The 135,885-nt window shown below is 41.3% G+C and overlaps 7 protein-coding genes and 3 non-coding genes across 20 annotated transcripts in view; 6 read left to right on the forward strand and 4 right to left on the reverse strand.

Moving 5' to 3' along the window:
- Clp1 (cleavage factor polyribonucleotide kinase subunit 1) overlaps positions 1–574 on the forward strand; it is a 4,091-nt gene extending 3,517 nt beyond the window's left edge. Inside the window, exon 3 of the mRNA XM_020167612.2 lies at positions 1–574. This exon is cut by the window's left edge and continues 666 nt beyond it. Coding sequence (XP_020023201.1) covers positions 1–6 — 6 coding nt within the window. The 3' untranslated portion in view covers positions 7–574.
- A 6,397-nt stretch (positions 575–6,971) lies between these two features.
- Positions 6,972–32,752, forward strand: Zdhhc5 (zDHHC palmitoyltransferase 5). Of its 3 annotated transcripts, XM_074045920.1 has the most exons (12): positions 6,972–7,189; positions 10,279–11,460; positions 19,206–19,327; positions 24,920–25,077; positions 25,851–26,023; positions 26,174–26,276; positions 27,660–27,751; positions 28,271–28,403; positions 28,797–28,920; positions 29,353–29,465; positions 30,082–30,938; positions 31,386–32,752. In XM_074045920.1, exons 2-12 carry the CDS (start codon positions 11,357–11,359, stop codon positions 31,549–31,551), a joined length of 2,145 nt encoding a protein of 714 aa, XP_073902021.1. In that variant the 5' UTR covers positions 6,972–7,189; positions 10,279–11,356; the 3' UTR covers positions 31,552–32,752. The 3 variants fall into 3 exon arrangements, with proteins under 3 accessions (XP_073902021.1, XP_073902032.1, XP_020023237.2); XM_020167648.2 differs by lacking the exons at positions 6,972–7,189; positions 10,279–11,460 and adding an exon at positions 16,428–16,895; XM_074045931.1 differs by lacking the exons at positions 6,972–7,189; positions 19,206–19,327 and having other exon boundaries at positions 11,354–11,460.
- Positions 32,753–33,051: 299 nt separating this feature from the next.
- On the reverse strand, positions 33,052–40,434 carry Med19 (mediator complex subunit 19). The gene is made up of 5 exons (XM_074045957.1): positions 40,084–40,434; positions 35,367–35,623; positions 35,111–35,204; positions 34,700–34,794; positions 33,052–34,514 (listed from the first exon to the last, which is right to left on the reverse strand). Exons 1-5 carry the CDS (start codon positions 40,349–40,351, stop codon positions 34,446–34,448), a joined length of 783 nt encoding a protein of 260 aa, XP_073902058.1. The 5' UTR covers positions 40,352–40,434; the 3' UTR covers positions 33,052–34,445.
- A 198-nt stretch (positions 40,435–40,632) lies between these two features.
- Positions 40,633–51,827, forward strand: Tmx2 (thioredoxin related transmembrane protein 2). 3 transcript variants are annotated; one of them, XM_074045937.1, is made up of 8 exons: positions 40,638–40,931; positions 48,547–48,607; positions 48,836–48,949; positions 49,249–49,325; positions 49,539–49,645; positions 49,837–49,902; positions 49,973–50,123; positions 51,009–51,827. In XM_074045937.1, exons 1-8 carry the CDS (start codon positions 40,743–40,745, stop codon positions 51,153–51,155), a joined length of 912 nt encoding a protein of 303 aa, XP_073902038.1. In that variant the 5' UTR covers positions 40,638–40,742; the 3' UTR covers positions 51,156–51,827. The 3 variants fall into 3 exon arrangements, with proteins under 3 accessions (XP_073902053.1, XP_073902038.1, XP_020018035.1); XM_020162446.2 differs by having other exon boundaries at positions 40,641–40,931; positions 49,994–50,123; XM_074045952.1 differs by lacking the exon at positions 51,009–51,827 and having other exon boundaries at positions 40,633–40,931; positions 49,837–49,891; positions 49,994–50,118.
- A 902-nt stretch (positions 51,828–52,729) lies between these two features.
- Positions 52,730–54,788, forward strand: Selenoh (selenoprotein H). 2 transcript variants are annotated; one of them, XM_074045965.1, is made up of 4 exons: positions 52,730–53,035; positions 53,120–53,265; positions 53,404–53,508; positions 54,610–54,788. In XM_074045965.1, exons 1-3 carry the CDS (start codon positions 52,914–52,916, stop codon positions 53,502–53,504), a joined length of 369 nt encoding a protein of 122 aa, XP_073902066.1. In that variant the 5' UTR covers positions 52,730–52,913; the 3' UTR covers positions 53,505–53,508; positions 54,610–54,788. The 2 variants fall into 2 exon arrangements, with proteins under 2 accessions (XP_073902066.1, XP_020018034.1); XM_020162445.2 differs by having other exon boundaries at positions 52,733–53,035; positions 53,404–53,534.
- A 597-nt stretch (positions 54,789–55,385) lies between these two features.
- On the reverse strand, positions 55,386–61,883 carry Btbd18 (BTB domain containing 18). Its single transcript, XM_020162442.2, has 2 exons — positions 61,549–61,883; positions 55,386–57,583 (listed from the first exon to the last, which is right to left on the reverse strand). Exons 1-2 carry the CDS (start codon positions 61,670–61,672, stop codon positions 55,512–55,514), a joined length of 2,196 nt encoding a protein of 731 aa, XP_020018031.2. The 5' UTR covers positions 61,673–61,883; the 3' UTR covers positions 55,386–55,511.
- Positions 61,884–67,006: 5,123 nt separating this feature from the next.
- On the reverse strand, positions 67,007–67,136 carry LOC141416676 (small nucleolar RNA SNORA51). Its single transcript, XR_012441294.1, has one exon. It is a non-coding gene; the product is annotated as a small nucleolar RNA SNORA51 (small nucleolar RNA).
- A 3,794-nt stretch (positions 67,137–70,930) lies between these two features.
- LOC141416654 (small nucleolar RNA SNORA51) lies at positions 70,931–71,065 on the forward strand. Its single transcript, XR_012441279.1, has one exon. It is a non-coding gene; the product is annotated as a small nucleolar RNA SNORA51 (small nucleolar RNA).
- Positions 71,066–71,918: 853 nt separating this feature from the next.
- On the forward strand, positions 71,919–121,690 carry Ctnnd1 (catenin delta 1). Of its 6 annotated transcripts, XM_074045985.1 has the most exons (21): positions 71,919–72,182; positions 95,325–95,440; positions 96,633–96,922; positions 99,330–99,401; positions 100,250–100,399; positions 101,021–101,556; positions 106,491–106,954; positions 108,466–108,649; positions 109,439–109,556; positions 110,022–110,175; positions 110,569–110,586; positions 111,027–111,095; positions 112,820–112,947; positions 113,042–113,192; positions 113,965–114,157; positions 114,528–114,642; positions 115,272–115,359; positions 117,703–117,765; positions 118,614–118,717; positions 119,117–119,194; positions 119,502–121,690. In XM_074045985.1, exons 3-21 carry the CDS (start codon positions 96,728–96,730, stop codon positions 119,511–119,513), a joined length of 2,892 nt encoding a protein of 963 aa, XP_073902086.1. In that variant the 5' UTR covers positions 71,919–72,182; positions 95,325–95,440; positions 96,633–96,727; the 3' UTR covers positions 119,514–121,690. The 6 variants fall into 6 exon arrangements, with proteins under 6 accessions (XP_073902086.1, XP_073902081.1, XP_073902098.1 ...); XM_074045980.1 differs by lacking the exon at positions 95,325–95,440; XM_074045997.1 differs by lacking the exon at positions 95,325–95,440 and having other exon boundaries at positions 96,741–96,922.
- On the reverse strand, positions 107,817–107,988 carry LOC141416771 (small nucleolar RNA U85). Its single transcript, XR_012441369.1, has one exon. It is a non-coding gene; the product is annotated as a small nucleolar RNA U85 (small nucleolar RNA).
- Positions 121,691–135,885: the final 14,195 nt, after the last annotated feature.

Here is a 135,885-nt window from a genome sequence, read left to right on the forward strand (position 1 = left end):
AAGTAGAGATCAGCAAGAAGCCTTGTTTTCTGGGGCATAGAGATCTTCTGGCCACACCAAAGGCCAGTGGGCTGAGATAAGAGAATCTGTTGAGGTCAACTGACCAGGAAACTGGACTTGTAGAAAGGATGTGTTCTACCTCTTAAAATATGTGGTAATAACTAAACTCTTATATTAAACCAAAAGAAGAAATGTGAAAAAATTTTAATTACTTTCTTAGATCACCTAAGGTGCCACTTTGAATACTCTAAAACCCTGGAAAATTGCATTTTTTTTTACTGTCCTTCCACGTGGACTTTTTTTAAATCACCACTTCATGTCCCACATACAGTACTTGCTATCACATTTTCCAAGATTAAAGTGAATTAAAGGGACTCAAATAAAATTCATACTTGAAAAACATATATTTTTTATTCTTTTTTTTTTTTTTTGGTGGTACGGGTATTATTATTCTTTATTAGTTGTACAGGAGGGATTCATTGTGATATTATACCTTGGTTAGGTTCACCCCTACTATCTCTCTCCCTCATGCCCCTCCCCTCTGAAAAATATTTTAATAAATATTTTTGCCATATCACAGAAGTTGGTGTAATTTTTTAATTTTATTTTTTCCCTAAGCATTACAGAAACACTATTAGAATGAATTATTATTATTAAAATGTTTAGAGGAGTAGAAAACCAAGAACCTACCTGTGAGCCAAGCAAGTGAGCTTTTTTTTTTTATTATTGTTTTGGTGGGGCTGGGATTTGAATTTAGGGCCTTAAGCCTGGTAGGCAGGCACTCTACGACTTGAGACACTCCTCCAGCCCTTAGGTGAGCTTTTATGATGGTTTCCTCTTCCTCTGCATTTAGATGATAAATCTGTTGTTAGTGCTGGCTGGCTTTACTGTGGGTAGATAGAGGCTATAGATAATCTTGGGGTGAGTTTCAGATCTAATTTCCTAGACATAGCCCATTTTCTCTGTTGAAGTTATCTTTCCTGTCTATTTGATTAGAACCACATCGTAAGTCAAAGTGTAACTTGAGCTTTCAGGTGGTAAAAAGGTGAGAAAGTCCATTCTTTTTGATCTCTTGCAAATGATTGTTTGGTGTTCCTACTTTGGACTTGGATTATTTAAGTATCTGATAAATTATCCATTCCTTCTTCCCACAAATATTTACTGAACACGTACTCTTTGCCAGGAACCCTTCTAAGTGGAGAACAAGATAGACAAAAGGTATTATGAAGCTTACAGTAAAAAATAAACTAAAGGGCTGGTGGAGTGGCTCAAGTGGCCTGCCTAGAAAGCCTGAAGCCCTGAGTTCAAACCCCAGTACCAAAACAGGTGCTAGTGGCTCACACTTGTAATCTTAGCTACTCGGGAGGAACAGATCAGGAGGATCGTGGGTCGAAGTCAGCAAGTGGTGGGGGAGGAAGTGGGGAAACGATGAAGGAGGGTAAATAAGGTGTAAATACTGTGTACACGTGTATGTAAATGGAAAAATGGTGTCTGTTGACTATTCCAGGAATGGGGGGTGGGGGGATGAAGGAGAATGGAGGAGGAGGTAGATTCAAATATTTGATGTACTGTAAGAACTTTCATAAATGCTACAATGTATCCCCACCCAGCACAACAGTAAAAAATAAAATAAAATAGAAAAAAAAGAACAAACAACAAAAAGCTGGTGGAGTGGCTCAAGGTGTAGGTTCTAAATTCAAACCCCAGTATAGAAAAAAAAAAAACAAACTAAAAAAGGAACGTGCTATACAAATTTGGAAATTTTGTATATAAAAATTTTGTAATATAAAAGTGCTATACAGGAAATTGGGTGGTTAGGAAAAGTCCTTCTTGAGCATACCTGAAAAAACTAAATGATGATTGTGGCAAAACCTTTCTGGTGGAGGAAACAGTGCAAAATCCTAATAAAAGAGCTGGATGGGTTTAGTGAAAGAATAAACCAGTGTTAGTTGGACTATGCAAAGGAGAGTGATGAAAGATGAGGCTGGAGGGAACAGCAAATACCAGATAAATGTAGGGTGTTTTTGAGCAGGGTGAAGAATAGATTTTGTCCTAAGGGCAGTGGGAGACCAAGAAAAGGGTGGTTAAGCAGAGGAATGGCATGACCATTACATTTTGAAGAGATCACTGCTGTGTGGAGACTTGATTTCACAGGCAAAGGCAATAGGATACATTTGTGGTAGTCTCAATGTGAGAATTGATGGGGAGTTAAGACTAGGGTAGCTAGCAGAGGTGGAGCTGGTGAGATCTATGTATGTTTTAAGGCATTTTGGGTTCTTTTGTTGTTTTTTGCTTTGGTGGCACTGGGGTTTGAACTCAGGGCCTAACACTTGCTTATGCATGTGCTGCTCTCACTGCTTGAGCTACTCGTCAGTCCTTTGTTGTGATGGTTTTTTTCCGAGACTGTGGAGATAGGGTCTTGAAAACGATTTGCCTGGGGCTGCAGTCTTCCTGATCTCTGCCTCAGTAGCTATGATTACAGGCTTAAGCCACCGCCTCAGCTTGCTTTAGGGTATTTTGAAGGTAAAAATGGGGACTTGCTGATGAAAGTGATAAGAAAAATAAAATGGAAACAAAGATGATTTCTAAGCTGGGCGTGGTGGTGCACACTTAATATCCCAGCACTTGGGAGGCTGAGACAGAAGGATCAAGAAGTCAAGGTAAGCCAGGTGCCAGTGGTTTATATCTGTAATGCCAGCTACTCAGGAGACAAAGATCAGGAAGATCATGATCAGAAGCCAGCCTTGGGCAAATAGTTCCTGAGACCCTATCTGGAAAGAACCCATCTCAAAGGGCTGGTGGAGTGGCTAAAGGGGTAAGAGCATCTGTTTTAAGCAAGTGTGAGATCCTGAGTTCAAATCCTAATGCTGCGGGGCGGGGGGGGGGGGGGGGGAAATGTCGAGGCCAGCTTAGGAAGACCCTGTCCAGAAATAAAAAAGCATAATTTATTTATTTCTTTTTTTTGAGCAACTGGATTGCTTATGAGATTGGGGAGGTTCGAGAGGGTACAAGGGAATAGGAAGAGTGTTTTGGCTGAGCTGTTCATTAGTCATCCATATGGAGATACAAACTGCTTGAATCTGGAGGGCTAGAGAAAGTAATCACTGAAGGTTCATAAGAGCCACTGACCTGTACAGGGCATTTAAAGCAGGACTACAGAGTGAAATAATTTAGGAACTATGTAAATGGAAATGAGAGGGAAGCAAATGATGCAATTAAGGTTCAGGATGTAGTTCTTGCCTAGCATGCATGAGGCCTTGGGTTTGATCCCCAGCACCTGCCAAACAAAGAAGGTCAAGTATAAATAGAGCTAATGAAGGAGACTTTACCATGGATGTAGAAGTACTGATTTTGTCAGTATTGATCCTGAAAAATGTAGTCACAGTCATGATAAAAGCCCTACTGAAAAAGATTAAAGAGGTAATATAGAGGGCAGGGAATGTAGCTCAGGGTAGAGCACTTTTGTCTAGCACACCAAGGCCCTGGGTTTGATCCTCAGCAGTGCAAGTAAATATAATTGATGTATTTACTACATACTAAATGTTTATAAAAAGCAAAGAGTCTTGTATTTGCTCACATTTGTACATTTTATTTACTTTTTGCCATGTTAATATTGAATGAGTCAATCACTGAAACAATTTTGATATCTTTTTCTGTTAAAAAAAAAAAAAGTAACCTAGCTACTTGGGAGGCAGACATCAGGAGGATGGTGGTTATGAAGCCAGACCAGGGAAGTAGTTCTTGTGACCCTATCTTGAAGATACCCAACACAAAAAAATGGCTGGCAGAATGGCTCAAATGGGAGATCGCCTGCCTAGCAAGCATGAGGCCTTAAGTTCTAGCACTAGTACCACCAAGAAATAAAAAAGAGAGAGACTTAGAGGGGTTGGAGGAGTGCCTTAAGCAGTAGAGTGCCTGCCTAGGAAGCTTGAAGCCCTGAGTTCAAAAAAAGAGATAAACTGCAGAAGTAAAGATAACTACAGACAAGTCTTTCAAGAAGCTTTGCTAAACTGGGCGACTGTGGTTCACACCTGTAATCCTAGCTTCTAGGGAGGCTGAGATCGGGAGGATAGCAGTTTGAGGCCAGCCTGGGCAAATAGTTCACAAAACCCCATCTCCAAAATAATCAGAGCAAAATGGACTTGCTGTATGGCTCCAGTGGTAGAGCACCTGCTTTGCAAGCACAAAGCCCTGAGTTCATACCCCAGTCCCACACACACACACAAAAAGCTAAGAATAGGGATGGAGGATTGGGAGACGGGTTGAAGGTATAGTGTGAAAAGATTTGTCAGTTTTTTAGGTTGGATGATGCCTCTCAGTAGCCTACAGATGGAGAGAAATTAGTGATGGGACTGTGTATGCTCTTGACATTTTTTTCTGTATGTTTTAAAATTTTCATCATCGGCCAGGTGCCGGTGGCTCACACCTGTAATTCTAGCTACTCAGGAGATTAGGAGGATTGTGGTTTGAAGCCAGCCTGGGCAAATAGTTCCGTGAGACTCTATCTCTAAAAAGCCTTCACAAAAATAGGGCTGGTGGAGTGGCTCAAGGTGAAGGCCCTGAGTTCAAGCCCCAGTACCACACACACACACACACACACAAAATTGCCATCGAAGAAAAATAGGAAGGTAGATAATGCAGGAGTGAAGGTGATGTGATCCAGAGGACACAAGGAAGGACTGTCTTTTAGCACAGCAGAGAATTTGTGTGTGTGTGTGGGGGGGGTTCCTGGGGATTGAACCTGGGGCCTTGCAAATGATAAGTGTGGGAACTACCATTGAACTACACTCCCAGCCCCAAGCAGAGACATTTCATAAGACAAGAGGGAAGACTGAGTATTTAAGCTTTAATAAAGAGGTTAAAAAAAAAAGCCATCAGTGGTTTAGATGCTGAAAGAGGGCACTGCTCTTTGATAAGTTGAACTAAAAATAACCCTGTGCTTGTGATTTATATGTATGAGGAAATGCAACTAAAAAGTATTTGAAAAATCACAAACTACGTAGAAAAACTGTCAGGTTTACTTGATATACATATAAGGTAATTTATTTCAAGTATGATGATCTGGATATCCTACTGTTTTAGCTAACATTTTATTTTGGACTATTTTTCAAAAGTGGCTGGCAGTTTAAACTTTATGTTTCAACATCCGTCCAGGATATACTTTGCATGATCCTAAGGAAAACTAGACAAGAAATGAAATCCTTCTAAACCTTGGGATAGTAATTATGTTCTGTTAATGCTCATCCAGCTAAAATAGTTTAGCAATCCAGTAGTCTACTGAATATTATTCAGTACCTTTGGATGACTGAAGGCTTTTTCTATTTAGCACTGTTCAGCCAGTAGATACCACTATTTACAGATTCTTAGATAGTTGAAAGGTAAATTAAAATGCCTAAATTTTGAAGTGGAGGAAATGAAGAAATTTTAGAATTCAAGAACTATATAAAACAGATAGATGGAATTTGACTTCGTCTAAAGGAAACTTGGTTTGCAGATAGGAAAAAAATATATCTTCAGCAATACTTTATTTTTTATATGATCTAAAGAGTTTTGAGGTACGAAAAGGAACTTGAGTATGTCGCAATAAACTCTAGATTTAAGCCAGTAGCAACAATGAACTAGAACTGATAATATGTCATGTCAGAGAAGGAACTAGATTAGATCCTAGAAAACAGGATTTTTTTTTTCTTTACCTTGCTGCCTAATGCCAAAATATCAGAACCACAGTTAAAACCAGCAACATGTGAAACCAAGAAAGGATTTAGGATTCCATTTGAAACGTGAGGGAACTTGGCTTCAGAGAGGTGGATGGTAGGACACATTTTTGAAGGGCTATTATGTAATAGCTAGAGTTGCTTTCCAATGAGAAATGGCCTCCAGCCGAATGAGGAGAGAACAAGTGGCACTGCTACTGGGTTCACTGCTGTCTTGGGCTAATTAGGGCAAAGTGTAGCGTTGCGATCTACGGAGAGTTAGCCAGCAGTCCGCCAGGGAACGGGAGCTATTCTAGAAAACCTTCAGCCTGCATTCTTAAACTGGGTGAGGTCAGGGATGCGGGCGCCCATCCCTTGTTATAGTGGGAGAATTAACGGAATGAAGCCGAGCCAACAGCCGGCTGGCAGCTCCAGGGGCCTGCCACCGGATCGGATCGCGTACACTCCCAGCACTTCCCGTCCGTGGTTGGCACTGTGGCTTCAAGGTTCACACCCGCTCGCCTTCATCTTTCTCCTTGGCTTTGCCCTACGCTGGCTCTCTAGTCTGGGCGCCTCTTCCGTGTGGGAGCCATACCTAGACCACTCCCCCACCCTGGGACCCTACAGGGACCAAAGAACCTGCCTGAGTTAAGACTTCTCCAGCAAGACTGTTTTAAATAAAGTTTTCGCTATTAAAAATAAAAAGAGGGCGGAGTGAAACCTATTTAGTGCTTACACGGTTGGCCAAAACGTGAAGGGACGAAGCAGGAAGACGGCGATACCTATTGATGATTGGTTATGCGAGAAGCCTGTCTGGACTGTACCACGCTTACTCTGGAGGGGCTTTGGCGAATTCGAGAGGATAGCCGCTTGCCTTTGAATACTTCCACAACTTTTCTCCGAAAAATTATGTTTGTATACAATAGGAATAGAAAATAGAAGTTAGGAAAAGGGAGGTCTTGCCTGGCCATGTCCTCATTTCTGACCCTGCGCATTTCGGCAGTCCTCCCCTCCCGGCCGTCCTCCCCTCCCGGCGCTCTGCAGAACCCGGCAACCTTGCGCGCGCGTTCCCGCGTCCCCTGCGTGCGTGCAACGCTGTGCTCCTGCAACCAATCAAAACGCGAGGTCGCCGCGGTCGCCGGGGTTCGCGCGCACGTCCCAGTGAAGAGTGGGGGTGGGGGCTGTAAGTGAATGGGAGAGTGAGCGGGGGCGGGCGCGGCAGCGAGAGCTACATGAATGAGAGGAACGTGTCCCGCGCGAGACGTCGCGCGCGCCCGAGCCTGAGAGCCAATGGGAGTGCCGGGAAGGCTAGAGACCCGGCACTGAGGGCAACGGCCGCGCGCCGGCTCGAAGGCGAGCGACGGCTGGCGGGAGCGCGCCGGAGCGGGGCGGGCGTGGAGCGTGCGGGGGCCGCGCGCTGCCTCGCTGAGGCCGGACGGCACTGCCGGGAGGCGGCGGCGACAACGACGGCGGCGGTGACGGGCACCGCTCCGGGGGTGAGTACCGGGGACACCGGCCCCTGCGGAACCGGAAGTGCCGGGCCAATGAGGTGGGAGGGAAGAGTGACCTCTAGGGAAGGGGGACCAAGGAGGGGGAGGAGGTTAAGGCCCCATCCCTCCTCTGGGCCGGGTCATCCGACCGCGGCAGACCCGTGGGCCGCGAAACGGACGACAGGCAGAGGCTGGGGACTCAGTGCCGCCAGGACTCGGAACGGGTTCCTGTCGGGTCGCCCAGCTCCAGACCTGGTTCTTCGAGCTTGGCACCTAGCCGCCGCCCCTGGGCTGTGCTGACCCCGCAGCCCGTTCCCTCAGTGGGGTGGGCCCTGCTACTGTGGATTCTGCCCAGTGGTGGTCAGCTCTGGCCCACACGCCGATTCTCCTTGCCTGCCCCAGCTCCGGGGTGGCTGCTGGGTGCTGTTCCCCTTTTACCGCTCTGCGGCTCTCGCTCTCCCCAGCCTGCTGATACTTATTTTGGCCCCAGCTTGATCCTGTTACCTGTTCTCTCCCACCCGCCCGCTTTCTCCCCTACCCCCACCAGCTGAGTGCTCCATGCTTTCAGTACTTTGTACTTTTACAAGTGTAGCTTGAACGTGTTTGCCAATATTTTTACTTATAGGAATCTTATTGTAGGCAGGGAGGCGAAAGTGTTTTACCGATTTGGCCAAATGAAAACAATGGAATGAGAAGTAAGAAAGTGACTTAAAGTTACTGGAGGCAGTTGTAGAATCAGGTATATATTTCTGCTATAGACTATTTTTTTGTGCCTTGGATTTTTTTTTCACTTCCTGGTCAATGCCAGTTTGTCCAGGTTAATCTTACGTTTGCATCTCCATCCTTTTATCCCAGTATCTCTCTGCCCTTTATCAAATCTGTTTAGAGTGGTCATTTTTACCACGTACTCACCTAATGATTATAAGAATTACATGGCCATGTTTTTTGCCGCCTCACTATATAATAACTCATTAAACTTCTGTTTGGGTTTTTCTCTGATAGTTTGATGTGGATTACTCCATGATAATTCCACATAAATTAGTGTAATAGTACAAGACGATAATTCCATTAACGTGTATTTAGGATTACCGTATTGTACTATTACAGTAATTTATTTCAATGAACAGTGGTTGTGTTGTCAGTGATATTGCTCATATCCATTCACTCCTTTAAGGAAGTACTCATATTAAACCTTATTAAAGACCTCAGATTACAGATCCTGTATTTTTTATTTTATATGTATATATTTTCATTCCATACTTCACTCTGCCTGAATATGTTATACATATTCTTGTACACTTACTTAGTGTGATACTGGTATGAATCCATCAGAGTGTGACTGATGAACCACACTCAACCTTTCTGTCTATCCATAGCACATCCGTTTGCTAAGATTTGGTGTATCTATATTTATACCCAATAAATTGTTAGGTTTTTATCTTGTCCCTTCTAATGTACATCCCCTGGACATCTCAACTGCTGATCTCTTTAGTATCCCAGTATCTCCCAAAATTTTATGGCCTTCAGACACTGACTTACTATGGTAATATGAGCCCACATGGCTTTTTTCCTGTAGAAAATATTAATCTCAAATAATAAGTGATTCAAAGTAATAGCCTAACTGTAGGGAAAATTTAAGTAGTGTAATTTTCCATCTAGTCTAACCTTTGGGGTTTTGAGGGAAACATTTACTCTAATACTACTGTCCACAGACCAAAATTTTGATGATTCCTGTTGAAGTTATAAAATCTAAATTCAGAAGATTGTACTTTGTTACAGGAAACAAATAATTATAAAGTTAAGGAGTAAAGAGAATCCATTTTTTTAGGACTGTAACAATTTCTTGTAATCTCTGGGTTTTCATTCTAATATTGCTAGTTGGGCTTCTGAAATCCTTGGCCTTCTGAATCTTGAAGGAAGGTGCCTTTACTTTCCATGTCACAGATGAGAGAGGAAGTGATAAATTCCAGGCATATTTGTATTTCATTATCTGACCATTGTGATGTTTTAAATATCTGCATTTGGTATTAAATAGGGGAATAAAACTTTTAAAGTTCTGACTTAAATAAAATATTTGGTCTGTGGATTCCAAGTTGAACATTGGACATACAGTGTGGTAGATGAAAAACAGGTAGAAAGGGTTTATGTCAGCAAAGGGGCATGTGAACCTGGCCGCTTAGTGATTCAGAGGAATGGCCTCAGGCATTCTCTAGCCTTCAATTTTACAGAGTGGGATAAGGGACTCTGTCACCAGATAATGTGAGTAAAGTGCTTTGAGATCACCAGATGAAAAGCATCCTATAAAATTAAGGTGTGCTGGTGTTGTTTTGCTATTATCAACAGAAATAATTGTTACTCTTAATCATATTGGGTTAGGTGGGGCTCAATTTACTTCCTAATAGGCCAGTGTTGGAATGAAAAACTGTTGAATTGGGAAGAAAAAGACCAGCCTTAATGGTAGATTCAATTTCTCGGAGGGCATTTCATCTTTTGATCCACGATCTTTTTTTGTGTGTGTGTGTTACTGGGGCCTGAACTCAGGGCTTCATGCTCGTTAGGCAGGCATTCTACCACTTGAACCACTGCACTAACCCTTAGCCAACTTCTGCCCCTTTAGGGTTATAGCTGAAGAGGACAGAGGAGTAAAAAAGAGACAAACACATAGAAATAAGAGTTGCTGTCCTAACTTGGAGATTACTTTTTTTTGTGTAGCAGCAGATACTCTGCCCCAAAAGAAACCTGTGTTCTGGGACTGCCCTTCATTTTTGTGTTCTTTTTTGTTTTTAGATTTTTATATTCTGGGTATTTATATTATTTTTATTTATATTACTATATTATGTATATATTTTTATATTTCTTGGCCTACCTGACACAATAGACCAGTAATATTTTCCTCCTTCCAATCTGTATAGCACTTTAGAAAAGTGAAGGATTCTAAGTCCACTTTCTTCCCAATTTGGAGTTATAAGTGAAGTGGAAAATAATCTTTCTTTCAAAAGGCACTTTTTAAGAGTAGCCAGTAGGGTTTTAGCCTTAGTGTTCTTAAGAAATGCCTTGAAATAATTTCTTTGATAAAGATATTTGGTTTTCTCCAGGTAAGGCACCATAACCCAGTTGAACTCTGCATCCAGGAAGCCCAAGATTGAAGAAAAAAAGATCAGAGACCTTGACTAACCTGGAAACAGGGACATCTTTGGAACTTTGCTTTTTATCCACAGTAATCTTTTAAAGTATCATCAAGTGGAATTTATTTCTTCATCTTATTCTATTTACCGGGAAGAATATGGCTTCAAGGATTTTAACTTTCCCTTTAGTTTTGCATGAACTCTATACGAAACGGAGCCCTTAAAGGGCTTGGGAATAACAAGAAGAGATTGAAGGACAGACAGTTTGCTGTCTCTGTTTTCTCTCCCCCTTCAAAGAAGAGGATTTACAACTTGATCGTGTAACAGCTGCTGTCCAGCTTTGGCCATCAAGAGAGAAATAAAATTAAATCACCATTGCCAAACTATAAGCCCTGGTAAAGTCAAGGTGTGAGAGTGGTGGCGTTGAGAAGACTGCCTAAAAGGGACAAGGACTGCAGTAAAAACAGCTTCTCATTAAAGCTGGAAGGGGCCTCAAGTCCCTCCTTGGATTAAAATAGAAACGAAGGGCACACCTCTTTTAGGTGCAGCTCATATTTTGTGGAATTGTTATAGTTGTGGAGGTACTACTGTATCTCCTCTGAAGAGTTTTTCCTTGCCCGATGTTTTGTGCCCTACCCTTATACTCTCTTTCTTTTCTTTGGAAGACCTGTGTCCATCCATGAGCTATACTTTGATCTATCTGACTGTCCATGTTCTCCACCTGCAACTATTTGCATGTGTACAGCCTATTGTTTGTCTCCAACCTTTAAACTGTGCAAATTGTATTTCTTAGTCTCCCCTTCTTTCTTCTGAGGAGGTGGTTTTTCATCATTTGAAATCACCTTTCCCCCTCCCATGTGCTTTCCTTCATTTGAGATCTTTTGACCGTCAGTTTTATTTGGGAGGGGGAAGGGTGATAATTTTAAATTTTCTGTTTTCCCTGGTTTCCTTCCTCTCTGTTGCTTCCCTCATCCCATTTTCTTGTCTGTTCTGCCGCTGTGTGGGCCTGGGCTATGCGGCAGGGCAGATCTCCCATCAGAGCTCCAACATGCCCGCAGAGTCTGGAAAGAGATTCAAACCCAGCAAGTATGTCCCGGTCTCAGCAGCCGCCATCTTTTTAGTGGGAGCTACAACACTCTTCTTTGCCTTTACGTGAGTTTTCTCCCAGTGTTAGTATTTGGGGTGGGGAGAGGGTATTCCATGGGAGGTCATGGACTCTGCTTTTTTTTGAGTTTTGTAGTTATTTGCAAAGCCAAGTGGCTGAGAGTGGCTGATTTCTGATACAGGTAAATTCAGATTCTAGAGGTGTGTAAGAAGAGTAAAAAAAAGGCTTATCCTTTCTTCATTGCTGTAAATTTTACTGTTTAGTCTTCTGTTTCCCCCTTCCTTTGAATCATAGATGTCTTCATATTTTCATGCCCAGCTACATCATAAGGTGATCCAAAGTTAGTAAGGATATGGGAAGAAACCTTCAGAGTAGTGTGAAACAGCCTAAACAGTCAATTCTGAGAGAGCTAGATTAGCTGAAGTCTTTTCAAATAGTAATGGCTGTTCCTTACAATGTCTGAATTTTAGGTTTGAGATTGCAGAAACTGAATACTGGAGAATTTCAGAATTGATTTGTAAGATATACATACCAAAGAGACAGTTTTGGCTTTTAGTGTTTCTGTGATAGTTTTCTTTGTACTCTTAAGAACTGAAGCCTAGAGAAGTGAAGGCCACTGGGAAAAGACAAGCTTTATTTAGGAAGAGAACCCTAGAAGAGTCCCTTTATGTTAGTTCCTGCTGAAAGGAATGAGAGTACTTCTCCCATTCATTGGTCCTCTTGGGAAAAGCAATTGGCATTAAAAGATTTCTTGCTTTTAATCAGTGGCTCACGCCGGTAATCCTAGGTACTTGAGAGGCTGAGATGGGAGGATTGAGGTTAGACGCCATCCTGGGCAAATAGTTTGAAAGACTACATCTCCAAATAGCCAGAGCAAAATGGATTGGAAGTGTGGTTCAAGCGGCTGAGCACCTGTTTTGCAAATGTGAAGCCCTGAGTTCAAGTTCTAGCCCTCCCCCACCCCCCACCCCCACCAAAAAAAAAAAAAAGAAGGACTTCCCACTTAGGATCTAGGATCTGCATTATTCCCACTTAGGATATGAAGGCTTTGTTCACCTACTTGTTACTAGAGGTGACTGAGTGATTTATCTGTTCTCTTGTCCCCAGTATTACAGCTATGGACCACCTGGCGAACATCTTTGCTGTAAATAATTTTATAAATGAAACTATACCAGGCTTTTGGCCCTTACACTGTTGAGTCATTGAGTTAGCACTCCAACTAGTCATTGAGTTGTAGCTCTTGGGACAACCAGAGCATGCAAGATCTTCTGGGAAGTTCACTTTGACAAGGTTCAAATTTGAACCTATTGTGAGGTGATGTTTAGGGCAACAGAAGGTTGCTGAAAAGAGGAAGAAAATAAGTGGTAGGAAATTAAGGAAGTTTGAGCTCATCAAAGCAGAAATTGTTGGGCTGGGGACAATTACACAGGAAGTAAATCTGAAACAGGGAAAACATCTCCCAAACTGAGCTTCAGGTGCCAAAGGAATTCTTTTTTCTTTAGGGTCTTGCTTGTAGGCCATGCTGGGCTCAAACTCAATCCTGCCTCTAACTCCTGAGTGCCGGGATTAGAGGCATGTGCCACCATATCTAACTTGTCTAAAGGAATTCTAAAAGATGTGGGTCACTTTAGGCCAAAAGAGCAAAGTGTTACTGAAATAATTCTATGTAGTTCTTCTTTTATTTTGTTTTTGGCAATACTGGGGTTTGAACTTAGGGCCTTGTGCTTGCCAGGTAGGCACTTTACCACTTGAGCTACTCTGCCAGCCTCTGCCCCCCCCACCCTTTTTTGAGATAGGGTCACTCTAGGGAGCCCAGGGTTGCTTTGAACCCAACAGTCCTCCTGCCTCCGTCTCCCAGGTGTCTTACCTAGTTTTTTAAACAATATTGAATAGTCACCTAGTATATGAGCAGCAGTCTCCTTCTCCCCTTCTCTGAAGTGTAGAAGTCATAGATTTTTTTGGTCCCTAGCTCTGTAGCCTGAGCATATCTGCCAGCCTGAGCATATCTGCCAGATCTTTCAAGGATCTAGAGATATCCTTTCTTCTCTGTCTGGCTTCTCTTTTCTTCATTATGTTTTTCTCCTTTGTAACTGAATATGTTCAGTATTCTGTCCTTTTCTGTGGATTGGCTACCAAAAGGATGAGTGACCGATCAGTGTCATAACTTCTTTTGTTTTTTGCTATTATGGCCAGTAAGCAGAGTCAAAATTTTAACCAAGGGACATTTATATCATATCTTAGTATCTTTGCAGCTCTTTAGGTGCTGGGTTGGGGTGGGGTGGGTATAATGTACTAGAATAATTTAACATCTTTAGACCTTCCTGGTTGGGGAAGGTCTGGGGAAGGTCTATTTTCCTTGAGAGTCAAGTCTTTGGAGAAACAAGGATATTCAGGAAAGTAAGTGGTTTCTGTTTCAAACTGCCCTTGAATCCTTATTCTTAATTTGTTAATCTGGAACTATTGAAGTGCTTGGCTGGTTATACCAGTTTGCCCACAAAGAGTTGTCCTGACAGGCATTTTCTCAACTGATGGTTGAAGCTATTTAACCTATTTTCTCATTCTCTGCCAGTAAAGTAGGGGCCTTCCTTATTCCATGGTCTCTAATCCCTGTGAAAAAAAGATTTTGGAGGACATTATTGACTCTGTTTGGAATTAATTGCCTCTGTCCGAAGTTAGATGAGCTTTAAGTCATAGTTAAGGTAAATGTAAGGTAAATTGTAGCTCTTAGTACCCCTGAAATTTCTGTCTCTTCCCATCTGACTGTAGCGTTTCCCTTGGAGTATGTATCTGGATTGAGGTACCATTATTCTCAACTGTTCCTCCATGGATTCTACCCATTTTGAGGAAGAACACCATTTAAAACCATATACAACATAAGAAAGAGTTCACAGTTTCAAATGGAGAGGCAGGAGGAATGCTCTTTTTGAATCAGCTCCTCTGTGAGGCCTTAAACCTGTAACTACTCTGTCATCTTTCTGCTTTCTTCACTAGGCTACCATTGGCTATTCTTATATCGGTATATAAGAATTATCACCTTAAGTGAAAATTACTTTGATACCTAGAGGACTGAGAGTAGAGTCCCATTCTGCTGGCAGAGAATTAGTTGAGGCATGTAGACGTCAACTAATTAAGAAGTTTTGTCATGTTGGGAAAGCAATGAGCAGAAACTACTAGTTGGGTTTGCTTCTCAAAGAAATAGTGATCATATTCTGCCCCAGGGAAGTTTGAATGGAACAGTTGAGGCCCTTCCCCCCAGAGCTGGGTCTAATCTTTCATTCATAGAGTTTGTCTAATACTAAAATTAAGGAGAAATGGTGAGGATCCTGTCTTTTTCTTTCTTTCTTTTTTTTTTGGTGGTGCTGGAGTTTGAACTCAGCTTACACCTTGAGCCACTCCACCAGCCCTTTTTTTCTTTTGTGAAGGATTTTTTTCGAGATATAGTCTTGAGAACTATTCGCCCAGGCTGGCTTCAAACTGAGCTCCTCCTGATCTCTGCCTCCTGAGTAACTAGGATTACAGGTGTGAGCCACTTGCGTCTGCACGAGGATCCAGTCTTAATTTATTTCCCTTTTCATTATTTGGGAAAGAGTTTGTGCTGTAACCCACCCCTCCTGGTTAGGTCCTGACTGCATTTAAGATAATGGGTCCTATCTCTCATGGCATAGTCTCCTTTTGTGACTGGCAGGGGGTCATGCTAGGTAAGTGGGATATGCGCTGTTTGGGGGTCAGGAGACTGATTTTGGAAAAGTGTGTTAATCTTTGCAAATCTCAGTTTTTCCTCTCTGAGAAAGTAGACCTAGAGCTGTTTATTTAAGCAGTATGATTCCCCAGTACATAAAACATAAAAATTAGAAATACTTTGGTTCAAATGAGGAAGACTTACAGAGGCCCAGCTACTTGGTGTCCCCTTTTTGCTTTCCTGGAGCCCCCTGAGACTTTCTTTGTGCTCTTGGCAACACCATTTGAAATCTTCAAATTGATCTTTGAAGTTTCCTCTAGCTGTGAGATAAGTCAGTTAGTGTCTCATTTTGTCTCTTTCTAAAGTTGGGGGAGAGAGGTGGTATGGGTAAGATCTCTGCTTCAGGTGATCCTCCAAAGGTACGATAAAAATCAGGTTGTCTAAAAATCTACATGGCCTTTCCAGTGTTCCGTCCCTGAAACAGCTTGCTTTCTTTCAGTTTGTGCCTCTGGCCCCTTCCAACACTTTTACCTACAGAGTTGGGCAACCACAGAGGCTCTCCCTGTTTTTTTTTTTCCGCCATAACTGTGGAGGTGTTAGCACCTGATTTGAGTGGGAGCAGCCTTGTGATGTAGGGCATAAACTGAGCATGGTTGTTCCTTTCCTTCCCACATGGTTTTCTCATCCAGGAATAAGTACTTAGGTCCTATATAGAGCATTCAGCTGCTGGAAAGTCTAGGTTAGAGGTACCACAAAACAAGTGTTTTAAGAGAAACCCACCTATGAGAGGGAAAATTGTTTTTCCATGGAATTTTGAAGAAAGCAGTCCTAGATGAAGATCCCCAAGGGCAGGAAATAGAGCATTCAGTGCAGCCTTTTCATCAACATGAAACACTAGTCATACTCAAGCAATATGCTAGGCATGGGTGGAATGCATAGATCTATTCTTCAGGAGCTTAGCACCTCTCTTTTAAATGTCCTTGAACCCCTAGGACTTCAGATAAGGGAAATGGAATTAAGCATGAAGGTGGAGCTGGAATGATAATTGATGACGATGGAGATAATGTCTTACTGTGTCTTCTATCCAGTGAATACTCAGTATTAAATCAGCTGGCTTAAAAAGAATTCTATGATCTTTCCAGATATCCTCCATTCTCATGTTTCTGTTATATAGCTGATGTAACCAGTTTTAGAGTTTCTTGTGGATTACCTAAGAATACATAGTAAAGCATTAATTGAAACAGGGTTAAAATTCAGAACTTCTCAACTCTACTTCCCCCCTCCAGGAACCTAACCCTTTTTTTTTTTTAATAGGAAGTTATTTTAGTAACTAGGAAGTTCCTATTTAATAAGTAGGAAGTTTAATTAGGGCTAGGAAAAAGGATTTCAGAAGTGTGGATGCTGACACCCCTTTCCCCCATTTTTTTGACCTTGACAAACAGGAGAATGGGTGGGCAGAAGAACCTGTTCTACCTGGGATGGTTTAGGCCTGGGAATCCCATCAATGAGTCAGTCAGCCTTCTGGGCCTTATGGCCACGCCCTAAGCTTCTAGAGCTCTATGATTATTGCTATATGCTGCGGGCGAGCCCTGACAGCTCCTCAACTCAGTTCTGGCTGCATCTCCCTCCATTAAAGGCAACAGATTCAGACAGGCCACTTGGGGTGGTCACCTAAGAATCTGGCAGAGTACTAAAGCAATGGAAAGCCTTTCTCAAGCCGAGCAAATATGAGATGTGGCAGGAACAGGCTCTGCTCACACATGCCTCTCCTTGGTGAGGTGTTCCCTCCACTAGAGTGCTAAGGTGAGAAGCAGTAGGTCTCCGATTCTAGGAATAAATACTGTTCATGAATTTGAGTTACTTGTGTTACTTGTAGATTCTGCCATTGTGGTGGGGGGCGGGGGGAAGAGCAGACTTTATTTTGATAACAGGAAATCAGTTTCAGGCTTCTATACTCCAACTGGGATGGGCTGATACCAAGAAGACTGTAGGGATAAAGTTCATCATCCAGGGGTAGGTTGGCAGGACACCCAAGAAATTGTGTGAGTTGCTTTGAAAGTGAAACAGTGGGATCAAAAAGATGAATACCTGGGCTACAAGGGGCTGATACCATTCTTACTCACTTTAGTTTCTTCCAGATGGAAGGTAGCCAGCCTTTCTTATTTCTTCTAGAAGCTCAAGCAGGCACAGTAGCCACAACGACCAGTTCTAGGAATTTTAAATCATGGGCACCTTCGTGGTCTAAGGATTTAATTTTATTTTTCCCTTCTAATTATCTTCCTAGGCTGTAGGAGTGAAGTGAGTCACCCTTTCTCTTCTTAGGCGGAAATTGAAACGACAGCTAAGTATTAGGGAGGGGCTTTGACCTACCTGGCTGACTGGTTTTCAGTTTCTCTCCCTCCCTAGTAAGGAACCTAGGAAGTCAGGCTTTGGGGTGGGACTGTGCAAAGACTATTCCTTCTTGTGTTCCACCCTGAACCATGCCACAGTATGGGGATAGCTTTTCTGAACCAAAGAACTCGCAAAAGAGTCTCCATAGGGGACTTTATTTGACAATAGTGTAGAACTGTGATTGAAGGTCTGTTTTGTCTTTGAAATTGGTTCCTTCATTGCAGCTTCATTATTTTGTCTCAATTATATACTGCCCTATCAAGAGGAGAGAGTTAAGATATTTACTATCTAAAAAGCTTGGTACATAATATTAATTTTTTTTTTTAATGAATGAAATGGTGGTAAAGATTTGTGAGGTACTTTGTGACAATTCTGTCTCTTATCTTTGGTTTGTTTATTTCTCATTAAGGGACTCAGTGATTCCAAACTGCCCTGGATCAGTATTTAGGGCTGTGCTTTTTGTTTTGGTGGAGACAGGTCACTTTTCTTGACAGAATCCAGGACTGTTCTCTAGACCCACATGCAATCTCATTCTACTGGCTCCTTCTTCCTTTCCTTCAGTGAGCTCTTCCTTTCTTCTGACTGGTTCAGATAAAGGGGACAAGGACAGATGCTGCCCTGATTCTGGAGATTTAAGTTCTCAGCCCTAAAGCAGATTAGGGTATTTAGCCACTGTCTTGTAGGAGAGGGCATTTGATACTATTGACAAAGCAAGTTTCACATCAGAAGTTCTTCTGAAACTTTAAACTCCCAGAAAATTTGTAGAGAAAGAAAGAGCCAGAAGCCCATCTCTACTTGGATTAGTATCCTGAAAGAACTCAAGCTTAACCTGGACAGTAGTACTCTTTTTTTTTTTGGTCAAAGAAAAGTTTATTTAAGGCATCTTTCTTGATTTGAATTCTGTAGAATACTGAGCATATTTGGCCAGCTTCTTTTTCCCTCTTCTTCTTCTACACTCCTTTGCTTCATTTTTCCATGTTGGGGTGATGTGGGGTTATGTCTAGTTCTTCATCTTTTTTTTTTGTCTCTTGTGACAGGGTCTCACTATGTAGCCCAGGGCTGTCCTCCAACTCATGATCTTTCTGCCTCAGCCTCCTGAGTGTGCACCATCACACCCAGCTTAGTTCTCAGTCTTCAAAGCCATTCTTGTGTGTTTTTTTTTTTTTTTTTTTTAATTTCTTGACCTTGAAAATTAGCTTTCAATTGAATAAAACTATCAGGAATATTTGACAGTGAAGAAACTTTAGACAGTTGAAATTCAACTGGGTAGGGGGAGGGGAGCCAGAGAGGCAGGTGGTGTTCCATGGTTTAGGCCATTGTGCAGGTCAGTGGGACATGGCTGGAATCCAAAAGCCTCAGGCTGCTCCAGAGAAGGGAGCGTAGCTAGTATCAGTTACATAGTCAGTCCCTAGTTCTCCAGTTTGGTTATTAGGGAGATAAGAACAATTCAAAAACATGTGGAAAGACTTACAGGAAAGCACACAGACCTTGCTGCAAGGGGTTAATATAGGAAAGATTCTGCATCGCATACCTTGATCTAAAATGAGCAGTTCCATGGGGAACTGGGTCACTTAGTGGGAAGGATAAAGGTGATAATTTAGGACGGCAAAGGTAAACCACACGATTTATATATAGGAATGGGGGCTGAATCTTTATAGCTTTTTATGTGATTGGTGTGCAAAGTATAGAGGCAGCCCCTCATTTTCTTTATTGTTTGAGCAGGTGTCCAGGACTAAGCCTGTATGTGTCACCTGCAGTGCCCATCTACAATGCGATTATGTTTCTCTTTGTGCTGGCCAACTTCAGCATGGCCACCTTCATGGACCCAGGGATTTTCCCTCGAGGTAAGGTCTCTCTACTCTCTTGGAAACTCATTGTTGCCTTTAAAAATAGAAAATTACTTGGGCATACACAGTTGATCTTGGCCCTTTAGAGTCTTAGGATTATGGAATACTTTCATAATCTGACAAGGAAAATTAGGGTAGGGTCTTCAGGAATATATGTTATAACTTCTAGTTATTTGATTCACTTTAGGTCAAATCTTTGGTTTTTCAGTTACTCAGCAGAAATTTATTCAGAACATATGGGGAGCTGGATGTGTTGGCACACATTTGGAACCCCAGTTTTGGGGAGTTTGAGGCAGGAGGATTTTGAGTTTTAGGCTAGCCTGATCTACATGGCAAGATGCTTAAAAAAAGAAAGAAGAAAAGAAAAAATAACAACAAAAGATGCTCAAAAAACCAAGTGCTAGGGACATAGCTCAGTGGTAGATTGCTTGCCTAGAATGGGCAAGTCTCTGGGTTCGATACCCAGCACTACAAAAAATAAAAATAGAACATACGGGTTGGATGTTGTCAGTAGGTAAAATAATAGTCATGATGAATATGACAGCCATAACTGTGATACAACTAAATGGAGGCATGAGCAAGGTTCTGTGAGAACATAGAAAAAGGCATAGTTGGAGGCCTGGTTTAAGTGATAGTGCACCTGCTTAGTAAGTGTGAAGCCCTGCACTCAAACCCCTGTACTGCAAAAAAAAAAAAAAAAAAAAAAGAAAAGGCTACAGTTATATCTGCCCAGAGAAATTGGGGAAGTATTCCTTAAAGTGGGTGAGAAAGACTTCACGCGGTAGAAGATGGAAGGGAGGGGCATTTTTAGGCCAAGGAAGCAGCATATACAGAAGCTTGTAGCCATGAAATCGTGAACTTGGGGTTTGGAGGATATCATGCATGGTGAGGCCAGAAAGGACAAGAGCCAAGTTGTGAAGGACTTTACATGCTTAATTAAATGACTCATGCTCAAGTAAATAGATTATACTTCTTTTGACAGCAAGAGGTATTTAATTGGAAGAATCTTGGGATCAGATTTCCTTTTCCAAAAAAATATTTCTGTGAGAATGCATATAGCTTTTGGATGGCTGTCGCAGTAATACAAACCAGATGAGAACTTGAAGTCAAGGCTAAATTTACAGCTTTTTCAAAAGTAGATTCAACAGAAGTGTTCATAGTAGTTCACTTGGGCAGGACAAAAGGGTGAGAACGTCTACTGGTTTGCCACCGTGAATGTGCTCAATCTCTTCTGATCTCAGAAGCTAAACAGCGTTTGGCCTGATTAGTACTTGGATGGGAGAGGGTGAAGTAATTGTATTACTGTAGTTTTCAAGGTTCCTAATTTTTGAGATAACTTGGATGCTGATTTTTATAAACCATGATATAAGTTCTAGGACTATTGAACAGGTTTGGAAGAAAGAGAACACTCTTAGACATACTGATTTTTTTTGTTGTTGTTGTTTTTCCATGCTGGGGATTGAACCCAGGGCCTAGGCAAGTGCTCTATGATTGAGCTATACTCCCAGCCCCAGAATACTGAATTTGAGATACTTATGGGTCATCTAGGTAGACTTAGCCAGTGGACAATTGAGTAGTCAAAAGGTCTTGATTTAGGAATCTTCAGCCATGTAGTGTTTGAAAGCAACAGGAATAAGATTGTCTAGAAAAAGTACTGTGAGAATAGTAGGGAACCAAGGTCAAATCTGATCATCATTGACATTTTTACTATGAACAGAAGAGGAAGAAGTTATTAAAGAAAGATTGAACAAGAAGGGTTAGTAGGAGAAAAAAATGGGGCAAACTGACAACTAAGGAAAGTTCATGAGATAGTTGACCATTGGCAGTATCAGAAATTAAGAGAGATCCAATATGAAATTCAAAACTTCCCATTGTTTTGATACTAAGAAATAATTGATCTCAACAACATTTTTTTTTTTTTTCCCCAGTACTGGGGTTTGAATTCAGGGCTTATACCTTGAGCCACTCTACCAGGCCTTTTTTGTGATAGATTTTTTTTGAGATAAGGTCTTTTGAACTATTTGCCTGGGTTGAGTTCTAACCGAGACCCTCCTGATCTCTGCCTCCTTAGTAGCTAGGATTACAGGTGTGAGTCACTAGTGACTGGCAATGTGAATATCTATATCTATATATATATATTTTGTGGTACTGGGGTTTGAACTCAGGGTCTCATGCTTGCCAGGCAGGCACTCTACCACTTGAGCCACTCAGGGGTGGGGTTTGAACTCAGGGCTTACCACTTGCAAAGCAGGGGCTCTACCACTTGACCTCACACCTCCAATCCAAGAATAGTTTTAGTAGTGTATTTGTGTGTATATTAGGAAGAGATACAACTGAATTATAATGGTTTGGAAGGCAGTGAAAGGGAAATGAGGAAGCAAAGTCAGCAAGTTTTAGTTTTCCTCTTTAAGGAAGAAGGCAGAGGATGTAGTAATATTTTATGGGACAAGTGAGGAGTATTTTTTTAGGGTTCAGAAGACTTGAGCATGTTTGTAGCATGAGAAGAGAACCAGGGAAGAGCGCAAAGCTGATGTTGAAGGAAGGGGAAAACCGAAAGTGAACTTGTAGAGAAGCGGAATGCTGTCCCGCATATTGAAAGGTCATACTCATGGAAAAAGTAGGCTGTTCCTGGAATAGTAGGTGAAAGTAAGAACCATCATGATTGGAATAGAGCCGGAAAGAAAAGAAACTAACAGATGTTGCTAACGACATCTAATTTTCTTTCAAATATAAGATTACTTTGTAAGAGTGAGAAGGGTGGTATTAGATAGCAGTGCTGATGAGATGAGGTTTTTCTGAAATTCATTGTTCTTGTAAACCATGCATCAGAGTGATTCACTATTTGTGACTTCTGTGAGGGGGAAGGAACATTGTGTTTCTAAAGCCAAGGAGGGATATTTTAGTGAGCCTTTAATGTTCAGTCATCAAATATTTAGTGGTATACTATATGGAAGGCACTGTGGTGATCATTTGGGATGATATATTTTTTTTTTTTTTAAAAAAAAGGTCATTGCTTTAAAATAGCTCAGTCTAGAGAGGAAGATGGAAAAGACTATGTATTTATTTAGGTATTTTTGAGACAGGGTCTTATTACATAGCCTAGGCTGGCCTGGAACTTGCTATATTGCTCAGGCTGGCCTAGAACTCTTGGTCCTCCTGACTCAGCCTTCTGAGTACTGGAATTACAGGTGTGGTTACCACGTCACACACATACTCACTATTGTATTTATTATTTAGGAAGTATTAAAAAGATAAATGTCACCTGTGATTTTACAGCACAAACATAACTATTGTGTTGTGGCATTTTTCCTTCTAGTATTGAGTTCTAGGCCAGTCTGAGCCTAGACTTTAAAAAAAAAAAAAAAAAAAGTTCGAGTATTTTGAAGATTTTTTTTTTGGACTGGAGGTGTGGCTCAATCGGTAGAATGCCTGTTTTGCAAGTGTGAAGTCCTGAGTTCAAACCTCAATCCCACCAAAAAAAAAAAAAATGCATTTGCCACCAATGTTTGAACAGGGAAAGTGGTGGTGATGGGGGTGGTGGTACCCAATGTACAGTGTAAGCCCATTCATAATTGTCACTGTGAGTCTCCCCATACAACAACTGTTTATCCTAATAAAAAAGAAAAAACATCTTTTTTTAACTGTGTTAGGAATCAAACTCAGGGCCTTGCACATGTTAGGCATGTACTCTACCACTGAGCTACACCCCTTACCTAAAGATTTTATACATACATACATATATATGTACATATATGACTATTTACATTTATTTATATATACTACATAGCTGTAGTAGCATGACTTTTTTTTCCTGGAGTTAGGGATCAAACCCAGGGTAGGCTAGAGCTCTACCACTGAGCTACATCCCTTTCTATTTTTATATTTTCAAAGTGAGATCTTCCTATTTGCATTGCTCTTTACCTTGCATTTTTTTCATTTATTTATATTGTAGGCATTTCTCCAAGACAGTAAAATTTGAAAACTTTTTTTTTTTGTTAACCTAGGGACTTGTGCATGCTAGGTAGGTGCTTTGGGCAAGTGCTCTACACTGGGCCACATCCCAGTCCTTTTTGTTTTGTTTGAGACAGGGTCTCATTGTGTAGCTCAGACAGGCCATGAATTTGCTCTGCAGTTACCCAGCCATTTTTTTATTTTGAGACATCATCTTGTTAAGTTGCCCAGGCTGGCTTTGAACTGCCCAGGCAGGCCTCAAACTTTTGATACTCCTGCTTCAGCCTCTCAAGTTCGGGATTACAAGCATGTACCATCTTGTCTGACTGGAAACTTAATTTTTTTTTTTTTTGGTGGTGGAGGTACTGGGGATTTGAACTCAGGGCTTCCTGCTTGCCAGGGCTTGGCACTCTACCACTTGAGCCACTTTGCCAACCCTTTTTTTGTGTTTGTGTTGGGTGTTTTTGAGATAGGATCCCCAGAACTGTTTGCTCTGGCTGGCTTTGAACCGCAATCTTCCTGATCTCTGCCTCCTGAGTAGCTAGGATTACAGGTATGAGCCACTGGTGCCAGCTGATAATTTTTAATCCCTACATCTCACTTATTTTTCCTTTCCATATGTATTTTTTTCTAGATTAATAGTAATTTGAGAGGACAAGTAATATCCTTTAAGTTTTGAAATGGGATGGTTTCTGATAGGTGAAAATTGAGAGGAAGAACATTCAGGGCTTGAGCAATATTTATGAATAAAATAATAGAGTAAGGAAAGCCGTTTGAGGCAAAGGATTTTTGTGTGGGAAAAGGTTAATGCTAGTTCCTCTCTTGGATTTTTGTAGCTCAGTCATGTAGTTGTAGGTATTGAACTACTGTGCAAACTCATCATATATATACATATGTGTGTGTACATATATAAATTATGATATGTAATTTATCTTTTACAAGTGTTCATAAAATGTAGATCAAAGAATGTCAGCATATACATATCGGAGCTACCTCCTGAATTTTTTTTTTTTCTTGGCAGTACTGGGGTTTGAACTCTTGCTAGGTGCCAGGCAGGCACTCTACCACTTGAGCCATTCTGCTAGCCCCGAATCATTTTCTCTTGAACCTCACTTCCCAACACAGCTTCCTCATCTGTGTTCCTATAATGTATAGTGTTGATCTCATAGTACTATGTTACTAGTTCCTGCTCTTTTTCACCCATTAGACTGAATTCCTCAAAGACAGAAGCCATACCTTCAGTATGTATCATTTACTAACTAGAGTTTTAGCATAGTTTTTTTTAAATCTAGACTGGGGTTTGAAGTCAGGGCCATATGCTTGCTAGGCAGGTACTCTACACCTTAAGCCATGCCCCCAGCCCTTTTTATTTTACTTATTTTTTGAACAGGGTGTCACGTTTATGCCTCGGCTGGCCTGGACTTTTTATGTTTATATCCCTGCGTAGCTGGGGTGACCAGTGGGAGCCACCACGCCCAGCTTTACTGGTTAAGAATGGGGTCTTGCAAACTTTTTTGCCCAGGTGGCTTCGAACCTCCATCCTCCTGATCTCTACCTCTGGAGGTAGCTGGGATTATAGGCATGAGCCACTGTGCCTAGTGGCATAGTTGTTTTTTAATTGACTTTTCCTCTCTTTAGCTGAGGAGGATGAAGACAAAGAAGATGACTTCCGAGCTCCTCTTTACAAAACAGTGGAGATCAAGGGCATCCAGGTGCGCATGAAATGGTGTGCCACCTGTCGCTTTTACCGTCCTCCTCGATGTTCCCACTGCAGTGTTTGTGACAACTGTGTGGAGGTAAGAAGACTGGGTGGTAAGACTCAGTGCCCTTCCTAAGTTGTCTTCTTCCTAACTATAGAATAGATTCTTGTCCTTGAATGAAGTGAATTCCTGGCTAACTGCCTAGGCTGCATGGTCAGTTTAGCTCTGTTGAAAGGTGCTAGCAATGAAGTACACATGAGAACCGGAGTATGAATACTCTGTTACCACATGAGGAAAGTTTGATCCCCAAGTGAATATAAGCTTTCCTGACACCAAGATTCAGAGTTCTAGCCTTCCCTCTTTTGGTTATCTTTTAGTTTATTATCTTGCTTTATATTATCTCTTGCTTCTACAGAATCATGCTGTTGAATTCAAACTTCAGTTTGTTTTCCTAGCTGTCCTTCTGAATCCTTTCTCTTATTTTTAACCCTTTTTTTTTTTCAGTTCATTTATACTTAGCTATAAGCAGTTACCTGCCTGATTTTCCTTCCAAAGCCTCTTTTTTCATGAATCTTGAATGTTTTGCAAATAAATTCTTTGACATTCATCCCTTTTAAAGTTCCTTGCTCACATAAGATTAACTTTTGAAAACTTGGCCTTTAGCTTATCTCTAGGAGGTCTCCCTTACAGAAAATATAGAACAAGAGAAACTGCTTGAGCTTGTTTTTAAGTTTGCAACTGAATGGTAGATGTGATCATAATTACTAAAATTAAAAATAAAAGTTCTTCCATTTGTTCCTCTTTTTGACAGAAGTGAGCTAATGTTGTGGTTCAAAGATGTCTCTCAGTCTGTCTCTTTTTACCCCTAGGAATTTGATCATCACTGCCCTTGGGTGAACAACTGTATCGGTCGCAGGAACTACCGTTATTTCTTCCTCTTCCTCCTTTCCTTGACAGCCCACATTATGGGTGTGTTTGGCTTTGGCCTCCTTTATGTCCTCTACCACATAGAGGAACTCTCAGGGGTCCGCACGGCTGTCACGTATCCTTCAAGGTCTTTGGGTTGTGGGATTGGGCTGAGGAAGAAAGGAAAATTGAGTCCTGAAGTGGGGAAGGAAAGGGAAAATGGCCACAGTAGGGTTGGGGAAGGTGAGATAACATCGCTGTGTTCTCCTTGACTGTTTGGCATCAGAATGGCAGTGATGTGTGTGGCTGGCTTATTCTTCATCCCTGTAGCTGGCCTCACGGGATTTCATGTGGTGCTGGTGGCTAGGGGACGCACAACCAATGAACAGGTATGGGGAGAAGTGATAAGAAACCCTGAAGAGCAGAGCCATATATCAAGCCCTCTGATTAGTGTATAGCATAGTGCTTCCACAAATAGAGGCTTAATGAATACTGTATATCATGGTGCAGAGGTTAGTGGTAGGGGGTGAGGTAGGCTTAGGTCCTCAATAAGCATTAGAGCAAAGCCAGGCATGGAAGTGTACACCAAAACCACCACCAAAAAAAAAAAAACTAGATAGGAATACATCAGTAACACTTTGTTGACTCTAGGCCAAGTGATCTGCATTTTTTTAGAATTCCTCTTGGCAAGCTGGGTGTGGTGGTGGCACTTGGCCTCTAATCTCAGCACTTGGGAGGAGGTGATAGAAGGATCGAGTTCAAGGCCAGCCAGCCTGGTCTACATAGCAAGACACTGTCTAAATCAAAAAAGAAAAAGAAAAGGCATGAAAATAGAGGCTATTTCTTAGTTAACAAACATTTACTTTATGTTCACTGTGTACTGGGCAATTTAGGCTCTGAGTTTATACAAATAATGAGTTGAGACAGCCCTACAGAAGCTGATAGTAGAGGCCTGGCTCAAGCAGTAGAGCACCTGCTTTGCACATTTGAAGCTCTTGAGTTCAAACCCCAGTCCCAACAAAAGAAAAAAGAAAAAAGAAAAAAAATACAGTACCACTTAAAAATACTAGTTTTGTATACGTAATAGTAGCTAATCTTAACTGCTTAGTCTTACTTACACAGTCAGCCTTTTGTATCTTTAGATTCTACATCTATGGATTCAGCCAACTGTAGATGGAATATATGTGGGGGAAAAAGTGTATCTGCTTTTTTTAAAAATTATTTTTGTGGTGACACTGGGGTTTGAACTCAGGGCGCTGAATTCAGTACTTGCTAGGCAGGTGCTTTTACCACTTGAGCCACTTCGCCAGCACATCTGTGCTAAAAATGTACAAATGTTTTTCTTGTCATTATACCTAACTAATGTAACTAATTGTGTCAGGTAAGTATACGTAATCGGGAGCTAATTTAGAATATATGAGATATGTATAGGTTATATGCAAGTAACACTTTTATATAAGGGACTTGACCACCTGTGGATTATCTTATTGTTCAAATTCATAAAGCTACTTAGCCCATTTTACACAAGGAAACTGATGTTTAGGATCAGACAGCTACAATGAGATAGACCTAGGATTTAAACTTGAGGACCCTGACTCTGGAGTACCTGTTCTTAACAAGTATAAGCTGCTTGATGGTAGGTTTGTGTTCTGTTCATCTTTGTATCCCCCAGGTAGTGGGTATACAATAATTTGCTGTTTATTTATGCTTTGGCTTTTGGAGATCAAAGTCCAGTAGTCTGACTGATCTGGTTCTTTTTTCCCTCCTTCTAGGTTACGGGTAAATTCCGGGGAGGTGTGAACCCCTTTACCAATGGCTGCTGTAACAATGTCAGCCGTGTACTCTGCAGTTCTCCAGCACCCAGGTACATCTACCCTTTGGACTATTGTTCGCACTTGGTCAAACTTTTGTCTCCTTTTGGCTTACTCTGGTGTAGGGGAAATCTGGTGAGAGACAGATTTTTAGGATGGGTTCCATCTTAGAATGATAATTGCTGCAAGAGAGAGACTTGGCCATTCTTTGGTACATCGTGTGAATTCAATTGATACTCTTTGGGTATTATGGCTAAACTCCTTTGAGGGTTAGGATCAGTATGATTTACTCCAGAGTGCCTTGAACTAGGTACCTGCTCATAAAGGCTTAGTTTTTCTGCAGATCTTCATGGAATCAAGTCAGTTTAGTGCTAACCTTTCTACTAGCCTGGTGGTACTGGGGTTTTTTTGGTGCTGGAGATTGAGTGTAGGGCCTTGCTCTTGTATAACTGAGCTACATCCTAGCCCAGGACTATTTCTTATATTTGTAAAATGCTTGACATGTAATGGCAACTTGTAGATATTTTTTAATTAAATGAATAAATGAGAATCTTGTCACTCTTGATACTTAGGTATTTGGGGAGACCAAAGAAAGAGAAGACAATTGTAATTAGACCTCCTTTCCTTCGACCAGAAGTGTCAGATGGACAGATAACTGTGAAGATCATGGATAATGGAATTCAGGGAGAGCTAAGGAGATCGAAGGTGAGGAATTAGGGTAAAGCTAGGTAATTTGAGGAATCTCTCCATGGCAGAGACGGAAACTTGTTTAGTTTACATCTTTCTTACAGGATCACTTACTGATTTGTGTTTAAAAAAATCACTTAAATATAAATCTTCTCTGTTAGATTTTTAAGTTCAGTGACAATAGACATTGAGTCATTTCCATGTCTTCATCAGCTGACAGATGGTAGGAGCTCAATAAATACATTGAAATGAACAAATAAGTGACAGAATTAAGCTCTCATTGGAAACTTTATCCATTACTAGCCTCAAATTGACTCTTGGTGCTCTCTAATACCTATCTGACAGTTTCATATTTGAGTTACCCTAATGCCCAGTTCTCCAAGTCTTGGTTTTCCTTCCCCCCATTTCTAGTCTAAGGGAAGCCTGGAGATAACAGAAAGCCAGTCTGCAGATGCAGAACCTCCACCTCCTCCTAAGCCGGACCTGAGCCGTTACACAGGGCTACGAACACACCTCAGCCTGGCTACTAATGAGGGTAAGAGTTGCCTTGATCTTTGAGATCCTAGAATCAGAGGTAGGAGAACATTAGCTGTAAAGATTTCCTAGGAGACATAATTTGTGTTGTGGCTGAGAATTCTCAACAGGTGGCTCCTGTGCAGGTTTTTTTTTTTTTTTTAATAGAAGAGGAGGGATTGTAGCAGTTGGCAGTGCACTAGACTTTTGAGGGAAAAACTGTCAGCCTTTAGAGACCCCAGATAACTTCCAAAGATGTTTGTTGTATTCACCTTTCCTGAGTTCTGAATTAGTATGAGTCTTCTGTCTTGATTTCAGCAAAATTATGTTCCCTAGATTTTCCTTTTGCTGTGTCTGTCTGTTCCTGCCTGTTCTTCCCCTATACTAGGAGTCCTAGGAAGATTAGGAGAACAGCTTGTAAAGTATTGCTCTCTGGGCATTTTTTCTCCTGCAGATAGTAGCCTCTTGGGCAAGGACAGCCCCCCCACACCTACCATGTACAAGTATCGGCCAGGTTACAGTAGCAGCAGTACATCAGCCGCCATGCCTCATTCCTCCAGCGCCAAGGTACTGTGTACTCTTAAGAAGTGGGGACATAACATATGACAATTCTTTTTAGGAAGAAGAAGCTGGGGGTGGGGAGGAAAAAGCAGAAGGGAAGAGAAGAAAACCAAGGGCATTTTACTAATTGTTTATATTAGGGGAATTGAATTTCTGTTACAGTATGTTCTTCATCAAAGAAAAAGCAGAAAAAGCAGTGTGACCTAGATAAAAGCAATAATTATATACAGTGTTAGATCTGATTTTTAAAACCCAGTTCTGCCACCATGGGCAAGTTAGTTTCTCTAAGCTTCATTTTCTGCATCTTAAAATGATTTTATTTGTTAAGACTTACAGATTTGCTTAGGGGTTAAACCAGATAATACATGTAAAAGTTCTAAGCATACTGTTTGCAAATAATTCTGATTGTTTTTTGAGACAAACACAGTGAAGCCCAGACTGGTCTGGAACTCACTGGGTAGCCCAGGTTGGCCTTGAACTTGAATCCTCCTGTCTCAGCCTCCTGAGTGCTGAGATTACAGGCATGCACTATACCTGGCTATAATTTTTTTTCTCCCTGGGCTCCGAGGTCTAACATTTGTCACAAGAGGAGCATTAAGAGTGCTTTACTTTTCTTCCTCAGTTAAGTCGTGGAGACAGCTTGAAGGAGCCAACCTCAATTGCCGAAAGCAGCCGCCATCCCAGCTACCGTTCAGAGCCCAGCTTGGAGCCAGACAGTTTCCGGTCTCCCACCTTTGGCAAAAGCTTTCACTTCGATCCACTATCCAGTGGCTCACGCTCTTCCAGCCTTAAGTCAGCCCAGGGCACAGGCTTTGAGCTGGGCCAGTTGCAGTCCATCCGTTCAGAAGGCACCACCTCCACGTCCTATAAAAGTCTGGCTAACCAGACACGCAATGGAAGCCTGTCTTATGACAGCCTACTCACTCCTTCAGACAGCCCTGATTTTGAGTCAGTGCAGGCAGGGCCTGAGCCAGATCCACCTTTAGGCTACACCTCTCCCTTCCTGTCAGCCCGGCTGGCCCAGCAACGGGAAGCCGAGAGGCACCCACGTTTGGTGCCAACCGGCCCAACACATCGAGAGCCCTCACCAGTCCGTTATGACAATCTGTCACGCCACATTGTGGCCTCCCTCCAGGAACGAGAGAAGCTGCTACGCCAGTCACCCCCACTTGCAGGCCGTGAGGAAGACCCAGGCTTGGGGGACTCGGGCATTCAATCAACACCAGGCTCAGGCCATGCCCCTCGTACTAGTTCTTCCTCAGATGATTCGAAGAGATCACCTTTGGGCAAGACTCCTCTGGGACGCCCAGCTGTCCCCCGTTTTGGCAAACCAGATGGGCTAAGGGGCCGGGGAGTAGGGTCTCCTGAACCAGGCCCAACTGCTCCATACTTGGGCCGATCTATGTCTTATAGCCAAAAAGCCCCACCTGGTGTCTCTGAGACGGAGGAAGTGGCCTTGCAGCCATTACTGACACCCAAGTAAGTATTAGTCCCATCTTAGCCCTTGGCAAACTTAATTAGCATTTACCCGTGAAGAATGTATCAGGGTTCTGCTTGTACATCATTCTAGTGTAGGTGGACCCAAGGGTATCCTGAGCTTTTCATTTTCACTCAGCTCTTTCATGGGCAATTCCTCTTTAGAGATTGAAGATTAACACTTTTCCCTTAATGCTATCTCCCGAAAAGTATTATTTGCCTGAGGGTAAGAGTACGAGATTGTTGCTGTTAGAGAGGAATAAATTGGGGAAGCCAGGGAATCAGGCTGTGTTAAACACAGCAGTAAAACAGAAGGGTCTGTTTGGGTAAGAATATATGCATATGGAAAGTACATTTTTTCCCCTTCCTAACCAAGTTTAAACTTGGTTTAAAACTCTTTCTGTGTTTTGTGCTCCTTTTTCTGATATCTGTCTTTTCTTTTCTTCCCAGAGATGAAGTACAGCTCAAGACCACCTACAGCAAATCCAATGGGCAGCCCAAGAGTATAGGCTCGGCCTCCCCTGGCCCAGGCCAGCCACCTCTCAGTAGCCCCACAAGGGGCGGAGTCAAGAAGGTGTCAGGGGTGGGTGGTACCACCTATGAGATTTCAGTGTGAGCCTTCGGCGCCTTTCCTTCCCCATGCCTCTGCGCCAACACCAAAGGGCCCCAGGTGGCCACCTTCCTTCCCTCAAGGGGTTCCCCTACCCTGAATGGACATTTTTAGACCACTGATTCCAAGAGGATGAGGAGCGTTTTATAAAATGCCACAGGGTTGGGGAGTCGGAGAGTTGGGGCCCTGAGACTGGGGTAACCCCCTTTTACCTTTTAAGACCTTTCCTTCCCTTCTTAATCCCTGGACCAGACTCAGTGGACATTTGTGCAATTGCTCGCCCTGGAGGGAACCAGATCATTTTTAAACCAGAAATAATTTTTTTTATTATTGTTACGGATTCTATTTTTTTCCTCTTCTGCGTTACCAGGTGTGTGTGTACATATATATATATATATATATATATATATTATAAATATCAAAGAAATTATATATCCTGGGATGGGAGAATGAGGGAGGGATATATATAGATATATAGATATATCTATATATATCTATATATATAAGGAGGGGGATTTTATTCTTCTCTTTCCTTAGACCAGCAGGAAAAAAAGGAGAGACATGGAAATCTTCCTTTTTCCCATGGTTCCCTCCATTTTGTCCCAGTTACCAACTAAAGAAATAGCACCTCCTGTTGGTGCTAAAGTGATTAGGGAAGAAACTTGGGGAGAGGTGAGTCTGGGGTCTTTGTCAGAGGAGGGAAGGACTTGGAGAGGACAGTTAATTTTCTAGGCTCATTGGCATCTAGTTTCCCTAGGAAAGGGGTTGCAGCTCCATGACATTGGTGGTGGTGGGAGGGATCAGGAAGAGAGCTTGGCCTAATTTAAGAAGTAATATGGGATAATCCTCCATTCTTGGGGGAGAGAGATTAGGGTGGGCTTCTTCATTGAGCCCCTCAAAGCTTCCCTGTAGCTTACATGGCTGAAGTGATTTTAAAATCTAAGGCCAAGAGACGAATCCAAAAAGCAATATTTTTCATCACATGCCAAAAATGGGATTGAGAGAAGGAGTGGCAGGCTTAGGCCCCTCCGATTGTCCCTTGGGGGTTACCCCTCAGCCCACCTCATGTATGGTGCTGGGTAGAGGGGATACCTGGGTTCTAACCTCTAAACAGAGAAGACCCCAGCCTCTACAGAGAGGCCCTTTTATTTTTTATTCTGATTAGCCATTTTAAACCGACAAGGAATAAAAACAAATCCTGATCTAACAGCTCCCACTGGCTTGTGTTGTTTTGTCTGGTTAAGGCAGGGTGAATGATCTCTGGTGGGAAGTCATCACAAAGAAAACCTTAGCCGGGTGCCTTTGGCTTATGCCTATAATCCTAGCTTCTCAGGAGGCAGAGATCAGGAAGATTGTGATTTGAAGCCAGCCTGAGCAAAATAATTTGTGAGAAAAATCTTGAAAAAAAAAAAAATTACAAAAAAGGGCTGGTGGGAAAAACAAAACAAAAATCTTTTTAAGTTTCTCTCGTCCCAGCCCATCTTTAGGCAGGTAGAACATTAACTGTAACAACAGGTCCTGCTTTTATTTGGATGGTTTAATTAAAAAATTTTTGAACAATCTTTCGTAACATGAAAACTTACCATTTCAAAGCTTAGAGAACTCAACTTGTGTCAGTTGTTCCTTAATTCTGTATCCAGAAAGTAAGGCTCCTTCTGAATAGTCAAAAGCAAGGCAGTAATCAAGGCATGGAAGCTTGGTAGGTTGACAAGATACAGGTGGCAGTTCATTTATCATATACTGTCTTCTACTTGTCGAAAGCAAAAGGTTGTGCCCTAATTTTCAACAGGCATCCTCAAATACTAGATCTCAGGAAACAGAACTGAACCTTTTGTTTTCATTGTCCATAACTTTATAAACTCTTGTTCTGAAGTCCTGTATTAAAGGGAACTGAGTGAGTGGTTTTCTGCCTACTGATCTTAAGGAGAGCGGTGCATAGCAACAGATTTTAATAGTTCTCTGTTAGATTACATTAGTTCAAGTTTTCTCATAGATGTTTTTAGTTACTTGGCCTGCTACAAAAAGTAAAGGGATTTTTGTTATAGTTTGATGTCTGTCTCAGGGTGCCTTTTTTGTTGCTGTCTTAGAAGTTTAGAAATATTTTCACAATAGCCAAATTAATTGTTTTATCTAAGGTGTAAAGCAGGTTAAACGTTTACCTTTGCTTGCCAGAGGTTCATTCCAAAAGATCACAGGCTTCTGACCTAAGAACCAATCTTGTTGAAATACACTGGTGATTGTAGGTGCTTTTTCAGCTGGCTATGCTGTTTCCACACAAAACTGATCTAGAACATGTAGTTGAACATGGAGTTGGAGCAGCTCTTCAGACAGAGCCTGAAGATAACCAGGTGCCTGGCTCTCAATGTTACAGGCAGAGTTGTCACACATCTGCTGTGGGAAAGTGTCAAAGCTGCCTCACTGTGGACCGTGTACCTTAATCTCATTTGGTTGTTCCCTGGCCTGTTAATGAGGTAGTATCATGACCCACATCCCTCATCTTAGCACTGCCTTGTCTTAACTTGATTCTCATAGAAAGGCACTTACCTCTTAACAGGCAGCCACACTTCAGTCAGTTTGATAAATGCAAAAACAATTTTTTTTTTAAAGAAAAACTGACAAATCAAGTCCTGGTATCAGACAAACTGCACAAAAGAAAAAAGAAATAGAAAGCTTCCTGGGAGAGGAAGAAATGTCTGTGAGAAAACCAACTAGGCTACCCTTACAAATCATGGCCCTTCTTTCTCCTAATGTACATTGATCTTAATCAAGCACAGCAGGAGCTTGCTCCTGTACCAGCTGCTGGGAGCCTCCAAGGCAGTGTCCAAGAACCTGGTAAACAGCTTTTGTCAGCAGGTTCAATACAGCAGGAAAAGCCATCCTGGCAGAGTCCAGTGATCCTGTTAGCGGAGGCTACTGCTGCTGCTGGCTTGAGAGCTGCCCATACCTGGGTGGTCTGGACTGTGTCGGTTCTGGGGGAGAGAATGACAGGTGAGAACATTTAGGAGCTAGCCTTGGCCTTAATCAGTACTGTAAGAAAAGCTGCAATCTGCTCTGGATTTTCAGTCTTGGGTCCAACCTGAAGTGAAGGATTACTAAAGGAAGGGTAAAATAAAGGGAAACTCATTAGGCTGTGGCAAAAGGTCTCTACCCTTACCTTCTTTTTCTTCTTCTCTTTCTTCTTCTTTTTCCGTTCAGGATCCTCTTCTTTTTTCTTTTTCTTCTTCTTGTGATCTGAATCAGATGGTGTTTCTGTAGGAGACATTAGATGCCTTTTACCTGTACAGTTCAAAATCCTCTACTGCTAGGAATTCTGAAAGCTGCAGGAAACCTCATGTCAGGGGCAATTGGTTTTTTTTCCCCCAAATAGCCAGATAGAATACTGAGGTGCTGCTAGAGCTCCTAGGCCAAGTCCCTACTTGCTCAAAAGACCCTGGTATGTCAGTTTCTCCTTCAGGTGAATTTGGGAGTCTAGAGCTCTTATAAGGAACTTAGCTGGGTATAGGTGGTAGACAAAACCAGATTCAGAAGATCAGGTCGTCTTGCATTGTATAGAACTGCTGCTTACCTGGGGGGACAGGATCCTGGGTACGGCTCTGTTTGTGCTTATGTTTACTCTTCTTGGGTGGCTGAATGTGCATCAGACGACACTGCTCTGGCAACTGAAGGAACCAAAGGAAGGTCCACATGAGTAGGGAAGAAATCCTCTGCTCCTATCATCTGTTCTGCTCAGTAAATTATGAAGGAACAGACTTGGATAGAAAACCACCTCCATGCCTTTTAGGCCTCCCCATTTGCCTTCTTCCTCCCAAGAGGGGACTCACCGGGCCAGTGTGGAGGCGGAAGCCAGACATCATGGTCCCTGTGATAGGATTAAAAGAGCCACCAAGAATGGGGGGCTTCTCAATGAGGGAGCGGAGGCTGCTGTTATCATGGGAGCCAGGCAGATCAATCATCCCTGGCAGGTCAGGTAGGAAATTACTTAGCTTCTCCTTCACCTTCTTTCCACAGAATTTATTATAGGCATGTTCCAGGTTGTAGTGTGTGATGAGGTTGGTGCTGCCTGTCAGCTCTGTGCTACCTAGAGAACAATAATAAAAAAAAATCAGTACCAAAAGCTGAGAAATTTTTTTTTTGTCATTGATCCAGAGGGACAGTGAAGAACTATATTTTAACCTAAATAAGGAATTAAGAATTAAAAATTTTTACAATCTTTTTGTCCCCTTCTAGCAGTAAAGGGGTTTGAACTCCGGGCCTCACACCCCCTAGGCAAGCTATGCCTCCAGCCCAGAGAATTATAGTTTTAAATTTACTTGTGTAAGAAACAGCAAAAGTAGCTGGGCATCAGTGGCTCACGCCTGTAATCCTAGCTGCTCAGGAGACAGAGATCAGAAGATCGAGATTTGAAGCCATTTGGGGCAGATAGTTTGAGAGACCCTATCTGCAAAAACCCATCACAAAAAAGAGCAGGTAGAGTGACTCCAGGTGCAGGTCCTGAGTTCAAACTCCAGTACCACAAAAAAACAAAACAAAACAAAAAAAAACAGCAAAAGTAAGTACAGGTTGAACATTCCTGATCTGAAATTCTGTGAAATCTGAAACTGAGTAGCTGCCTAGCAAATGCAAAGTCCTGAGTTCAAACCTCAGTATAGTCAAAGAGAAAAAGTTTCAGATTTTGGGATGCTCAACTGGTAAAACTTACGAAAATACCCCAAAATCTAAAAGGCTCTGGAATTTGAAACACTCTCTACCCAGTGTATTTTGGATAAAGAACACTCAACCTGTAGTAACATAATAGGAGGGTGTGGTATGCACCTGTAATTCCAGCACTGGGAGGCTGAGGCAGGAAGATCACTGTTCAAGGCCAGTTTGGTCTTCATAACTACCTAACAAGATCCTGTCTCTCTCCCCCTTACCCCCTCAGAGAACACAGAAGAATGGGAAGGCAGAAAAAAGGCAAAAGCCTAAGTAGGGCCAAGATGGAAACTGCTGTAGCTGACAGAGACATTCCACTCTCCTTGAACTAACTAGAATAACTTACATAACACTGTACTCAACACTGCTCCGAGTAATTTTCATAAAATGTTCCAGTAAGGAATTATTTTCTCTGACACAACACTAAAAGCCAAATGTGACCCAGTGACAAGGTCTTGTCAAGGCTCTGTTTGTTGACTTTTATTTTGTTTCTGTTTCCTTTTTAATAGCAAGAAACACTAGTCACTTTTACACAGAAAAAACAAGATTTTTCTCGCCATGACTACCTAACTTGTTACCAACATTTCTATTCTTCATGCATTGTCTTGAAGGAAGATATGCTCAATCAAGCCAAGCAATTATTCTAATTCTGTCTTCTAGTTTCCTCGTGGCTGTGTAATGGGACAATGCTCCATCATTTTTTTTAAGGCTCAAGGATGCACATACCGAAAAGTACGAAATACACAGACACACGGCATTAGCAATATAAATACTGCATGGCTGACTCGCTTCAAAGAGCATAACCTTACTAACAACAGGATCCAGTAGCAAGTATGGAAGTATCTTTAACCTATAGCTTCACTGGTAAATTATAATGTCCAGATAGTACAAATGACAAAAGTGGCTTGTTTATAATCATTCACTTGGGAAAACTAAGATTCAGAAATGTAAGCCACTTGAGGGCAGAGACAATGTCTTGTTCATGAATTATTAGTACCTGAACTACTCATGTTTATTAAATGAATAAGTACCTTTCCTTTATATCTGGGTCTTACTGCACTCTTTCCTTCTTTTTATTGCCAGACGTTTCAGAAGAGTGGTCTACTGTAACGGCAGCATCACAGTACCTTGCCTCATAACTTCTTTGGGCATTCCCTTCTGCTGTTACAGTCTCCTGACATTTTCCACTTGTCTACCAGCTCACCTTTCAGGAGGTTATGCTTAATTTTAAGGCTCAGGTGAGAAGGCACTTGGTGTTTTTTCAAATCTGTAAAGAAGAGTTCAACTTCCTGTTTTGACTATTAGTTCTATGAAGATGATTTATAAATCTCTCTCCCTAGCCTGACTCCTCTCTTGAAAATGAATTTTGCATTGCTAAGTTCCTAGTCAACTCCATGTAGATTCTGATTTTTTTTCCTTTGAAATTCCAGATCTTGCCCACATCACTAATGGCTTCTCTATTTAAAGTCATGGCATTCATTATCTCCAGATATTTTTAGAAAGCAGTACTCCTCAGTTCAAAAATCTCAAAGGGGGTGGGAATGTAGCTCAGTGGTAGAGTGCTTGCCTATCATGCGCAAAGTCCTGGGTATGATCCCTGGCACCACACAAAAAATAAATTTAAAAACCCTCTTAATTCCATTGGCACTCAAATCTAATTATGTTTTACTTCAACTTTGCTTTGGAGTCTCATCAACCACCCCCTACACTACTCTTCTGTGCAAATTTTCTGATCCATCTAAATGGATCTACATATCTCCTGGGAGGGGGTAGAACTTGTTTCTTTTTAGGAACATTATTCCTAAATTTTTTTTTTTTTTTTAGCAGTACTGGGGTTTGGACTCAGGGCCTCACACTTGCTAGGCAGGTGCTCTACCACTTGAGCCATTCTGCCAGTTCTTTTTTAGTGCTGAGTATTTTTGAGATAGGGTCTCTAGAACTATTTGCCCAGGCTGGCTTCAAACCTCAATCCTTTTGATCTCTGCCTCTTGAGTAGCTAGGATTACAGGTGTGAGCCATCAGCCCAGCCTAAATTTCTTTACTTCAAGCTGGACTTCAAGGTCCAGCTCAAGTGACAGCTTATTCTTGTCATTTTGGACAACAAAGAACACATCTTGAAAACCATTAGGTAGTTCTTAATATTGTTTACTAAGATATTGTTAGCTGCTAATGTGAGGCATGACCACAAAGTTGTGAGATTGGCACTGACAAGAACAAGAACTATCCTTAAACCACATATTTTGAATCCCTAACTAAAATAAGATCCTTAAAAATCAAAGGCCAGGCTTATTAATCTCTTTCCCCTTCTCATCACATTTCTACTCCCAACATTCCCAGCATTTTCCCAAAACAGATATTCAGTATGTATCAACTGATACAAATAGGTACAATCAAAGTACGTAAGGCTAAAGAAACTACTGGTGGATACCTACCATCAATCAAAGGACAGCCAACCTCTTTTTTTTTTTTAGCTATAAAATGCAAATAATGCCCACCTCAAAGTATTAAATACTGTTACCTATCAGTATGTTGTGAACTTCAAAGTACTTTTCCAGTAGTTATTTTCTTCCAGTCATAATGTGGCAATAAGACTTAGGACGAACTGAAAGGCATCCTGTAGACTTAGCACATCCAAAACAACTCTTGATTTCCAGCTCTTCAAGCATATTTCTTCATCTTCCCAGACTACCATTCACACAATTATGAGTAAAACTCTTTAAAATCTTAAAAGTTATTTTAAGTTCTTCCCTCTCTCTTTCACTTCTATATTCAGTTCTTCATTCTTGTCAGCTTTTCCCCTAACATGTATCCTGTATGCATTCACTTCTCCACTGCTAAGACCTGGTCCAAATTATCTTCTCTCTCCTGGATTACTGAGCAGTAACTTCTGATTCCCCCACTTTCCATTCTTCTCTTTGAACTTTAAATGCCTTATATTGCCTTACAAAGGCCTCTGACTTCCACTTTATCTTCAACTACTTTCATTGCACTCATTCACTTCACTGTGTCTAATGGATCTTTCTCCTTCAGCTATCCCAAGCTTTTTCTCATTTCTTGTATCTGGAACTACCTCTCCTCTTTGTTTATGCTAAATTCTAGTTCAAATGTTATCTGCTCAGAGAAGGTTCTGTGATCACTGTAGTGAAAATAGTTATTCCGCCTCAATTATTTAGCATGTTTTCTCAAAGTATTAAACCTCTATTGGATTATCTTGTTTACATTTTATGTACCCTGCTGATGTGTGAACTTCAAAAAGACTAAGGTCGGTGGCTGACGCCTGTAATCCTAAATATTCAGGAGGCAGAGATCAGGAGGATCGAGGTTCAAAGCCAGCCAGGGCAAATAGTGCGAGAGACCCTACCTTGAAAAAACACATTACAGAAAGAGGGCTGGTGGAGTGGCTCAAGGTGGAGGTTCTGAGTTCAAACCCCAGTGCCGCCAAAAAAAAAAAAAAAATTTATCCGTCTTGTTCACACTGTAGTTCCAGCATTTAGAACTGTGCTTGTGTAACAGAGTGAGTGCTCAACAAGAATTTTTTCTTTAGGTGCTGGGGATTGAATCCAGGGTCTTGTGCATGCTAGGCAAAGCCTGGATATTTTTTAAACGTAGTCACAAACGTCAGTGACAGAGCCTGGATTCAGAGAGAAAGATAGTCTCAGAGATGCACCCCCATCCACCCTCAATTCATCCCATGAATTCAAGTTATTCTTCAGGTTGTGCATTCTAACCCTTGTGACTTCGAACGCGTTGCGCTGGTTACCTCGCACCTCCAGCAGCAGGATGATAGCCACACCCATCACCTATCTATAATCCGATTGGCTGGCTTTGGCCAGGCCTAGCACTCACCGGGTAGTTCTCTCATTAGGTAGAAAGGGCCACAACCAGCCGCTGACTTGTCCGCGCCTGGAGGGGCTGTGGCCGCGGTTTGGGGCGGGGCCGTTCCAGGGCCCCCGCCCGGAGGAGGAGGAGGAGGCGGTGGAGGCTTTCCTGATCCGAAGCCGAGTGTGGTTGGGGGCGGTGGTGGGTCAGCTTGAGCCCCGAACAGCGCAGTGAAATTCTCCATCGTCCCCTCGGCCCTGGCGCTGCCTGGGTGTCTGGCGTTAATGATTTTCATTGGACAAACCTTTTACCTGGTACGGTCCGCTTCCTTTAAGAGCCTCCTGTCATTGGATGCCTCCGACCCAACCTCCCTTCTTCCGGCGACTACTTCCGTCGCTCTCAGAAAACGTTTAGGAAGTTCAATCTAACTGTATTCTTTAATGGGTTGGCCCACAGTCGTATATCCAATAAAATGACTCAACTAGAAAAGCGACAGGTAGATTGACCAATAAGATATGAAATCCCTTTTTCAGTTTTTTTAACCTATCATAACATCGTATTAGATCTACTTCCGGGTTCGGAAGCGGTGAAGCAGAGATTCAGCCGAATAGACGTCTCAATGGGGAGGGAGGCGGGACCAGATCTACAGACGCCGGACAGCGGCTTGGGCCGCTAGGGCCGGAAAGATGGCGGTTCTGGCACCATTAATTGCTCTGGTGTATTCGGTGCCGCGGCTCTCACGATGGCTGGCCCGACCTTACTGCCTTCTTTCTGCCCTGCTCTCTGCTGCCTTCCTTCTCGTGAGGAAACTGCCTCCGCTCTGCTCCGGTCTCCCCACTCAGCGCGAAGATGGCAACCCGTGTGACTTTGATTGGGTGAGCGCCCCCTGTCTTAGTAGCCCACGACCTTGACTGACCCTGTCTCTGCATGCAGGTGTATCTGAGAGCCCTGAGGTTCACCTTTCTGAGGACACCTGAGGTTTCAGGAGTGTATCAGGTTTATAGATATCAAGTGTGGGGTCCAGGCCTGTGTTTAGGGTGGGAAAACATAGAGGAAGCTAGTTGTAGCCCCTGAGCAACAGGGTCTTCTGACTTGAGGCCATGTTTGCCATTTCACTATTCATACTGGTCAACAGCTCTACCAACACTTTACACATGTACCGCGTTTTACAGTGATGCTCATTTTGTAAAGCTTCCTGAGGAGCCAGTGAGGTGAGTAGTGTGCCCGATTTTTTTGACCAAAACATTGATCCTGGTATGGTTAGGAAGCTTGTGCAAGGTGACAAAACTAGTGAGTAGCCTGGAACTTGAAACTATTCTTCTGACCACAATACTTGCATACACTATCATCTGTTTCTTAATTCGTAAACATTTCCACAGTGCGTACTCTGATAAGCACTATGCAGAATTCTCAAGATGCAAAATAGAATAAAATTTTGAGGCCTATGGAAAAGGAATTGTTAAAAAAAAAAAAAAAAAGTAAAACCGTTACAAAGAAATCTGTCTTATGCCCCTTGCTGTTCCTCAGTGGGAGTTGGAGGGATTACCTCCCAAAGATGAGCTGAAGCTTTATGCTCTTTGCTAAAAAGCTGCACCTAATGAAGGCTAGAATTTTTGTCTTTTTTTCTAGCTCCCTAATGAATCCTGATATTTTTTCTTTTGTTTGAGGCAAGGTTTCACTTTGTAGCTGAATCTGGCATTACACCTGCCTTGTAGCCCAGGCTGGCCTCGAACTCCTAATCTTTCTGCTGCCTTGACTTTCCCAGTGCTGGGATTACAAGGTGTGTACCACATCGCCTGAGTTTTGACTTTTTCCAAAACCACTCCCTTACTTTTTTCCTCCTTCCTTTCTTTATGCTTCCTTACTTCCTCTGTCCATTCCTAATATTATTAACTAACTTAAGTGTATCAGTGTTATTTCAGAGTTGTTTTTTTTAGAGCTGGGAATGGAATCCATGGCCCCGTGTTTTAGGCAAGCACTGTACCACTGAGCCACACCTCAACTCAAAAGATCCTATTTTTATCTGATCTTCTGTGCCACTTTAAAGCAGAAGGACTCATTTCTCAGCCTTTTGACTAAGATCAAGTGTAAAGAAATGGGACTCAAAAAATGTAAGTGACCAGTATGTCAAAAAAAGTGGATATAATTTATTTCTGTGTACTTTTGTCTAGTATTCAGAATACTGGAAGTTTAATCTTTTATTATTAGTCTGATAGAATTTTTAAAAATCTACTACTGGTGGCAGTGCTCAAGTGATAGAGTGCCTGCTTAGTAAGCATAAGGCCCTGAGTTCAAACACCAATCCAACAACAACAACAAAAATCTACCTAGTATTTATAGACAGTTTTTGTTTTCTTGGAAAATTTGTGGCTTACTAAATTGCTTTGGTGATTGGGAAGTTAGGGAATAGGTAAATAGCATCACTAACAGGTAAGCCCCAAAATTTTAGTGGCATAAAAGTAGAAGTTTATTTCTATTAAGTAAACTGGGACAATCTAGCATTTATTTTCTTCTCTTGTATATACTATTTTCCATGGAAGTACTGGGGTTTGAACTCAGGGTTTCCTCCTTGCAAAGCAGGCTCCCTACTGCTTGAGTCATGCCTCCAGACTGGTAATTAAATTCTTGATAAGAGAATGTTAACAGCTGTAATCCTAGCTACTCTGAATGCAGAGATCAGGAGGATTGTGGTTCAAAGCCAGCCGGGGCAAATAGTGCCGTGAAACCCTATCTTGAGAAACTCTTCACAAAAATAGGGCTGGTGGAGTGGCTCAAGGTGAAGGCCCTGAGTTCAAGCCCTAGTACCACAAAAAAAAAAAGAGAGAGAGAGACTGTTGACTTTTTTGTGGGGGGTATTGGGGATAGAATACAAGGCTTTACACAGGCAAGCGGGTGTTTTACCACTCAACTATAGAAGACTTTGAGCTAATATATACAGGAGGAATGATAGAATTTAAAAATCATGGTCAGATGTGGTGGCCCACACTTGCTTGTAACCTCAGTGCTCAGGATACTGAGACAGGAGAATTGTGAGTTTGAGGCCTGCCTGGGCTACATAGCAAGTTCCAGGATGATCTGGGCTACATAGTTAAACCTTGTTTCAAAAAAAAAAAATTAAAATTATTAGTATCTCTTCATGAAATAATAGATCTAGGCATGATCATTTGTGGATGTTGAAGTCATCAAATGAAAGGTTAGTCTGTTCCCTGAAGTAATGCAATAGGAACTGTCTAGCACTGCTTATGATGTATTTCTGCCAAAAGATTTAAATTTTATTGAATTCAACCCTCTAGATCTCATTACCACTTCATAAGAATTATGGGAGCTAGAGGATCATCATCAGAACGCATAATGCATGTATGCAAGCAGCCAATCCAGAAAGCAGGAGAGTCCACAGTACAAGTGACTCAGTGTCTTCAGCTAATAAATAGCCTGGTGTAAAAAAGGGAGAACACCTATCCATTAGAAATTGGGAAAAAAAACAAAGAATCACATCAACCTAATGTAATTTGTAGATCTTGCTTAAATCCTGAATTGAACAAACAACTGTACAGTATTCCATGCCTTACCTGAGGTTTCAAACTGCAGTCTAAAAATATTAAATAGGAACCAGATGCTGGTGGCTCAAGCCTGTAATCCTACCTACTCAGGAGGCAGAGATGAGGAGGATTTTGGTTCGAAGCCAGACCAGGCAGAGAGTTCTCCAGACCTTATCTAGAAAATACACAACACAAAAAGGGCTGGCAGAGTGGCTCAAGTGGTATAGTGCCTGCCTAGCAAGCATAAAGCCCTGAGTTCAAACCCCAGTACCACTAAATAAATAGTAAGTTCCAGAAATAATTCGTAAGTTTTCAGTTGCATGCTGTGAGTAGCATGATGAAGTCTTGGACCTTCCCACTCAGAACCATCTGGGATTTGAATGATCCTTTTGTCCAGCAAACAAGTACTGTATCTGCTATCTGCCCATTAGTTACTGAGTAGCTCTCTGGATTATCAGGTAACTCTCATGGGTGTCTCAGTGCTTGTGTTCAAGAAACATTTATTTTACCTAATAATGGCCCAGAAGTAAGCTGTAAAGGGCTTCCTTCAAGTGAAAAGGTTCTTAATAAGAAAAGGGGGGGAAAAAAGTGTGTGCCAGCATTGCTAAGATCTATGGCAAGAACAAATATATTCATGAAATTGTGAAAAAGAAAAAAATTGTGCTAGTTTTGCTGTCCTACCTCACACTGCAAGTTATGGCAGTTGTTCATGGTAAGTGCTTAATTAAGATAAAAAGGCATTAAATTAAGGTTAGAATATATGGATTCCGGCATCCACTTGGTGGGAACGAACTTTTCCCAGAAGCTAAGAGGGGACTTCTCAAAGACATTTTGAGAAAATTGAGATCATTTGAATAAGGACCAGTATTAGGTGGAATTAGTAAGGAATTGCTGTGTCAGGTTATGTATGTGATGCATTAAAAAAAAAAAACAAAAAAAAAAAACTTGAGCTGGTGGTGTGGCTCAAGTGGTAGAGTACCTGCCTAGCAAGCAGAAAGCCATGAGTTGAAACTCCAGTAACACACACACCCTCCCCTGCCCCCCCCCAAAAAAAAACTTCAACAATTTAGTTTTTCCTACTATACTCTCACAACACAGAACATTTCTGTGACCTCTGATCACCAAGAAGTATATGGGGATTTCTCCCTACTAACAACCAGTAATTTCTGCAACAGACATCAGCTGAATGTCCTCTAATTCAGTTAAATTCTGACACTTGGAAATAGTTTTATTTATTTTTTTTTTTTTGGAAATAGTTTTAGATCCCATTTGTTGAGGGCTCAGTTCTCACTTCAGATGCCAGTCACAATAGGTTGTCACCTATACTTTTGACTGTTTGACTATACATTGGGCTTCTCATACTCTTCATGTTTGACTGATTTGCTGGTGTGACTCATACTACTCAGCGTTTGGTGGTTTACTATAAAGAGCGTTACAAAGACTACAAGTACATAGGTTGTGGTTATGTGAGAACAAGTGCGGAGCTTCTGTGCTGCCTGCAGGCACACCACCCTCCAGGAACCTCCGTATTCAGCCACCTGGAAACTCCCCTATATCTACTCCTTTCATATCTTTATGGAAGCTTCACTGCATAGATATGGTTGATAAATATTGGCCATTGATAGCTGGGCATGGTGGTGCATACCCCTAATCCCAGCACTAAGAAGGTGAAGGCAAGAGGATTAAAAGTTTGAGGCTAGCCTAGGCTATATATTTAGATTTTGCCTCAAAAAAATCCCCTCCAGGAGTCTTTGCTCCCATTTCCTGTGTGGGGAACAGGAAATGTTTCTTTTTTTTCCCCTACCCTTCTTGTGTGTACTTTATCCTGTTATACTAAAATAAATACTTGTTAAAACTTTCACCAAAAAAAATCTACCCCCCCCCAAAAGATCCAAATTATGTGCTGTGTTCTGCTGTGTCCCTGTTGTCCCACCTATTTAGGAAGTAGAGATAAGAGCATCACTTTGAGCCTGGGACTTTGAGACCAGTGTGGGCAACATATTGACACCCTGCAGCACATAGAAAAGAAGCATCACTGCAGAAATTAAAAGAGTTTAGAAGCTGTATGTTAAGAAACCAGATGATGATATATACACATATTTTTTAATGTCATAGTATATTTGTGGTTGTGTTTAAAAGGGGGTTAGGCTGGGGTATGGCTCAAGTGGTAGAGTACCTAGAGGCCCAGAGTTCAAACCCCAGTGTAAATTTTTTAAAAATGGGGCTGGATGTGGTGGTGTGCACCTATAATCTCAGCACTCGGAAGGCAGAGGCAGGGGAGTCAGGAGTTTGAAGCCAGCCTGGACTTCATAATAGCAAGTTCAAGGCCAGCCTGGGAAATATATCAAGACTGTCTCAAAAAAACCCCTAAAAAAGCCAGGCGCCAGTAGCTCATGTCTGTAATCTTAGTTATTTGGAAGGCTGAGATCAGGAGGATCACGGTTTGAGGCCAACTCAGGCAAATAGTTTGCGAGACCCCCATCTCCAAAATGACCAGAGCAAAATGGACTAGAGGTGTGGCTCAAGAGCTAGAGTGCCTGCTTTGCAATCTTGAAGCCTTGAGTTCAAACTGCAGTACCACCAAAAAACCCAAAAAATGCTTAGCATACCCATGAATTCAATCCCTAGCACCCTCCCCCACCAATATCCTCTCTACTTTTGTGTATTTTTTGAAATTTTCCATAATGAAAAGTGTTAAAATAACAAACAGAGCCACCAAGGGACCTCTGCTTCATACAGTTATTCTGGAAACCAGAATCATTCCATCTTCACCCTATAGCCTTAGATCATCCCAACATCATGGAGCAGAAGTGGCAAATCCCATTCCACCCAGGAGTACTAGTCACACTGTAGTCACTCCTTCTACATAGGTACAAGGAGACTGGGGAGAAAGTCTAGCTGCAGCTAGCCCAGGAAGAAAAGGAAATAAGATTTGAAGTGTACATAGTCAGTTTATCTTTAAAAAATGTTCCTTGGGTCTTGTATTTGGTCTCCTGTTTGACCATAATTCTTTTTCTCTTCTTTGTGTGTGTGTGTGTGTGTGTGTGTGTGTGTGTGTGTGTGTGTACTGGGAATTGAACACAGGGCCTCTACATAATAAGCAAGCACAATTTTTTTTACAGTACTAGGATTTAAACTCAACAAGCACTCTACCACTTGAGTCACGCCTCAAGTACTCTACATAAGCTACACTCCCAGCCCTTAAGTCCCAGCTCAAATCCACCCAATTTCATTCATGAAAACCCTTTCTAATTTCTGCTTCAAGTATAATATTTCATAAGGTCTGTTGTTCCCTCACTCCCATTTTACATGTCTGTATCTAAATTCATTTAGTTACTTTTGCTTGGAAATTGAAACAAAAAACCTGGTTCTTGACTCCTAGCTATAAATCACACTTGATTGGTTTTTTTCTGCAATTACAAGTTGGCCCACCGTATTCTCAACATAAGGGTATGGAAGGCCTTAGATCATCCAATCTATTGTCTTCCACCCATGCTTTTTCTCAAATGGTCCTTGTTACTCTGTGAAATTACTTGTTTGTGACTCCGTTGTGTTTATTGTCTGTCTTATTTATTCACCTTTCTTATTTTCTAGAAGCTAAGAACTGTAAACTGAAAGATCCCTTCAGTTCTGGAATTATATCACACATGTACAGGTGGAGAGAAATTATTTAACTTAAACAAAGCCAAACAAATGGATGAGCCGGATACTGTATTGATGGACTATTATCAAGAAAGTTTCCTTAGGGCTGGAAGTGTGGCTCAAGAGCATCTGCCTAGAAATCACAAGGCACTGAGTTCAAATCCCAGTAATGCCAAAAAACTTCCCAAGAAGCTAGGTATGGTAGTCTATGCCAGTAATCCCAGTACCCAGGCTGAAGCAGAAGGACCGTGAGCTAGAGGCCAGCTTGGGTTACATAGCAGGACCCTGCCTCCAAAACAAAAGAAAATTTTCCAAGAAATTTTTTTGTTTTTCATTTTTGTTTGTTTTAAATTAGGGTCACACTGAGTTGGTTTCAATGATACCTTATGGTTTTACACTTTATCACATTTAATATAACCCTCTTCCATCCATTATCTCGTTTAATCTTCACAATACCACTTTAACATAAATATTATGCAGTCAAGAAAACCAGTCAGGCTGGGAGCCAGTGACTCAGACCTGTAATCCTTGCTACTTTGGAGGGAGAGCAGGAGGATTGAAGTTTAAGGCCAGTTGGGACAAACAGTTCAAGAGACCTTATTTTGAAAAATACCCAACACAGAAAAGGGCTAGTGGAGTGGCTCAAGTTGTAGAATGCCTGCCAAGCAAGCATGAGGCCCTGAGTTCAAATCCCAGGAGAGAACAACCCAGTCAGATCCAGTTATGGATGTTCACACCCATCATTCCAGCAGTCGAGAGGCAGAAGCAAGAGGACTGGGAGTTTGGGGCCAGAGTGGGCTACATGGTGAAACCCTGTCTCAAAAAAAAAAAAGAGCTGGGTGCCAGTGGCTCATGCTTGTAATCCTAGCTACTGGGGAGACTGAGATTGGGAGGATCACGATTAGAGGCCAGCCCCGGGCAAATAGTTCGTGAGACTCCATCTCCAAAGCAGCCATAGCAAAATGGGCTGGAGGTGAGGCTTAAGTGGTAAAGAACCTGCTTTGCAAGTGCAAAGTCCTGAGTTCAAACCTCAGTCCCCAAAAGAGAAAAAAAAAAAAGGGAAGGGAGGAAGGGAAGGAGGAAAAGAGGATGGGGAAGAAGGAGAGCGCAGGGATTAAGTGATTTGCTAAAAGACACCAGTTTGTAACAGGGTAGAACCTGAACCTAGCTCCTCTGACTGTTTTTTCCCACTATAGCTTAGCTAACTCCAGTTTGGGTCTCTGTTGGTTTTTATTACGTATTTGGTCCACTTACCCTTCCCGCCCCATCAGCTCTGTTTACTGCATTCTTGTCATTGGTTCTATTCCAGAGAGAAGTGGAGATCTTAATGTTTCTCAGCGCCATTGTGATGATGAAGAACCGTAGATCCAGTAAGTTTAGTCTGCTTCTCAGTCTGTCAGGGTTAGGCCTAATGCCCTCCAGAGGTGCTTCTTTTCATGTTATGAAATGGACATTATGTAGTGAACTTGTTCTGCATTTCATGCCAAGGCTGAATTTGATCTTGGATTTTTGTCCCCTCCCTCCCACATTACAAAGTACCCTAGAAGAGGGACCAAGAGTGAGATATAAGACCCTGACTTGTGATATCTCTGTTTCAGTCACTGTGGAACAACATGTAGGCAACATCTTCATGTTTAGTAAAGTGGCAAACGCAATTCTTTTCTTCCGCCTGGATATTCGCATGGGCCTTCTTTATATCACACTCTGCATAGGTAAGAAAACTACTTTATTATATTAGTTCTTTGTAAGACTGTTTATAATGACTTGATTGTGAGAACCAATTTCCAATCCCAAACATTTCTCTGTATCCTTCTTTCATATCTTGTAGCTAATTAATTAAAGATGATAAGAATATACAGAGACTATTTTAAGAGGAAGGTATTGTGTTGGTGAGACTATCTACAAGTGTACATTCTTTGGCAACTGAAATCTTTGAGTTGGTTTGGAAGTAAATACCCTACATAAGGCCTAATATGTTTTTTTTCCTCTGACATCTTTTTTCTGTGTTCAGTGTTCCTGATGACCTGCAAACCCCCCTTGTATATGGGCCCTGAGTACATCAAATACTTCAATGATAAAACCATTGATGTGAGTGTTCTTTCTCCCTTCTGTTTCTTGGGTCCCTGGTTTGTGATTTTTGTGTTCTCTGGTCAGTAGGAGTAAGAATAGTGTTTCACAATTGAAGTCAGGGGCACTGTGGTTCATTATGGGAGCCGGGGGAGAGGGGAAGTCTGCGTGAGGTATTAGACTGTAAGGCTGAACCTTAGAAACAACCTACTGTTTCTACCATTTGTGTGGCAGGAAGAACTGGAACGGGACAAGAAGGCAACTTGGATTGTGGAGTTCTTTGCTAACTGGTCCAGTGATTGCCAATCATTTGCTCCTATCTATGCTGACCTCTCTCTCAAGTGAGTAGTGCAAAGGGAGGGGTGTGAAAATTGAAATGCTACTATGTCTTCCCCCTTGCTTTTGGCCTTACTTAATTTTTGTACCTTGCAACCAAAGATGTTTCCTTCTCTCGTCCTGAGATGTCTACATTTCCACTCCCCTTGATCCACTCATAGTTTTTTCAGTATGGTAAATAATATATTTTTTTCAGGTACAACTGTACAGGACTAAATTTTGGGAAGGTGGATGTCGGACGTTACACTGATGTTAGTACACGGTATGTAAAAAACAGGGCCACTGTCTAAGCATGGAATTACTTTGAGCAATATATACAACTACACTTACAGAGTCCTTTCTGGCCCCTGTAGGTACAAAGTGAGCACATCACCCCTGACCAAACAACTCCCTACCCTGATCCTGTTCCAAGGTGGGAAAGAGGTAATGCGGCGGCCACAGATTGACAAGAAAGGACGAGCTGTCTCTTGGACCTTCTCTGAGGTACCTGCAGAAATGGGCATGTAGTTTGGAGAAGGGTGTGGAACAGTGGATGGGCTTAATGCCCAATCTGGGTTTGATTCCTAGCTTTGCCACTTGCCCATCATCTCTGAGGAGGTAGACTCATTACTAGACCTCATTTATTAATGCATGCAGCAAATTTCTATTATATTCTAACCTAGTAGTAGAAACAATTATTAGTAAAGACTAAACCAAGCATGGTAGAGCACACTTTTAATCCCAGCACTTGGGAAGCTGAGGCAGGAGGATCTTGAATTCAAGGATAGCCTGGGCTACATAGTGAGTTCCAGGCCAGCTCAAGCTACATAGTGAGACCCTATCTCAAAAAAAAAAAAAAAATGCCAGGAAAAAAAAAGAACTGGGCACCAGTGGTTTACGCCTATAAACTTAGCTACTTTGGGAGGATGAGATTGAGAGGATCACCATTCAAGGCTAGCCAAGGCAAATAGTTCCTGAGACCTCATCTCCAAAATAACCAGAACAAAATGGACTAGAGGTGCGGCTCAAGCAGTAGAGCACCTGCATTGCAAGCACAAAGCCCTGAGTTCAAACCCCAATTCCACCAAAAAAGAAGAAAGAAAACAAAAATAAGACAGCTTCTAAGGCCCCTCTAAGTTCCTACTGTAAATTGGAGGCAGTAATACTTGGCCCACAGGATTGTTTTGCAGTTACACGTCCATATAATTCTTGGCACATAATGAATACTTAAATATTAGCTGACTTTTCTGGATACCTAAAAAAGAGGAAAGTTAGGTTAGAGCAGATTTCCTCCCTTAATTCCTAGACTGTTGCTAAATACTTCTTACTTCCCAAGCTCTGAACTTTGTCTCTATTCCATATCCTGATGTATGCATCTCTCTTGCACAGGAGAATGTGATTCGTGAATTCAACTTGAATGAGCTATACCAGCGGGCCAAGAAGCTATCAAAGGGTGGAGACCACGTCCGTGAGGAACAGCTTGTGGCCTCCACTTCCACCACTGTGCCAGATGGGGAAAGCAAGAAGGACAAATAAGATCCCCTAAGTCATTGCTTCTTCTTCTGTCAATTCCAGGCACCTTCAAGGCCCCTGCTCCTGAAACCACAAGTATTGCCTGAGGCCACAGCCTTTTACCTGATTCCCTTATTTGGCTGTGCCTGGGTGGGACAGGGTGCTGAAGAGGCATTCTGGTAATTGTGAAGCATCCTACAGGAAGGCCTGCCCTGCCATGGCCAGCTCTTTCTTGAAGGAGGAAAAGAGATCTCACGATGGAGAAAATGGTTTCCTCTAACGTTCAATCAGTTTGTAAACTGCTGTTTACCACTCAGACGTCACCCGTCTGCTGTGGTTTCATAATTCCTCTTAGTGGACCTACTCAGCCTAGACTAGATTAAACTCAAATTTAGATGCCAGGGTATACAGCACTAAGGACCCTTGCCTTCCTTAGGTCCTTCTGGCTTTATGGCATTCATTAAAGATACATAAGCCTAGATTTGATTCCAAGAAGAACCCTTTAACCAGTTTTCATCTCTGAAAATGGTATTGACCAATCTTATTTTGTGGGGATTGAGAAGGGAATAGAAGCTTGAGGTGTTCCTTTGTGTGGTCGCAGTTGGATGAGAAAGCCCCTGTGCTGAGAGCCCTTTTCTCCTACCTATTCCCCACAGCCAGTTGGTAGTTTTCCATAATAAAGAAACTAGGATTTTCTTTTGATTGCTCCTTTGTGTGTTTCTCTGGTATTAGAAAAATTTAGCAAATGCAGAGTAATTATCCCTCTTTTGGGTTCTGGGGATTACACCCAGGGCCTCCCTAAAACTGCTCCATCACTGAATTATACACTGGCCATCCTCTTTTCTTTTCTTGGAGATGGGGTTGGGGAGGTCTTGCTGCGTTACCTAGGCTTGCCTCTAATTTAGGATCCTCTGCCTCAGCCTGGGAGTAGCTGGGACGGCAGACACCCACAGTACCTTTTCCTTTTTCTTTTTTTTTTTTTTTTGTGGTACTGGCGTTTGAACTGAGCCAATCCGTCAGTTCGAGATAGTGTCTAGCGAACTATTTGCCCGGGCTGGCTTTGAATCGAGATCCTCCTGATCTCTGCTTCCAAAAGAGCTAGGGAAATGCTTTTTTTTCTGCTCCAGTACTGGAGTTCAAAGTTCTTTGTGTGTGTGTGTGTGTGTGTGTGTGTGTTCGCATTAGTGGAGTTTGAACTCAGGGCATCACATGTGCTAGGAAGGCGCTCTACTTGAGCCGCTCTACCATTTGAGCCACTTCAACTCTTGGACGACTAAGTCTTAACATCAAGGGCCATCCTGTTTGGTTTTACCTAGTGCTGGGCATCCATCTCCCCAAATGTTATTTAGAATACCAACCGCAGGGAATAGGTTGTGGATTTGGTTTGGAATTGATCCCAGGGAGAAGGGTTTGGGGAAGGGGCGGAGGTACAGATACCCCTGTGAAACGAGCTTTGGTTTCAGACCTTAGTTCCCACCCCGCCCCCTCCCACCCTCCCAGTGCCCCCGGACTCTGAGCCGGATGGTTCGGTCTGGACCGCGCGTAAGCCCCCCCCCTCGTCAGCTTGGTGGTTGCGCTCGAAAGCCCCGCCTCCAGACCGCGTGGGCGCTGCGAGCCACGCTTTGTGCTCCGGAAGAGGTTCGCATTTGGAGTGGAGGTTCTGGTCTGCGCCTTACAATTCGGAACCGGGTGTAGTACCCGGCTCTTCTCAGCGGTCGCGTCTTCACCCTCTTCCTCCTCTCCAGCCCACGTCGGCTCGGCTCCCGGCCGTGTCTAGACTCCATGGCTCCTCGCGGGAAGAAGCGGAAGGCCGAGGCCGGGGTGATCGCGACCGCGGATAAGAAGGAGAAACTGGCGAACGGCCGGGAAGAAGTGGAAGAGGCGGTCGTCGTCATTGAGCATTGGTGAGGGGCCTGGAGAGTTGCAGGAGGGGGCGCGGGGGTGGCGGAGACAGAGGCCCCATCTCCATCCACCGGGTCTCTCCCTAGCACGAGCTGACGCGTCTACGGGCGCAACGCTGCGGCAGTGAGCCAGGCGCTGCGCCAGGAGGCCCCGGAGCTGCCAGTGAAGGTGAACCCGTCCAAGCCTCGCAGGGGAAGCTTCGAGGTGACGCTGCTGCGCCCGGACGGCAGCAGTGAGTGCGGGCCCGGCCTGGGGGACAGGGCACGGACCTGCAGCAAAGAAGCGCTACTTCAAAGAGCGAGGCTGGTGGACTGGGGGAGGGGTTCATCGACTCCAAAGTAACTTAGCTTTCTTTGGCCCCTTTTTTCAGGTTCCGAGCTGTGGACTGGAATTAAGAAGGGGCCCCCACGCAAACTCAAATTCCCTGAGCCTCAGGAGGTGGTGGAAGAGCTGAAGAAGCACCTTTCGTAGGGAGGTGTGGGAAGAAGTCCTCATGCTGAGGTTTGAAGCGGGAGAGGGAGGGGAAAGATTCACTTCGGGGCAGCCACCAAAGGAGTCCTACTGTTAAAACGGATTCACAGACACCTTAAAATGTTCCCAGCTGGTATGCCCTTCGGTCACTGCGGGGTTTTTTTGGGTTTTTTTGTCTTTGAGCTAAATTGTAGCGTACTGGTGATAGTGTGATTTAGAGAAGTGTAGTTTGTGCCCTTGGAAAAGTTACTGTTGGTTGATGCTCTGGTGGTATAGACTTTGCATCTGTGAAAATTCATTTCCGAATTCCTGGTGGCCTTTTTTTGGGGGGTGGGGGGGGAAGCTGTACTGGAGCTTGAACTCAGGGCCCTCACCTTGAGCCACTCCACCAGCCCTATTTTTGTGAAGGGTTTTTCGAGATAGGGTCTCGCGGACTATTTTTCCGTGCTAGCTTCGAACCGCGATCCTTCTGAGTACCTAGGATTACAGGTGAGCCACCGGCACCTGGTGGCCATTTTTTATTGCTTAAGTCAGGTATAAATCTTAACTGGTTCCTTTACTGATGATGTATGCTTTCTTATTTAATGAGTTGTGTTTTTTTTTTTGGTAGCACTACTGGAGGCTGAACTTAGGGCCTCTTACTACCACTTGAAGGCACTCTGCCAGCCCCAGTTAGAATACTGTTTTTTTTTTTTTTGCTTCGGTGGGACTGGGGTTTGAACTCTTTGCTTCCTGTTTGCAAAGCAGGCGCTGTACCGCTTGAGCCACACTTCCAGTCCCCCAGTTAGCATCTTACTGGCAGAATGTTTCATGTTAATTTCACCTCCTCTTTTGGTGTATGTTCTTAGAGTGTTGCTTTTGTCCCATGTGACAACACTGCACTACAATAAGCCCACTCCTGGTTACAAGGATTCAGCTTTGTTCCTAGTGGTTTTAACAGTGTTTTGGTAGGTTGTCAGTAACTTGTATATTTGAGTGGGCTTTGGGAGAAGGATGTGATCCTTGAATTCTGGATTTGAGTTCAAGGGTGAGGGGAAATGTTTTCCTTGGTCTTTATGGTTGCCTGGATCCCTTCTCTAACCTTTTTCCTTCTCATTTTTTGCAGCTTTCAGTCCCTGGTGATGTTGGAGCATTTATGATGGGACATGGCCAAACTTCAGTCATGTACCTGAAGCCATAGTTTCTTCCCCTCAAGAAATGATGGTTCAGTTGTGAGGCATTCCCTCCAGTAAGGCATTGTAAAAGTGTTTGGATTTGGTTTGTTTAATAAAAATTGAAATAAAGTATCTGAGTAAAATTAAAATTTTATGTTAAGAGATGGGCACAGCCAGCCTTGTGGGATTGGTGCTCCTTGCATTTTTTCATAGCCCCAGGTCACCATTTGGCAGGGAACTCAGGGTTTCTGGTAAAGCGTGTAAAATACTTGTAAAAAGGGAGCAAAACAAAAATTTTTTTTTAAAGCAACTGTATCTTTTCAACTCACTTCTTGGAAGTGATCATGGAAGTATATTTTCCTGGTCTCTGGGTTTTAGTTAGACTTCCCATACTGGCAATAAGTAAAGCCCCCACAAACACATGCTGGACAGTGTCCCACCACTCTCACTCAGTGTTAGGCCTAACACAGCTTAATGCCTTCTGGAACGTTTTCTTTACACAGAACCCCACCACAGAGTGTTCTTTTTAGTATCCCCTGAAGTTTCAGTGCCTAGATACCTCATGAACTGTAAGATCTGGTCTTGGCTACTACCTATGACCCACTTCAGCTGGGGACCAGTTTTATTGCTTCACTTGTCACTAACTGAAAAAGAGTACAAAGAAATAGTTCAAGTTCATAATTTTCTATTCATAGTACTACTACTGCCTGGTTTTAAGGCCTGGGGAGGGAGGAAGGAACCAAGGGTACACCTACCTCTTAGGCAAAAAGGAGGGCATGTGCAATTTTGCCAATAAGCCTTTTGTTGGTCAACACTTCCCTCCCCTGACCTCTAACCTGCCCTCCTCCTCCCACTACGTTAGTATATCTACCTCTGTTTCTGACTCTGAGGAAGGGTCAGGCCATACGGAAGGGATACTAGTGGGTCCCAGCCTCCCTTCTGCTGTCCAGTCCAGCACATCAATCTCTTCATCGTCAGAGCTGGCAGAATGTGGGTGTAGCAGCTCAGAGTTATCAAATCCCTCCTTGCCTACTTTGGAAGCAGGGTACAATATCTCATTCATGGTTAAGGACACTTCTAGCCCAGTCTCTGCCCAATTTGAGCATGGAGGAGAGAGATTGCTATAAGACCTTTGGGAAGGGTCAGGAGAGTCAATGTGTATAAGTTTATCTCCCTGACCATCCAGTGGCTGGGAGTTGGTAATTTCAAGGTCTGGAGTCCAAGAGCCTCCCACTGAAAGCACCTCTCCTTCCCTCACCTCAGAGGTCATGACAAAGGGGCTTAGGGGCTCAACTGGCTCTTTGTTCTCAGAGGGCATGACAAGAGGACTAAGTGGTTTGTTTGGCTCTTTGTTCTCACCATCAGGTTCCTTTTCCAATTCTGTAAGCTCCCTGGGCCAGAGTTCCATGTCAGACAAACACCACTCTTCTCCTTCAATCCAGTTTTTTCCTGTTTCTGTCAGGTGATAACTAGGGGTTCTGCAGCCCTCAGCCCCAGGACTCTCCAGAGACCCCACAGGTGGCTCAATGTCTGAGCCGCACAGCATAAAGTCCAGGATCTCTTCCAGCTCACTGGTGGCTGCAGCACTTGTGATTCGGTACTCTTCAGCTTCACAAGGCTGCCCAAGTAGGGTTGTGTCAAATGCATAGGGCTCTCTGCAATCAATATTCAACACAGGTCCTTTTCCTACCAGCTCTGGACTGGACCCAAACTTGGACTTCACAGTGTGGTTTGGGGAGTGGCTAGCAGACAGCAGAATGTCTTGTAGCCCAGGGACCTCCGGGGAGTCCTGACATAGTTTTATTCTAGCAGGTTTTTCTTGCTTATTAACAGAGGATAGCTGAGTTCCTGGAGGCTCTTCCAAGTCTCCTCGAAGTTCTGGTATCTGAGGGCTATTTTGAGAGTTTTTGAGAGGAGGCTCTTGTACCACCTCCCAGCAGGTGCCGTTGACAATCTTCCGAAGTTTCACTCTCCCAATTTGCCCCTCCTCTGCAGGGTCTGAGTTGGGTGCTCGGACTTCAGGGCTCCGCTTCTTGCACCCACCTGTCTTCCCAAGACTAGATGGGCTTGGGGTGCTCTGGAGAGGACTACTAGCTCTCCCTGGCTTCTGCTTGTCTTCATCCTGTGCTTCTTTATTTATACTCCTCTGTCGCCAAAGACGCCTGCCAGAGGCTGTGGACACTGAGCTGGGTCCACTTAAAATGCTGGAAGGCTTGGATGTAGGGATGTCAGGAGAAGGCTTTGAGCGACTAAGCCTGATCTTCCTGGGCAATAGTCGCTCACCCACAGAGGGATACAAACTGTGTGGGGAAAGTGCTGTGGAACCATGGGCAGGGTCATTCTTGTTCTCATTAGGCTCCTGACTGTGGCTTGATAGAGAAGAGCTTTTTTCTTGTGGAGTTGGGCAGGCTCTAGCCTTCCTCTTGAGCAAAAGTGTACCTGACAAGTTCTCTGTATTTGGTAGGTTGCTCTTTTCCTGGGGCTCCTCCTCCTTCCCTAAGGACTTAAACCTCATTGCTCCAAGAGGACAGGGAGTCTGGGTAACAGGCAGTGGAGTTCGAGGGCGGCGGCTGGGTGCTACCACTCTGGCAGAGATTGGTGCAGGACTTGGTGGTTGTAAGCACTCTCGGTTCAATCTTCGGCCTTGTGGTGCCTTCACCAGCTTTCCACCCTCTAGTTGAAGAGTTTCTAACTCAGATACTCGGAGCTGACGGGCAGCAGACAGCACATCCTGGGCTTCTTCTCGAGATACTTCCATCTCTGAGGTATACAGGAAATCTACCAGCTTCCTAAGTGTCCTGATCTTCAGGCCACCCAGCTCCAGCACCACCTTCCGACCCTGAGCTGGTCTTTCCCGCTCCAGGCGTTCTGTAAAGAAGGGGCTGCAGGCTGAAAGGATACAGCAGTGGGCTGGGACTGCTTCACCTGGAGGGAAACCCACACATTTTTGTTATGTAGACTAGCATGTTCATAGACATTACTACCCAAATGTACTGTTCCTTAGTGTTCCTCCATGGAATTTAAGAAAAACTTGTTCCTTCTGTCTGCCTAGACCCTTCTGTCATTACCTTTTGCTTAGCTAATTTGTTGTTTTCATTCTCCAAAATCTAGTTTCAACATCATTTCCTTCTGAAAGCCTCTGAAAGCCTTTCTTTTTTTTTTTAATTTTTGGTGGGACTGGGGTTTGGGGCTTGAACCCAGGGCTTCACACTTCTAAAGCAAGTGCTCTATCACTTAAGCCATACCTCCAGTCCATTTTGCTCTGGTTATTTTTTGGAGATGGGGTCTTGTGAACTATTTCCCTGTGCTGGCCTTGAACTATGATCCTCCCAACCTCAGCCTCCCAAGCAGCTAGGATTACAGGTGTGAGCCACCAGCTCCTGGCTCAGAAAGTCTTTCTAGCCCACTGCAAGTAGGTTTAAGTGCATCTGGGCACAGAGGGGTCCTTTGTAGCTATCAAAGCACTTATCTATAAGTACTGGAATTGACAATCTCCTTTACTACACTGTAAAGGAGATGGGGTCTATGGGGTCAGGACCATGTCTGTCTTGCTCATTGAGGTATTTTCAGTACTTATTACAAAGCCGAGGTTATATTCAGTGCTTGCCATAAAAGTTGAGCATCAAATACTTGCTGAATAAATTTATCAATTTTTTTTTTTTTTTTTTGCAGTACTGAGGTTTGAACTCGGGGTCCCACATTTGCTAGGCAGGTGCTGTACCACTTGAGCCACTCCGCCAACCATTTTGTATTGGGTACTTTCAAGATAGAGTCTCAAACTATTTCCCTTGGCTGGCACTGAGCCATGATCCTCATAATCTCTGTCCCCTGAATAGTGAGGATTCACAAAAATAGGGCTGGTGGAGTGTCTCACGGTGTCAAGGTGAAGGCCCAGAAGTCAAGCCCCAGGACCAAAAGACAAAAGCTAACACAGGAGGATCATGAGTTCAAGGCCAACTTGAGTTACCTGGCAAAACCCTGTCTCAAAATACCAAAAAGATTCTTGAGACCCTATCTTGCAAATATCTAATACAAAAGAGGGTGGTATAATGGCTCAAGTGGTAGAGACTAGCAAACATAAGGGAATGCCAAAAAAGGGACAGAGAAAAAAACCTCCCTGTCTTCTACATCAAATAAGGTACCATATTCAAGCCTGAAAACTACAAGTCATCTGATCCTTCCCTCCTTTGCCCACCATATCTAATCAATTTTACAAATCACTAATACTTTTTGAGTCTTTATATATGCCACCAGGCATTGTTCTAAGGGTTTTAGCAGTATTAACCCATCTTTTCTTAGTGACTGGTATTGTAGCTCAATAAACTGAGGCATAGTTAAATAACATGCCCATTTATATAGTTAATAAGTAGAAGAAACAAGATTTGAACCCACAGTGTTTGGCTAGAGTCCATGCTCCTATGTCACCTGATCAAGTTTTATAAATTCTCTTCAACAGCTCAGACATTTCTCTCTCTTCTCAATGCCTTAGTTCAGCCCACCATCCTCTCCTAGATCATAAAACCACCTCCTACCTAAACTCAGTAACCACCCAGTTAATTCTTATGTAGCCTGAGTGTTATTTCTAAAGCAGTGTTATCTGTCCATGACCTGCTTAAAACTGTTCTATAGTTTCCTAGTGTCCTAAGGACAAGAGCTACTTCCTTTACACGACACTGAAGACCTATCGTGACTGCTAATTTCTCAAGCCATCTTGGGCCAATGTTCCTTGTGTTCTAGCCATAATGAGCTACTCACAAACCACTGGTCACATCTCTGAGTCTCGTACATGCAGTTCTCTCTCTCTGGAAAAATATTTTCCTACTTCCTGCTACTTCTGTTTGTCCTTCAGTGCTCACCTTAGGGGTTATTTTTTTGAAAAACTGTTCTCTAACCTTGTCCCCTAGCATCCCCAAGGATTCTTCTGTGCTCCTATTACAGCCTGTATTAGCCAATTATATTTTTAGTATACAGCACAGTTACTTGAATGCACTGGTTATTTGAATGTCTTCCCCCAACATAACTTCCTTAAGAGAAGGGACTTTAGTTTTGTAGGTGCAAGCTAGCACAGTTCTTAGCATTCAACAGAAAACTAGGAGGAGGGAGGTTTGTTGTTGTTTATTCTGAATTTAAAAGTGAAGCTAGGCGATGGTGGCTCACACCTGTAATCCTAGCTACTCAGGAGACAGTGATAAGGAGGATCACAATTTGAAGCCAGCCTGAGCAAACAGTTTTCAAGACACTATCTTGAAAAAACCCTGGGGTTTGAACTCGGCCTTATGCTCGCTAGGCAGGCACTCTTACTGCCTGAGATACCCTGCCAGTCCAAAAAAAAAAAAAAAGGGGCTGGTGGAGTGTCTCAAGGTGTAGGCCCTGAGTTCAAGCTCTAGTACCCCCACAAAAAATGACTCTTAGCTCCACACTCACTAAGAGAACCAATTAACTCACCTGTAGAACTGGAACCAAATAACATTACTTATTTCACAAGGCTGTTAGATTCAAATAAGAAACTATACTGTCATATGTAGTCTGTAAACTGTAGATTACTATGCAATACTAAACAATGTTGGTTGTTGAAATCCACTTTTTTTTCTTGGTACAGGTGTTTGAATTCAGGGTCTCTCACTTGTTAGGCAGGTACTCTGCCACCCAAGCCATGCCTCCAGTCCAAAATCCTGTTTTATAAGTGAAGAAACTGAGCCCCACAGATAGAAATTGCGTGCCCATTTGACAGTTACAAAATAACAAAGCTTAAACTAAACTCAGGCCTTCTGACTCTTAAGTCTCCTGCCTTTTACATTATACCAAGGTCTACTTTATACTCATTTAGCATTCTCAAGCTAAAGGGGTGGGTAAGGATAAGCTATACACTTTTTTTTTTTTTTTTTTTTGGTGGTCCTGGGGTTTGAACTCAGGGATTCACACTTGCTAAGCAACCACTCTACCACTTGAGCCACTCTGCCAGCACTTTTTTGCGTTGAGTATTTTCGAGATAGGGTCTCACAAACCATTTGCCCTGGCTGGCTTTGAACTGCAATCCTCCTGATCAGGAGGTTGTGAGGCAGATATTCTGAGTAGCTAGGATGATAGGTGTGAGCCACCAGTGCCAGGTTTAAGGTAGACAGTTTTAGTACCAACAACAAACAACTAAAATCAACAATTTGAAGACAAGAAAAATTTAAGCAAAACCTTTTAAAGAAAATGGGAAAATGTAGTAACATCATATAACACTTAGTATATTAAAAGCACTGTTCCAGGGCTATGGGCATGGTTCAAGTGGTAGAGTGCCTGCCTTGGAAGCTCAAGGCCCCAGGTTCAAATCCCAGCACCGCCAATAAATAAAAATAAAATAAAATAAAAACACTGTTCTAAAGTGTTTAATGTATGTTACCTCTTACTTTAGAACCACTCCATTAGGTTATTAACCATGTTTTATGGACTTCCTATGCTTATTAAACTTTATAATTAGTTTTTTGTTGTTGTTTATTTTGAGACAGGGTCTTACTATATAGCTCAAGTTGGCCTTGAACTTGAGATCCTCCTGCCTTAGCCTCCTGAGTGCTGGGATTACTAGCATGTGCCACCACACCTGGCTAGTTTTTTTTTTTTTTGACAGTACTATGGTTTAAACTCATGGCTTCACACTTGCAAGGTAGGTCCTTTACCACTTGAGCCATGCCTCCAACGCTAGTTTCATTTTGTAAGTGAAAGAAAGCATAATCATAATTTCACTCTTTTAAAACAGTGTTTTGCAAATAAACAGCTCTTTATCAAATAATTTATAGTAATAAACTAAAGGTAGTAACATTCTCCTGGTTTTTGTCCTTCACCTCTAGCCTTATTTTATTCTGTTCTATGGTGAATTTACAGTTGAATCCTAACCAGTTTCTTACCTTCTGCCTGCAGAAGGACATCACAAAACACACCACTCTGCTGCTGGTGATGAAGTTGGAGAAAAGCTAACCGGAGAAACCGGGAGTTCCTGTACAGGATTTTGGAACTGGCAGGGGAGTACATTTTGGTATTCTGTTAATAAACCTCCCAAGTTTTCATGGATCAGATTCCTGTGGGTAAGATAATATGTTTCAGAGCATGGTTACACTTAACTTGTTTTTTTGTTTTTGAAACAGCAGGGAAAATTTGAAAGTGAGAGATAATAGTTTGGGTTGAGGAAATATCAGCCCAGAAGTTATTCCAAGGGTATCTCAAGAAAGACCACCATAGTTCACCCCCCCACCCCCCAAAAAAAAGACCATCATCATAGTGGTTACATGTGGAAGCCTAGGTTTAAATTCTGGCTCTGTTATTTATTAGCCCAGCTGTATAAGCTCACACAGATTACCTAATTTCCTGGAGTCTGACTTTCCTCATTCATAAAATGGGAGTAATAACAGTACTTACCTTGTAGGGCTGTTTTAAAAACCAAATGCGTTAATACAGGCAAAATTGCCTAACAGTGTATGCCTGACTCAAAACAACCATTATCCCCAAAATAGTAGCTATTATACTTCAAACCTTGCTCATTCACATTGCCACTAAGACTCAACTCCCACAGTGGTGACTACTCACATTCTTCCTGAACACCACCTCCTAGTTCCATGTAGTTCCACCCTAAATTTCAGACTTTTAAAGACGTAATACTAGGCATAGAACTATCTCTACTAAGTCTTATGAACCTTCTTTTCTCTGTGCTCACTGTACCACACTAACCAGCAGAGGGTGCACGATAAAGAGAAGACTGGACTTGGAAGTTCTTTCACAGAAATGAGGACATTACCACCTTGGTTCAAATGTACTTGAGGAAAGTGAGCCTGATTGATCCCGGTAGTGGACTTTAGGTTTGTCCGTCTGGTTAATTAGCTGGCTAACAAAAGAGCAAGGACAGGTAAACATTCTACCCTTCCCCAAACTAACTGGATATTCTGACTCAAGTCCCGTTTCTTTTCCAGCTTTTCTGCATTGAACCTCTTGCACTCACTGCACAGCTGTGCTCCTTTCCTGGCATGACGTTTTCTGTCAGGTGGCACTGAGGGTCCAAATAGCTCAGGTCAAAACGATCGGGAAGGAAATCTATTTTCCGATAGTAGAAAGGTCAGTTAAGAAAGGGCAGGCTCACTTCGACCCCAGCCCTAGAGATGTGGGTGAAGGAGGCAGCGGTTGCAAGGGCCCTGGAGCGGCTTTCCAAAACACCAGTGCCTGGCCCGGCCCCCAAACTCAACCTGGAATGGTTTTGCAGCAGATTAGCTCCTGTCGTTCTCTCTCTGCTTGGGTCCTATCCAGCCTGCCTTGCTTCCTCCTAATTTCCAGCCTGCTGCAGAGAGGCTGAGTAAAACCAAGGGCCTCAGTGATTCCCCTCTCCGTTCAGAACCGAGGGTATGGGCGTTGGCAGAGAAAGCGGGGCGTCACAAAAGGCCCTGCAAAGCTGTGCGCCCCGCACGCCTTGGGCGCCCTGGCCCAACTCCTCTGAAGAGAGACCTTCGGCGCGAAGGTTTCTGGGAATGGAGCGTGGAGATCCCGGAGGCCCGAGGTCAGGGCTCGCCCTCACAGCCACCCCGGCTACAAAGGCTTTTGCAGTCACCCCCTGACGCCCTCGTACCACTGCGGGCTCCAAGCAAGGCACCCACATGCACTGGGCGGTGGTGACAGCCAGGGCCTGAGTTCACGCGGCCCGCGCCACAGACCGCGCGCCGCCACCCTGGCGCACGGTGCGTCGCCGGGCGCGACGTCCTTCCTCCTCCCGGAGCCTGCGGCCTACGTCTGCCTGAACACGTCATCCCCATTGGCCGAAGGCTTCTGGGAGGACCAATCAGAGGAGGAGGAGAGCTTTGGGCGGGAGGCTAAGTCTCGAGGGACTTGAGAGTTGCGAGGAGAAGGCTGTGCTGCTAGAGGTAGAGGGAAGGGCGTGTGGGGGAGGGATTCTTTATGGGGCTGACTTGTGCTCAGCACACCGAAAAGAGGGCCAAGACCGCTAAATAGGTTGGGCTCCAAGGCGGTTGAAGGACATCTCCAAGTTCCCCGTGAACAGGCTGAAAATGACCTTGGTCCTGCTAAGGTCATTCCGGGCTTGACGGAGGAAAAAGTCTTTTGATGTCCCCACTTGCTCTTTGTCCCTCCTATCTCTAATCTGGATATCACCTATGGGCAGAGATATTCTGGAACAAGATCATTAGGCCAGGTTTTGAATTCACTGGTTTTTTTTACCCCTGTAGTGCTGGGGATCGAAACCAGCGCGTTGCGCATGCTAGGTAAGCTTTCTGCCACTGAGCTGCCTCCTCCTGAATTCAGGGTTTTTTTTGGCTAATTTTATTGTAACCCCGAATCTTGGAGAATTGGTAACCCAAGGGAGTTGTGGAATCAACCCTCCTGGAGTGGTCGACCACAGATGATTTATCTAGCGCAGTTCTTGAGTAAAAACAGCTGTTTTCAGAGATGATACTAAAAATTCAATGATCTCAACATAAAACATTTACAGAAAATGTTAATTCACGGTATAAATATGGACAGTGGTTCTCTCCCCGTGTGCATTAGGACCCAGGCCTTGGCTTCCATTCCTGTCTCTGTCTCCACCCCCTGCCCCCCACCGATGTCTGGTGATGTCCAACTCTGGGTGAAAATGCCTGAATCCAAAGCCGTTGGTGACAAAATGTGGAGAATGGCCCCTGCTGAAGCAAGCTGAGGGTAGAAAGGAAGATTTTAAGGAGAAGGGGAACCTGCAAAAAGACAAAACAGGAGGCTAGGAGGCTAGTGCGCTCAGATACATCTTTATTGACATTGGACATGTTTTCCCAAAGGATTTGAGGGCTGGGGGTCCGTGATGGGTATGTACCTAGCATGTATAAGGCCCTGGGTGGAGGAAAAATGACTTGAAGTAGTTGACTGAAATGGCAGTGTGGGGAAGGAACAATACTTCTAAGTCAGGTAATATTTTCCCTAGTTTGAAGGCCCTGCTTTTTTTTTTTTTTTTGGTGGTACTGGGGTTTGAACTCAGAGCCTTATGCTTGCTAGACAGGTACTTTACCACTTGAGCCACTCCACCAGCCCAAGGCTCTGCTTTTAAGACGAGAAAAGAAACAGGGAAAAAAGAAACTCTATGTCTAAAGATCTTTACAGTTGCAGTTGTCATATTTTGAAGAGGAAGCAGTTTGTGAAAGAACATAAAACTTCTTCGCAGAAGGACAGATTTTAGATGGCGGCAGCAACAGCACACACATGCAAGCAAGCAAGCAAGAGAGGGAGGAAAACAAAAGAGAAGACAGAACAATATTTGTTAATGGCATCTGTTATCAACACAGTTGGGCATACCCAGCATTGGTGGTTCATGCCTGCAATCCTGGTCACTTGGGAGGCTGAGATCAGGAAGATGGAGGCTCAAGGCCTGCCTGGGCAAATAGCTCATGAGACTCCAAAATAGATAGAGCAAATGGACTGGAGGGGTGGCTCAAGTGGCAGAGCATCTGCTTTGCAAGCATGAAGCCCTGAGTTCAAACCCTGGTCTCACCAAAAAGAAAAAAAAAAAAAAGGTGAAAAACAAATACTTCATTGGGCAAGTGGAGTATTAGTATAGATGATTCTGTGGAGTTGTAAGGAAAATATAAATATTATATCCCATTATTAATATATTTTCATAAGGGTTAAATTTTCAAAATGTGAGGAGAGCATACTTTGTGTTTTGACTTTTTTTTTTTTCTTTGGCAGTACTGGGGCTTGAACTCAGTGCCTACACCTTGAGTCACTCCACCAGACACTTTTTTGTGAGGGTTTTTTTTTTTTTTCAAGATAGGGTCTCATCAAACTATTTGCCTCGACTGGCTTCCAACCTCGATCCTCCTGATCACTAGTATTATAGGTGTGAGCCACCTGCGCCCAGCTTGTTTGTGTTTTTTAATCTAACACCTCTGCCTGTGTTAGCAAAATTTCTAAGTGATAAATAACCATCCCTTCCAGGGTTTCAAAAATGACAAACTTTTGCTGTACACTGGTGGTTCATGCCTGATTAAGCTCATGCCAAGCCACTCAGGAGGCAGAGATCAAGAGGATCAAGTTTCCAAGCCAGCCCTGGGCAAATAGTTCCAGAAACCCTACCTTGAAAATACCCAACACAAAATAGGCCTGGCAGAGTGGCTCAAGTGGTAAAGTGCCTGCTTAGCAAATATGAGACCCTGAGTTCAAACCCCAGTACTGAAAAAAAAAAAAGGACAAACTTTGGATATGTAGCTACCAGAGGGTAGAAAGGAGTAAAAATGCTTTGTTTTTCTTTGTATAGTCAGTGCTTTTTGAAGTTGAATTTTCTTCATTTCTTCTTGACATTTATAGTTTTAGTCTACTGGACCTAGAGTCAGAGCTGAGTGTGGTGATACCTGTAATCCCAGCCTGGGTCACATAGCAAGATGGTAGAGAGAGAGAGAGAAAGAGAGAGAGAGAGAGGAAGGGAGGGAAGGCGGGAGGGATGGAACAACGATAGAATTATTACAGCACAACACTATGTGATGATTTTAATTTTTTTTTGATGTTGTGGATTAGACCAAGAGCCTTGAGTGTGCTAAGCGTGTACTATACCACAGAGCTATATCCCTGGCCCCATTTCTTTTTTTTTTTACTCTTTTTTTGGAAACAGGGTTTTGCTGGGTCGACCACTGCCTCAAACTTGCAATCCTGCCTTAGACTCCTTAATATGTAGGATTACAGATGTGTACCACCATGCCTTCCTTTCTTTTTCTTTCTTCTTTCTCTCTCTCTCTCTCCTTTTCTTTGGTGATACTGGGGTTTAAACTCAGGCAAGTGCTATAGCACTTGAGCCACTCTGCCAGCCCTTTTTTTGTGTTGGGTATTTTTGAGATAGGGTATCTCAAACTGTTTGCCTGGCATGGCTTTGAACCTCAATCCTGATTTCTGCCTCCAGAGTAGCTAAAATTACAGAGTGTTTCACTGTTACCTGGTCCCTTTCTTTTTTAAACACACATTTTTTTTTTCTTCTCTCAGCTCTTTCCTGATCTTTCACCATTTTATGGTGTCTTGTTTTTCTTTTTCTATGTGGTGATGGTTGTGAATGAGGAGGGTAAACTTTTGAGGATCATAAGCCTGAGCAGTGAATGTAGTGTTCCATATGTAAATCCAAAAGAGAAACAGAAAGAAGGAAAGGAAAAAAGAAACCAAAATACAACCCTGTATGTCTAAAATACATTTTCATTCTATTAATTTTTCTTCATTTTATGCTACTCTAATCCAAGTCTCTATGGTTTTAATTTGCTGCTATAATGGCCTTCCAACTTATCTTGTTTTCACACTTATCCTCTCTTTAATTCATTTATTGCATAAATTCACTTACAGGATCTTTTTTATTTTCTTCCCACCCCATGTCTTCCCGTTCACAGTACATAGCAGGCATAGGGCCTGGGCTGAGGTGTATATGGGGTAGATTTACTTTGCGTTCTTTTTATATAATCCGTGTAAGAACACAGCCTGTGGTAAGCACTGGGAGGCACAAGATCTTTTCAAAATGTGATTTAGATCCTGTTATTCTTCTGTTTAAAACCACCAGAGGCTTTCCTCTACTTAAGAATAAACACCCAAACTTCTTTCTCTTCATATTCTGATTCTCACTTATCCCTCCATCCTCATTTTCTTTGACCTTTGCTGGGTCCAGTCTGATTCAGCCCCTCTCCCTGAGCTTTGGCATTAGCAGTAACCACTGCTAATATCCTTCATGGCTGACTGCTTCTTACCATTTAGGTTTCAACTTAACTGTCACATTCCCAGAGAGTTTGGTGCTGACATTCACTCTAAAGTAAGTCACAAGCCATTCCCATCAGTCTGCTTTAAATTTAATGTCAGGGATAGGGTGTGGCTTAAGTGGTAGAGCACCTACCTAGCAAGTGTAAGGTATGCGTTCAAGCCCCAGTACCACATCAAAAAAAAAAAAAAAAAGAAAGAAAGAAAGAAAGAAAGAAAAAATCTAAGATAGTGCTCCATCTGACATAATTTATTTTTTGGTGCTGTGGACTGAATTTTCTTTGTCATCCCTAGAATGTAAGCTTTATGGAAACAGTAAATTTGTCTCTCTTGTCCTTGACATTTAATAGAGTACCTGACTCACAGTAGATACTCAAAATAACTCAAGGGGGAATAGTCTTATTTTCTTAGTCTATTTTCAATTAGCTGATTATAGTTTATCTTTCTGTGAGTATTAGTGACTGAGAAACTTTATTTGGAGATAGTTGTTTAAGCTGAATTTATTTATTTATTATTATTGTTGTGCTGGGGGTACATTGTGACATTTACAAAAGTTCTTACAGTATATCATAATTGAATTCATTCCCTCTACCATTCTCCCTTTTTCCCCCCTCCCCACATTCCTGGAATAGTTTCAACAGGTAAGATAAATTTAAATTTTAACATCTTTTTCACAACTGAGTCATATATTTTTGGTTTGTCCAAGTCTATTTTTAATATTACCTATGAATTTCTTCATGTTAAATGACTCATCCAGGATTACATAACTTCTCATTAGTATTTGTTTATTATTTATTTACTTTTGGTGGGACTGGGGTTTGAACTCAGAGCTTCGCACTTGCAAAGCAGCCACTCTTGCCGCTTGAGCCACACCGCCAAGGATTAGGTAACTTCTAAGCAAAGAGACTTCATTCACTCATTCAGCAGTTGCTAAATAGGAAATGTAAGAATAAGCTCAGGGAATGTACCATGAACAAGAAAGACACTGCCTTCATGGAACTTACCTTCTGGTTGGGGAGAAAGAAATACACATACACATAAGCATGAGAAAAAGGAAAGCAAAATAATTTGTAAGTTGTGAGCAGTGATGTGAAGGAAAACAAGACGAAGCCATGCCTAGAAAATTATAGAACATTCTAGAATATGGCTCTGAGCTAGGAACCAATAACCCAACAAACATTTCCTGTGGCTATTTTTTTCCTTTAGTAATCTTTGGCTTTTTTTTTTTTTTGTGATACTGGGATTTGAATTCAGGGCCTACATCTGAGCATTCCACTAGCCCTTTTTTGTGATGTGTTTTTTCCAGATAGGGTCTTGTGAACTGTTTGCCCAGGATAGCTTCAAACTGTGATCCTCCTGATCTCTGCCTCCTGAGTTTGGCTTTTGAATTTGCTATGAATGGACAGTAGGGGTAGAAAATATGATAAGTAACGGTAGAAGATTCTTAACTAATGAGCTATAAAGGCTGTTTACCATTCCCATCCTAGTTTAAATTCCGTCAAACAAGTGCTGTGATGTCTGTTTGTTTTTTGGCTACTATAGATAAAATATGGAGGGATGAATAATGAATAGATCAGCCTGATTAAATTGGCAACTTCATGCTGAGCAGGAGTAGAATTTCAGGTTAAATAGATAAAAAAAAGGCCAATTACTTTCATGTATTTTTATGGTGGTACCCCCCCCCACCCCAGTATTGGCAAATCAAGCCTCATGCTTGCTAGGCAGGTGCTCTACCACTGCCAGTCCAATAAGTATTACTTTAATGTATTGAATGAATAAATCAGGTACCTTAAAAGCAACAAGGAATTTGGCTTTTATTATAGGTAAGGTGATTAGAAGAACCTAGCCTTTGGAATCAGATTAATTGATCTTATTTATTTATTTTTGAGGCACTGGGGATAGAATCCCAGGCCTTTCACCTGCTAGGTAAGTGCTTTACCACTTGAGGCATGCACCCAGCTCTGTTTTGTGTTGGGAATTTTCGAAATAGGGTTCCAGGAGCTATTTGATTGGGGATGGCTTTGACCCGGGATCCTCCTGATCTCTGCTTTCTGAGTAATTAATATTACATGTGTGAGCCACCAAGCTGTTTTTCATTTTTTAGATTAGGTCTCCCTAACTTTGCTCTAACTGATTTAGAACTCAAAATCCTCCTGCTTTTGCTTCCTGAGTACCTGTGATTACAGGCATACCCTACCACGCCTGGCTGTGAGGGTTTTACCTTTTCTTCTTTTTGAAACTGGGGTTTGAACTCAGGGCCTGCACCTGAGCCACTCCATCAGCCCTTTTTTTGTGATGAGAGATAGGGTCTCGTGAACTATTTGCCTGGGCTGGCTTTGAACTGAGATCCTATTGATCTTTGCTTCCTAGTAGCTAGAATTATAGACTTGAGCCATCATTGCTTTATAGCTAGATGAGCTCAGACAAGTTTCTTCACCTTGGTGAGCTTCGAGCCCCTCATCTGTAAATTGTTGGTACTACTCTTTTCATGGTGGTGTTTTTAAAAATTAGAGGAAATGCAGTCGAAGTCCATTTCAAATAAACATGTCATTGATGGCTATTATTGGGCAGTGGCAAGCCACCGAAGACTTTTTGAGCAGAGTAGATACTGGTAATAAGAACAATTCATTCTTGAGCCAGATATGATAGTATACTCCTGTAATCCTAGCACTTGAGAGGCTGAGGCAGGAAGATCCAAAGAATTTGAGGCTAGCCTGCACTACATAGCTGAGACCCTGTCACAAAAAAATTTCATTGCTTAAGCTGGGCACTGATGGGTCATGCCTGTAATCCTAGTTACTCGGAGGCAGAGATCAAGAAGATATCTGAACCCAGCCCAGACAAAATAGTTCTCAAGTCTTCATCTTGAAAAAACCTTCACAAAAAAGAGCTGTGGAGTGGTTCAAGGTGTAGGCCCTGAGTTCAAACCCCAGTATCGCAAAAAAAAAAAAAAAATCATAGTGAATGCCATGCATTGTTTTAAAATCTTTTTGTGTATTTTAATTCTCACAACAGTCTTGGGAGAAAGATATTATCCCCATTTTATAGTTAAGGAAACTGAGACTCATAAGTACATACATTGAGTCATATATTTATAAAGGAGTAGTTTGAAGTCAGGCAGTCTGACTATAGAACCTATGCTCTTAGCCACTATTCTAAATTATTTTGGGGGGGGGACTGGGGTTTAAACTCAGGGCTTCCTGCTTCCTAGGCAGGCACTCTGCCACTTGAGCCACTCTGCCAGGCCTTACAGAATAGATTTTAGATTTTACAGTAAGCAAGAAAAAGGAAACGTCCAATTCATTATTGTCATCCTTGTTTGGTAATCAGTGAGTATCTATAAAATACTAGTCTTGCTGGGTGTGGTGGCACACTTTATAATCCCAGCACTCTTCAGACTGAGGCAGGAGGATCATGAGTTTGAGACCAGCCTGGGCTAAATAGTGAGACTGTCTTAGAAAGCTTCCCTCCTACCCCCCATACTAGTCTTTGTTGAACTTGCACCTGTTCTTCATGGTCTAAGAACATATTAAGAATATTTCCTGAGGCCTCCTAGTGCTTACCACAAGCTGTGTTCTTACACCCATTATATAGAAAGAGGAGGCAAGGTAAATCTACTCCATATACACCTCAGCCCAGGCGCTGTGCCTGGTATGTATTGTGAGGCATGGGGTGGGAGGAAAAAAAAAATTTCCTGAGAGAAATGATACCCCTATAATGCTTTATTTAGGTCAAATGAAGAAGATCGGTGTGAACCAGATAATCTTAAAGTTGAAGTTCACATAGAAATTGAATTTTCTTGATTTCTTTACCTATGCTATTATCTAGTCTAAATCTATTGGTTGTTATTTGGATTCCATTTACTCTTCCCGACAAACCTATATTATTTTGATTTGAGAATAAATGGGCGATGATTTTCCTCCACAGACCAGTGGGTTCTACTTCCTTCTAGTTCAGAATATAGACACCAAAAACTATCAACAAGTTCAGGCATTTATTTTTTGTAATTAGCCCTAATGCAATTAAACCAAAACAATAAAATTGAGAGTTTCCCTCATGTATTCTCTACCATCCCAATCAACACACTACAGTCCTATTTCTTCTTCTTTTCCTGTCTTCCTTTGGGAAACTGCTTTGGGGGTAAAACAAACAAACAAACAAAAAAACCCAAATAGCAGGCATATAAAATCAGCTCTTTTCTGTTTCCCTACCCAGGAGCAAAGCCTCCTCACCCATCAAAGATAACTGAGGCATAGGTGTGCCTTTCTAAAAAGCCCTTGTTGCTTTGCACCCACACCCTGAGCTCTGCAGTAATTCCTCAGAGACTGTAATACTCTCCGTTTTAAATATAAATAAATAAATATATATAAAAAACTTCCCTCTGTCTCTTTCTCTCCTCCCCTCTCTCTCTTTTTTTTTTAATTTCCTATAATAAAGTTTCCTATTGGATAAGGTCAGCTCCCTGATTTATGCCTAGCTCCTATTGGAAGCTCACAGGGGCTGACATCACTTAGGAAAGCGAGGGGGTAGGGCTGCCAGATCAGTTTGTCACCACCCAGGCTCCCTTGCCTTTGGCTGGGTGCAACTTCCATTTTAGGTGTTGGATCTGAGGGGGAAAAAAAAAGAGAGAGAGAGACAGAGAGCGAGAGCGAGAGACAGAAATAAGAGCAGGAAAGATCCTGAGAGGAGGAAGAGGTGGTGAAAATCAACTGCCTTGCTGGATTTGTCTTTCTCAGCACATTGGCGGAGCCTGGGGTTTCTTTCTTAAAGGACTGGTTTTTAGAAATCCACATTTGAGGTGTGTGCTTTTTTTTTTTTTTTTAAATGTGTGTACAGACAGGTAAAGGAGGATAACTCAAGTCGAATTTTTGTCTTGAGGGTAACTAGAGGGGATTTAAAAAGGGGAGAGTTTGTTATGCTGACGGGTGACTTTTAAGCAGTTGTTTTTCTTTCTACTTTCAATGCTTTGGGAAGATTTTGGTATCTTATAACGTTAAAAAATGGTAAAATATACAAGACCTGGAAACAAACTTCTATGTCTAATACAGGGAGCTAAATAGAACCAGGGGGTAAGAAATTATGTAAATTTATATTTTGGTGTGTTCTTTGAATTTATTTTTTTTTTAGATTAAGCTAACATACTTCTGTTTTCAGAGCCCAAATCAAAAGTTGGTTTTCTGGCATGTTGCGTGTGGGTTGGGAAAGGAATTTGTCCGGGTCGGAAGCTAGTTATACAGATGGTTCTTCATATGTTTCAGAACTTTTTCTTCTTTTTCCCCTTTTTTCATTGGATTTGTGGAAATAGAAAGTAGTATTGTTTTTTTTCCTCCCAGAGAGTTTGAAAGGCCCACAGATCAGTTTCAGCCCTGCTGTTCCTGGGTGTATCCCTCTTACTTTTCCAGGTGTGGTGGGTGGGAGCCTTGTTCGCCTGCTACACGTAGCTTCCCTGCTTTGCTTTATAAAAGAAAACGAATGAATCTATGTTAGCTGAATTGCCACCCGTTTCTTCCTCCTAAAACTACCTTTGACAGCAAAGATTTGTGAAAGTGTTATGTTAAATCTGCAAATATAATATTTGGTTGATGTGCTTAAAGGGGTAAAGAAATGCTAATCATGCTTTTTATTTCACCTGTGTAAAGTGGTAGCGCACCTGAAAAGTATTTTCATCTCTGGTCTTTGAAAGAGTCATGTGTTGTATATAAGATTAGGCTAAGATACTCCTAATGCAAACTTAGTGTTTGAAATGCATTTGAGAAAGTACAACGAAAATTTTTATTAAGTCAACTAGAAAGTTGTTTTTTGGAGGTAAGTTTTTTGTTTGGATAATGTACCATGAAGTAAGAACTCTTAGAACTGAAGGCTCATGACTGCTTTCGTATCTCATATTTGATCTTAAAATTTGTTTTTGGAAATACTGTTTTGCAAAAGTACTGATTCTAGACAATTATATAGCCAACTCATCAGTAGCTGGGAACTGGGGTGTTCCCTGATTCTCCTTTTAAAATAGTAATCAGTCTGAAAATTATAACAGGAATAGATACTGCCCTAATGGGCCTTAATGTGTAAGTTACTCATTAGTTTTAAACTGGCAGGTATTTTTAATAATCCTCTGAATTAATAACCCCCATTCTTTTTAGACTTGAATACTTCTTCAATTTCTTTTCTACAGTGGAAATGTTTCTTGAAAGGTTTCATCCTTGTGAGGTTGTGGCTTCTGGAGGAAATAGAACTTTGTCGTCACCCCCCCTCCCCCCGCCCCCTTTCAATATAATGTAGGCAAAGGCTACAGGAAAAAATTGCTATCTGGATCTCATAACAAGTACAGCTGAAAGAAAAAAGATAAAGTGTACAGAAGGTTGGACTATAGTTCTCTGTTAATATTTTTCAAATTTTCTTTCAAATGTTCTTTCTGCCTTTATTCCAGCCTAGCGAGGTTTCTTGGTGGAGCTTTGGAGCTTTGGAGCTTTGGAGGGCTGGTCATGTTGCTGCCAGAGTGTCAGTTTCCTACTCAGCCTTTAGGGGGAGGGATGAGAATCTGAAGGAGGAGTACAAAGGCAGTTTGAAAATAGGTTCTGGATGACTGAGTGGTGGTGATTTGGATCCGGTGTTAAAACTAGGCTTTGTGTAGCTGTAGTGAACAATGTAGTTGACTGGGGTCCAGGGCTGTTTCCATAATCTAAGGCATTGTTTTGACTGGTGTGTGATAGAGCCTTTGGGGTGTTAAGATGGAAGATGTGTCTTCTACTTCACCTCACTGGTTCTTTCAGGAATAATAGGAAGGAGTGCTGATAAGTAAGTCTTTCATTTTGTAGTTTTTTGTCTAACCCATTTTGATTTTGGGGTAAAAAAATGATGACAAATAAGTATGTGTTGTATGGATTCTTCCTTCCTTGCTTGCCTCCTGTATAATACTGTTGGTTTCTTTGTTATGTGAGTAGGGTAGTGATTTGTGTACCAGGTAGGAGTCTCTTTTGGCTGGTTAGAGTTCTAGTCTCTTTTTTAGGATTCCAGTATTGACAGAGGGGCTAGAATGTGTTCTCAGCTAGTATAAAATCAGGACTATTGGAGATCTTCAAAAAAAAAAAGGAACAGAGCAACGGTATTACAATCTGGCCTTAGGTTTATCAAGTAGTTGCTCTCTAGGGATGGAGAAGATAGAATGCATGCAAATAAATTAAGCATAGATCACTATCAATTGGAATGACAAAATGATTAGCTCTATATAATTTATTGCTTACTATTTTGGTACCCCATGGTCCCCTGTTAGTAACTGGTCCTTCTGTCCCTACCCTCCTCCTCATAGTTTTTTTTAACTATGTGCTAAGCATTTTGCATAAACTATTTTGCTTAATTTCTGACAACAACCATTTTTTTTTAAAGGAATTTGGGATTCAGAAGCTAAGGTTTGCTGAAAATCTCACTGTCTATTAATGGTGGGGGCCAGGATTAACCCTGGTCTAACTAAAAAGTCCATGGTCTTAACCACTAATAATACACTGCCTTTCTCCAGAGAGAATGGAAATAACAGCTAGAACTAAAATGAACCCTTGCTAGAGGCGTTTTCATTTTAGGTAGAATCAGTAGGCACTAAGATTCGCCCTCCCCCCCATGTTGGGATAACATATGCAAAAGATCATTTTCCTCAGAGTCCATGGGAGCTGGATATGTTAGAATGAACATTATTTTAATCTGTAGAACAGGAATCTTACCATATGCAAGCCATTGCTGTCCTAATTTCCTTTTTCTTTTTATAGTGCTGGAGATTGAACTCAGGGCATGCATGCTTGGCAAGTGCTCTGTATATAGACTATATCCCCAGCATTGCTTTCTTAATTTTTAACTTCCAGAAATTGTCTCAAATTTCCTTTGATTATCAGTTAAAAATTTCTTCCAGAGAATTTTCAGCTGTGTGGTTTCAGCCATGGTATCATCACCTTGCAGTGAGAGGCTTGTAAGCGATAGTTCAAATAATGTACTTATCATACTGTATTAAAATTGTTTATCTTTTGTCTTCTCTTTAGATCGTGAGCAGCTTGGGTATAGGTACTGTCTTTATCCTTTTAGCACCTGTCTTAGTGTCTGGTATAGAGTAAGGTATTCAGTAAGCCTTGGTTAGGGCATTTGATGGGAATAGTGAGGGACATATGGAGAAAACTTGAAGTTGAGACAAGAAGCAAAACAGTATATACTAATAACATTTCCATGTAATTTTGAAACTTTTATGGTATACTGTAGTTTCAGCCTCATATATATCTCCTCCTTTCCATTTTTAGCAAAGTTTATGGGAATAATGAAAGATTTAAAATTTTATTTTTTCTTAGCAATCATTCCAAAAACTGTGAAAAGTAGGGGACCTAGTTGGGTCATTTCATAACATAGACAGCTGTTTGCTTCAGCCACTGAAAACCTTACATTTTCTAAGGTAAGCAGATTATGGCTTCAGTAAGGAAATATTACTTTCAGTCCTAGTTGGAATTAGGGGTGTTTATACAGTTTTGGTCATCAGTGCTTCAGAGAAAGTATGTTTGATAATCATGCTTTCTTTTTACAGTTCTGGGTATTGAACCCAGGCCCTTGCACAAACTAGACAAGAGCTCTACCATTAAACTACACCTCCAGCAAATATATGTTTGTTTTTGCAGTTCTGGGATTTGAACTCAGGACCTCATGCTTGCTAGGCAGGTGCTCTACCGTTGAGCCATTGAGCCACCCCACCAGCCCTTTCTCTCTTTTTTTTTTTTTTTTTTGTAAACTTTAGCGGATGCTCATGAAGTGTATTGGGAAGTTTATAGTTTAAGAACCAAAATTAGTTTTCATGGGTAATTTAGACTTATAGTAACAGGAAACTTGCCTAAAGGAATGAGCTGTAGGTAATCAGAATGTTAGTATCTACAAATATTCTTTCATGTTCCCTTCCTTCAGAAAAAGGGGTTAAGTGTCACATGAAGCTGAAATAGGGATTGCTTGATTTAAAAGCTGCAGCTGCCTAAAAGGTTTCCAATAGAGCTGGACAGGGAGATTGTAGGAGGCAATATAACAACTGTCTGGTTAGGACTAAGGAGGGAAATTAGAGTGTCATTGATTTGTATTTAGTTGTACAATATATTTTTTTGAAGTAAAATTTCCCCATAATTTACTTGGAATTGCATGTTGTTGATTATTAAATATTGAGTACTGAAAATAGGGCCTTCATATACAGGCTCAGGGACTGTGTTCTCTATTTTTAGGGGCACTTCATTTACAGTGAACTCTTCAGGTGGTTTGGAGTGGTACGGACAATTTAGATCAGGCATACAGAGGAGGCTTTATAATGGTTTAAAGACTTTTCTTAAAACATTCTGTGCTGGTTAGCAATAGTAATTTGGTAATGATTTTCACAAAATATGTCCCATTATATGATGATAAAAGCTGGTGTATGTACAAGGCAGAACCTAGTCCCATCAACTCAGCCTAGATTGAATAAGTTTTTGTTTCAAACTTGGAGGAAAGTTGCGAGAATACTTCAGTAGTTCCTGTATCCCCCTCATTTAGCTGGAGATCAATTGTTAATATTTTTGCTTCAAATTTTTCACTATTATACATATATATGTACGCACACATACATCTATATATATTATCTATATATATATTTTTGAGACAGGTTTGAACTCAGAGCCTCATGCTTGCTAGGCAGGCACTCTACCACTTGATCCACTCTGCCAGCCCTGTTTTGTGTTGGGTATTTTCCAGATAGGGTCTCGAAAATTATTTGCCCTGGCTGGCTTCAAACTGCGATCCTTCTCATCCCTGCCTCTGAGTAAGATTACAGGCATGGGTCACCAGTGGCTGGCATGATTATATATTTTTTGATCAGTAAGCTGACCAGAAAGGTTATTTCCAATCTGAGAGTTCCACTAATATGAGTTAAGGCAGCATAGCATAGTAGTTAAGAGCATTGGTGCTGGAACCGACTGGGTTCAAATCTTGTTCTGACTTCCTAACCATGTACCCTAGAGCAAATGAAGTGTTTGACACATAAAATTCATAGAACGGTGCACAGCTCATAGTAATACCTTGGGTTTTCTGTTAGAATGGTGAATAAGCTCACACTTCATTTGTCTGTTGGACTATATGTCTTTTCAAGTCTCTTAAAACCTGAGATTTAAACAACAAAAAAGTTAAGATTTGGTGCTGGGGGTATAGCTTAGTCGTAGAGGTTGTGCTTAGCATGTACAAGGCCCTTATGTTCAAGCCCTAGCCCCAAAACAAAACTTAAAAAAAGCATAACAAAACAAAAACCTGGACATTTAGTTGTAGATGTAGATTTTTATATTACAGAACAAATGGGCTTCCTGAATGGTTAATTCACTTACTTATTTTATTTGTGATACAGGTTCTTCCTGTGTAGCCCAGGCTGGGGCCTTTAACTAAATACATTTTTTTTTTTTTTTTTTTAGTAGTAGGCAACTTTAGGGAGTTTTGTGGGTGGGGCTGTCCCACCCACAGGTGGCAAAGCCTGAATATCTTTCAATAATTTCTTTAATGACTTTGATAATTTTAATAAAACAAAAAACCCTGCAATACAAGTTACTGCCACCTTTTTGTATCTATAAGAAATAGAACTCTAGCATTGAAGGAGTAAATTTTCCTTAATTTCAGGAGAGAATGGTTTGAAAAAGGTATTGTTTGGGCTTATTATTCTTGACTTTGAACCAGTTTCTTTACTTGCCCAACCAGGAGTTTGCAGGATAACATTCAGTTATGAATGGTTGTACAGGAAGCAATTACACAGAAATGAAGCAGGCTTTTGCTATCTCTTTTTTTGAAATGGACTCCCTCCTTTTGTTCAGGAAACATTCTCTACTTGCAGCCCTTATTTATGGACATTTGCAAACTGTGACATGTAGAATTTTGAGTTCACAAATGTTTCCTGTGACAAGTATGCTTCCAAGAAAACAGTCTGCTTTTATGTGTAGAAAAGCCAAGCTTTGGCCTTTCAGATACATGTATGTGTTAGATGCAGCTTTGCCTGGAAACTTATAGGTTTCTTCTAGCCTGTGATTTTTTTTTTCCTCCCTTTTTCTTTTTTGAATCAGGGTCTTACTTTGTAGTTTGCCTCCCTTTTCTTCAGAATAAATAACTCATGAAACTAGTGTTTTGAATAGTATTTAAACTCACTTCTGTTGACTCTCCTAAGCCTTCTACCATAACCCAACTTTCTACATTTCCTTGTTCTTTCTTTCTTTTTTTTCTTTTTGAGACAGGGTCTTGCTGGCCTTGAACTCAAAATCTTCCTGCCTCTGCCTTTCAAATGCTGGAATTACAGGTATGCACTACATGCCTGGCTTTCTACATTTTTTTATCCTACATTTTTCTCATATCGATTTTTGTATGATTTTTTTCCTATTTGTTTGCTTTCCTATTCTCTCTAGTATCTACCTTTGTTCTTCTCTGATTTTTTTCCTCTTTCATTATTTTTCCCTTAGGTTGGTGATTTTTTTTTTTTTTTTTTGGTGGTACAGGGGTTTGAACTCACACTTGCTAGGCAGGCACTCTTACCACCAAATACTCCGCCAGCCACGAGATAGGGTCTTGTGAACTATTCGTGGTGGCTGGTTTCGAACTGTGATTCTCCTGATCTTTGCCTCCTGAGTAGTTAGGATGATAGGTGTAAGCTACCAGGGATCAGCTAGGTTAGTGATCTTAATGATCATTGCTTTTTCTTGCTAACATTTGTTAGGGGAGAGGTTTCTGATTCTTATTCTAGAATTATTAGTTGTATTCATGTGCTAAAGATACAAGTGTTAGGATATTTCTTATGGTTTATTTCTGTTAGATATAGGATTACGTTTGTGATTTGGAAAAAAATCGATCTTTTCTAGTAATTTGATTACTTTGAATTTTCAGATCTCATCTACATTTCCTGATTACTCATTTTGGTTCTGTTGACAGTAGAGTAAAAGAAATTTATTTTCCCCAGAGTGCAATATTTCTTTTGTTTGTATCTATATTGGAATGAAGTAGCACATTTTTCTTTGTAGAGTGAAAGGTTTTTGTTTTAGGAATCTTATATTTTAGGAAAGCAAAATTTATTCTGGTGGTGGAGGACATAAGACATTGTTATAGAAACTAGGTCAACTTTTCATTACCTTTATCAAAGCACCTGTCGTTCCCATCTCAGTGCAAGTGAAGTAAATATCATTGAAATAAAGTAGCTGGTGTATATTCAGTGCACTTTTAAAATAGAGGAGTCTATTTTAAAAGAGAAATTGATGCCAATCTGATTTCTTTCCTGCTTCTTTGTTGGAATGGAGGAAATTCTGTTACCTCTATGCTGTTCAGCATTTCATTGCTAACTTTGTAAACCAGGGCACAGTTGGCCACTTGTTTCTGTCCTGCAGAAGGTCAGCCAAACAGGGAGGTAAGACTACAGACACCTCTAATTCATAGACCTAACAGAAAAAATAGAGAGCTGCTGGTGGTGTGTGCCTGTAATTCCAGCACTGAGGAGGTTGAGGCAGGAGGATCATTAGTTTGAGGCCAGTGTGGGCTACATAGTAAGACACTATCTCCTCAAAAAAAGATAAAAATGAAACAGTTGATTTATTTTCTAAAAATTAACTTTTTGTTTTCGTTGAAGAAGTAAAATTATCTTCAAAAGAAATTTGAAGCCAAGTCTGGTGTTACATATATGTACTTCCAGCACTTGGGAAGCTGAGGCAGGAGGATCATGAGTCTGAGGCCAGCTTGGTCTACAAAACAAGGGTTGGGTACATGGCTCCGTGGTAAAGCCCTTGTTTATCTTGTACAAGGTTACAAGTTTGATTTTCAGCAGTGAAAAATTGTTTTTTTCAGAGTCTGCTGTATGCCATGCTCTGGCATACAACATCAAACTAAACAGACCTAATTATCACTTGTCCTCACAGAGCTTACATTCTAGTTGTGAGAGATAGCTGGAGGCATGGGTCAAGTGGTAGAGTGCTTGCTTAATAAGCAGAGGCCCCGAGTGCAAACCTCAGGACTACCATAAAGAAAAAAAAAGTAAATGAATAATATGTCATAGTATGATAATACTTACAAGAAAAAATAAAGCAGAATAAGTAGGATGGAGAGGAGGATAAGAGGTGCTGGGGTGGGAATGAGGTTTATGTGGTTTATATATATAATTTATTTTTTAGTTTTTTTTTTTTTTCTTTTTTTTGGTATGCTTGCTAGGCAGGTGCTCTAACACTTGAGCTGTACCTCTAGCCCAGGCTATTATATTTTATAGAGTGTTTAGGGAAGCCTATATGTAAGATGTGTTTGAAAGAGACCAAAAGAAATGAGGGGGTGGAGACACTGTAGATATGAGGAGTAGAAAGTGCAAAAACTGTGTAGTTGGTTGTTGTCAGGGAGCAGGGGAGATTGAGGGGGACACAGGTGTAAAAGTAGAGAAGAGACCTGTCCAGAGAGATCCAACTGTTGTATATTGGGGGGAACAGGTACTGTACAGCACCGTATAGCACAGAGACAAGACCTCTTCTCACTTCATGCCCCAGAGGCAACAGCTGTTACCATTTTTTTGGTATTCCTTATAAATAGAGGCAGCACCTGTTCCAACCTTCATCTTTCTCCCATTGTAGAAGTTCCATGAAAGTAATTTGCGTAGTAGTAGATTTTGCATAGGTTGATGACCCTTGTCTTGGAGATCATAATGTAGGGCAATTATTTAAAATAAGTTTGTATGTGTTTGGGAAGTGAAGCCAAAATGTTTCTTATCTACATAGTTTTCTATGAACAGGAGTGACAGCTTAGACCTGGTACATCTTCCTTTTGAGTACATTTCTTAGCTTGGTTGATCAAGTATTACTACCCTACTTATCTGTTGCTTTTCCTTTTGCTCATTTTACCAAAAGTTCTAAGTTTGGTTTCCTTTTCCATTTCATTTTCCTTTTTCCTTTCCTTGCTACCCACCCCCTCCTTTTTTTCTTTTCTTTTTTTTTTTCCTGTGGTACTGGAATTTGAACTCAGGGCCTTCAACTTGAGCCACTCCACCTGCCCTATTTTTTGTAATGGGTTTTTTCAAGATAGGGTCTCATGAACTATTTGCCTATGCTGGCTTTGAACTACAATCTTCCTGATCTTCTCTGCCTCCTGAGTTGCTAGGATTACATGAGTCAGCCGTTAGCACCGGGCTTTCTTTCCCCCACCCCCTGCCTTTTCTTCCCTCCCTGACTCCCTCTTTCCTTTCCTTTTCGTTCTGTTCTTTTTCTTTTCCCTTTCCTTTCCTTTCTTTCCCTCCCTCCTTCCCTCCCTTCTTTCCTTATTTTATTCCTTCCTGGTGCTGGAATCAGGGACCACTTTATAGGTTACTGTATTTCTATCTTGTACATCATGGGCAATGATCATTCCTGATAAGTATCAGTAGGGCTCTAAATATGTATGTGTAGCTCATTACAGATTATCAAATTGCATACTGAGCCACTTGGCTCGGGTAGAAGCACTGCCTATTTAGTGATTTGAAGTTGTATGCCATCCCTTGTAGGAAAGTATTTGATTACTAGAGTACCTGTCTCTTGAATCACCCACTCTTAACTTTCACTCTCAAGATTTCTGGTTTAACTAGTCTGTCACTCAGAAAAATTCCATCTCCCTGTCAGGAGTTTTAACCCTGGTTATCCTTTTGTTCTTTACTTTAATTATCCTTATCTAGTTGTCATCCTGTTACTTAATATCCTTGGGAGAGGACCTTAATCAGAAGATATTTTTTCCCCCTCCAATTCCCTTCCCAAAGGGTCAGGTAACTAACTCGTATCATCTTGAATGGGAAATACTCCAGGCAATCACAGATTCCCCAGGATTTTGAAGTTGCTTTAAATAATTGGTTGATATGTATTATTTCGGCACATATAGGTAAGGCTAAAATGTTGGTGGTTGTTACGAGAGTATGTCTTCTACTGCTGTTCTTTTTTTTACTAAGTCTTCAGTGACACACGCTTCCTTGTGGAACTTTCTTTTTTTTTTTTGGTGCTGGGGCTTGAACTCGGGGTCTACACCTTGAGCCACTCCACCAGCCCTCTTTTTGTGATTTTTTTTTTTTTTTTTGAGATAGGGTCTCTTGAACTATTTGCCGGGGCTGGCTTCAAACCATGATCCTCCTGAGTAGCTAGGATTACAGGCTTGAGTCACTGGCATCTGACTTCTCTGTAGGTCTTTTAAAGACATTTTGGTACTCACTTGCTCTTACTTAAACCAGAAGTTAAAGTGACTTTCTTGGATAAGTTTCAGAGGTAACCTTTGAATTCAGAGTTTCTGATTATTTCTCATATATTATCAAGTGGACTAGAAATATCTATCGGTCTTGAATGCTACATTTAAGACTTTGGAGTTCTTTTATGATAGGACATGGAATCAATCTTTGAAAATTTCCTTGTTCTTTGGAGGGCCTCACGCCTGCTAGGCAGGTGCACTACCACTTGAGCCACTCTGTCAGTCCTTTTTTATGTTAGATATTTTTGAGATAGGGTCTCAAGAACTATGTAACCTGTCTGGATGGCTTTGAACCTTAATCCTTCTGATCTCTGCTTCCCGAGTAGCTAGGATTACAGGTGTGAGTGAGTCACTGGTACCCGGCTACTTGGAGGAAATTTTTACTAAGATATTTTAAAAGTAATTGTGTTAATTAGTCTGCAGTGTAACTAGGAATATCCTCTAGTGAAGCAACTCAAGAATTCAGAATGTTGGTGCTGGCAAGTAAAATTGTTTTTCCTTTAGGTTGAATCTAGAGCCATGTTTACCCTTAAATCTACGCTTTCAGAGAGTCCCTAATCAATACTGAATAATCTGAGCTGTCTGGTGAGCATAGCACTAAAACAGTCTCAAATAATGTATTTTATAACCAGTGCCCTTTTTGTAAAGGGAATGTTGTGGTTAAAGGGTTGTCAGGGATAGGCCAGTCCTTTGGTTTCTTACAGGCTATCCGAATCACCGTGAGGACTTTGTAAAAATGTGAATTCCCAAGTCTCTTCTCCAGAAATTGAGGTATAGGAGATTGTAGTTGTTTAAAAAACTTCCCAGGTGATTCTGATCAATCAGGATTGAGGACCACAAAGTCTAAACATTTGAGTTAAGCTTCTCAGGTGGGTAGTTATTTAATTAGAGTGAGAACACTACTAGTTCATGGTAGTAGACGTAAAAATCTGGTTAATTTTAAGTCACATTATCTACCTCTGTCATTCTGTATTGTTTTGGAATTATAGATTATTGTTGATTTGAAGGTTATGCTAATACTCAGCATGGTATGAGAACTGCCTGTTAGGGGGAAGGGAAACTTTAGTCGGAATCGCTATTTCCCCTCTCCATTTTGAAATTGTGAGACAAATTCAGGAGAGGATGTTAGTATTGAAACTCAGCTGGACAATTTGTTTAAAACTGGACAGGAAGGGCCAATTTATTTCCTGTCTGAAAAGGAAGTGCTGGCTTCCTTCCCTTCCTCCTTGGCTAACTGGCCAACTTGGAATATGGGTGGGGGAGTAGCTAGTCATGTTAGTACTCCTAACTGGTTACCAGTGCCTTAGGAAACTGTTACGGTTAATGTTTATGTGTGGTTGCATAACATTTGCTTCCCTCTGCTGTGTGTGTTCTTATTTTCTTGCTTTTATGTGGCAGCCCTGTATTAGGTTTGACTTTTTGCAGTTTAGGAAGCCTTCTAACCTCCCAGAATTATTTTACAGTCAGCCTTGTACACACCTTCCTTGTATTCGCTGACATTTGAAAATGGATCAAGGATTTGTAGGGAAAAAAACTGTAACCCATTTGACACTGAGGTGTAGATTAAAGAAGGGAGAACATAATTGGGCAGAAGGGAGTGGATGACAAAGGTTTCTTATTTTTAAATTGAGCCAAGAAAGCATTCCAAGTAGGGCCAGTTGGCACTCTTCCTGCTATTTTAGTCCAGGCTTCTTCCTACTGACCAGTGAATTGTATTAAGTGTTTGATGTGAGTTTGAACTGTGGTCTCAGGAGGTGGGGGGAGGAAAGGGGGAGAGTGGTGGAAACAGCTGGTGCCTTCATCAAACCATCTCAATTACCCTTCTTCTCTGAGTGTTTGGGGGTGAGGGGTGGCTGAGGAACTGGAACTGGATAGCTGAGTCCCAGTAACTGTCGTGTAGCAGGATTGGATTCTCAAGCACTCTTAATAGTGTATGGGATGTTGGCTAGTGGGAATGTAGCTAAACTTTCCCAGTTACATTCTTCTCTCTGTTTCCCTTTCTCTAATTCTTTCAGTTTGAGCCTGTTTTGGAGCATGGTATGGAAAGCTAGGTGGAAAAACATATTCATCCTTCCCATCCATTGAGCATTCAACTTACGTCTTGGGCCCTTAGGAACTTTCTCCCCTTACCCATTATTCCTTTGGTTGGGTTTTCCAAATATGTCTGCAAACAGCCAGATATACAATTAGAACCAGGACCTTTGATAAAGTTAAGTTGAGTTGTAATTGGTTGGCTGTATTAGTCTCTTTCCCTCCCAATGCTCCAGGGTGACTATATTTCTGAGTTAGCAATCCTTTTCTGTCTTACCTGCTTAGTTTGATGCTGAGGACCTTCCAGGCATCCTTTGGGAGCAGCAACAGTATTGATATGGATGTATTCAGTTCTCTACCTGGGTGTGTCTTTTTTCAACCTTTTTCTTTTTAGTATCTCAGAACCAACCCCCGACCCAGATGCTGCTATTTTAATCTGCCTTAGATATTACCTTAATCTCTTCTGTTTGGTGGTACTGGAGGTTTGAACTCAGGGTCTCACATTTGTGCTTTACCACTTGAGCCACTCTATCAGCCCTTAATCTTCCCCCCCTCCCCAGTACTGGGGTTTAAACTCATGGCCAACATACCTTGAGCCACTCCACAAGCCCTTTTTTGAGATAGGGACTCACAAACTATTTGCCTGGGCTGGCTTCGAATCATGATTCTCCTGATCTCTGCCTTCTGAGTAGCTAGGATTATAGGTATGAGCCACTGGCATCCAGCTAAGAATTTGTGCAAGAAAAAGGGAGTTAATTTGATTTGGTGCTGGGTAAGAGATCTTAAATTGCTTTTGTGTGCTTCAGTGACAGAATTATAATGGCTAGGATATTCTAAAACACTGTGATATTAAGTATTCTTTTTTCTATCTAACCATAAGATAGCTGACTATTTCATATATTTCTGCCCTACATCTCCACCTGGTTGTCCCAGATCTAGATAAAGACTAAATCCTGAGTTGTGCCGTTTTAGTTTCTTTTGCATATGCACTACATAAAATCAAGGGGAAGAAAGGGAGGAGGAGAAGGGATAGGTAGGAGCATAGCTAAGTTTGCCTATCAAACTGGAGGTCCCGGGTTCAAAACCTACTGTAAGTGGGAAGGGATTAAAAATAAAGACAATAACTAGTTTGTTGCCTGGAATGTCCCTCTGGTTGGAGAACTCTGCTGAACATTGCTGTTTAGGCACAGGGAATTGAATCCTTTGGGCGAAGGGTGTTACTTCTGGATTTCTAGAATCTGTGGTTCAGAGAGCTTGACATCCCATCTGTATCTTTGCTTCTGGGGCTTCAGGTTAACTTCAGTGGGCTGTTGAAGATAATAGAAAAATGTATCATTTAGCTCATTCTTAGTCAGCTGAGGACCCTTATTAGGAAGAGAGGCTTTTTCTTTTCCTTTCCTGACTAGGCCACAAATCTATAGTGCAGCAGGAAAAGAAGAGGTCGCAGTCTTGACCTCATTGCTACCAGGGCTACAGTGAAGTTCCTAGTGGCTCTTCTCCAGTTCTCTAGGGAAGTAGAGAACTTTGCCCCTAGCACTTGATAAACTGCCTCTCTGTAGGGTGGAGTTTGCTGCCTTTGTTTGTTCTCTGTTGGGTCTGTTTTAGGAATCAACACTGCTTATAGGGAAAAGTGTTTGAAAGACTTTGAAAGCTGTGGAAGTGGGTGATAGAGAGGGTGACAGAGGATATATCCTAAAGTAGCCCTCCAAGTGGGAATAGTCCATAGGCTGAATCCAGGTTGGTGATCAGATTGCCAAGATGAAGCTTTCTTCACATGTAGTAGCTGAATGTAAAATCAGCATTAGCTTTAAAATCCCCAGTGCAGTGTCTCCAAAGTGAAGAAATTTGCCAAGTATAAATCTTAAAAATCCTTTACTCTGTCCAGACTCTCAGATCCATGCACACAGTATCTTTCTGCTGATTCTTAAAGGCTTGAGCTTTGTCCTATGTAGTGTTGGCTTGGAGCAGGGAGGAGGGTTGTTTTCCTGAACATGATAAGGAATGAGCAGGGCAAAGTGGAAGCTCTGGTTGGTGATTGGTAGACAGGATGCCCTGGAATGCGGTTGGCCTGCAGCCCAGAATCCAGCACTTTGTATTTGTTTGTTTCTGGGAGACTGTGGTCTGGTGCTACTGTGACAGGAAGTGAGAAAGCTGGGAGTGGGGGAACAGAGAGGGGCGATGTCTTTGTGGTTCTCCTGTGAAATCTCTTTGTCCCTGAAGAGTAGCCCTGCTACAGAGCTCTACTGAGAAGAGAGCAGCCTTTGTGTGTCTAATGGGTCTTGGAGCTTCTAACTACTCTGAGGGATTTAGAGGGTGTGAGTTCTGACTGGCCTTTTGCGTCTTAGCACTTGAGTTATATAAATGGCTTTGATCCCTTAGCACTGGGGAGCTTACTGAGTTTTGTGTGTGTTACTATTGCTTATGGATCTCTAGGATTTAATTAAGGGAATTGTAGGAGATAGATGATGCTGCATAATGTTCATGTAGTGTATAAATATTGCAGATACCTTGATGAGTCTGAAAGGGACAGAAAGAATCAGGTAATGATGGTGCCTTGTGTTTCAGATCTCATCATTTCATTTGGCACACTACTACATACAGAGTGGGAGAAACCTACCCATCCTTTGATTTTTCATTATTGAGAGTTAACTGGCAATTTTCTGATATTTACACATAACTGGTAAATTTCCTGGGATTTTTTTACCCCCTAAGTCTAGTGTGAGATAGCACCTGTAGCACTTTGTGCTCCTCCCCCTGCCTCCTTTTTCTCCCTCATTTTGTGTTTTCCCTGCCCTCTGTTCCAGCTGTGAAACAGGCATCTTTTCTCACTTTGTGGACTGGGTGGCTAAGACCTTAACTTTTTGCCAAGCTGGCTAGTCCCTGAGCACACACACAGACCCGCCTTTGATTGCCCAGGAGGACAGCTGCCCTAGAGGCAGATTGCTAACATACCGCCAGAACAATTCCTCCTCTCTGTTCTAATGCTGGCTAGCACAGCCTTCCCTGCTTCTAGTTCCTTCTCTTTCCCACCCCAGCTCTGATCTTTACTTTTGGCTTAGTGAGGTGTCACATTAAAAATAATAGTGGGAATATTTATTGTTGGTTTTTTTCTCTTGGGATGAGGGTGATCAGAGAATGTGATGTGTTATCAGATTTCTGGAACAGGCTTGCCAGTACCAAAGTAGGTAGGTGATTGGTACAAAGTTGCATCTTTTTTGTTCCCAGTACCCCTCCCCTCTGAGTTCCTTATGAAAAGAACAAAATCTGAAGTAGATTGCATGCTATTTTTCCCTAGGTCTTGATTTTTAAAGTGAAGGTCTATGTGGTTTTACTTGATCTTTCTGATGTCCCCTCACCACAATGTTTCTTTTTCTTTTTTGAGATAGGGGCTCATTATGTAGCGAGGCTGGCTTTAAACTCGAGATCCTCCTGCGACAGTTTCTCAAATGCTTGGCATTACAGGCATGCACCGTCAAGCCTTCTTTCAAAACAAGACAAAACAACATCAAAACCCCAACCCTTTTCTTTTGTTTGACTCTGTTGGACTTCTAATGACTTTTAACCACGGAAACAACAAAAAGTTCATATTCCTTCCCTATCAAGCAGAAGGAACATGGAGTTGGAGTAGAATGTATGTTTCTAACACTTTCTAGCCTACCACCTTGGGCAAGATACTACTACTTTTTTTTTTTGGAGGTACTAGAGTTTGAACTCTGGGCTGGGCGTTGAGCGTGCTAGGCAGGCCCTTTACCACTTGACCATGCCACAACCCAAGACACTACTACTCTATAAAGAGGGGCCAATTTGCTGCTACCAAGGCACTAAGGGGCCTATAGTCCTAGCTATTTGGAAGACTGTGGGAGGATCACTTGAGCTCACCTGGAGTTTGAGACCAGCCTGGGCAACACAGAGACCCATCTTAGAAAAGAAGTGTGGGATTCCATTACTTTAGAGGGTGTTGAGAGGATTACATGTGATAACTTCTAGGGGGAGATGAATAATGTACAACTTCCTCTCAAGGGTTTGATTTTATCTTTTATTCAGATAGGGAGAAACATTGAAATATTTCCTCCTATTAGCCTGTTCTGGAGCTGAAATAGAACTTTAACACTTCCTTTGATTGATTTCTTTATATTCACACCTTGCTCCTTGTTTGTCCCTAAAGGTAGGTTTACTGTAAACCAAGTGGGAGGGATGTCGTCTTACTCTTCTTAGGACTTTGTAAATATGGCTCAATTACATGCTTTCACCTTTCCCAAGTTATCTTCACATGGGGTTAAGGGGATGTGGAAAAGTGATGGGGAAATAACATAGATAGATATAAAGTTAAGGGATTTGGTGAGAAACTGCCTCTTTAAAAGAGGAATGTGAGCTCAAACAGGCAAGTGACCTCTACAAAACCTTAAGGTTACGCTTTTCCTTGAATTCCCCCGCCTAGGGTAGGAAGAATACGAAGTGTCATTGTTATTTTTAAAATTCCTCTTTTATGACAAGAGTTAAACAGTACCTTCCCCTTTCAGTTGGACTTCTCACTTCCCATTGTGTACCTGACCACCCTCTCCCTACTTTTAAGAGGAAGGGGAGAGGCCAAATGCCTCTAGTCTGACACCTCCCTGTTTTTTGCCCCTCCCTCTTATCTTTGTTTCCTTATTAGCCTCTCCCTAAAGTCCTGTTTTCTCCATATAAGGTTAGGTGAGACACCTTTGGCAAGGTTGCAAAGGGATCCAGGTATGTAACTGTATTTCAGAGTCTTTCAGGATTGAGAGAAATTTCAATGTTATCTGTCCCAGTAGAGGGCTTTGGAGAGGCACGTGGGTAATGGGGGAGGAGGTGGCCCGGCCTGAGAGATCAGAAGGACTTGTTAGACCAGTCCTGTTTGTGTGTCATGCAGCTCCATAGAGAAGCAGGTTTTGTTTCTTTTCTATACCCTCTCAGTCCTGGGCCCCCTTGCTAGCTGAGAACCACACCCTTCCTTTGCTTCAAAGCAGCCTTACTTTGGCCATTTTAGTATGTTATGATTTAGGGGGTTCCTAGAATACTTAAGAGGGGAAAAGGGAGCAAGAAGAATGTTTTGTCTGGTTTCTGTACTTTGGAGGCCATGGTGTCTCACTGTGTTACCTAGGTTGATCTCAAACCCCTAGGCTAAAGTGATCCTCCTGCCTTAGCCTCCTGTGTCTGGGACTTTAGTTATGCACCACTATGCCCAGCCTTTGTGGTTGTTGCAATGGGGGTGGAATGCAGGGCCTTACTGCATGCTGGGCAAGCCCTCTAACACTAAGCTACATCTCTAGACCCTTTTTTTTTTTTAAGTCACAGTAAAAACTTTAAAATCATGACCTGAATGTGTGCATGTGTGTGTTGGGGGGGGCGGGGGGGGAGGGCTACACAGTTGTAATCCCAGCACTGTTTGTTTGAGGCCAGTCTGGACTACATAGTGAAACCCAGTCTCAAAAAACTCCCAGAGCAAGCAAGCAAACAATAGCAACAACAACAACAACAACAACAAAAAACCCCCTAAATTCTGGCAAACAACTTTGGGTCACAATTATAAGAAGTTTAAAGTGTCATATTGACCTATAAAGATTCCAGTGCAACCTTTTTATTTTTGGTGGGACTGTGGTTTGAACTCAGAGCTTCATACTTGTAAAGCCTGTAGTCCATTTTGCTCTTTATTTTGGAGATGAGGTCTTGCAAACTATTTGCCTGGACACTTCAGTCAAATAGAAAGCATCACTCCCAAGAGGAAGGTGATTTGCTCAGATACTCTAATGTATCACAGAGATTGGGGTGGAAGGGTGGAGAGACAGTGAAATTCAGTCCTTTCTTGTTAAAGCAAGATACTTTTTGAATGCTCTAAATGGAGAGGTTGGGCCTAGCACAAATCAGATCCATGGTGAAGCACAGAAATTGCTAAGATGAGGCCATTTCCACAGTACAGGTTTTGTGACTGAGTTATTGCTCAGTTGAGATGAGATTGTGGAGTAAGCCGAGTCCTCTTTAGATGCTTTTTTGTTTTGTTTTGTCTTGTCTTGTCTTGTCAGGTTTTGTTGCCCAGGTCTTAAACTGGCTCAAGCAATCCTCCTGCTTCAACCACTTAAGAACCTGGGACTACAGGTACACACCACCACTGTGCCCTCTTTAAATCTCTTTTTTTTCCTTGCACAGTACTGGCGATTGAATTCAGTACCTCTTTACTTGCTAGGCAAGTACTCTGCCACTTGAGCCACACCCTCAGTCCTTCTGCTTTTTAGTTTTTTAGATAGGGTCTCACACCAATAGGGAAGCGTTGGACCTTGGACCAAGATCCTCCTACCTCCACCACTTGAGTAACTGGGACCTTACCTGGTTGTTTTCTGTTTTGGGGTTTTTTTGGTTTTTTTTTTTTTTTTGGTAATGGGTTTTTTCTTTTTCTGTTGGGATGAGGTGTCACAAACTTTTTTGCCTGATCCACACCTGATCCTTCCTATCTCAGCCTCCCAAGTAGCTAGGATTACCTGTATGAGACACAGGGACCCAGAGCCCAGATTCTCTCTCTATATATGTTTATTTTTTGGTGGGACTGGGGTTTAAATTTTAATGTAGGTCAGCTTCTGGGACTTCAAAAGGTCGAACATCCAGGTGGAGGCAGGCTCAAGTGGCTGATTGTCTGCCTAGCAAGTGTGAAACCTTGAGTTCAAACCCTAGTACTGCAAAAAAAAAAAAAAAAAAAAAATCCGCAGGTGGAACATCAAGTGAGGTGGGTGGATGGAGTACTGAGACTTTGAATTCGTTATAAGCACTCTTCCCAGTGCTTCTGTAGCTCCCTAGTTATAGAAAAACTGTTGGCAAAATACATTCCTTTGATTTAGAAATAGGGGACAGTTTTTTGTTGTAGATGCTTGTGATTGAACAGGAATAATTAACTTTGAATTTTGGGCAAAATCCTTTCTGGTCTGAATGTTATACCATATAGTGTTATAAGTGCCATATTTTATTGGTATTCTTCAGCAGGAAGTTCAATGCCTGCAAAATAAAAAGCCATTTTAGACTCCTAGAAGACATGAAAGTGGAGTAGCTTACTGCTTTTAAGGGAGAGCATAAATTTGTAACATTGGTTTTGATTTTGTAATGCATGAATAGGAAGGAGGAGACTTTCTTTGGGACTAGCTACAGAAGATAAGACTTACTTCCCAATAACCCAAAGACTGGTGAAGTTGAGTTCTCCATCTTTAGACATATTCTTTTTTCTTTTTCATTAGAGGCTTTCTTGCCTAATTCTGGTCATATCTTTGGACATACTTACCTGAACTGCAGGATATAGTGGACAGATTAAAACTAAACTCTGATTGGAGAAGCTTACAGGGGTTGTAACTTCTCCAAGATCTCCTAGATAGTTTTTGGCAGAGCCAGTGCTGTGACCCCAGGACTTTTGACTCCTAGTTTGTAGTTTTATTTTTGTCTTTCTCATTTAAGGATGAAGAATTCCTGTAGAGGGAAGGGAATTTTGAAGAGGGGGAGGGAGAAATGTGGTTTATTTTAAAACCCTAGCAGTAACACCATAACACTAGCCCCTTGTGTTCATAAGCAGTAGTTACTGGTACAGTAGCATTATTAATAGCTTTCCATGTGCCAAGACCTTTTCCTAACACTTTACATGGATTGTCTCATTTATTCCTCACAACTACTCATGTGTTTTAACTTCTCCATTTTACAGAAAAGAAAGCTAAGGTTCAGAGTGATTTTTTGTTGTTGTTGTTTTTATTTTTGTGGTGCTGGGGATGGAACCCAGGGCTTTGTGCATGCTACATAAGCCCCTACCACTGAGCTGTATCTCCAGCCTGATTACATTGTCCAGTGTCATATAAGCAAGCATCAGATCTGGGACTTGATTGCAGTCAGATTTGAAAGCCTATATTCTTAACCACTAAGAATTGTAATTCCAAATTACATTTCTATAGCTAGTGTACAGTGAACAAATCATTCCAAGGACTGTTATTGATAACTGGGTTTATTGGTTGTTATTGCCTAATTTTTTGGTCCTTCTTGGCATCTGATTCAATTTAACTTGTTTTGGCTTAGAGTTCTTATCACTGTCATTGCTTGACTCTGGGTAATAGCAGAAAAGTACTTCTAGTATGGGTGGGATACAGTAATATAGGACCTATGACTTATTAAGAGTAATTCTCAGAAAATACAGGATAAATCAAGTTTCAGTTGATATGGCCTCCTCTCAAGTCAGGAATTCCTTGATGGCTTTGTGTGTGTGTGTGTGTGTGTGTGTGTGTGTGTGTGTGTGTAAGCAAAAATAATCTATTTGAAAAACTTCAGGTGGCAAAACCTGGAAAGGTGTTGGACCAGACTTATAAGACTTTGCTGACATCTGCCAACGTCAGTTAATGGTTTGCAGACTCTGGATTATAGCATAATCTTTTTATGATGTGCATTGCATGGAGAAGAAACTTCTTCAAGTCTCTTGAGTTACAAGACTGTTCTAGCTTGTCTGATAACTTCGTTCTCTTTTCCCACTCAATTTCTTATTTCTGTCATTTTTTTTCCATTCTCACTCATATAAGTAGACGTGGGTAATTCTTTAGCCTAAAGAAAAATGGAAACCTCTTTTTTTTCTTTCCTATGATGATTAGGAAAAAAGCTCTTAAGACCTTCTTATACTATACTTCTATTTAGATAGCATGACAGTAGAAAGACATTGTAGGGTTTGGAATGGCATAGAATTAGGATTAAATTCAGAATTTGCTATTAACTGTGGGATCTTGGTTAATTTCTTAACCTATGAGTCTGCTTTCTCATTTGCAGTAAAACTTCTTTATGGTTGTAAGGATTGCCAGTGTAATAAATGTAAAACATTCAGTAATTTTTTTTTTTTTCATGCTTCCCTTTTCCTTGGTAACAAACTAGTAAAACCCTGAATGGGGAATCAAGAACTTAGTATAATAGATTTTACTTGTGATGACTGTCAGAATTCGAGAAGTACCTTTTGTCTCAGAAACACTGGTCTAGGTGGGACCTCTTAGTAAATAGAGTTGGAGTAGGGAAACCAGCTCATCCACTTCTTAGAATCCAGTTATGTTCTTAATCTGGTTAATTTCATCTGCTACTTCACAAAATACTTTGAGGCTGAGACATTACCATGAAGTAATGTAGTTGTAAGACAGAAACTAACTCTTGAAACAACTTAATACCTCACATTTGTATACTATACATTATCTCAGTGGATCCTCACAGCAACTCTTGAGTTAGATTGGGCTGGTGTTATTTTGGCGTCATACAGATGAGAACTTGGCAGGGACTTAACTGCCGTTGTTGACTAGTGGAAAAGCCAGGACTGAGACCAGCCTCCTGAATTGTGTTCTGTCCCATACAGCCTCTGCATCTGTTCTCTTTCAAGCAGAAAATCTCCCCATGTGTTTAGATCTAGGAATCTGACCTCTCTTTCTACTTAACTGTGCTGTCATCTTCAAACTAGAGCCATGTGGTCAGCTTTAAAGCCATGGTGATAGAGGAAGCTACAGTTTCTCCAGACACTGCTTTCTGATCTAGAGCCCTGGATGTTTTTCCTACCTTCTTTCCTAACCCCCTTTAATGAATTAAAGTTGTGGGGGCAAAAAGTGGTCACTTATGGCAGGGTGACAATTTCTGTAGCTGAGAGTGTTGTCTCTGTGGGCCTCATGGTAATGGTAGTTTGGTCTTTTATTAGCAAAGAAGATTACAGGGTGGAGCTGCCAGAGTGGTAACTGCAGTGTAGGCCCTGTTCAAACTCAGTAACTGGAGGAATCTCTCTTAAGCTGAGTCCTGTTGTTGTGGAAGGTTCATAGGTTATCGTACATAGTTAATCAGAGCAAGTCCTGAAAATGAAGAAATAGAGATGAAAGGGAGCAACTTAAAAAAAAAAAAAGAAGAGTACTTATTAAAGAACGAACTTTGGGCCACCCGTTGGAACTGTAGGGTGGAAATATGAGAAAGTAGCAATGGACTTTGGACTGAAAGAAGGAACAGGAGTTGATAAGTGATTGTGGGAGCTGAGAGCTGGGTAAGAGGGGTTTAGGAGAAGGTTAGCATGGAATTTAGGGACTGAATTAATTTGGGAGTTTATTTGGCACCTGTTTTTCGTTTCTTCTGGGCACTCTTGCTTGCTGAATGCTGCATACACTCTAAGGCAAACAGGTCCAAGCTTTTGTGCTTGGTGAGGCTCTGGGGAGCGTGGGAAAGAGAACCTAAGCAAAAGGCTCAGCCTAGGCCAGTCCCCACATGTCTTCCCCACCGCGACTATTGCATTGGTTTCTCAATGTCTTTGTGGGCATGCTGGGACTGGGCTTTGAGGTTTCTGCCTTTGGGATGAGAAGGAGGGGGAAGGGCATTCTGACAGCAAATTTTTTCCCCCAATTTGGTTGCTGGGAACAGGGGGAATGTGGGTTTTTTAATCCATATTATAACCTGTTCTGGTTACAAATAGAGGTACTCTGGCGTGACAGTAGAATCCATGTTTTAATTAAAACTACATCCAAGGCCCAGGTATCTGAACACAGCAAAGTTTAAAAGGCATTTGTCACATTAAACAATTCCAAGTCATATTTTAAATTACCCCCTTTCATTCCTAATACTTCCCCCTTGCTCCTCTTGTGTTTATGCATTGGGTATATTTTATTTTCCTCTCATTCCCATTTTCCTCCAAATATTTCTGCAGCTCTCTCCTTCCTGCTTCCTCCTTGCTGTGGTGGCTGGGATGCTTCTTCCATGATTTTTTTGAATCTAGACTGGGCTGTTCTCTGTGTTAAACCAATCAGTTACGACCCTTAACAGGTGTGTATTGAAATATGTTTATTAAGACTTGAGTGCTTTCTTTTCTGATGAAAGGGTGGGGAGTAGGGGAGAAGATCCTAGCCTGCCTTTCTGCAGTTTGTAATTTGGACAGGTCATAAAGTTTCCAATATCTTATAAGAGAAGAAAGCTTCCAAAGTCAAACAATGTAAATATAATGCTTTTTCATTTATTAGCCAATTGGCTGTTTATGTTAGGACATGAGGTACTCTTCATTTCTAGATAACTTTCATTTATTGTATAAGTAGCATATATAAGCCCTCTAGATATGTGGGTATTTGCCTTGAGTTGGAACAAGTAAGGGGTCAAAAGATAGTCTGTTTAGAGCTTTCTGAAGGATTATAGAGACATAGGAAGTTCCAGCCATTGATGTGTAGCGGTTAGGATCTGAAGTATTTTAAGGTACAATTTCAGAGTTTGAGCTTAGTGCTTCTTTTCCTGTTTCTAAAAGAGATGAAGATCCCTGGAAATAGTACCTTTTTACATGTAGAAGGTTTTGTGGTTCTATTGCTATCTTGTCTCAGTTAAGACACATGTTTTGTCCTCAGTATTGTAGTACATTTTGGAAGGTAGGAAGACCTCCTCATAAGTTTATTAAACATGGAGGTCTTAATTTTGTCTTCTACCTGTGGTGAGACATTTTCTACTATTTCCATTTCTTAACTGGTTACTTAATTTCACATAGTAATGGTAGTATATTTTGCCACTACTGCAACAGTTTCAGTGTTCAGATTTGGGAGAGGTTAAGTAAAATCTTATATTACCCCATTACCTCTAGAAGTGGCTTGTCCCTACAGGACAGTGAGTGTGTGTCTGGACCATGGAGTTAAAACTTTCATTAAATTGACACCAGCAAAATTTTCCAAAATTTTCTAATTTAGATATGTCATGACTATAGCACTTAGCGACACTTTCCCTGTCCTACCAACAGTGTAGAGACTTGGATGTAGTTGCACCTTTCCTTTCAATAGGGGTTTCTAGTGGGGTGTTGAAAGAGGGTGATGGGCAAAGGATTCTTCTTGAGCAGACACTGGTGATGGGCTCCCTGACTTGGTGGTGGCTTGCTTTTTGCATTGCTGTAAAATCGTGAGAGGGCATCTTTGGCTTTGGGATTATAATTCATCTGTCTTCTCTGACCTGTGATCTTTTCTCTCCTCTCACTCTTTCCCGATAGTGTGAAGTGAGGGGGTCCTTCTCCCTCCTTTCTACTCCTTCTGTGATACACCTTCCTTTTTACCCCGCCCTGCTGCGGCTTTGCCCTTTACCTTCATGGACGACTCAGAGGTGGAGTCGACCGCCAGCATCTTGGCCTCTGTGAAGGAACAAGAGGCCCAGTTTGAGAAGCTGACCCGGGCGCTGGAGGAGGAACGGCGCCACGTCTCGGCGCAACTGGAACGCGTCCGGGTCTCACCACAAGATGCCAACCCACTCATGGCCAACGGCACCCTCACCCGCCGGCATCAGGTAACCCCTCTCTCCATCAGACCTGCAGGTAGGACTTTGGCATGGTCACAAGAGAGGCAATGATCCTTCTTGGGAAGCTCTCCTCTTGGTGATAGGCTGTCCAGTGCCCATGTTTCATGATGAACTTTTCCAGGGATGACAAATACTGATTAAGATAAGAATTTACTGCTGTGCTGAGTTGGGTAGACTTTAGAGGCATCCACTTAACTTTCTGTTTTGCTGGAGTAAGTTTTCTGAGTTGGGATGCAGTTCTAATAATGGTAGGTAATGTAGTTTGGAGCTACACTCAAGTTACTTCTGTTTTCTCAGAATGTTTTTCCTTGGTATCAAAATTTTAGGAAAATAAATGTCCACTTAGTGGTTGGGGAAATTGGGCATCTTGTGCTTCCAGCTCCAGTTCAGTCTCCCAGAGGGAACAGTCTGTTCTCAGAAGGTATTACAGTGTCCATAAATTGTGTATTCCTGCTCCATATTGTCCTTGTGTGCTCTTTTTGCTGGCTGTGTAAATTATTGGAGGACGGGGTCATTCTATGGGTTAGAGTTGGAGAGGGAGCATTATGTTGCTATTTAACCCAAATAACCACAGGAGCCAGTGATGTGACTTAGGAGAGTTGGTGTTAGAAATGAGAAGTATCTTGTGTTTCCTATGGTTTATCTAGTCTGACTTTGGTGTGATGTAATCTGTCTGAGGTTTTATCTCTCTGTGTGTGTGTGTGTGTCTGTGTGTCTGTGTGTTAGGCATTGCTTGATAAACTGCATCTTAAAAGATCTCTGATCTTGAAAGATCTTAAAAAGAACCAGAACAGTGCTTATATTCTGATAGTCCATTCTATTGATTACTTATTTAATTTAATTAATAATTGTGGTATTGAGGATTGAATTTAGGGCTTTCCACTTGCCAAGCAAGTGCTCTATCACTGAGCTACATCCCCAGCCCTTTGGTTTTTTGAGACAAAACTCTTGATGTGTGAGTGAAGTTGGCCTTGAACTTTCTTTCCTCCTGCTTTCTGCCTCTTGAATGCTGGGATTACAGATGTGTCACCATACCTGTTGCCTATTTAGTTTTTAAGGTAGAGAAAGGTACCTGATGCTGAGGAACTTTGTGGTTGAATGAGAGGACAGAATTCCATTTGGGGATAATCAGGAATTTGAAAGAGACTGTTTGCAATGCTCTTAAAATTTTTTTTGTTGTTTTGTTTTTGTGGTCTTTTACCTTTTTTTTTTTTTTTTGAGGTTCTAGCATTTGAACTCGGGACTTCATGCTTACTAGGCCTGTACTTTACCACTCGAGGCACTCTTGTTTTTGTTTTTTTGAGTCAGGGTATCACCATGTAATACAGGCTGGCCTGGATCTCTCAGTCCTCCTGCTTCAGTATTCCAAGTGCTGGGATTACAGGTCCAGTTTTCCTATGATTTTTATAGGAACTAGAGGGTTAGGAATGAGATATATGTTGAAAGGAGAGCAAGTTTAGAGGTGGTGGGGAATTCCGGGATTTAGTACATGGTTTCTTTCTCTTATTCTTATTTTTAACTTCTGCTTAGGAATGAAACCACACCCTTCCTTCTTCCTGAAAGTGATGTTTAACTTCCTTTCCCTACAGCATTACATTCTTTATGTAAAGGGGAATGGGATGGAGGGAGAGTCTCTCAAGGTGGTTGGAGCTCTCTGCGTTCTATTGGAAGAGAAACAAAGAAATGTATTTTTATATGGTATAATGTCATTAGAGTAATTGTTGCTGCTTAAGACAGAATGATTTATGAGTGACATTTTAGAATGTGTTCTGTCGCTGTAATTTGATGAAGATGTTAAGACTTTTCTTGAGGGGAGTTAGGATACCTGTTTTTTTCATCCTTAGAAAAGAAGACTTGTATCTCTTGCTTCTTTCTTTATAAATTTTTGTGGAATGGGAGTTTCCAGTGATAGAGTATGAAGAGTCATGGAACAATAAAGAAAGCTTTTGGAAATCCCCCAACTTAGTCTTTCCAACTTTATTTATATCATTTGAGCTTTCCAAAAAGGTTACATGTAGATGAACTTATCTGAGTCTCCTATTTTATTCAGCAAAGTTTTTTGAAGCACCTGTTTTGTTCCAGGGACTACTCGACACTAGAGAGACATCCTTAGACAAAACTACTGACCAAAGACACCCCTGTGTCCTTATGGAGCCTACATTCTTATGTTCCAGAGATATAATCTATCAGAATTCCAGGGCTGATTTCAATTTTGAGCAAAGTGTTAACTAAGTCTAAGGAGTGATGATGTGGTTTTATGAGTACTGACACATGGACTTCAGGCCACATATATCTTCCTGAAAACCCTTTTCCTTTTTGAAAAAAATGATCTTTTTGTTTGATAGAGCAAAGGAAGGCCACAAAATGAATTATTTTCTTGTGGACTGTGTTTCAGAACGGCCGGTTTGTGGGCGATGCTGACCTTGAGAGACAGAAATTTTCAGATTTGAAACTCAACGGACCCCAGGTAATTCTTTTGACACAAGTCTGGTTTGTTTCATTCATATCTTTTTACTTTCCCAGGCTTTAGGAGCATAATCCTGTCCTGTAATGTGCTTGGCACATAAGCACCTATTAATTACTTTCTTTCATTTAGGAAAATAAAAAGGTACAGCTCCAAAATACATACACAATTTTGTTTTGAAATAAGTTTTAATGACCATTGATTTTTCTTTCTTTCTTTTTTATTTTTCTTTTTTTGTGGTTCTGGGGTTTGAACTTAGGACCTCATGCTTGCTAGGCAGGCACTTTACCACTTGAGCCCCTCCATCAGCCCTGACCATTGGTCTTTGTCACTGTCTTCCTTTCTTCTTCTTTGATCCTCAGATACTGCATTCCTTTTTTGGGGGAGGGTCTGGTTCTACTTTGTAGAAATCTCCACCCAAAATTTGGACAGTATCTGAAGAGTAACATAGAGTCAGTCAGAAAAATGACTCTTTTGAGGATCTTCTGGTGTGTCTTAAAATATCTTTGCTGGGTAAGCTGCTCTTTTGAAGGGTCACTCAGAAATAGATACAACAGATTAACATAGTTCATGTTCACTTATATGACCAGAACTGGGAAGTTAAATCTGCTGTCTGTCACTTGGATGTCAGTGTGGCTATAGATAACTTGTTTTGTGTTCATTTAATAACTAGAACTTGGAAATTACACTTACTGTCCTTTTGTACAAGTTCAAAACATACCTGTCTCAAAATCCCGAGGTCTGTACAAGATGTGTGAAGAGTCCCTGTCTCAGCTGCACAGTGCTTCTTACTGGAATGGATCGTTAATACATGTGTCTTAATAGTACATTTGTTCTCTTTTCTCTTATAGGATCACAGTCATCTTCTGTATAGCACCATCCCCAGGATGCAGGAGCCAGGACAGATTGTGGAGACCTACACGGAGGACCCTGAGGGAGCAATGTCTGTTGTTTCTGTTGAGACCTCAGATGATGGAACCACTCGGCGCACAGAGACCACAGTAAGCTGAGATTTGTGTAAGGTCTTGGAGTAATAGAAGAGGTCTTCCTTCGGTTTCTATTGAGGGGAGGTATTGAGCACTTAATTAGGTAGGTGAGGACCACTGATCTGAATTGATACCATAAAGAAAGTAACCTCAGCTGGGTGCTGGTGGCTCATGCTTGTAACCCTAACTACTCAGGAGGATCACGCTTCGAAGCCAGCCTGGTAAATAGTTTGTGAGACCCTTTCTCGAAGACCCCTTCACAAAAGTAGGGCTGGTAGAGTGGCTCAAGGTGAAGGTCCTGAGTTCAAGTCCTAGTACTGCAAAAAAAAAAAAGTAATCTCTGGCTAAACAAAAAAGATGAAAGAAATATGGGAAAATACAATGGAATAGAAGGAAGAGGGTATATTAACATCTGTAGTAACTTCCTGTAGAGTAGCAGTTATTGCCTGAGCAGTTTTCTTGCTCAGGGACTTCTGTGGGACAGAAAGAAAGAGAGATGGTAGGTCATAAGACATTTTTAGGTAATGTGACCTAGAGGTAGGGGTTTCTTTCTTTTCTTAAGAGTGGTCTGGAATTTAAGCTTATATTGCTCACTTCCTTCAATAAGTTTTTCTTTTTCTTATTCCTTAATTGAAGGTCAAGAAAGTAGTGAAGACTGTGACAACACGTACAGTACAGCCAGTCCCTATGGGACCAGATGGGCTGCCTGTGGATGCCTCATCAGTTTCCAACAACTATATCCAGACTTTGGGTCGTGACTTCCGAAAAAATGGCAATGGGGGACCTGGTCCCTATGTAGGGCAAGCAGGCACTGCTACTCTTCCTAGGAACTTCCACTACCCTCCTGATGGATATAGCCGCCACTATGAAGATGGTTATCCAGGTGGCAGTGACAACTATGGCAGTCTGTCCCGGGTGACCCGTATTGAGGAGCGGTATAGGCCCAGCATGGAAGGCTACCGGGCGCCTAGTAGACAGGATGTCTATGGTCCCCAGCCACAGGTTCGGGTAGGTGGGAGCAGCGTGGATCTGCATCGCTTTCATCCAGAGCCTTATGGGCTAGAGGATGACCAGCGTAGCATGGGCTATGATGACCTGGATTATGGCATGATGTCAGATTATGGCACTGCCCGTCGGACTGGGACACCCTCTGACCCTCGCCGACGCCTCAGGTAGGCAAGAATAGGGGAAGGAAAGGGCTTTTCTAAGATAGGGGCTTCTACCCTACTGCTTTTTTTTCCCCCCCTACTTTATGGAAAGACATCCTGTTCTTTCCTTTTCTGGCTTTGCTTAGTATTGACTTGCTAAATTGTCTTTTTTGTTTGTTTTTGGCAGTTCTGGGGTTTGAGCTTGGCCTCACACTTGCTAGGCAGGTGCTTTAAAACTCCGCTGCTCCTTTTTTATGTTGGATATTTTCAAGATAGGATCTCGAGAACTCTTTGCCCAGGCTGGCTTCAAATAATGATCCTTTTGCTCTCTGCTTCCCCAGTATATAGGATTATAGGTATGAACTACTGGGGCCCAGCTTGTCTTGTTTTAATTATGAAAATCATATATAAATTATAGAAAGTGACTTGTGATGGTTATTGGTCTGGGTCCTAAAGAATGGACTTTGCTTCTATGCCATAGTTTCTAAGATCTGACCTCCTTTTGGTGAAGGAGAGACCACCACAGGGACCCTGACACCTGGGGCCACTGACACTCATTTTTCCTGGGAATATCTTCAGCTTCTGGTTTGTGTAAAGAACAATGTTGAGCTGGGTGCTGGTGGCTTACGCCTGTAATCCTAGCTACTCAGGAGGCAGAGATCAGGAGGATTGAGATTCAAAGCCAGTCCTGGGCAAATAGTTCTCAAGACCTTATTTCAAAAATACCCAACACAAAACAGGACTGGTGGAGTGGCTCAAGTGATAGAGTGCCTGCCCACCAAGTGTGAGGCCCTGAGTTCAAATCCCAGTACTGCGCCAAAAAAAAAAAGTGTTTAGGGGTTTTCAGAACCAGAAGAGACAATTAAGGGTATATTTAAGAACACTCTGTGGTGGTTTTAATTCCAATGTTTAAAAAAAACCCTTGATGGCTGGAGTCATGGTTCAAGTGGTAAAGCAGCTACCTAGCAAGCTTGAAGCCCTGAGTTCAAACCCCAACACAGCCAAAAAAAACAACAAAAAAAACCTCCTGACACTTTGTGTTTAGGGTCTTAAATTTGTTTATAAAGGAAATGGGGGTGACTCCTTGGGGGCATATATAAACAATATTTCCAAAGGTCACTAAGCAGCTGCTTACTCTGACTTTACTTATCCTTGGGGATTCTTTGATGATGTGAAAATGAAGTGATTGATGTTTGGACTAGTGGGTGGTTTGCCTTAATGTCTTAAGAGAATGCTTTAGAATGGGCTTGGCAGACATTTTCCAAAGGACCTAGTTTAGGCCTTGTTAGCCATATATTATCTTTGTCATGTTTTTTTTGGTGTCACTGGGGCTTGATCAGAGGACACGGTATTTTGCAAAGAGGCACTCTACTGCTTGAGCCACACCCAGTCCATTTTGCTTTGGTTATTTTGGAGATGGAGTCTCACAAACTATTTGCCCAGGCTGGCCTCGAACTGTGATCCTCCCGATCTCAACTTCCCAAGTAGCCATTGGTCCCTGGCCCTGTTCTTTGGCTTTTTAAAGCAACCTTTTAGAAATGTGAAAATGTACTTAGTTCTGGGGCTATACAAAAATAGGTTTGGCCCATGGTCTGCAAACCCTGTTTTAGCATAAATCAGGGTCTGTTTTCTCTAGGCAAAGAAAAATACTAAGAAATAAGAGAAGATTTATGGTTGGCTTAATGGTGAGGGTACCCTGACAGCTGTTGCTAAATTTCCCTATGTGAGTTCATGACCTTCTAAAGCAAATGTCTTGGCACTTCTTTTCCTTATGTATTAGGTAGTGTTGGCTGTTCAGTAAGCTGAACTGGGCTGGGGACAGGAGTAAAGGCCCCATTATCTAAGCCTGAGTCACTCATCTTTCAGATGTCTTAGTTGGCTAATCCAACTTCCATGTGACTCACTTTTTTATTCCTAGAGGGGCACCAGACCTCAGCTGGTATAGCCTAGAGCAGTGGTAGATAACAGCTATCACTGAAGCAGTGTCCAGGGTGTGGGTACTTTGCAAGTCTGCCTTTTCTAACTTCCTCATGAGTAAAGAGTGATTGGACCCAGGTGGGTGTGGATGGCGGGGCCATTTTCTGCTGTCCCTCGCTGTCACGGTTGACATAGTGAGGGTTTGGGGCCTGGTTCTTGGGTTTGTTCCAGGGTGGCACTGGACTTAGAAACCTGCTCGACTAGCAAGATCATTTTCTGCTTCCTGTTCTGGGCCTAGGAGAGTAATACAAGGTCAAACTTGAAACAGTAAAGCTATGGTTAGTGGACAAAGCACTGAACTTGAAAACCTTGGTTTCTAGTTGCTCCTTTGCCATTAGCTGTGGAGCCTCAAGTAAGGCATTTGATCAATCTGGGCATAGGTTTATTGTTTGTAAAATGGAGGACTCTTGATCCTTTGCCTATAAAAGAAGGAAACACAAGGTAGATTTCCCTGAATGACTGAAATCTGGGTAATTATTTTTGTATTTGCTTTTCTTAAAATAACAAGTGAAATACGTTCAATATAGAGATTGAAACATCTAAAAAAGCACACCATCTATTCATAAAGAACCACTGTTAACATTTTGGTATATATATATATATATATACACACACACACACACACACACACACACACACACACATATATACATATATATAAACATGTCCTTATTTTCTCCCCACTAAAATAAAACCTTTTTTATATTAGTAGTAGCCTGACTTTAAAACTTAGCTTTATAACTTGTTCATTTTGTTTCAGTAATATTTTAAAATAAGCTTTGTGATTTCTTTTTTTTTTTTTTTAAGCTAAATTATTTGTCCTTCTTTTAAGCTAAATTATTGGTCCATGTTAATACCTGTGAAGCAGGCCTTCTGCTCTGCTTAGGCTAACCTTGAGTGTTTGATGACAGTGGGAGTGGTTTTATGGAACAAACAAAGGTCTTATTTGGAGAGTTCCACAATAGATTCTCCTCTCCTGTGGAAGCCACAGAGTGAGATGAGCTCACAGTTAATGGGTCTCTTCCTTCCTGGTGGTTATGAATAAATAATACTGTGATAGACTCACCCTCTAGTGGTTGTTGGTAGTACTGAAACAGGAAAATATTCTCTTCATTTGACCTCCTTCAATTGCTTTATCTCTGTTCTAAGTGACCAGGCACCCAAAATACAATGTTGGTCAGTATTGGAGATATTTATTTATTTGTGGTACTGGGGCTTGAACTCAGGGCCTCATGCTTGCTAGGCAAGCACTCTACCACTTGAGCCATTCTGCTATCCTTTTTTTGTATTGGGTATTTTCAAGATAGGGTCTCAAGAACTGTTTGCCCTGGCTGACTTTTGAACCTTGATCCTTCTAATCTTTGCCTCCTGAGTAGCTAGGATTACAGGCATGAGCCACTGATGTCCTGCTGAATTAGAGATTTTAGATATTGGAGGATGGAACTCATTCTCAAATATACTTGTTGAGTTTAGATATGACCTTAGAATGAACTGTGGGAATTAATGTTCAGGTACATATATATATACACACACATTATATACACACAACACATTAGTACCAAAGCTGGGTCCTCAATATGGTGGAGCTAGAAGTCCTTACCTGGGCTGGAGCCATGGCTCAAGTGGTAGAACACCAGCTTATAACAAGCAGGAGGGTTATGGCTCTACCCTAGCCCAGGCAAAAAGTTCATGAGACCCCATCTCAACCAATGACTGGGCATGGTGGTGTGTGTCTGTCATCTTAGAAAACGTGGAGAAGCACAAATAGGAGGATCAGAATCCAGTCAGGCTTGGGCATAAATCCATATCATATCTAAAAAATAAACAACCCAAAAAGGGCTGGCGGAGTAGCTCAAGCAATAGAATGCCTGCCTACCAAGCATGAGCCCTGAATTCAATCCCAGCACTACAAAAAAAAAAAAAAACTAAAACAAAACAAAACAAAAAACAAGGTAGGGGGTTGGCTGATGAGGAAAAATAGGGAAGGACCTTTTCTAGGGAAGGTTGTTGGTTATACTAGGGTTTGAACTCAGAGCTTCAGGCTTGCTATGCATGTATTCTATCCCTTGAACCATGCCCTCAGCCATTTTTTGCTTTAGTTATTTTTCAGGTAGGATCTTGTGGTTTTTTTGCCCTGGACAGCCTCAGACGGTTTTCCCTTCTGCCTTTGGCCTCCCACATAGCTGGAATCATAGGTGCACCCCTCCACATCCAGATTGTTTGTTGAAATGGGGTCTTGCTAACTTTTTGCATGGACTGACCTCGAACTGTGATCCCTAATCCCTGCCTCTCAAGCAGCTAGGATTACAGGCTTGAGCCACTACACCAGCTTGGGTTTTTGTATTTTTGAGACAGGGTCTTGCTATGTAGCCCATCTGGCCTTGACCTTGTGATCCTCATGCCTCAGCCTCCCAAGTGGTAGGATTATAGGCATGCGCTGCCCAGCTCAGCTTCTCTTTTGTAGTCCAAAATAGGGTATGGAGAAGTTTAAGTATGAAGTGTGTTTAAGGTTTCCTGTGTGTAAATGCCTCATTTCCTGTTTAGCTAAGGGGTTATAAGAATGGTTCTCAGGCTTTCTTTCTGACTTCTGTGACATTGAGTCAGTTGCCTTGGTTAACTCTGTTGTTTGAGGGTTTATTTTACTCTCTGTCTAGAGAAGTTAGTAGTTGTCAGGTGTCATTCAGATAAATGCTAAGGAATCAGAATTTGGTCCTTTGTGATTAACTTCTCTGGATGCCTGATACTTTCTGAGCCAGCAAACCTCACAGGGAAAAGAAAGGTAGTTTTAATCTAATCGCAGATACCTTTAAAATTACTGAAATTGGGGGGAGGAAGGGGAAGATTATTACAATTGACCAGTATGTCAGTCATACAAAGGACAGATAGCTGTGTGTAGAGCTGAAGTTAATCCTGCTTTGAAAATAAGTGTCTAAGAAGCTAGTCTTAACTGCTTGATTCTTGGGTTTTCCAAAACTTTGCAGGAGCTATGAAGACATGATTGGTGAGGAGGTGCCATCAGATCAGTACTATTGGGCTCCTTTGGCCCAGCATGAGCGGGGAAGTTTAGCAAGCTTGGATAGCCTGCGCAAGGGAGGGGCGCCACCTCCTAATTGGAGACAGCCTGAGCTTCCAGAGGTGATCGCCATGCTAGGATTCCGCTTGGATGCTGTCAAGTCCAATGCAGCTGCCTACCTGCAACACTTGTGCTATCGCAATGACAAAGTGAAGACTGATGTTCGGAAGCTCAAAGGCATCCCAGTACTGGTGGGATTGTTAGACCACCCCAAAAAGGAAGTACACCTTGGAGCCTGTGGAGCTCTCAAGAATATCTCTTTTGGACGTGACCAAGATAACAAGATTGCTATAAAAAACTGTGATGGTGTTCCTGCCCTTGTGCGATTACTCCGAAAGGCCCGTGATATGGACCTTACTGAAGTCATTACTGGTGAGTTGTAGGCCTGAGGAAGTTGCTAGGTTGGGGTCACTGTTATCTGTAGAGAACTTGAGCGCTAGAGGGGTTCCCAGGCTTTTAACTTTTGAATTTGTGGCCTTTGGGTCAAATCCATCTCATTAATTTATTTGGATTACACAGGGCTTTTAAATTTTTGAAGAGTTGGTTGCTAATGTCTAAAATTCAAGATAATAACCTAAAATTCTAGATTGTTGGCTTCTGTTAAAAATGTGGAAATGCTGTTAAAGATGGATCTGTTTTTCCCTAGCCGTATTTGGTCTGAGTTGATTTGGGGGCATGTGTTCTCCAGTTTGTAGTAATCTCCAACACATTCTGTTATTTCCTTTTTCTTTTTAAAGTTTTCTTCATTCAGTAACATTCTGTTATTTCTGATCAACTAGTCATAAAGAAGTCATCTCCCAAACTGGAAGCTGAATGTCAATTGCCATTATGTAATTTCTTTTATTTATTTATTTTGTAGTACTGAGGATGCGTACACAAATATAATGTTTCAGAAACAGGTAGAAAGTAAAGTAACATCTATAGTATATTTAAATTTTTTTTTCTTTTTTTTTGTGGTATTGGGGTTTGAACTCAGGACTTTGCACTTGCTAGGCAGGCACTCTACTGCTTGAACCATGCCTCCAGCCCATAATTTCTTTGAAATGTGTGCCTGTCTTGACTTATATACCTGTCCCATCTAGATGGTTGAATTTGTAGTGCTTACTTTATTTAGAATGGTAGTTTTCCAGACTGTGGGTTGTGATCCATTAGTGTGAATTGAACACAGTTTTGTGGGACATAATCACCATTCCAAGAGAAAGAAAGAAATAATAGGTATAGCCCATTAGTCTTTTTTTTTTTCTTCCCCATTCCTACTCTCACTCCAGCTGCCACAATTTTTCCCTGGCAATTAAAAGAATCACCTCTATTAAAGAGAAGTGGTTCAAAGTAGAAAAACATTCTTGTTGGTCTGCCCTTACAGTGAACGCACATAACTCTGTACTGCCCATTAAGATTACAGACCAGCCCGTTGGTTCTTAATTGGGGGAGCTTTTGTCCCTCCGAGGGCATCTGTAATGTTGGAGACAATTTTTGATTGTCATAACTTGGGGGTAGAGAGAGCTATTGGCATCCAGTAGTAAAGGCCAGGGATACTGATAAACATCTAACAATGGGCAGGACAGCTTCCCACACCAAAGAATTATGTGGCCCAAAGTGACCATGATGTTGAGGTGGGGAAACTGGTATAGATAGGTCAGTGAACATTGTTACAGAATGTATTGTTTTGTAAAGCTTTATGTCATGATTTGCGTGTTTGTATTCAGCTACAGAATTAAAATATATTTCTTACTGTGGGTCATAAACAAAACCTTGAATAACACTACATGGTGTTTGGTCATTTGGGAAGCCTGAGAAGTGATGGAGTAGGGGATTCTGTTTGACATTCTTCAGACATACTGTCTTGGATCCTGGAGAGCTGTCTGATGAATTTTCTCTGCCAGGAACCTTGTGGAATCTCTCATCCCATGACTCAATCAAAATGGAGATTGTAGACCATGCACTGCACGCCTTGACTGATGAAGTGATCATTCCACATTCTGGTTGGGAGAGGGAACCTAATGAAGATTGTAAGCCACGCCATATTGAGTGGGAGTCAGTGCTCACCAACACAGCTGGCTGCCTTAGGTAAATGCAGGCCTTTAAGAATATAAAGATTGAATTTTTGAGGAATAATAGAATTTCTTTTAAAAAATTTAATTTTTTTTTTTGTGTGGTACTTTTTTTTTTGGTTACTAGCACATGCAAAACTTGGTCTTGCATGTGCTAGGTGAGCACTCTACCACTGAGCTGCACATTTAGCCATAAAGTTAAAATTCTTTAGCCTGTTATTCATCCTCTACTCTTATCTGTATTGACACTGTAAGTCCAACATGTCTATCATTGCTGCTACTCCCATGTGTATATGTGCTGTGTTGGTTTGCTTCCCATCCCCCTTCTCTCATCTTCCTCACTTTTATGCTTCTTTGATTTTGTTCATCTATTTTAGCAAACACTTGTTCAGAAACTACCACATATAAGATGCTCTGGACTTGTGTATATCTGTGTACCTGCCCTCTGCTACATTTGTACTTTCATCTAAGAAGATCTGTTCTATCTTGAATTACTGTTGGTGTACATTTCTTTTCTTTTTTCTTTTTGGGGTGCTTGGGATCGAATCCATGGTTTTGTATATGCTAGGGAAGTGCTCTACCACTGAGCTACTTCCCCATCCCTGGTGTGTTACATCATTAACCTCAACTCCTCCACAGGGTTATAAAAGTTCAGAAGACAAGGATTGTCAGTCACCTTTCTCTCAACTGCAATGATTTGCTTGTAATAGGCATTCACTATTGATATAAATAGTGTATAGAAAAGATACTGAGAAAGCTTGTAGATGTTGAGGGATATCTCAAGCATTTCCTGGTTTTCCTTCAGGAATGTGAGCTCAGAGAGGAGTGAAGCTCGCCGGAAACTTCGGGAATGTGATGGTTTAGTTGATGCCCTCATTTTCATTGTGCAGGCTGAGATTGGGCAGAAGGATTCAGACAGCAAGGTAAGTTAATGGCTGAGTGAATTCCATTCACTGTATCTACAAGGTACCTGTAATGCAAACCTACCACCTCAGACTCCTAAATAACATTTTAACCATTTTCTTCTGAGCATTCAACTTAGAAGAAAACAGTTTCCTTAGAATTTCCTTCACATGTATATTAAAGTTACTTAGCAGTCTTCCAAAATTGTACATTTTTTAGGTAGGAAATTCAGTGATCTAAGTTTTGGGTTACATACCAAATTGTGGCAAAAGCCATTAAATACATAATTAGACTTTCCGTTGGCCTGAAGATACAAGGATTTTGAGAAGCCTGGGGTACTGAAGAGGCATCCTGCAAGATGATGGATTGGACTATGGTTTTGAGGACTGATATTTTGGTACTTGAATCATGGAAACTTGTACTTGCTGGGATATCACCATAGACATCCTCTTGTCTCATTGAACCTTTTGTCTTGTGTCCCTAAGCTTGTGGAGAACTGTGTTTGCCTCCTTCGGAACTTATCATATCAGGTCCACCGCGAGATCCCACAGGCAGAGCGTTACCAAGAAGCACCTCCCAGTGTTGCTAACAATACTGGGCCACATGCTGCCAGTTGCTTTGGGGCCAAGAAGGGTAAAGGTAAGGCTAAGTTCCTTGTTCTTTAATGTGGGACTGAGAAAGGATGGAACAATTAGCTTTAAGTATTTGCAAACAGTATGGGAGTCTGCCTGATTAAGGCTGTCTTCTTGCTCTGCTGCTGCTTCCCCTGTGTTGTGTGCTCCAATCAGAATGGTGGTGGTGGTGGTGGTGGTGGTGGTGTATCAGTATCAGTGATTGGGGCATTGAAGGATAAGAACACAACTAATCCGGGGCCTTCTTCCCCATTCCTCCCTGTGTTTCCTGTGTTTCCTGTGTTTTTCGTTTTCTTCTCTGGGCTTTCCTGCTTACTTGACCATGATCCTGTTGACATCTTCTGCGTTTTTCTTCCTTCATTTCTGTTGTCTGCTTTCCATCTTGGTGACGCGCTGGAAGATGAGTGGTTCTCCAGAGGTAAGTAGAATCTTTTAAGGCGCTTGTCTACTTCTAATTTGCATGATTTGGTTTTAGCTTTCCTAGTATTTCCTTGCCTAACCCTTCCCTGTGGGTGCATGTAGGAAAATTCAGTTGAGGAAAAACATTGAAACAAATTTAGCTCTTCTGAACCTCATGGCTTATGGCATGCTATTTCTGGGCAGCAAGCAGGTCCTGTAATCAGAACTCAAGTCAATATTAACAAGAGTAGTTATCTTATTGTACCTATCTGCTACCTGTTTACTGTTCTTGTTTCTGCATAGCCCTTGTTGGGACAGGTGTGAGAGTGCCTCCCCTTCTTTTGCCTTACTTATGCATTTCTGATTCTGACTGAAGGATGAAAAATGTCATGTGGAATCTTTTCATAAATTCTTTATCCCTATTCTTTCTACCCTTTTTTCCCCTCTCCATTTCTATAGGGAAAAAGCCTACAGAGGATCCAGCAAATGATACAGTGGATTTCCCTAAAAGAACTAGTCCTGCTCGAGGTAAGTTATTTTTTTCCCCCTCAGTCTCTAAAGATCTCTTAAACATTGTCCACAGATATGGTATCTGGACATGGTAACAGCAGACCAGACTTCATACAATATGTTTACTGTTTTCTCTGATGATGGTGAAAGTATTAGTAAACTTTGTAGTATTATTCCACCAACTTGCAAAGGACTGCTTGTTGAGGCAGTGTTTCTGGTTACTTGAGGATAGGATAAGGTCCTGATGGTAGCACAGGGCATGAAACTTACCTACCCTACCTTGCCCCTGAAGTTTTGGGGACTTAAACCTTAATATTAAAGAAGTCTCTTTATTATAGTTTGAATCTTTGGGATCACTGTATTGATGAGTATGCAGCTTACAGCTTTCCATGGATATAAAAATTTTGAATGTTGTTAAATTTATGATGGTTCCTTTTATTTTTGTCGCAGTAACAGTAGAGACAATGATTGAATTGAAATAGAAATAATTTATTCAAGATGAGAGATCTAGTTTACCACCATACCACTCTGAATATGCCTGATCTTGTCTGATCTCAGAAGCTAAGCTAGCCAGGTCAGGCCTAGTTAGTAGTTGATAGGAGATGAAGAATCTTTAACTCTGAATGTTATCAGTGAGCTAAATGAATCTTATGAGTACTCATGGTAGAACCAAGGCCAAAGTAAGCTGTGGGGAAAAAGAGTCAAGAGGAAGAGAGAGAGGAGTTGAATATGATAAGTCGATAAGTTGTGACCCCAGTCCTACCTACCATGGATTAATTCTTAAGAAGACATGGAATCAGCCAGGTGTGATGGTGCACATTTATAATGCCAGCACTTGGGAGGCCAATGAAGGAAGATTGTGACTTTGAGGCCAGCTGGGTTACATAGTGAGACTCTTCCTAAAAAAACAAAAGAAAAAACTTGGGTTGGGGCATAGCTCAAATGGTAGGAGTGCTTGCCTAGCAAGCATAAGGTCCCAATATCAAACCCCAGTACCACCAAAACAAAGTTAAGGAAAAAAAAAAAAAAACCTCCCCAAAACTTGAGAGGCAGAGATAGGTTTGTAGTTCAATGCCAGCCCAGGCAAAAAAGTTAGACCCTATCTTAAAAAACAAACTGGAGCTGGGTACCTGTGGCTCCCGTTTATAATCCTAGCAATTTGGGAGGCTGAGATAGGGAGGACTGAGGTTCAAGGCCAGCCTGGGCAAATAGTTTGGAAGACCATATCTCCAAAAAATAACCAGCACAAAATGGACTGGAGGTATGGCTTAAGCAGTAGAGCACCTGTTTTGTAAGCACAAAGCCCTGAGTTCAAATCTCAGTTCCACCAAAATAAAACAAAACCCAAACAAATTAGGTGTGGTGGTACACAACTATAATCCCAGCTATTTGGGAGGCAGAGATAGGAGAATTATGGTCTGAGGCTTCCTGCCCCCCACAATCAGTAAGGTTGGGTATGGGTCAAGGGGTAGAGTGCTTGCCTAGCAAGTTGAGTCCCTGAGTTCAAACCCTAGTGCTGCCAAAAACCCAAAAGACCAAAAGATAGATAGATAAATAAAAATAAAAACATGTATAGAATCAAGCCTCTGAGTTTGCTTTTGAGTAGATGGGGGCATTCAGGGAATCTAATGGTTAGGAGCAAAACTTTTCAACCTAGAGCGATAAGGCTGAACTCCAAACAGCAGAGCCTGGTTTGTAGATATTGATTGGGATCTTCTTTCTTCTTGCTCTTTCTTGTACAGGCTATGAGCTCTTATTTCAGCCAGAGGTGGTTCGGATATACATCTCACTCCTCAAAGAGAGCAAGACTCCTGCCATCCTAGAAGCCTCTGCTGGAGCTATCCAGAACTTGTGTGCTGGGCGCTGGACAGTGAGTACCTTTTAGAAAATAGATTTATTAGAGGTGAGAGAATTTAGTTTGCTGCAATTTGTAATGTGCTCCACCACTTCCATGTGCTACCTAGTATGGACGATACATTCGCTCTGCTCTTCGTCAAGAGAAGGCTCTCTCTGCCATAGCTGATCTCCTGACTAACGAACATGAACGGGTAGTGAAAGCTGCATCTGGAGCGCTGAGAAATTTGGCTGTGGATGCTCGAAACAAAGAGTTAATTGGTAAGGAGTTGAATAAAATTGGTATGTCTGTATCGAGCACAGTGCCTGTAATCCAGCAGGTGCTTCGTAATTTATTTACTTAAATTGTTGGAGGGAAAGGTTCTAATTCTTCATACTTTATTTTATTTTTGCAGTACTGGGGTTTGAACTCAGGGCCTACACCTTGAGGCACTCCACCAGCCCTTTTTTGTGATAAGTGTTTTCCGAGATAGAATCTTGAGAACCATTTTCCAGGCTGGCCTCAAACCTTGATCCTCTTGATCTCTGCTCCCTGAGTAGCTAGGATTACAGATGGGAGCCACCAGTGACTTGCTGAGTTTTTTTTATTGTTCTACTGGGTTGGAGAAAGTGCCAGGCTTTTTTTTTTTTTTTTAAATAGGATAAGGAAACTGAGGGTCTCAAAAAATAATTTTTCCCAGAGTTATTACAGCTAGTTAGTGACAGAGCCCAGGTTGCTTTTTTTTTTAAAATTCTTAATGACTCAGTTCTATTGAATTATTGCAGTATTGAACTCACTGTTTTCATTAGAGTGTCTGAAAGGATTAGGTAGCATATTTGATGTTCACACCATTTGAATGTGACTGAAGGAGAAGGGGAAAAATGAAGGACAGTGAGTTCACGGCTATTTCATGTCCTTTGCTCCTTTCATATGATAATCCTATAGCATAATGAATTCAATTCATGTGGATAGTACCTATACTTGATCTGATCAAGCTAAAGTATTATGACCTGACTCTGCCTTTCCTCCCTGCATGTGTCTCATCTTACATAGGTAAACATGCCATTCCTAACTTGGTAAAGAATCTGCCAGGAGGGCAGCAGAACTCCTCCTGGAATTTCTCTGAGGACACAGTGGTCTCTATTTTGAACACCATCAATGAGGTTATTGCTGAGAACTTGGAGGCTGCCAAAAAGCTTCGAGAGACACAGGGCATTGAGAAGCTGGTGTTGATCAACAAGTCAGGGTGAGCTTACATTTAAAATCACAGCTGGAGGAACTGGAGTATGGGGGCGGGGGCTGCTAGATTGAAGGAACTTTCTTTTGCTTTCTGAGAATATTTTCCCTTATTTACATGTGAAATGACAAGAGTTACTGCTTTATTTTTTGTCTTAATGTTGATCGACAAAACAGTCGAATCAACATTAGAATCAACAGTAGAATCTTAGGTCAAACATTTTATGTCAGTGTTTGGGACAGAATATAGGATTTGATGAAAACTTTATTTTACCCATTTTGATATTTATATTCTTATGTTATTGTTAGAGGGTACAGGTTCTAAGCTTTTTTCCTGCTCTTCCATCCAAATTTCATATGTTACTTTATTTCCTCAAAAGGAATCGCTCAGAAAAAGAAGTTCGAGCAGCAGCACTTGTATTACAGACAATCTGGGGATATAAGGAACTGCGGAAGCCACTGGAAAAAGAAGGATGGAAGAAATCAGACTTTCAGGTACAGTTACTCTTAAGACCAAGACTTTTTTACCTTTTTTCCTTGGACCCTGGTTAATGGTTTCTTCTACTTCTTCATCACACTAAATCTATTTTGACCCAAGATTGTCAGTTAGTGAGGACATTATTTGCTTTACTGCTCAAGAATGGTGCCTACAGTTCATTTGCTGCTAAAATAGCTCTAGTCTCCCTTTGTGTCATAATATGCAGTGAGTGCTGGTGATGATGAAGGATGATGGCCTTTGTGTCTTCTTCCCTACATCCACCCTGACCATTTCAAGGAGATTACTATTCTTTCAGTCTGTGTTTTCTTCTGAGTGTTTAGAACTTTTACAATCTGCTCTGGAACACAAATAGAAAAGCCTGTTGTTTCATTATATAGGGTATTTATTCCACCCTTAAAAGTTGTATTTTTCCTAAGAGTTTAGATGCCCAAAGCCAGGGAGTAAGATACAGATGAGGGGCTGGAAGGGAGGAGCTTTGTGCATGTAGAGAAGAAAGCTGGAGATGGAAACCCACACTTGAGGTGCAGAGTTGTGGGGAAAAGGGCCATTTTGGAGATAGAGAACAGAAAAAAATATGTGGGTGAATTTAGAATTCTGTGACATTGCATTTTATGTTTGCCTTCAGGTGAATCTAAATAATGCTTCTAGAAGCCAGAGCAGTCATTCGTATGATGATAGCACTCTCCCTCTTATTGACCGGAACCAAAAATCAGGTACAGTACCCAAGGGTGCTCTCTTTTTTTTAAGCTAGCTGTTCCTGCTATTCTCTCTTTTTTTTTTTCTTTTCAGTACCAGGGTTTGAACTCAGGGTCTCACTTGCTAGGCAGGTGCCCTACCACTTGAACTCCTTTTTTTTGAATCAACATTTTTTTGTGTTGGGCATTTTTGAGCTAGGTTCTCTCTCTTTTTTTTTTTTTTTTTTTTTTCCCCTAGGCTGTCCTCAGGAGTGAGCTACCAGTGCCAGGCTACTTCTATTATCTTTAATGGATTTTTAAACTAAGAAAAAGGGTATATATTTGTTTCTGAATGAGCTAATCTCTGGGAGAGGAGAATAATGCTTTGCTCCAGAATTATAAATCCTTTTAGTTTTTTGAGACAGAGTCTTGCTATCTAGCCTAAACTGGCTTCTAACTCTTGACCATCCTGCTTTGTCCTCCCCAGTACTAGGATTACAGGCTTGCTCCAGAAATATAATACATAAGAGGATAGGTCTGAACATTAGAAATCAAAACAGGCAATAAATAGCCTGAAAATCATGGAGAACTGAACCCTAGTTTCTCTGTCTTTTTTTATTTCCTTCTTAAACTTCTATATAATGCCAAGAAATATGATTAGTGTCAAAAAGTTAGAAAATACAGACAACCAGAAAAATAACAAAGTCAATTATTTCTAGTATTCAGAGATAACCACTACAATTTTGGCTTATAGCTTTTTAAACCCTTTTGCCATGTGAGCAAACAAATTTTTTCCCAAGAAATGAATCATATTTTGTAAATTTTTTCTCTTTCACTTAAAATGTATTTTGTGACCTTTATTATTTTAATGATGCTTGGCTTTTGATTCAGAGTGGTTCATGAAGTGTGAACTGAGGGTCCCAAGGCTGTTAATATGTGCACTGATAGCATAAAAAGTAGTGGTTCTTGCTGCTGGTTTCTTAGCACAAACCTGAATGACACTAATCTGAATGAGTTGTCTTTATTAAAGTGTACTCTGAATTTAAAAAAAAAAGCAGTCTTCACTTAAAAATGTACTTGGTAGAGCTGTAAAAATTAGTAATTATATTTCTACCCTTGAGTATGCATCTTTCATATATTCTGTGTATATTCTATACTCACAAAGCACTTGGGCTGCATATCAAAGCATGGTGGCTGTCAGAAGGCAAAGCAGTTGTGTGATTCTTGGACTTATTAAACTAGCTACCTTTTTATTTATCTATTTTGGTGGTACTGGGGTTTGAACTCAAGGCCTCATCCTTGCTAGGCAGGGGCTCTACCACTTAAGCCACTCTGCCTGCCCTGATTTTGTGCTGGGTATTTTTGAGATAGGGTCTTGCAAACTGTTTGCCTGGGCTGGCTTTGAATGGCATTCTTCCTGATCTGTGCCTCCCGAGTAGCTAGGATTATAGGTCTGAGCCACTGGTACCTGGCAGACTAGCTACCTTTTTATGGAGCACTATTTTACTTGAAAAAAAATGACTGGCTGACAAACTATTTGGACATGGGTATTTGGCAGACATTTCCTCAAAAATGAATGCAGAGAATATCCATGGTTATTTGAAAGGAGTTAATATTTTCCTCCCTTTTGCAGCTTATTGTGTGAGGCTGGATTCTCTTCAAAATAGCATATCACAATAGATTGAATTCATAAACAGATACGAGACTCCAGTTCTCTTAAAAGTCTAAAGAGGTGCAAAAAATATAAAATGATGCTTTTTATTAAAAATACTATTTATGATACTAATTTATGTAATAAAGTAAAATGGACATTTTATATTTCTAAGTACAGTAAGTACTAATATATATAATCCATTCCAATGAAAGCTCTTTGATATATATGTGTGTGTGTATATAATTTTTTTTTTTTTTTTTTTTTGCAGTACTGGGGCATGAACTCAGGGCCTTATACTTGCTTGGTAGACAAGTGTTCTAGCACTTGAGCCATGCCTCCAGCCCTGGATCCTCATAATTTTTTTTCTCTTCTTCTTTCTCCCTTTGCCCTTCGAGCATTATTTATTCATTTATTTTTGGTATTGATGTCTAACCAAGGGCTTCATCCATTTTTAAGCTATAAAGGAGTCTTGAGACCAAATAATTTTAAAAACTCCTGGCTTACAATGAAGTGTTTCTTATTTTTAGAGTCTATAAGAAATGTATCTAAGTCCCATGAAGGCTTTGTTACAACTGTAGAGTTATGATTAGTGCTTGGCACATAGTGGGTGCTAATTAAAAATTTGAATGAAGGAAGGGAAGGACAACAGATCAGAGGGAGCAATTAATGTTGTGTATAGATTTTGAAGAGTTGGTTTGTGACTTGGGCAACTTTCTGATTCCAAACAGATAAGAAACCTGACCGGGAAGAAATTCAAATGAGCAATATGGGATCAAACACAAAATCATTAGGTAGGTAATTAATTTCTACGTAACGATATGGAATAATCTTGCATTGGAGCGAGTAGAGCTGTGCAGCACTGTAGCTTTTCTTAACAACCTCACCATTTGCCATCCTGGAAGAACATTGACTGATCATTTCCATTTGGAAGGATATGGTAAAATTTAGTAAATTTGATCCATTTTCTTTTTCCAAGTTTTCATCTACTCATTTTCAGAAACTAGTCATATGCCTCCCTCATCACTGTAGAAGAAAGCTCATGTCCCTAAACTTAGACCATCATAGTCTGTACCAGTCTCCCTCTCTATCTTCTCTCCAGCCTAGCTGGTCTCTTTCAGCCTAGCTGGTCCACTTGCTATTCTATTTTTTCATTCTCTATTTTAAGAAAAAATTGCTTATATCATACATTCTACTGGGATTTACTTTTCTAAACTCTCCTTATCCCAAAGGCTTAACTATTTTCCTTTGTTAGTTACTTTCTATTGCAGCATTCTTGACTCTTTTAATTTCAGTGCCATTTATAGACAGATCTTTTTAGTTTAGCCTTATTACCATATATCACACTCTGGGTGTTTGTTTTTGTTTTTGCAATGATTGGAATTGAACCCAGGACCTCATGCATGCTGAGCAAGCACTCTAGTACTGAGCTGCATTCCCAGCCATGGGTATTTCATATATATATTATCTTCTCTATTATATTCAAGTTCTTTCTAAGTCTGAGGCCATCAGACTTTAATGCCTTTCTGGAGCATTTGGCAAAGTTCATTTCCTAACAGAGGTGCCTAATTCATATGTATCTGCTTGATATATATTGTATACCAGAGGAGCATAACATGCTTCTGTGTACTTTTTTCACTAGATAACAACTATTCCACACTGAATGAAAGAGGGGACCACAACAGAACACTGGATCGATCTGGGGATCTGGGTGATATGGAACCATTGAAGGGAACACCCTTGATGGTAAATCTTCTTTATATACTGTTGTTGTCTAAGGCTAGTTCTATTCTGAAGCCTGAGTGATTTATGAAATAGGAAAAGTATAAAGAGAAAGACAGCATCTTTTTCTGGCAGTTTTCAGAAAAAAGTAGGGGTTTTGAACCCATCTTGAAATTTCTTGGGCTGTTTTTTGTCATTGAGTTGAGGGGGGAAGGAAGTCTATGCAGGTGTTACTGATAAGACTAACACTAACTGACCTGTTCTCCTACATCACCCTCTCCCTGCCTATTTATGAATGTTTTGCCCTTCTTTTGTTATTACCGTATTTGTTTGAATTTACAGATTTTGGGATTTTCTCTAGGTCTGGCACACACTTTTAAGGTTCTTATCTCTACCATACTAACAAATTGCATGTGTTCACAGCAGGACGAGGGGCAGGAATCTCTGGAGGAAGAGTTGGTTTTGGATGATGAGGGGGACCAAGTGTCTTATCCCCCCATGGTATGTCCCGTAATCACTCCCAAGATGGTCCTTGAGAAAGACTTCTGTGTGCCAGCAGTTTGCCAATCATGCTGATCTGATCAGGCTAGAGACACTATCTCAGCTATGTGGGGCCTAGGGTGTTCTGCTTTTGTGATTTTTTTTTTTTTTTTTTAACCTCTTTAAAGGCTGGGACATGAAGCTGGTGATTTGATTTTTTCCATTGTGTGCTGCTTTCATTTCTCCAGATTTGCTCAACTGTCTTTTTGCAGGTCTTATGCCCAACTTTATTGACATCCTTTCTTTCTCTTTTTGTTTTTTCCTACAGCAGAAGATTTAGCACCACTATGTCCTCTCCATCTGGGCTTATAATATATGTACTTTTATTTTTTGCTGGTGAAATGGACTGATGATTTTCCCCTTTCTTCGCTGGACTATTGTGCCAACTGCCAGGCTGCCCTCTGCCCTTACAGCCCAAAGTGACTGCCTTCATTCCATCAACTCCCAATTTCTTTCATTGAAATTTAATTATCCTGTCCCCTGCCCCACCCCTTCTCCACCCCTCCAGTTTCTCCCAAGAAACCTGACTCAGTTCTTTGCATATTTTGAGAAACTGCTGCAGATTAATTCTTTCTGCCAGCTCTCCCTGGAACTCTTGGCCTTGTGTGGAGGGAGGGAGAGTGTGCAAATCTTCACTGGAAACTGGGGAAGAATTGGAAGTTACATGCTATATATGCAATGTCCAGAAGTTTGACAGACTGATGATTCTTAATCAAGATTATTTTTCCTGTTGGGGAAGGAACTTTTTATTTTATTTTGGAGAATGGGAAGTATGAGTTCCTCCCTTACCCCAATGGCTATTTTTGAAGCAAAGAAGGCCGGCAACATTGGCACATTCCATCTGGCAAGGGCCCTCAAGTAAGTGAAGGTCAACTAGAACTGGGATTGAGAACCCGAGAGCTTGCTTCCTCCTCTCTGAGGCAGGGACCATCAAGGACCTACAGACTTCATCTCTTCTAAAAGCCTCATGCCAACCCTGGGCTGCTTCCACTGCCCCTTTTTGAGGCTGTCCTTAACCCTCTTCTCCCACCCTGTGATAAGTCTGCTAACTTGGCCTGACCATTTGCAAGAGGCTGTCTAAAGAGGAAAATGTCAAGGAAGACTTTATGGTTGAGAAGGAGCAGAAAGATGTCTTTGGGAAGAAGAGGAACTTCTAGGAGGAGCTAGATGGAATATATATGAAGTGGTTAGTCTGAAACTGGCAGGAAGCTTCAAAGCTGGCTTCGCCCATGCCCCATTTCTCCTTTTCCTACCCTTATATGCCTGTCCTCCCCTGCCTCCTCCCTGGATTAGTTGGCCAACTATAGGACTTGATGTAAATAATTCTTGTCTCCCTTACCCTTAGTAGGTGGGGATTGCCCCTGGCTTTGCCTCTTCTTTGTGCCTTTGGCCTGGGGTACATCTCCTCCCTCCTGTCCATGTGCCTTTCTTTGCCTCTGCAGTCTCATTTCTCATGATTTTGCAAGTTATATTTTGTTGATTTCTTACCCACTGTTGGCCCTCAACAGCAGAAACAAGAGGAGAGGTGACCTAGAGACTCTCAGATTCCCCTTGGCAGATTGGTGTAGTATTTGATTTCAGCCATATCAAGCTTTTGCTCAACAGCATATGGTTGGAATTTTGGAAAAATTTCATTCTGATGAATCTCAAAGTGAGGTTGGCAGGAGTGAGTGGTGCAACTCTTACTCCTTAGTTACCTACAACTGTCGTCATCTCTGGAGTTATAGGGAATATAGGGCCTCTCCCCAATTCTTCCCTTGCTCTCAATATGCCCCCTCTCACTTTAGTGTATGTTAGCAGGTTGGGCTTGAGAAATCTGCTATGTGGGTTGACTTTTTTTTTTTTTTTTTTTTTTTTTTGAAAAAACCCTATTCTTTATTTGCCCTCTATTCCCCTTATCTAAAAGCTCTGTTCAATGCAACTGGAATTCTTTATCTTTCTCTTTCCCCTTCCCTTAATATATTGAGGCTATGGGGTAGGAGAAAAGTGCACAACCCACAACCCCCCATTCCCTGAGCATTAAAATTCCTTATTTACCTTTTTTCCCCCTCCCAGTTCTTCCCACTCCCATCCATCCTTTCAAGCATAAAGGGGCCTTTTGCTCTCTCTGACCCTCAGAGCATACTGCACAGGGGAACTTTGCTCCCATCCAGACCTGGCTCCACTCTTGGTTTCTCTTGTCCTCCTCTGCTCTTCCTGGTGCTCTTTATTCCCTCGGTGGAGTGTGGGTAATAGAATAGCCATGGGCTTTTGGGGACCTTAAACTGTTTTGTTTTTTTCCTCTTTCATTTATAAAAACACTAAACATTCAATTCCAGAGAACCAAAAATCCCACCTTCCCACCGAACACTACTAAGGGGCATATCTTCTGCTCCATACCTTTTCTTTTTTTCTTTCTCTCTTGTTAATGCTTTTTAAAAAATGAGTTTTTTATATAAATAAAGTTTTTAAAGTGTGTATGTGGGAGGTCTGTGTCATTTCTTCACTTCAAGCTGTATTTCTTCTCTCCTTTTTATGTTGGTTACTTCTTCATGTATCAGTGTTCTTTTTCTTTCCAGAGCAACCAGAAGGAGGTTATACCAGGATGGATTTATTTTGAGCTCAGTCCCAACTCTTATCAAACAACATTCTTTTAAATTATATATGGAACATTTTTTTTTTCCTCTGAAGAGTCTTAAAAAATTAAATGTGGCTGAAGTAGGGGACGGGGAGCTAACTTAGAGATAGGAAACAAATGTAAAGAATTAATGGCTTCCTTAGTCACTGGGATTCTTGTACATCATTTAACAAAACTAACTTTGGATAAAACCTTCTGCAGTACGTGGCCTGCTTTGAACATAATACTTTAAGTAGAAGATTAGAAGCTGGCAACCCCAACTACCATTCTAATAAATACGAAAATGTAGAATTAAAAGTCCTGTGCATGTTAAGTATTGATCGCTGGGCCATAATGTTGCTTCTCAGGCTATATATAGTAGTCTAGGCTATTTATTTGACGGGACATCCTACTAAAGTATGTGTGTGTGGGGAACTAACAAATACTTGTTGGATTACTAGGCATCGTCTTCACTGCAGATGCCTAGGATTAAGCCTTTGAGGAGAGACTTATTTTTCTGGGGCCCTTATGTCCTGTCATATAACTTAAAAATCCCCAAAATTTTGTAAAATGCTTTCTGTATGCCCAGATCTTTAGATTAAAATTATAGCTGCTCCTGATGATGGTTCTGTCTCATTTTGTTGAACTAGGACTTGGGTATGAGAGCTTTCTTGGACTAGTGAGACTGTAGCTATAACAATGAAAGCTTGATTTGTGTCTGAAACTGTAGTCTTTGATTAGAAGGATGAAGTACAAAGTCCAAAAAGCTACTGGAGTTTGCTTTCCAAGAGGGTTTGTTAGTCCCATTTTAGATGGTTTTTATTCACATAGAAAAACCTGGCTACTGATCAGTAGTAGCTTTTTATTTCCATTACATTATTTATTCACCAGCATTGAGCTAGATACAAATTTTCCTTTTTCTAGCTCAATTCATGTTTTAACTCATTCAGGAAGTATTATGCTAAGTATTATTATAGAGGTTAAATTTAGGTTAGAGAGTGAAACAGATGAATCCTTTCTTTTAGATTGCAATTCACAAGAACCCTGTCTAACTAAGATCTATGATGTTTTATTATATGATTCTATGATTATTTATACTTGCTGTATAGTTCATACTGGCCTTGAACCTGAGATCCTCCAGCTTAGCCTCCCCAATAGCTGGAATTACAGATTTGTACCACTATGCCCAACTATAGAGAGATTTAAACTTTTTTTTTTTTTTTTTTTTTGTGGGTGAGACTGTGGCATGGACTAGAATGTTCTACTACTTGAGCCACACCTCCTCCAGTCCATTTTCCTCTGGTTATTTTGGAAATGAGGTCTTGTGAACTGTTTGCCCAGAGGCTTTGAACTTTGAAACTCCAGATCCCAGCCTCCTTAGTAGCTAGGATTACAGGCATGAGCCACCAGTATCTTTTGACACTAAGGTAGTAATACTTTTGAAGTCATTTCTGATTTATATTTTTTAAATTTTGTTTATTGGTACTGGGGTTTGAATTCAAGGCTTTGCACTTGAGCCATACATACTTCCAGCCTTGATCCACTGCTTGAATTGCACCTTTAGCCTTGAAACCTCTTTAGAAATCATTTGGATTTTGTCAAGATTTGCTTACATATTCTCAGGTCCTTTAGAGCCTGAGTGTTTCTGGAAGTGAAGATTATGATTAACTATTGAACAGCCTCAGCAAGGATTTTTTTTTTAATTTGTTTGTAAGAGAACTACCTGTCATGAGTCTTGCCGTGACATACTTTCTGATAACTTAAAACTGTGACATCCTTTGGTTACCTGTTCTTAGTAAGCTAAGGGACTATGTTATGAAACATCTTACCAGGAAGAGCTAAGGACCAGTCTTCCTGTAACCTTTCCCATTTTGTGTATTTTTATATCTGAAGTAAAAGTTCTTTGGAAGTTTCCTATAGAGTTATAGGCCAACTAAAGTTTTATAGACATGAACAAGGACATAAGAATAACCTGGGCCATTTGCTGAAAATATAGATTCTGAGGCTAGGGGTATAGCTCAGTGGTAGAGAACTTGCTTAGCATATGCAAGATCCTGGGTTCCATCCCCATACTGCAACAGATTCTCTTGTTTTACTTTGGAATTTGATAGAATAGGGTGGGATAGAATAGAATTGGTATGTGATCAGTTAAGTGTAACTTGTAAGACACACTTATCTAGTAATTTGGGATTCAGAATGACTGGTTCCAACTTCATCTGCAGAAATGGTGGGTGGAAATAATGGGTGGTGAAGAGAGAATTCATAAAGGAAACAATACTTAGTTCAAAGGAATTGCTTACATAGCATTTGTGGTAATAGAGGCTGGTTTGTGGCTTCTGGGTAGGAGAAACTTCCTACCTTGCAAATCTATGCAGGCAATGCCCAGGCTTCTGAGAGGGGACGCTAGCCCTGAATATAGTGCCTTTTAGGTCTGGATTTATTGGCTGACTAAATATGTCAATTCTGGCTACCAAAGGTACTTAAACTAGGGAGCAAGTATTGTCCAAAGCCAAAGAGGTCAGGTCTGGAAAACATCACTTTAGAGAGAGGGTCTACCTTGAGAAAGCACAAAAATGTAAGGAAAGATAATAGGAGCAATTTTTTTTTTCATAAAACTTAGACCTCTTGACTTTCCTGCAATCTGTGTCACCAAAAGCATTAGTTTTTCAGATGTTCTACTCAGAATTTAGTGGTAGTCAGTTAGAAAGCTGGAGGAAGTGAGGTAGGTAAAATATCAATGAAAATAATTTTGATTGTTTATATAGTTACGTACTGATTTACGTTTTTCTCTTTTTATGTAGTATGTAATGGGCAGGGCCAGGTATCTCTGAGTGGATTGATTCAAGAACTTTATCATTGCTGGGCACCAATGACTCACGCCTGTGATCCTAGCTACTCAAGAGGCAGAGATCAGAAGGATCACTGTTCAAAGCTAGCCCTGGGCAAATACTTTGTGTGGACCTACTAAAACACCCAATACAAAAGAGGGCTGGTGGAGTGGCTCAAGTGGTAAGAATGCCTGCCTAGCAAGTGTGAGACCCTGAGATCAAGCCCCAGTATTGCCAAAACAAACAAACAAAACTTGTTGCTATATTTGTGGGAGCTATGTTTCTGTAAGCTTGTAATAACTAGTGGTTTTTTTTTTTTTCTTTTTTAAATATCTGAAAGTGCTACACTTCTCTGTATGCATTTCTTCATTGTTGAAAAGGACAGGCTCTTCCACTTCTATTGAGGACACAAAGGGATTTCTACCTTGTTATCTTTCTATAATATCTCTAATGCTAATGGACAAATAGTCTAAATACCATAAGGTGTTTCTACCTGAGGAAAAGGAAAGAAATATGGGCTATCTGGTCATGTTCCAGTCGTTTCTCTCTTTTTTTCCCTCCCTTCACCTTAGGCTTGGTGGTATTTTTTACAACTCATTCTTGTCAGAGTCAGGGGCAGAAGGAATGTAGTGTATTTGGAATTAATTCAGACTTTTGTTTTTGATGGTATAATGCATTAAGTACTATAAAAAGCCCTTTCAGCAGAAGCAGGTAGGATGCTGGGTAAATATATTTATAAGAAAATATTTTTTTGTTTTGTTTGTTTTGGGTTTTTTTGTGGTACTGGGCATGGAACCCACGGCTTCACATTAGGGAAGTGCTCTACCACTGAGCTATTTCCTCAGCTGTATAAAAAAACTTTTTAAAACATATTGCTAAAGAGGTACAAAAGAAACCTGATCTTCAGAACAAAGTAAACACTGGCATCCTCAGAAGTATCTGATAAAGCCATCTTTTACTCAGTTGTTGCTAAACTCAGCAGATCTAGAGCTTTTACAGACTATGAGAAGAAGAGATGAAGAATCTAGCAGGTTTTCAGGTAAAGCTTGGTACCCTCAGTGAAAAGATGAATAGAAGTAAACTCTATCCCATAGATAAGCACCTGTTTATCTCAACCTTGGTACTAGTTGTAAGAAAAATGGATTTGCAGTTTAAATTTAGACTACCTGTATGGTCCAAAAACCGTGAGGACCTTAAAGTGGTGCTCAACTGGTTATGCCTGCAGATGATTTCCAGAAGCCAACGTAATTCCTCTAAGACTCAAAACAATTCCCATAGATAAAACTTCCAAAGCAAACAAGCAGCCTTGCTCAAAAACTTTAAAATACACAAATAAGACAACAAGTGAAAATGGGAACAAATAGAGAAGCTAATTCTTTAATATTTAGGATATTGGTATTACCACAGACTAACAATGTGGATTAGTTTCACTGATCTCAGATGGAAAGTCTGATGCAAGAAGGCACACTAAACAAAGACACTCTAATGTTGGTAAAAGTAAGTCTTAACCACTAAAGTAATATATAAATTGTGAGGAAAATATAGACTACTGGACAACAATGTCATGTATGCTGAAAGGGTGATTAGAACACTGAAATTTTCAGGTTCTTAGTTTGGGAGGAAAGTATAGACGCGGATCCAGACTTTTGTGAAACTACATATTAGCTAAAACAACCACTTAAGAATAGTCATAGAGCATATTACTTCTAAAGTAGAGCAGGAAGAAAGCAAAAGGAGAGTGGGAGAGTTGGAACTGGTGCTTTGATAAAATAAACTAAGCTCTCCGTGCTGTGGCAGGTGCTGGTTAATCACCTATGACTGTATTCCAGGATGGTTTAGCATGTGGCAAGTGAATACATGTGGGCAGCAGAGTGAAGAGCAACAGTAGTGACAAAAGGGAACACATCCAGAACAGTTTCCAAAAAGCCAACATTAATAACTTGAATAAAAGTTTGTTGGCAGCTATGTGAGTTGGTTACTTAAAGACAGAAGGTCAGGACAGAATACTTATCTTGCTGACTCATCTCATAAATTGCTAACTCTTGAGTACAAAAATCTTTATTGTCTTGAGTAGCCTCCCAAATTCTAATAGGGCTTTATCCAAAGTAGGGTTGAGCTAAAGCTGGAGACTGCCCTTTGATATGAATTTGTACCCTCTTTTAGAGACTGGGACTTTAGGGTAGGAGAAGTCAAGGGGGAGCTTTGGTTTGTTCAACTCATCTCAGTATCATTAGTTATTTCCTGTGCTGCAACAGAGGCTTCCTCAGGGACATAAAATGAAATTTGGATTGTTGATGTAGATTACCATGAGATGCATTTGCAATAGGTGGTTCTTTCTCCTTCATGATGTGCTCAAAGCATATCTACAATGTAAGGCAAGATTTTACATGGCCTCAGGATGTGTTGTTTCAGTCCTTTATTTCTTTTTTATTGGGGCTAGTGTCTGTGAAATAGCTCACAGACTTTTTTTTTTTTTTTTTTTTCCCCGTGGTACTGGGGATTGAACTCAGGGCCTCATGCATGCTAGGCAAACACTCAACCACTGAGCTACATCCCCACCCTGGCTTTGTGTACACGAAAGTACTCAGCACCAAGATTAGCCTCTGGAACCTGAGTTTACACTCTTACTCTGCTTTAGCTATGCAAACTTTGGCAGATTTCTTAAGCTTTTAGTGCCTCTCATCATGGTATTAATACCTACACATTGTGAAAATCAAATGAGATAATGTAATTGCACTTAGAACAGTACTTAGCACATACTAAGTATATTGTTATTGTACATATTACAAGGTATTTCTCTTGTACATAATGTGTACATAATTTGTTTATATTTAGTTATGTGGTTATTACTGTGCTCAGTTATTATGTCCAGATACTTCAGGGATGATTTCAAGGGGCTCCTAAAATAACAAAGTGCTATACGGGTCCAGCCCCTGGGTTAGGAAAAAACAGCTGTAGCTATTTGACGGGCACTTGCACCTCTTTGGTCCAGGTGCTTAAGGATTAGGACCATTATTAATGATCCTTGCAGGAATTGAAGTTAAAAGCTTAGAGACTACTTTGTGGCATGCCCAGTGGACGCATTCATTAAGTCTAGTAATGTTTGTGATAACATAGATTTTTCTGAATAGGATAGCAAAAGTCTTCCTTAAATGAAATCAAGGTTTTTCTCAATGAACTCTTGGGAGACAAAGAAGTAATGTTCATGCAGAGCCCAGGAGAGATGCGAAGGGATTTAGCTGAATGAAAGAACAAATAAAAAGCTGAATATATTTATTAAGTACTTTGCTAGATGCTAAGCCTTTTACTGGTAATAGATACTGAAGTGTCTATGGATCTCTGTCCTCAAGGAACTTGTAGTAAATTACCTTGAGAGCCAGTGAAGTCCACAGATTACCAGCTACAAGAATAGTATGGAGGAGAAAACATAGGATGATCAGTTAGAGGAAGCTATAAGACTTTGGATAAGAGATAATGATGGCTTAGACTAGTAGGTTGTAATGTAGAGAAAGAAGTTTATCAATTTCAGATCTATGTGGTAATGATGGTAATAGCTAACATTTAGTGCTTACTATTTAAGTATTTTGAACATACATTTAATTTTCACATCATCCCTGTATGGAGGGGAATGACATGAACATATATAATAGCAAATATTTTCAGGCTAGACTTTTTGCCAAAAGCTTCAGTGCACTATTCCTGTTTAATATTTACCACTACTTGATGACTATCTCCATCTTACAGACAAAAAAATGAAAACTGAAAGTAGTTAACTAGTTTATCTTATGTTATATGAAGGTCAGGTTTGTTAGATTCTAAATCCTTTGTTTTTTAACTACTAATCTAGATTGCTTCTGAGTTTGAGGTGACTAAGAGACACTGAAGCAGAAGTATGCAACAGTAGTTGGATATGTGGGGCTTGAACTTAAGAGAGTGGCCTGAATTTTAGGCATGGATTTGGCAACCAATCTTTAGGTTGTACTTTAAGGTCTGGCCATGCAGTGCTAATGTGAGAGAAGCAGAAGGCTTAGGTTTGAACCCTGGTAGAACATAAATATTTGAGAAGGAAAAGGTGATCTTGGAAAAACTAGGGAACTGTCTAGTTTATGAGAGCATTTTTTTTTTTTTTAAAAGGTGGATATGTGTTGACTTCCCAGTACAGAAAGATGCAACTAGCAGCAAAGCAGTGGGGTTGGCTTTGGTCTGTTTCATCTTTAGATGTGTTAAATTTTCTTTCTTTTTTTTTTTCTTGGTAGCACTAAGGTTTGGACTCAGGGCCTCATACTTGCTAGGCAGGCATTCTTTCCACTTGAGCCACTCTGCCAGCCCTGGATGTGTTAAATTTTCTTGCAATCTTGCTACAGTGTTTGGATCTTGGTTTGTGATCTAGACCTCTAAAATGCATGGATTAAGTCTTCCAGTTAACTCTCTTTCCCCCTGGGGTAAAGCCTAGGGTTCTGTATCCTGAAGGACCATCTTATCAGTTGGGCATTAGTTCATCTTCTCTCTAATGTCAGGCCTGTGCCTGATTGTCTTGTCTCATCCTAGTCTTCCTACTTCTCTCTTGCTTGTTCCTTGATCTCGATATATCTTTGCTTTCCTTTTTGTTTCTCATCTACTGTGTCTCTAATTGCTGCTAGGCCTATAGTCTATCACAAATTACACATCTCTGGTTTTATGTCTCTTTGCTCAGAATTTTGTTCCTCTAAAAGTAGTAAGCATAGCCAAAAGAGTAAAGCTATATTCTACCCTATGACTGATAAAGGAAGTGATATAATGTGAGGCTGCCCCCTGTCAGTGAGACCTCCCTACTCAGCAGAGATTCCCAGCTTATTCAAGACAGGGTCCTAGAGGACTGGCAGGACTGGCCTGAGAACACACATCCCCTTTACTCTTAACCTGTGGCTTACTCTGATTCCAACAGAACTGTTGCCACATCAACCCAGGCTTTCAGGGACCAATGCAGGCTGGGGATTTGCCCTTACATAGCAGCTCTCCATTATAGTGCAGTACAACACCACAGAACATAGTGGTCGCCAGTGATCGAAGAGATAATGTGTGGGTGCCCTCTGCTGGCAGAGCCTGCCACCAGTCAGGATACCCCTCTCCAGAAAGAGTGCAGACATACATACACCTTTAGCACTTTCACACCCCAACTCTACCGTACCACATGCATTGATTATTTTTTTTTCTTTTATTATTCATATGTGCATACAAGGCTTGGGTCATTTCTGCCCCCTGCCCCCACCCCCTCCCTTACCACCCACTCCACCCCCTCTTCTCCCCCCCACCCCCTCAATACCCAGCAGAAACTATTTTGCCCTTATTTCTAATTTTGTTGTAGAGAGAGTATAAGCCATAATAGGAAGGAACAAGGGTTTTTGCTGTTTGAGATAAGGATAGCTATACAGGGCATTGACTCACATTGATTTCCTGTGCGTGTGTGTTACTTTCTAGGTTAATTCTTTTTGATCTCACCTTTTCTGTAGTTCCTGTTCCCCTTTTCCTATTGGCCTCAGTTGCTTTTAAGGTATCTGCTTTAGTTTCTCTGTGTTAAGGGCAACAAATGCTAGCTAATTTTTTAGGTGTCTTACCTATCCTCACCCCTCCCTTGTGTGCTCTCGCTTTTATCATGTGCTCATAGTCCAATCATTGATTATTTTAAAGTCTTGGTTTAGGTGAAGCTCAGTGGCAGAGTGTATGCTTAGCATGCACAAGGCCCTGGGTTCAATTCCCAGTGCGCATGTGTATGCGCATGTGTATGCGCAGACATTTTAGTTTAAATTGTAATAGCCTATACAACCTTTAAAAAAATCAATACAGGAGATTTAGGATTAAAGCTTCTTTTTATGTCCCTCTCCAGGGATAACTGCTAACTTCTTGTTGCATTTCTTTTGAAATACCTTTTTCTATGTGTTTGTATGTAACATAGACTTGTTTTTAATAGACTGATTTTATGTATTCTATACATATTCTACAGTTTTTTTTCCTATAAAATGTGTCACAGATGTCTTTCTGTTCAGCTGCACATGGTTCTACCTTATGTTTCTCATGACTTCCTGTTATACCATTATAAGTCTGTAGAACATTGGTTGTTTTTTTTTGTAGGACTGAGGTTTGAACTCGGCTTCACAGTTGCAAAATGGTGCTCTACCACTTGAGTCACACCTCTAGTCCATTTTGCTTTAGTTATTTTGGAGATGGTATCTTGTGAACTATTTGCCTGGCTGGCCTCAAATGGCAGTTCTCCCATCTTAGCCTCCTAACTAGCTTGGATTTTAGGCATGAGCCACTGGTGCCTAGCAGAACAGGTATCTTCCTGCTTCTGGGTCACCTTTCTGTGGCCACCATGGAAACTGTACAGCCTACTTCCTCAGGAGACCTTTTGCCCAGCATGGAACCTCAGTTCAGAGCCCATGGTCCTATGGTTATCATAAACTGACTATGGCTGCTCTGCCTACTCTTCTCTATTGTTCAGCCTTTAACCACCTCATCTCCCCAGAAGATTTGAAAATAAACTCCTTCTGTTCTATGCCTTTGGCCAGAGATGGTAAGCATCACACCCACCCTTCCTTCAGAACAAAACAGAGGGGATGTTGTTAAGCCCTTAATTCATTGAAGATAAGGGTTTCTCTACTTGCCATTCTCAACCCTCACTTTCCTGGTGCTGCATGAAGTGATTTCAGAAACTGGAGTGGAATGTAGTTGTTTGGAAGATTACAACCTGCTTGTAACTTGTTTCTGGTGGAATTCCTAAGAAGGAACTTTGTTCAACCTGGTTATTATCATGTTTGCTGTGTAGTTTTGAGAAGTAAGGCTCTGAGCTCTCTTTGGGCCTGGTTAAAGTCTGACTGCGGACACTTGGTAACTCAGCTCTGACTCTACCTTTACTTCCTGTAGAGTGCCTTGAATTCTGGTAACTCACATTCTGGTAATGATTACCTCATTGCCAGTTGCCTTGTAACCTGCATTCCACATAATGTCACTTAAGGAAAAATGATTTATTTATTTATTTTTTGGTGGTACTGGAATTTGAACTCAGGGCCTCATACTTGCTAAATGGGCACTCTATCATTTGAGCCACACTCCCAGCCTGAAAATGACTTTTCTTAACCCTGATTCCTTTAGTATTTCATTCATCCTGCAATTATTTGTCCAATAGCTACTTTATACAGATGCTCAGGTTTAAGGCTCTTCCTGTTTTTTAAGAGCTCCAATTCTGGGGATGGAGGTTTTAAATTAATGATTCAGTGAGGTAAACACTATTATAATAATAGCTTTTTAACACTTAGAAGAGACAAACTGCTGTGAGGAAGGTAAGACTTTCTTGAGGTGATAGTTGGGTTGGCTTGGAAAGATAATTAGGATTCTGCCCATTGGAGAAGATATGAAGCCGTTTAAGTCAGGTGTAATAATGTGCAAAACTAGAGTAAAAAACGAATGTAGCTCACTAAGCCTCCAAAATAGATGCGGGGAAATTTCTCTTTGTAGAAGTGTCTCATCTAACAAATGAAGGAGTAATTGAAATAGAATATCATCATTTTGTAATCCCTAATGAACTTTAGGTATTGCGCATTAATAGCTGCTAACATCATAAAAAGAAGATACCACCTATGAAGTAGTTTTAAAAAGATTGGGTTTGAGGAATATGGATCAGTGGTAGAGTGCTTGCCTAGCTGTATGGGGTCCCTGGTTCAATTCTAGCATCACAAAGAAAAAGAAAAGGAAAAAGAAAAATTGAAGCCTCAGTATAATCAAGCATCTAGATCCAACTAGGATTTAATAGGAAATAGGATATGGGGCAATGTTAAACTACACTACAAGGATGTAATTAGTAAAGGATGTAATTAGTAAAATGAAGGGGGGGAGGGAATTACAAAATAAATGACCCAAATTCTTTAATAGATGCAAGAAGAATGGAAGGAGCCCTTTGGATTAAAAAAGAGATACCAATCTTAATGCGTAGGTCTTATTTGGATCCTGATATAATAAAAATGACATTTCATGAGACAGTTGGACATTTGAATACTAGATCTTTGTTACAAATGGCTGACTTTTTTTTAGATGTGATAATATTTTGGATAATTCCTTATAAATTTGAGTAATGTACCGGGATTTTAATGGATGAAATGTCATGATGGAGGGATTTGCTTCTAAGTAGTATGGGGGAAGAGAGATGAGGCTATAAATGAAACACAATCAACTGTGACTTAATAATCATTGAAGCTGGTTAATGGGTATATGGAGGTTCATTATAGTATTCTATTTGATTTTTGCTTAGATTTGAGATTCCCTCTAATAAAAAATTTTCTTAGCCAGGCCCTGGGGGCTCACTCCTATAATCCTAGCTACTTGGAAGGCAGAGATAGGAGGTTCATGGTTTGAAGCTAGTGGGGGCAAATAGTTCATGAGACCCTGTCTCAAAAATATACCACACAAAAAAGGGGTGATGGAATGACTCAAGCAGTAGAGTGCCTGCTTAATAATCAAACACCAATATCTCATACACACACACACACACAAAGGTGGATTTTTAGAACTAATGGCTCCCTGTGACTAAGGTGTGGGACACAACTGAGCAGCAGGAAGTAGAGCCAGAAAGGGGAGTGGCAAGGGGTGGTACTTGGCTTTTGAAGTTCTTTTCCTGTTTTAGATACACAGAAGGTAGGTTTCAGACCACTGTAAGGACCTTGGGTTATCGGGTAGGGCCCCTGGAGCAGATAAAGATGGAAGAGGCTGAACAGAGGGGAGGGACACTGGGTCACATTTTCACAAGAACAGCTTTGCTTCTAAGTTTTGTTAAATTTGACTTCTGACTAATATTTAAAAACAGGATTCTGAAGGATTTAAAAAATTTCTCTATAGCTATTGAGGGAACACTTGAATGAATATTTTAAAGGCTGTCATGAGTTATATCGTGCAGGAATTGTAGAAGAGAGTGCAGAAAGCAGGGAAATCTGCCATAAGGCTGTGGTAATACTGCAAATGAAGGAGAAAATTTTTTTGTGAGAGGAATTTAGCTGATAATTTGGTTTAGGAGGTAAACCTTTTATGATTTTTCCCAGGCCACAATCCTAGGAAGGACAATAAGGGTGTGATAATATGCTTGCTTTTCAAAACAACAAAGCCAGCCTTTCTGAGCTCCTCTTGGGGGGTATGGGCTGGAACTCAGCTCCCTCCTCTCCTCTCCTGCTCTTGGCAGAACACCAGAAGAACTCCTGGCCTCCTTGCTGCAGTCTGAGTGTCTCTGAGTAGAGTCTCCAGTCTGGTTTCCTGTGCACAATGACTGATGGTGTCCAGAGGTAGGGAATAGTGCCAGTGGACTGGGCTCATGTGCCCACTTCTATCATAGTTGGCTCCTGTCTCAGCTAGAGCTGTTTCCCATACACACCACCACATCTTGACAGTACTTTCCTTCTTATATCAGCTTAAACTCAAGACCGTAAGACCCCAGTAATAAACCATTTTTTCTTCCCTCTTTTTCTGCAAACTTGATGTCTGTCCAAGTAGGGAAATCCACTGACCTCTTCTATTATTATTTTCCAGAGCGAATGTCTCTTTGGTCCCTGTGCTTTTAAAGTTCATGGGCATACACATATACCAAGTTGCCTCTGTCTAATGAAAATAAGCTGTTAATATCCCAGGTTTACTTATAGGTGAAAATCCTTAAGGTATATTCTGAGAATCTCCACCCACTAGCTTTCACACTCTGCTCCATCCTTTGTGTGTGTATGTTTTAACCTTTCTCTTGTCTCTCCTGAATGAGGCCTTCTTAGTTCTGATCTTTTGTGCTTGCTAAGGCAGTTCAAACCTTGGATTATGGAATTCCTTGATAATGTGATGATAGTTATGGACCTTCTCCAGAAAAATGCCTGCATACAGTATTTTGCATACAACTTGAGTGTCAAGGCAGTGGTTCATGGATCAGGAAGACCTGGAAATTGAAGGTTGCCTGACAAAAATACACTGTTTTTACTACTACTCCAGAACCATTAATGCAGAATTTCTGGTGGTAGAATCAGTAATTCTCAAGTACACTAAAATTTGAGAAATTCTCTTGTAAAGACTCAGCTTGTCTTCACAGTCTGTCTCAACTTCTCTTCCCAGCTACTTAATTCTGGCTATAGGGATTTGAAGTCTGAAATTCTGGTCTTCATCCAAAGTGAACAACCACTTACCTATAGGGCTGAAACGTGAAGCCTCTTCTTGGAAAAGCCCTAGAATCTGACAGTGAGTCTAAGTCTCTTTCATTTCCAGGCACAGTTCTTGAAATCTGAGAATCAACTCAAGTTGCAGAGAGCCACACTCTGCTCTTTCTACTTCTTGTCAACCCCTTCTGTACTCATCTTTCCCCTACCTACAATGTAATTTCCCACTCAAGCAAGATGTCTTGTTCTTGTTTTGATTTTTTTGAGACAGAAACTTTATGTGTTGCCCAGGCTGGCCTTGAACTCATAGCCTCAGCCTCCCAAGTGCTGGGATTATAGGTGCATACCACTACACCCAGCTTAAAATGTCCTGTGCGTCTGCACATTTACCTCATTTTAGGTGTATTATTCATGTGGGATAGCCAGCAATCCAGAGTTAAGGCCTTGTAGGTTAGAAGGATACAATAAAAGACTTTCAGAGTTAAGCCTATATCCTAACTGATAACAGCAAAGAAGGTCATATTAGGTAACTTTCTTTTGAGTCTTTTTACTGGCTTTAAAATTTTTTAAATGTAATTGAAAATAATTTAAAAAGTATCAAAAGTTATTTTTTTTTAAAGCAAAAGGTAAGCCGATTATAATCTTTCCTGCCATCCAGAGGCAACCACTATGAACATTTTGGCATCTTTCTAGTTCTTTTTCCTATTTTAAAATATAACATAATAGAATTTATACAGCATGTACAATGCAGTTACCTGCTTTTCCTGCTTAACATTGTTTTATAACATTTCTAAATTTATTCTTCAAAACCTTAATTTTTTCATGGTTGCATGGATATTTAACTTTTGCTCAGCTGTTGAATACTGTTATACCTATGTATATTATTATAAATATTCTGTAATAAACATATTTGTGCCTAGATCTTTGTTTTCTGGATTATTTCCTGAGAAGAGGAATTACTGGGTCAAAAGTTATGAACATTTTATTTATTTATTTTGGTGGTACTGGGGTTTGAACTTAGGGCCTCATGCTTTCTTGGCAGGTGCTCTACCACTTGAACCATTCCGTCAGCCAAAGTTG

Source organism: Castor canadensis, chromosome 1 (assembly GCF_047511655.1).
Source record: "Castor canadensis chromosome 1, mCasCan1.hap1v2, whole genome shotgun sequence".
Lineage (NCBI taxonomy): Eukaryota > Metazoa > Chordata > Mammalia > Rodentia > Castoridae > Castor > Castor canadensis.

What these genes read in the sequence shown, in the direction of transcription:
- Ctnnd1 (XM_074045985.1), top strand. Translation starts at nt 96,728, where the DNA reads ATGGACGACTCAGAGGTGGAGTCGACCGCCAGCATCTTGGCCTCTGTG. An exon ending in CCCTCACCCGCCGGCATCAG is followed by an intron (nt 96,923 to 99,329) that starts GTAACCCCTCTC and finishes ACTGTGTTTCAG; the next exon opens with AACGGCCGGTTTGTGGGCGA. An exon ending in TGAAGGGAACACCCTTGATG is followed by an intron (nt 118,718 to 119,116) that starts GTAAATCTTCTT and finishes ATGTGTTCACAG; the next exon opens with CAGGACGAGGGGCAGGAATC.
- Med19 (XM_074045957.1), bottom strand. Translation starts at nt 40,351, where the DNA reads ATGAAAATCATTAACGCCAGACACCCAGGCAGCGCCAGGGCCGAGGGG. An exon ending in CCTAATGAGAGAACTACCCG is followed by an intron (nt 35,624 to 40,083) that starts GTGAGTGCTAGG and finishes ATTGTTCTCTAG; the next exon opens with GTAGCACAGAGCTGACAGGC. An exon ending in AAGAGAAGAAGAAAAAGAAG is followed by an intron (nt 34,515 to 34,699) that starts GTAAGGGTAGAG and finishes TCTCTCCCCCAG; the next exon opens with AACCGACACAGTCCAGACCA.
- Tmx2 (XM_074045937.1), top strand. Translation starts at nt 40,743, where the DNA reads ATGGCGGTTCTGGCACCATTAATTGCTCTGGTGTATTCGGTGCCGCGG. An exon ending in GATGAAGAACCGTAGATCCA is followed by an intron (nt 48,608 to 48,835) that starts GTAAGTTTAGTC and finishes TCTCTGTTTCAG; the next exon opens with TCACTGTGGAACAACATGTA. An exon ending in TCAATGATAAAACCATTGAT is followed by an intron (nt 49,326 to 49,538) that starts GTGAGTGTTCTT and finishes TTTGTGTGGCAG; the next exon opens with GAAGAACTGGAACGGGACAA.
- Btbd18 (XM_020162442.2), bottom strand. Translation starts at nt 61,672, where the DNA reads ATGTACTCCCCTGCCAGTTCCAAAATCCTGTACAGGAACTCCCGGTTT. An exon ending in TGTCCTTCTGCAGGCAGAAG is followed by an intron (nt 57,584 to 61,548) that starts GTAAGAAACTGG and finishes GTTTCCCTCCAG; the next exon opens with GTGAAGCAGTCCCAGCCCAC.
- Zdhhc5 (XM_074045920.1), top strand. Translation starts at nt 11,357, where the DNA reads ATGCCCGCAGAGTCTGGAAAGAGATTCAAACCCAGCAAGTATGTCCCG. An exon ending in ACACTCTTCTTTGCCTTTAC is followed by an intron (nt 11,461 to 19,205) that starts GTGAGTTTTCTC and finishes TTGTTTGAGCAG; the next exon opens with GTGTCCAGGACTAAGCCTGT. An exon ending in GACGCACAACCAATGAACAG is followed by an intron (nt 26,277 to 27,659) that starts GTATGGGGAGAA and finishes CCCTCCTTCTAG; the next exon opens with GTTACGGGTAAATTCCGGGG.